We start from the raw sequence: 144,179 nt of genomic DNA on the forward strand, positions 1-144,179 counted from the left end.
GAGCTCTTTTTGTGGGAAAGGATAGATGGTTAAGGGTTCCATGGACTGGTTCACTACCAGCACCCTCTGCACTCAGAAGACTCTGTTCCTTAGAAATGACCATTTGGGAATTCTCCAGATGCATGCTCCATTTTGTCCTTGTTCTTTGCTATTGGGTCCTAGGGAATAAGTTAGGGGAGCTCTACAGAGACAGAACTTCAGAGCTGGGGGTGTCCCTGGAAAGTATGGAGCCCAACCCCCATTGAAGCAGAGCACAGTCCAGCAGCCGAGTTGGTGCTGTCTCAGTTTCCCTTATCAGCTGACTTCCCAGGCTGGGGAAGGGGGGAGCTCCCAGTAAAAGCCCCTGGCTGGCTGAAGCAAAGCAGATTTGCACTTTGGCTCTGTCTCACTCTCACAGTGCAACCTCAAGACGGCAGCTGGTCTCTGGACCTCCATCTCCCCATTATGACAAAGTGGCCTTAGGTCCCAACTATGGATTCTTCCAACTCTGTGTCAATCCGATGCAGAAACCGTAGCGAGGTCTTGGTCAATGCCAATGATATCAGTATCTATGATTTATCAAGCGTCGATGAGCTAAGAATTTGTCCCGCATTGTTGCACTGAGTCTTGATCCCAGAGACTCTCTGAAGTTGATCGTACTGGCAGCTGCCTGTTGTACCCAGTACCTCTACTGTTGGCTGTTCTCAGCTTCTGGATCCATCCAAGCACCTTGGGATTTCAGGTTCAATTGCTTTCTCAATCTAAACCCCGTGCCTGCTTTATTCGAACATTATGAAGTCAACCACTGAGATGCAAACAAAATACTATCAGACATCTGTCTTTTGTTCCCCTGATTCAAACACCCACAATACACACATTCCTTTAGCTCACCTGCTGTGTGATTCTGTGTATGTGATTCCTTCCTTGGTCTCTACAGAGAGGAGGCTGGCCTGGCAGACAGTGTCTCATTAGAGTATTTGCCTGTTGTTACCTTTCCTTGCGTAGCTTGTCAATGAGGAAGTGGTAGGAATAAGACGCAAGGTACCTAAAATTTGGCAAGACTGAGCATATCGGTTATAAGGCTCCTGAGATTCAGCACCTACTCAAGGGGGTGTGCGGTCCCCTCTGTCTGCCGGGGCCAGGTCAGCACCTCCTAACAGCACTATGTACATGCTACTATCGTCCCATTTTTAGAGATGAAGCAACTGAGGCTTAGTAAGTTCATTAACTTGCTGAAAGTCCTTTAAGCCTTGCCATGGCAGATGAATTCCCTAGATATTTCGGAAGCTCTCTCTGGGCAAAGGGCTCTCAGACAGCTCCACGGACCGGTTTGCTTCCTCCCCGACCCCTTCCACCACCCAAGCACTGGATTGGAAGGCAACGTGAGTTCCAAAGGCAAGAGTCTGGATCCCCGCTAATGAGGGGAAAACAATTCCCACAATGAAATATCGTCTACAGAGCCTCGGGCCCCCAAAGGGAGTAGAATGTATATATGTATGCCAAGCAGTGTCAGACCCTCTTTTCCTTTGTCTTTGGTTTGCAGGATGCATTTTGGGGCTCCTCTGCACCTCCCCCATGTAAACTTCGGCCTTGGCTATGCGGCGTCACTTTACGTGGATTAACTCATTGAGTCTACCTGTGCGTATCCCCATTTTACAGGTGAAACAAGTGAGACTTAAGCTGAATGACTTGGCCAGTCACCCAGCTAGATAAGCGGTGAGGGAGGATTTGTCCCCAGCCACTCTTCATTCTGGACAACGAGGCCACACAATCTCCACACAGAAGACTTGAAATGAATGTTCAGTAATATAGCTTAGAATAAACTGCATTTCTAGGCAACATCCCATACCCTAGACCCCGTAAATGGAAGGGAGGCTCTGTGGAGACATGCACTTCTGTCTTCTGTGTACTGGAGGGACTCATCGGGGTGTAGGAGTCGGGATTGGACATGGTCAACGTGAGGAGCCTGGAGCTCACCCCAGTGGAGATACCAGTAGGTGCTGGGTCCACAGCGTGAGGGTCCGAGGTCTGGAGCCAGGCAGCCCGTGGTGGGTACTCAGCCCCCAGTCCTGGTTCAAGCACATTGCACTCCAGGGCAGCTGCCATCAGTTCCACAGGTCAGAGGGGGCTTCGTCTGAGTTTTGCTGCTGAGATCCGAAGGGAATACAGCTAGGTTTTAGAGTCCACACCGGGTCACCCACAGGCCACTCTCTGCACACAGCTCTGGCTTTCTCGGGAAATCAGCTAACAGCTTTTTCTTGGCTTTCCTTGGACTGCTAATGTAATAGTACTTATTTTCAGAATCTTTGTGAGGCCGGGGGAAAGCATCAGCGTTCCATTGTAAATCCATTATGTCTTCTTTGGTTAGAAATTATCCCTGACAAGCAGTCCCACAGCAAAGAAAAGTCAGTATTATTTTGAGAATAAAAAGAGGGATTGGCCACTTCTTTTATTATTTTTTTATTATGACTGTCCTCCTTTTGGTTATGACATTCGATGTATTATTTAGCTTAAGTGCTTGATTAAGGAAGACCTGGTGGGGGGTGGAGTAGGAACTTGAGGGGGCAATTGCTTAGACACTAGGCTTCCTGTTCTTCGCCTTGGTAGCTGGGATGGAAATAAACTGCTACGACCCTTTGGGGATCCAGACTTGTACCCTCGGCTAGGAGATCACGTTCTGACTAAGGGACCTTCTGGACGTTTCTGGGTCAGCAGAACCTTGGTGCCTTTCTTTCATATACCAGAACCCTTGTGTCTTTATTAAATATTAATTTGCTGTCAATAATTAAATGCTGATTATTTGATCTCTAATGGGGTCAGGATTCCCACAGTCCCATATTAGTGTAATAATGCAAAAGTAAAAATTGCCTGTCAGATGGAAAAAAACGTACTTATTATTCTTTCTTTGTTCGGAGTAAAATGGTTTGTCTTAAATTAAAAATTAAAAGCAGAATTTTCTTTAATCTTCGAATTAAATTAGTGCTAATTAGTTCTATTTTCTGTACAACATTCACATGCTAAAATCTCGGCCATTCCTTCAGCGTATTAATGGTGCCCTTTGGCTGTAATCAAGATTGTCTTACATTAAAAATGATACAGTTAACTCAATTATATTAAGATTCATTGTTCTCAAATCACAGGGTTATGACTAGAAGCTGTTGAAACTGTTGGAAGGGCTGAGATTGCCAGGGCACAGGATAAAGTCATCCAACATTTTCATTTCAAGTCCTAAATGCTGGTGTGAACCTCACAAAGCATGTGAGGTCTTCCGGTGTCCCTGGGATGGGTGGTGGGCATGGGGACGGGATGCCGATTTCATGCCCGTCCTGTGGAGACCATGCAAACATTCACTGTTCTCCTTTGAAGAGGAGGAGGAAGGGGGGAAAGTCCACGTGAGCCCTCATTCTGAGATGACAGCATATCTAGAACTGCCCTGTTTCCTCCTCAGCTCTCGCTACCTAGGGAAGTGCTGCCTGGATCCCAAGTCACACAGTGACCACAGCAGCAACACCAGCAAGAATCGTATCGACTGGGGCGCCTGGGGGGCTCAGTTGGTTAAGTGTCCAACTCTTGATTTCAGTTCAGGTCATGACCTCAGGGTCCTGGGATGGAGCAGTGAGTTGGGCTCCGAGCTCAGCGGTGAGTCTGCAGGAGGATTCTCTCCTTCTCCTTCTCCCTCGGTCCCTCCCCATTCCATGCTCTCTTTCTCTCTCTCTCTCTCAATAAAGCTTTAAAAAAAAAAAAGAACTGCATCTATTACTACTATTATTACTACTATTACTACTACTTATCGAGTATTACTATGTATGTCAAGTACTATAAGCCAAGTGCTATGATATCAGTTCATTTAAACAATAACCCTATGGAGTTGGTATTATTAACTTCATTTGATGTCTGGCTGAGGCTCAGAGAGGTTGACTAATTTTCCTGACATCATACAGCTGGTTAAGTGGCAGAATCTGGATTCAAACCCACGTGCATCTGAGTCTTAAGTCCACACTCTTAACTACGCTGTACTCTCACAGAAATTTATTTTTAAGAGGCATTTTTGTTTCTACAACTGGTAAGATGCTGTGCATGCATGCATGTGTGTTTGTTGTGAGAGGGAAGAGAGAAAAGAAGTCTAGAATTTTCTATCAAGGCAGCACAGTTACTCACATGCCCTTGACAGAAGAGTGATCCTCCTTCTTCTGGGGCATCCTGTTTGTGTAGAGTTTGTTGTGCAGGGAGGAAGGGGAATTTCCATCCCAAATACCACTGTGTAACAGATGTGATGTCCATTATATTATCCATATTTCTGAAAGAATCTGAAAGGCAAACTCTTACTATCACAAGGTCAGCCCAGACATCACCACATTATACGGGCTCACACTATAACCTGAACTCAGTTGCTAGGTCTCCCTACACACAGTACCTAATGTTGTGATCTCTGGGTACCATGAACCTCAGTGTTTGGAGTTCTTTATCACATGGTTTAGAATCTACACTGGTCATAATCTTGAAGAGAGGAAAATTCTCTTGGGATTTATTGCAAAGATATTTATTGAAGGATTTATCGCTTGGGAAGCCAAACCAATTGATGGAGCGTCATGTATACCTTAATCTCACTCGATCCCCAGAACAATCCTGTGAGGTAAGTGGTGTCCGCTTCATAGATGAGGAAATGGAATTTGAGAGAAGTAAAAGAAAGTCCCAAGGCCTTAGAGTTGGAATTGCATCTTATTCCACATTCTACCCTCTTCCCACATTAGACGCCTTGATTGAGAAACTGTGTGTTTGGTTTCTAGACTGAGGACAAAAGCACATGAGAAATATAGGTATAGATCAAAGCCTGGTCTGTCGAGCCAGGGGTCCAAGTGCAAGTAGGGCCACTGGGGGAGGGGCAGTGTTTCCTCAAGGACATCCTTCACTAGTTTTAATCACACATCAAAATAAACTGTTTGAGGTACGTAAGTGTTTTGTTATGATTCTACACTTTAATCGACTTTTTGAACAACTAATGCAGATTCTGAGACTAGCATTTGGAGTATATGCCCCCTCTATGTCTGTTCCTCAAACCTTTCAGGCCAGAATTCCAGGTATTGACCCCAAGGTCTTGATCTACTTCTGAGTAAGAGAGCTGGGATATTGGATACAGAGGGGGTGCAGCCTGGCTTCATAGTGGTTTACCAGAAAATGCCTGCGGGTTTGGACTGAGTTTGCAGTTCCTCAAAGACTGCGTTGTTAATGGTCTGCTACTCATGCATCATTAGTCATTCTATGGTATCTGAGACAAGGGACAATTATCTGGTGTCTGAGGGAGGATGTGGGAGAAGGGAAAACAGACAATCACATACAGAGAAATACAGAGCAAATGTAACAGAATCAGTGACAGAAAGAGAGTGTGTGAAAGACAGAGATGGAGATGAGGGAGAGAGAGAGAGAGACAGAGAGAGAACCAGGAGTAAGAGAGACACTGGTGCAGAGGCAGCTACCTTTGGACGGTCTTAGACTGCAGTGGTGAGAGCCAGCAAAATAAATATGCATAAGCTCTGTTCCCCCCAGAATTCATATGTTGAATTCATAGCCCTCAAAGGGGATGGTTTTAGGAGGTGGGGCCTTTGGAAGGTGCTTCAGTCATGAGGGTGGAGCCCTCACGAATCAGATTCGTGCCTTATAAAAAAGACTCCAGGGAGATCCCAAGCCCCTTCCACCACGTGAGGATTTCCCAGCTTCCAGAACTATGAGGAATAAATTTCTGTTGTGTATAAGCCACCCATGCTATAAGGGTTTTTTGTTAGAGCACCCCGAACAGACTAAGACAATTAGTTCCATCATTCCCATGAAAAGACCTTTCTTTTGTATGTGCTCATTGAACTGGATTCCTGAATCATCTTTCTTACACACATCGTTCCCATAGTGCATCGTGCTGACGTTCGGTTTTCATTCTATTAAAGTGGATCTACCACTTAATGAGACGGTCAAAGCAGTCTGAAAAAGGAAGCCTTCTAGATGGTTACTATTTAACTTTCCGGGTCTGTTCGAGTTGCCTTGCTTTTAATTCACAGCAATAGATGTATGTTTAGTGACTCTCATTCCCAACTTTTCCAAAGTGTTTAGCTTCATTTTTTAGGAACAAAATTCTTTCTTATGTTTGCATTTAGCTGATTGTGTGATATCTTATTAAGTACACAATTCAGGACAAGTGGACGTGGATGTGCACGCACACCCCAGGGACGGGGGCAGTGGTGTCTGGCGTGCCAGCAAGCAGACGATGGACTCCAGTTCGGGGTGTGGAGGAGTCAGTGAGTGTGTTTCAGAGGGACTGGAGAGTGTCTTAATCCAGTGAGTCAGTTAAATGGAGGTCGGAAAAAAGCACTTTACACATGGGGCATGGCTGGGACACGCGCTGGTTGGGGGTCCGAGCATCTCTTTTCACTGTGGCAAATCACATTTTTGTCACGGTTCTCACAACAGTGCTTCCAGGTTCTCATCCGGGCACCATTTTCTCCTCTGTTTTGCCACCTGAACTTTCAACAGTGCATGCTTAAAAGCAGAAACCGATTTTTGAGTTAGAGGGAGTTGTGAAATTAGACACCGAATGTCCCATTTTCAAGTCTTGAATTAAATGTTTAAACACTATATTCAGTGGTTAAAAAAATAATAAAATAAAAACTTATGCTTAGAAAGCAGAGGGGGGGTCATCTATAGAAGTTTCAAGAAATTTCTGCTGCATGTAATGAATGGACCTGGGGCCAGGTGGAAGGAAGGCTGAAGTCGGTCCGCGTAGCCTCCTGAGGAAGTGACACAGTGGGCTGGCAAGGCAATACTGGAGAAAGTTCTAGAATGGCAGTGGTTGACTGTGAGAATGACGTTCACGCAGTCAGGAGCACTCAGCTGCCGTCACTTTTGCTGGAGTAGATCACCAGCGTGTGAATAAGCTGCAGAAGGCTCCCATACAGAAAGCTGGCAGATGCCAGGGCGTCTCTGGTTCAAAGCCAAAGGTCAGGGGTGCCTGACACATGGATGAGTCCAAACCGAAGCGTAATATGGACTGGTAACCTTGTAGCATCTTCCAGCAAACGCCAGAATGTGCGGATTCCTCCTCCCACTGGGAGTGCTCTCAGGTCAGACCCTCACTCGGAGGCTCCCACGTCGCTGCGTCTCTGAACAGAATCATACAAAATGACCTCTGCCAGACCTACATCTTATAATCTGAAAAGAAAATTCTAACCACATCAGGTGGACAATGAGACAATCCAAAGGGAATGTCTTCAACCACCCTCTCTTTTGATAAACATCTGGTCTTGAAAGAGCCTTTATCATTCAAGAATAAGAATATGGAAAACAACAATAACAGAAAACATCTATTCAAAGAGATCTGCAACATAAAAAAAAGAAAAACACAGCTCCGGGTGCGCAGAGGAAAAGCAGAAGCAGAAGTAAACGGTTTACTTTTTCTGCTTTGGGTTTTGATAAATTCAGCGTGGGGAGACATAGACGGAGAAACTAACGAAGCTGCCAGAGAGAGGCAAAACTGCAAAAGGGAGCGGGAGAAGACAAAGAAAGAATGCTGACGATGTCATGGCAAAATTGAACTTGTGTTAGAAATCCCGAAGAACAAAATAAGCATTGCAGAAAACTTACCAGCGATGTAAAGGACACATGTGGGAACGTGTCCTAAAATGTGAAGCAGTAGGATAGATGGAAACAACAAGCTGTAAGTTGGTAGATGTGAAAGGCAGAGAACAGAAGTCTAATATACAGATAGTTGGGGATTTCTGAAATAGGAGCCAGAAAAAAATGGGTCTGAAACTATGACACAAGACACAAAATCTAAAAAAAATAATTCCGAATCTTGAAACTGAAAACAACTAAAGAACTATGGGCAAAATGTATTTTAAAAGCGATGAACAGATTTGTCCTGTTGAAAACTTGAATTCTGAAGAAAAAGAAAAACATTCTACATGCATCTATGTAGAAAACAAACAAAATCAAATTCCCCAAAATAGATTAGCCTGACCACATTCTTTTCCAGAGAAGAACTAAGCTTCAGATGGTAAGGGAGCAGTGACTGTTACATTACGAAGGACAATAGATTAAGAGCCAACAATTCTATATCCAACTAAGTTATCATTCTTTATAGGTGCAACAGAAATACATTCTCAGACATTTTTTTTAGGAAGCCCCATGGTTTTCAGCTTTTTTACTCGCCTCCTGTTTAAAAAGAATACTGTCTAAAATGTCTATGCATATTTCAACTTGCTATTGAAATTTTGCCTCACACGTTATAATAGTTGCAAATGATATAAAAAGTAAACATTGATTTTTTTCTTAAAGTCAGCTTTATTGAAGTATAACTTACATTGAGTAAAATTCCCTTTCCTAGATATACGGTCTGATGGGTTTGGAGAAATGTATGTAGTCATGTAATCACCATGTCGAATAAGATATAGAATATTTTAGTCATTCCTGAAAGTTCTGCTTTGCAGTCAACTTCTTTTCCACCCCAGCCTCTGTCAACTACTGATCTGATTTCTTTCTCTATAGTTTTGCCTTTTCCAGAATGACATAGAAATGAAATCACATAGTACATGGTCTATAGCCTCTCATCTCTTCCACTCAGCCTAAGGCGTTTGTGAGCCATCCGTGTTGTTACATGTATCAGGAGTTCTTTTTAGTCCTGAGCGCTATGCCATTGTATGGCTATGACATCATTTGTTTATATGTTGACCAGCTGAAGGCATTTGGGCTGTTTCTGATTTTTGATGATTGTGAATAAAACTTCTATGAATTTGCACACACGGACATACGCTCTCATTTCTCTTGGATAAATACTGAGGAGAGGGATGGTAGGGTCATACGAATATTTTAAACATAAACGCTTTACTTCATTGTTTTAAAATGCATCCAATGGAATATAAGTACATCATTTATAAGAAATACAAATTGGTTACATGATTATATTAAGTGAAAATCTCAAATTGTGGGAAGAAACTCATATATGAAGAAAGTGCGTTATTTTTCAAAATCAAGATAATTCAAGAAAAAATAGGACAAGAAGTACATTCTTATTTATATAAGTTTTACAACACGACAAAACAATAATTGGCAAACATGTTTACAATTATACAAAGGAAAAAAACCTGATGAAGACAAAGAAAGCATGAAACATTTACCAAAATTGATTAAAAATGAATAGTAGTTTACAGCACCATGACTATATTTAAAATAAAAAAAATAGTGGACTTGGATCGGGTTAGGAATTTCATCCTTGATTATGTAACATCTGAAAAAGTGGATAGTATTTTAAGATCTAACCTATCATTCTGATAGTCACAATAAAACTTTTGCTATTTGGTGGAAAATATAGATCACCAGAATTTATTCAAAAAGAAGTGGAAAACCTGAAAAAGAAATAACTGAGGATAAAATTTTCCAATCATTGTCAAAGTTTTAACTTCAATACAAACACTGGACCTTTATGATTTTTCTGATTGTCTTTCTAATTGTCCAATAAATTATTCCAGCAAATTATTCTAGAAGGTAGAAAAAAATGACAAATTTCCCAATGGACTTAATGAAATAATCATAGTTTCAAAGTTCAGCCTCAGATAAAAAGAAAGACAAAACGGTAAGGAAGCAGAATGAATACTGTTGAACTCACTCTGGTCAGGCACTGTTTGAAACCCTTTAAATATAAGATAGGAAGAAAGAAAGAAAGCTAATAGATAGGCAAGCAGGTTGGAAAGAAGGAAAGGGAAGAGGAAGAAAAGAAATATCTGATCAAAATCACTTATAATATAAATGGAAAAATTTCAAAGTAAAATACGTACTAATCAAATCCAGCAACATATTGTAAGGCAGATGTATCACCACTAAGAAAAAAAGCTATTAAAAAAATGCAAAGATGGTTCAATAGCCATTCCTGCCATGTAAACTCCCTATACTGGGAACAGGAGAATTTGTCCTTAAAATGACAAAGACACTCTCAGAAAGTGACATGGAGAACTTTAAAAGAGCAGAAGAATTTATACTCAAAATGAAGACAAGAATCCCCACTATTTTTATTATTTTTAAGGTGCCTTTATTCACCTCTAGCCACTCAATACAAAATTGAAAATAATAAATGCACAGCTAATGATCGAAAAAAGGACATAAATATTGCATTTTTATATTAAATATGTCTATCTCCCTGCTAATCATCTCATAATCTATTTAAGCAAGTTATTATACTCAGTAATGTTAATGGTTTAAAAATATTTAAAACATCAGGGGCGCCTGGGTGGCTCAGTTGTTAAGCGTCTGCCTTCGGGGCATGATCCTGGTGTTCTGGGATCGAGCCCCACGTCAGGCTCCTCTGCTGGGAGCCTGCTTCTTCCTCTCCCACTCCCCCTGCTTGTGTTCCCTCTCTCGCTGGCTGTCTCTCTCTCTGTCAAATAGATAAATAAAATCTTAAAATAAAATAAAATAAAATAAAATAAAAAATAAAAATATTTAAAAATCAGTACTAATCCTACCTATGAACAATAAACAGTAAAAACAGAAAATACTCCATTTTTCAAAGCAACAAAATACCAACAAATGTAAGCAAACAAACCGAAATACATTTTGCAAGAATTCTATAAAGTTTTATTAAGAAAATAATATGGAGTTCTATTTCTAGCAAGGTGATGAACCAACATATTTGAAACCCCTTCTGATACAAATACTTGGAAATGGTGGATTCAGTATAAGGGGGAAATGTAGATTCTTCGCTAAGTTCTCAGGAAAGAAGGGAAATCCCAAGAGACAGAGGAGACAGAGAGAGTGAAAATCAGAGCACCAAATGGATGAACTGACAGCTATTGTTGCTTTACGGTAAGTGAATGAATTCAGGGTTGTGGATTCCACACACCTTGGGTACACACATGCTTGCAGCCTCAGGGGGCGAAGAGTCACACCTAGCCATTGGGGCACCTGGGTGGCGCAGTCGTTAAGTGTCTGCCTTTGGCTCAGAGCATGATCCCAGCATTCTGGGATCAAGCCCCACATCAGGCTCTTCTGGTAGGAGCCTGCTTCTCCCTCTTCCACTCCGCCTGCTTGTGTTCCCTCTCTCGCTGGCTGTCTCTGTCAAATAAATAAAATCTTTAAAAAGAAAAAAAAAAGGTAGAGAGAGTGAGAATCCTGCAGGGACCAGGGACCCTTCAGGATTTCTCCCTCAGTGCAAAAGATGGAGAAGAAAAAACTAGCCTAACAAAGGGCACATCGAGGGGACAAGAATAGCTGTCTTTTCCTGAGTGCTCAGAGGAGAAAAAAAAATGTCCTCTGAGAAATCTAAATACTAACTTTGCTTCTTATGTGGATTTGCATTTGAAATTTACACTACTCATGGAGCCTATAACTATGACATTGAGAAACTGTTCTCCAGCTAAGATATCTTTGTAATGCATTGCAAAAGTAAATTCAAAATCTCCCCCCAACAAAATTCCTACACCTCAGACTACATGGTATTATTACCAAGGCCACTGGAGATGAGCGCACGATTCAAAATACACACACACACACACACACACACACACACACACACACAGATGGTTCCCTGTGAGTTGTAGTCAACAAACAGGAAGATTAGAACCCCAATAAACTCAAATAAAACAATCTGAAAAAGGACTATAAAAAGTATGCTTAAAATGGATAGAGATGTAAGTACTAGACTCAAAAATATAATAAAATATTAAGAAAAAATCTACGAGGCAGGGTTTTTAAAAAATATCCACTGTAATGTAAAAATATTAAAAATATAATCTTTGGCATTGAAAACTGTTGGTAAAAACAGAAGGTTAGACACTAATGAAAAGAGAACGAGTGTGTCGGATGACAGCTCTGGGTAAAATACTCAAAGAGAAAGCGATGGAAAAGACAAATGTTTAAGAGAGATAATTTAAAAACACAGCAGGCAACTAACAGGTGTTCTAGAAAGAGAATAAAGAGAATGTGTGAACAACAAAGGCCAAAGAGATAATAGCAAACATTTTTCAGAACTGAGAGTTGAATGAAACCTTGGATTTAAGAAGTTCTGATCAGAGTGAGCAGAACTAAATGATCCTTTTCATATGGTAATAAGACCATGAACCACCAAAATCAAGAGGGAGATCTTAAAAGTAATCAGAAAGAAAAGACTATGAAAACAAATAAGTGATAACTTGAATGCCAAACCTTTCAATTGCAAAAATAGAGACGGGAAGATAGTGAACTGCTTCCAGAATATTGAGAAAAATTATGCATCAACATAGGATTCTATGCACATCTACACTACTATTCAAAGGTGAGAGCATTGTGAAAATATCTTCACGCAAAATAAAATCAGAGATTTTGATATAGACTCACAGACATTAGATCTAGTGAAAGATCTAAGGAAGAATGAACTTTGGGAAAAAGGCAATTAAATGTAGAAGAAAGGAGTGGGGGTGCAGGAAGCAAGAATTTCTTTTACTTAAAGGAAATTAGAATTTATCAAAGGAGGTGGAAAAGACCCAAATAAATGGAGCATCATATCAAGGTCTTACATGGGAAGCACCACTGTAAAGGTGTTCGTTTCTTGAAATCAATGCTTAATTACATTGTAATTTAAATAGGTTTAGCTTTAAAGATGTGATTTTTTTTCTTTTACATCTCTGTGCATATGATTGTTTTCCTCTAGTATATCCGAGGCATTCACCTAATTTTCAGGAAGGAGATGAAATGGCGTGGTTAGTATTCTCACAACAGTGGGCATTCAAAGGGTTAATAGTTGGCTTTCAGTATGGAACAGCAAAATAGAACAGAAGTACAGAAATTATATAGACAGAAAAAGATTTCTAATTTTCTTGCTCTGCTCCTTTAATATGTGACAAGGTGGGCCTGTTAGACTAGATCGTAGAAGTTTATCTAGGGGAGGTGTCATAGGGAAAAAAAGAGGAAAGATTTCCCTTTCTGTCCTGAAGGCTTTGTGGGGTTCAAACAGAAAGAGGAAAGTGTCTAAATTTCTCATTTCCCTGCTCATCTCCCGCAATGCCCAACCTCAAAGTGGGGAAAGGGGACATAGGAACACCCAAAGGAGCTTCTGAGGACATCAGCACAGGGGGCACTTTTCTCTAGGCCCCCTTAGAGGGTGCACCTTCTAAGAGGCTTTCAGAAAAGCCCTCCATGAGCCCTCACCCTACAAGGTGTGGGACTGATAGTGCAGCAGATCAGCGGGACAGCAGACCGGGCAGTGTGCTCTGCTGGTGGAATGCGGGCGGGAGGCTCCCGAGTTCTCCAGGGCCCCGAGAGCCTCCCAGGATGGCAGAAGACTCCAGCCGCTCCCAAGATGCCTGTGCACACAGGATCGAACAAGCCTAGACCTGCTTCAGCCTTTCCCCCCCTAGAGTTAGCTAGTTTTCCCATTTCATTTGGCATTCATTTATTTGCATGTTCTACTTTTTTTTTCTACTTTAATTTTTTGATTGGGCTTGCTGGAGAACCTTATCTTTTCTCATAGATGACTTTATCATCTGACAGGCCCTCCTTCTTGACCTATTACGTCCACAGATAGCCTCAGGAGATCTCCAAGCCTGAACTTCCTGACAAAACCAACCTCCTTCTTCTGCTGAGGGGAATAGAAAGTGCGATTTCTGGAACTGATATTCCAGACCCCCTCCGTACCCCACGCAGTGCATTTGGCTTGTGAGGGCCAGTCTTCATTCTCTTTCCTGATCCAGGCCCCCCCACCTGGAAACCATTCAGGGACAGAACTGCTCCTTGGCTCTCGTCGCCCTGCTTTTCTCCATTGGCTACTGTCACTTGAAGCCCTCCAGATCGACCGCCCTCATTAGTTAATTTAGTCAACAGATTGCTGCCGGGAGAGTCATAGCCAGGTCTGAGGAGCTTGGAGGGGTGGCAGGAACTCAAAGGCAAGCTCCCCATTCTCCCTTGGAAACAGCCCCTCCTGCTCTAGCATGTGACTCCTTACGTTTGCTAAAAGTTCTTATTACTCAGGGTTAATAGCTTGTGGTGCAGCACTTTCCACTTTCTTCAGAGCGCCACCAAGAGCTGAGTCCAGCCTTTCAAAGTCAAATTAGATTTTCTTCTCTATGACTTACGCTGCTAGCATTTTTAACATTGCCTCAAAGCAGGGCTGAAGGCCTAGGTTCCTTAGCCAGTTGTGAGCTTGAAGTGGACACGGCTTTAGAAGATTTGGATTTAAATCTAAGCCTGCTTTTGTCTAAATATGTAGACTCAAACAAGAGGCTTAACTTCCCTGAAGCTTCATTTGTTTATCTGAAAAGAGAGATGCATGTACTTTTCTCAGTGTTGCTATCGAATTAAAGAGGCAGTGTCTAAGACAGCACAATTCTTAGCACGTGGTGCTTGATAGATGTTTCCTGAGTCTAGTCTAGTTGAAATGCCAGGATTATTTTGGGATCGGTCTCCTTGTGGTTCAGGTCTGTGCGATTCAGTGATCATTCAGTGAACACCTAATACTGAATCCTAGGTATTGCGCACAGCATGGAGGTATGGAAATGAGGAAGACCCACTCCGTGGTCCTGAACTCCTAGTCCGGCGAGAGACGGGCAGGGAGTTTGAAGGCACTGACAGAGGGAGGCCCTCATCAGATACACGGGCTTTGTAAAGTGCCTGATTCGCTAGGCTGAACTACATTTCCCAGAATTCCTTTTCCTTTACGTTTCCCGTTAGGTTGCCCAACCAGAGAACTTCTTGTGGGGAAGCAGCCATTTTGTAGCTCACACCCATTGTCGCTTATTCTGGCTCACCTCCCGCGTGTGAGGTAGCAGCCAGGACGGCACCACGCCACCTTCCTGAGATCGTTCAGCTTCTCAGACTCCGGGGCCAGATGTGTGTGTTTGCTCCGTGACGAAGGGCCTTTGCTTTTGCAGGACACCCACATCAACAAGGTCAGAGAACTTGAGGTCGTAAAAACTGTACTGGTTTTGGGTTGCCCTCATGGGCTCCAGCTTATGTTTGTAGGTTCTGGTTTGTTCTTTCTCTCTCCCGCATCCCTTTGTAACTGGCTGCCCTGTAGCGTTCAAGTTCAGGACAGAAGCTCAAGCTCCGGGGAAGAGGACAGCCCTATAGAGACTGCTTAGTGAGCTCCCACAAGGTTCTGCTTCTCTGATTGAACGTTGACTTACACAGTAGAACAAAATTGGAGACAGGGGCCAAGGGGAAGAGTTGTCAGAGGGTCCAGTTTTCTGCCCACAGGGCCCTAGTAAGGGTCCAGGTTCAGTGGAGATTCTGGAGCAGGAAGACTTTAATCATGATCCCTCCCATAATTTACAACCTTGACTTCTAACATTTTAGTTGTGGAATGCTTTCTTTAAATGAAATCGAATGCAGGTGCTTAATACAAAGGGTGGGTTGTAGGGCGTTTAATTGTGTCTCCCAAAAACATATGTTCAAGTCCCAAACCCCGGCATCTGTGAATGTAACCTTATTTTTTGAGATAAGATCTTTGTACATGTAATCAATTTAAGATAAGGTCATACTGGATTAGGGTGGACCCTAAATTCCATGACTGGTGATTTATAAGAGAAAGGAGAGAGAGACTTGGATATAGAGACGCAGGAAAGAAGGTCAGACAAAGACAGAGGCAGAGGCTGCAGGGATGTGTCTATAAGCCAAAGAATGCCACGGGTTGCTGGCAGCAACCAAAAGCAGAGAGAGAGAGTCATGGAACAGGTTCTCTCCCAGAGCCTCTGGCAGCACCCAACATAACGAACAACCTTGATTTCAGACGCCCAGCCTCCAGAGATGCAAGATAATACATTTCTGTTGTTTTAAGCCGTCTAAATGATGGCAATGTATTACAGCAGTCCTCAGAAACGAATCCACAGGTCAGGGTCGAGCTGGGTTAGGGTAGAGCCCTACCATGTGCTCTCATCTACTCCCCTTAACCCAGGTCGCTTGAGATGCAGATGTGGAATGCTGGGGCTCCTCAGGAAAAGCTTCAAAGTTTTTGTGTTAATGGTTTCTGGTTCAGGAGTCCCCAGGGTCTGCTGTTGGGCTCATTGCAGTGGGGGAACCTCGTAACCCTGACCGCCCAGCCCCTGCAGTACCCCGAGAGGCGAGCCTTTGACTGTTCCTATAAAGTAGGATGGCGGTCTTAGGCAGCCACGTGTCTAGGGCAGGCCTGAGATTCCCAGAGTTAATCAGCCCTCTGCAGACCCCAGCCCGGCTGCTCCCCAAGCCTGGCAAGCACCCCAAAGGCGTGATTATCTGATGGTTCTTGCACAACCAGCACCGGGGCCTTTTGCCTAATTAATCACAGAAATGTTCCTGCCTCTTCAGACAACAAAATAATGAGCAGGCCTGTGAGAGGTTCAAAGACTGCGGGAAAAGCCGCGTTCCCTGAGGAAAGGGCCGGTTGGAACAGGGAGGTCAGAAAAATCCCTGGGATCTATTAGAACTGCTGCTTGCATTTTGTTGCATGCCCCCTTTAATATAAATATAATGACAGTGTAAATGTGTGTATAGAGAAGATTAACACATACACCATTTGGATTTTAGAGCCAGAAAATGTTGAGTGCTGTGAAGAACTGTAGAGATTATCTGGGTTAACTTCCTCTTTCTAGATGAGGACAAGGAGGGCCCTGCAGGTCAAGTGACTTGCCCAGAGCCATGTGGCTAGAGTGTGACAGAGCCAGCCTAGGACCCAAATGTCCTAGCTCTAGTTTGTACAGGCGAGGATGGAGCACCTTGAGCTGGAGGATCAAGGTCAAGGATAGAAGTCAGAGAACTCACGGGAGTTAGAGAGCAGCTGTCAGATCAGAGCACAGAGCACGTCAGAGGGGGGGTGATAAACCGTCCACAAAGTCAGAGGATGGAGGTCAGGTGAGAGATTGTACAACAGTCAGAGGGTGAGGCAGATTCATTGGCATGACAGTTTATGGTCTGAGCAGGAGACCTGGGGTGTTCTACGTTTAGATGAGGCATGAAACCTATTTTCAAGGAGTGCAAGACAATTCAAGAGTTAAGGCGAATACTCTTGAATACCAGAGGGGGCTGTGTCAGTTCTAAAAGAGTAAATGCTGAGGCGCTTCTGAGGGATGAGGCGGCCCTTTCAGTAGCAGTGGCGTTGAAGCAGGAGGTGTTAGGGTATGAGAAGCCTGGGGCATGGGTGTGTCATGAAGAGGAAAAAGCTGGAGCAGGGTATGATGGAGGTCTTCTGGAGAGGTAGGGAGATTGGGAATTCAGATTGATGGGTGAGCAGAAGGCAGGGAAAGGGAGGACCAAGTAAGCAGGGCCAATTGAGAAGGGTCTTACCAGAAACTTGGACTCTATTTAGGAGGGGGTGAGAAGCCACTGACAGAGCGACCATGTTTATCATGTTCAGATTGTATCTCACTCAAGGGTGCCTTGTCTCTGGGGCCGCCAGGGGGCCGCCATTCACATCCACACATAATAGGGGAGAAGCTGAGGGAGGGAGCAGAGACTCACTCTAGGCCTCTCTGCTGAATCCTAGAGCAGCAAGGGAAACCACATCCTCCATAAGCACACTGACCCCAAGGCCAGGAACAATTCACTAGCAGTCACATGTGTCCAAGGCTGGGCCTAGGCTGGTCATTATCTAGAGGTCCCTTGAGGCTGCTTCTCCAGCCTCCCCCCCTTGGAGGCCTGATGCATGCATGTCCCCACTCTGTCACATAAGGCTGTGTAGAGTGTTGGGGTTGCACAAGGGGCTACTAACTTTTTTTTCTTTTCCACTTGAAGGATGCCTTCACCAGTAACAGTGCTTAGCACAGTTCTGCTTTAGGAACAGTATTCCGGCAGCTGTTAGCAGGATGACTTGGAGGTGGGAAGACTCTAGGTTGTGAGCTGAGCAAGGAAATGAGGGTGACAGTTCAGGAGAGCCGTTAGAGGTCAGTGTATGAGCTAGTAAGGAGAAGAGGGGACAGGAATCTTCAAGGAAGGGGCACCTGGTGGCTCAATGGGTTAAGCGTCTGCCTTTGGCTCAGGTCATCATCCCAGAGTCCTAGGATCAAGTCCCATGTCGGGCTCCCTGCTCAACGGAGAGCCTGCTTCTCCCTCTCCCTCTGCAGCTCCCCCTGCTTGTGCTTTCTCTCTCTCAAATAAAATAAAATAAAATAAAATAAAATAAAATAAAATAAGAAATCTTCAAGGCAGAATCGCAGACTTCACACCTGACAAGATCTTCTTGTCTAGACCCCATATATGATTTCAGCTTACAGCTCTCACTTTTTTGCCTCATTTGCATATGGAACCAACAGAACAACTCCAGGGACACACACCTCATCTATGTGAGATTTTGAGTTTGGGGGTAAAAACACTTGTAAGAAAGATTAGTCATAGTGTCTAAACCATATCCTGTTTCAACTGTAAATCATAAAATGCTTAAAGAAGGATGATCTGACCCCTTTAGAAATGTTTGGTACACACAGTACGATGCCAAGGAGATCTCTTTCTCCCCAAGGAGAGAGTTGGAGGCTGTGGGTTGCAAGGTGAGGGCAGAATCTGTATTTGAGGAAATGTTCCCAGCAGGTGGACACTTGGTGAGCCAGGAGTGACCTGACCGGTGGCATATAAGGAGCAGTTGCCAATGAACATAAGTGTTTATAAGGCAAAAAAAACGCCTGCTCATTGAGAAGCCTGCAAAAGCCAGACCGGATAACCCAAAGGTAGAGCCTGTACCAAGGGACGCATCGTGGGGTAGGAGGGAAGGTAAGCAGGTAGCTAGGGAAATGCTCGTTTAAGCGGTGAGGCTGGTGGTCAGTGAGTGCTGGTCCCTCCAAGTTTTGCCACTGGCATGAGAGGCTGGAGGAGTTGCCTTTGTTCCCAGTCAGCCATTAGTTAGTGGTATAAATTCCCAGTCTCTTTGAATCTCAGCTTCTACCATTTAAAAATTAGGGTTCAAGGGGTACCTGGGTGGCACAGTTGGTTGGGTGTCTGACTCTTGGTTTTGGCTCGGGTCCCGATCTTGGGGTTGTGCGATCGAGCCCTGCGTTGGCCTCTGTGCTCAGCACAGAATCTGCCTGGGGACTCTCTCCCTCTCTCTCTGCCCCTACTCCCTCAAATAAATAAATACATCTTTAAATTAGGGTTTGAAATGGCTTCAAGGTGCTTTCAATTCTGAAAGACTCAGCAATTCTTAAATGCCATTAAGACGATGCTCTTTCTTAAAGAAATTCCTTTGTGTCTAAAAAGTCTTTGTAAATAGATTTTTATCACTTTTCATAACTCTAGCTGCTGGGCCTAAGCTCGTGTGACCTAGAAACAGGTTAGTGATGGAATTGGAGGTAGGGCCTTTGGGACATTGTGTTGCCTCATTTAAACTGTGTTGGTATGAATACATTCAGATATTTTCAGCCCTGGATGTACATTAGACTCACTTGGAAAGATTGGAGAAACCAGTAATGCCTGGGTCCCATCCCCAAAGAGTCTGCCTTCATCGGACGGTGTGTGCCAGGTCTTCCCCCTTCCCCTTCGCCCCCTCCCTCTCCTCCCCCTCCTCAAACTCCTTGGGTGATCAGAATGTACAACGAAAGGATAGAGCTCATGTTACAGATCACTGGAGGCCGGTAGTTGCATCCGATAAGCCCACACCACTTTATAAGTGCTGGTGCTGGCCATCTGTAGCCCTGTTTTGAGTCACCTGTGGGGTTTAGTAGGCGAGAGAGCGGTGATTACCTGGCAATGCCTGCCATGCCACTGGACAGGGGAGTGACGGCCCACAGGATGGGTGATCACCGTATCTGAGTGGAAAGGGCCTTGGGAAGAAGTCTTCCATTTATGAATCTGCTAGATGACAGAATGTAGTAAAGTCTGATTGATGATGGTAACATAGCAATGGCGGGGCCTTTCACAAACTGCATGCCGGGGGGAGTGCTCTATGGCCTCAATACCAACCAGACTTGATTTATCTTTTCACTTGATACTTAGCACAGTGATAATTTTAGGAAATGTATTTGTATGATTATCTGACTAGTGTTGCCTACAAGGTCTGTGAGGAGGAGGACACTTTGCTCACCGATGCATGTCCAGTGCTCAGGGGCTCAGTAAACAGATGCCAAATGAACGAATGAATGAAGACATCAGCTAGTAGGCCCTGTCGTAGGTACTGGCGTTTGAAGCTTCCCTGGAGGGCAGCCACGGGTCAGGGACAGGCTTTGTGCCGCCTGATGTCTGAGATACTGACCATGCGGCCAGAGGCCAGAGGGCCTTACCTGTTGTGCCGGTTCTTCCAGGCACAGCTGAGTCCCTGTTGTCGTGGCAGCTCTCCCAAATAAGTCAAAAATGTGACAGAAGACAGGAGGAGGATGCTACTGAGTGCATGTGTGGTTCGCTGTGGTTTCAAGGCACCTTGATATTTGCCAACATCGCCTTTTCTGAAAGCAAACTTGAAGTAGAGCACGCGCTAGGAAATGCCTTGCCTCTGCAGCTATGACCTCATACACTTCATCAGGAACCTTCTTTGCCTGGGAAGAACAATAGGGACCACTGTGTCTCCTCCCCCAGGCCCCGGGATTGCAGCTCTGTGAAGGTGGGCAGGAAGCAAATGTTTCCCAGAGCAGCTATCGGTTACCTGACAGTGTTTAGCAGCTTCTCTCTCATTTCTGCCCGGGAATGTGGGAGGGAGGGGCTTTGGGTTTGCTTGGTCAGAGTACAACATTCAGGCACAGAGAAGGCTTATGAGGTGATAATGGCTTTCTCTTTGTCACAGGGTCAAGAAACCTGGCTCCGGGCCTGAGTCCCCATCAGGGTATCAGTGGGGGTGTTCATAAAGCTGTCCTTCCTGTACCTGGAAGGCATCCCGCACTTGTCTGGGAGGGTCCTGAGCGCCTCATCTCTCCGTAAACTTCTGCAAAGCAACTCCTACTTTACTGAAGATTCCTTAAGCAGGGCACGAGTCCTGGCTTTTCGGAGGCGTTTAAAGGGAGGGAAAGAGGAGAAAAATGTAAGGGGAAGCCATAGCCTCCTGACACTAATGAGACACCTTCCCGACCTCAGCAGCTGTAGATTCAAGTTAGTGTAGCTCTGGGCGTGCCCTGCTCTTGCTCAGGGTTACTGATGCTGCCACTAGCAAACACTTGCGGAGCATGGTTTAAAGGGACATCTAAACGCCCCCTTCCTGAGGGAGCAGGCTAGCCCTGGTGGGAGGCTGGAGCCCCAGAGAGCCCAAGGAGAGATAGTTGAAGTGAGAAGCTGCTGCAGCGCTCTGGGGGAGGAGCCAAGGCCAGGAATCAAATTCAAGGTCAAAGGGACAAATAAATCACAAAGGGGAGAGGGATCCATAACTTACTAATGAGGGGCAGTCACTGAACAAGCAGAGATTTCTGATGAGTACCTTGCACACGGTGGGCGGGGGAGCCTGGTTTGCTATTGGAGGCCAAAGGATGTGTCCATTTGACTAAAACCCACCAGGTAGAAATGGATATACATGATAGGATATGTAGTGGGCCAGGAAATAGGGGTTCAGAGTTCTAGTCCTGTCTGTACCCCACTGTACTCTGGGTCTTTGGTCAAATGACCACCAGCCCTTTCTATACAATGAGGAGGGGAAGATGGATCCAGAGGGCCCTGCCAGCTTAGACATTTTGGATGAGTCCTTTTAGGCTCACTTCCTACATTTAATTTTTTTGAGTTTCCACAATCATGTATCTTCCCGTTAAAATGATGTCTCTGGGCTTTTCTCCTGCAGTAAGCAAAACAAAATAAAACAAAGTGAACACACATGCACCAAATCCTGGCTCTCAAAGACTGTCTCTGTGGCTCTGAGGAGCAGAAGAGCAACATCTCCCAGGATCCAGAGGCGTTTTAGAGTTTGGGGTGTATCTGACGTAGGGGAGAGCTCACTTTTAGAGCTGGGGATGGTGTGACCTCCAGGGATCCTGAGAAGAGGATACAAGATCCTGGAGGAGATAAGAGCGGTTCCTAACTAAGGCAGTTTTTGTGGTAATGGAGAAAAGGGGCCCTTGCAACATTGGAAAATCCAAAATGTAGCCCCTGAACCAGGGTAAAGCTCACCTGGGAGAGGAGCCAAGGCTGAAAATGGAAGCACGTAACCAGGCCAGAAGCTAGGAAAGTGGGGAGCAGGACAAACTAAAAGGGATAAAGGGGGTCTAGGTGCTGGCCAGTATTTCAGAGTTGAGATGAACAGCTCCAGTGCTGGAGCCTAGGGGCTGGTGCAGAGTAGTTCACAGAGCCAGGCAGAGGTGAGAGAAGAGGTTGCCTCCTAGCACATCTGCACATTTCTTAGTGGTTGAGGTAGCAGGAGCCCTGCCACCGCCCACTCTGGATTGCCGGGGTTTAATTACAACGGAATAATCATCTCTCCATTTGCTGTGATGTTCAGTCTTCAGGTTGGGCATGTGCCCTTGGTCTTGCTTGGATCTCTCACCCTGCTGTTGACCAGTCTGTTCCATTACATTTCTATTAGAATCCCTGCCCTCCATGTTGGCCCACTGATGGCCAAGGTCAGGTACTCCCCCTCTCGATCCTAACTGCCCTTCCAACAGAACTCAGAGTGGGCACCTCGAATCCATGATGAGACACTAGTCCACCTAAATAAGGGGGAGGAAGTTGGCATATACTGAGCTAGGTGCTTCAAATACATCTTCGTCAATTTACACTCATTAAGGCACTAAAGAAAGAAAATTATTATTGTATCATTAGTAGTAGACCATATGGTAAGAGATTTACATGCCTTACATTTATTCTCTGCAACATTCCTACGAGGTAGAAACAATATATCAATTTTACAGCTGAAGAAACTGAAGCTTAGAAAGGTGAAGCATAAAACGGTTAAGCGATTTGTTCAAAGTTACACCGGATTAAATGAACACACACGGCCCTTGGGCTCCGCAGTTAATCTGTAGTTCAGAGAGCTCCGGTGTTTCCCTGTGATCACACAGCTAATAAGGATTGAGCTGCAAACCTGGATCCGAATCAGAAGCCCTTGCTCTCTTGCAGGAGTCAAGAGGATGCGTCTCCTCCCGCAGTGGCATCTTCTGGTGGGAGGTGGAGGAGGAAACGTAATTGTCATAGGCGGCCGATCCCTGTCTCAGGCATGGGCTACTTGAGGAGTCTCCCATTTGTGGGCCCACAGAGACCAGAGCAGGACTGAGCAGCACCCTTGTGGCTTCTCCGCACAGTATCAAGCCTGTTCCTGCTGGAGCTGCCCTTCTTCCTGTGCCTGGCCAAGCCTGGTGTCCTGCACTGAGCCCTGTCCTTTGCCTGTGGGGTTTTGACGACCTCTGCTTCTCATGTCACCCTCCTCTGTTGTGACACTTGATGCCGCGTCCCTACCCTCCGTCCTTGTTGGCTTTTTGTAGGGGCTCACTCTTTTGTTTTGGTCTCACTGTGTGTGTCTCCCGCTGTGAGTTCCTTAAAAAAATTAATTGATATTAAAAAATTAAAACTTGGGGAGGAGGGTGGAGATGGATAATTTACCTAGAGCTGCATATTCAAAAATGAGCACATAATTACTGTTTTTAAGTAAGGTGTCAGGAAGCAAGATTGATTTAAACCTGACATCTGTTTACACACAGTGAGCTGTCGTTAGATGCATATGTGGGGTCAGAAGAGCTATGCTCCGTCGCCATGACAGCTTAGTTTGGTTATGGAAATTTGACTCCGTGTGTTTCTGCAAGGGGGCAGCAAGATACCTTCCGAATGGCTGCTCTCTCCCCCTCGCCCCCTCTCTCAAACAAACGCCATTTCCCACACACCTACCATGTGTTCGATACTTTCCTATGCACATGCAATCAAACAGGCAGTTTGAGGGAGTGGGAAAGAATATGGCAGAGAGGTTTAAAGCATGGGCTTTGAAGTCTGCAAGATCTGATTCTGAATCCCATGTCTGCCACATCCTGGCCAGCAAGTCCGGTTAACTCTGTAAGCCTCAATTTCCTTTCTCCACAAAGCAGGGATAATGACAACACTGCCCTCAGAGGGCAACTGTCAGATTGGAATAATATGGAATTCAGGGCACTTACCCTGGGACGAGCCTGGAGTAGATGCTCAGTAAATGGTAACCGTGGATATTAGTAATATCAGATGGGGATCTAGTCAGGGGAAGATCCACTTACTAAACAACCTAGTGGATCCACTTACTAAACAACCGTGGATATTAGTAATATCAGATGGGGATCTAGTCAGGGGAAGATCCACTTACTAAACAACCTAGTGGATCCACTTACTAAACAACCGTGGATATTAGTAATATCAGATGGGGATCTAGTCAGGAGAAGATCCACTTACTAAACAACCGTGGATATTAGTAATATCAGATGGGGATCTAGTCAGGGGAAGATCCACTTACTAAACAATCTAGTGGATCCACTTACTAAACAACCGTGGATATTAGTAATATCAGATGGGGATCTAGTCAGGGGAAGATCCACTTACTAAACAACCTAGTGGATGTCAGGTGCACTTTATACGTTGTAGGAATTGGGGGGAAGGAAGCATTAGCTTTCCAAGAGGCCACAGAAAGATGTCAAGCGGAGACTGGAGCACAGCCCTCAGTAAGTTTCTGTGTAGGAGCAAAACTGAACTCATGGGAAGCAGGGTCCTACCTGTAGGACTGCCTGGGATGTCTTCCCCCACCCCCACCATGGTGTGTTCTCCATGAAAATTCTGACGTGGCGTGAGTGAGCCACTCTAGAAGGAACCTTCCCTCTCAGTCCATCCTTGATAGGCCGGTCCTTAATCTCATAACATAAGCCTCTATGCACCTTATTGGTTTTTCCTGTTTTATAAATGACTTGTTACTACCTTTTTCCTGTGGACGCCTTGTCTTCCTTTTCCTTTCTTAAAGTGTTTGCATTTTTCAATCAAAGTTATGCATATACATACTATAAAAAGCCAAATGTAACTACATGATGTATTATGTAACGGAGCATTTCCCCACATCCTCCAATCCTCTTCTCCCTATTCAGAGGCAACCCTCTCACCTCCTGTAGCTAATCACCTTGGCGTCCACTTCCCTTTCTCTATAAAACCTGTCTGTATTGCCTCCTCTTCTTTCCCGGGCTTTTTCATTACCCCTTGCCTACCCACTGTGCGGTGTGGAAGAGGAGATTTAGTTTTCTTTCTCCTCTAGCCCACCCAGTAGGCACCCTTGTTCTTCCCATCCTTCCAATATAACTTTCATAGCTTTGGTTAGATCATCATTTAGCATTTAAATTATTATAATAACTGTGTGCGGTCCTGAATTGTGGCTAAGTTATGATACCTAGGTATTTGGTCAAACACAAGTCTTAAGTGTCATTGTGAAGGTATTTGTTAGGTGAGATTAACATTTAAGTTACCAGACTTTGAGTAAAACGCATCATCCTCCATAATGCAGGTGGGTCTCACCAATCAGCTGAAGGCTTTAATAGAAAAATGACTGATGTCCCTTCAAAGAAGAGGAAATTCTGCCTCTGACTTCCTTCAAACTCAAGGTGCAAAATCACCTTTTCCCTGGGTCTCCAACCTCCTGGCCTGCTGTGCATATTTTGGACCTGCCTAGCCCCACAATTGTGTGAGCCAATTCCTTAAAATCTGTCTCTCTCTCCCTTTCCCTCTCCCTTTCTCTCCCTCCAGTTCTGTTTTTCTGGAGAACCCCGACTATACAAACAGTATTCATGGCTGAGCCATGAAAATAAACAATGACTTTTTCTGCCCAACTTCTTTTTCCTAAAAGGAACAGTTGTCTTATCTTGTTGTAGCTGTTGCTCGGTTTTCTGTTTACTCCTCGCTAACTCAGTCCCGATCTTGACTGTCCACATCTCCTGAGACAGGCAGCTGCCTGACTGTATCCTCTCGATCCCATCTTCCTGAAGTAGCCTCTAACAGTGGGGCGACTTCACAGACAAACTGCACAGTTGCATAGGAACCTCGGCTTGGTTTAATGCTCTGCTGTTTTCATCTTTAAATTCTTAATTTTTTTTAAAGATTTTATTTACTTATTTGAGAGAGAACAAGCATGAGTGGTGGGGGTGGGGAGGGACAGAGGGAGAAGCAGACTCCCTGCTCAGCAGGGAGCCTGACGCGGGACTCAGTCCCAGGACTCCCAGATCATGACCTGAGCCGAAGGCAATCGCTTAACCAACTGAGCCACCCAGACGCCCTTTAATAATTTTTTTTATTTTAATGTTTTTTTGTTATATTATGTTAGTCACCATACAGTACATCCCTGGTTTTTGATGTAAAGTTCGATGATTCATTAGTTGCATATAACACCCAGTGCACCATGCAATACGTGTCCTCCTTACTACCCATCGCCAGCCTATCCCATTCCCCCACCCGCCTCCCCTCTGAGGCCCTCAGTTTGTTTCTCATAGTCCATAGTCTCTCATGCTTCATTCCCCCTTCTGATTACCTCCCTTTCTTTATCCCTTTCTTCCCCTACCGATCTTCCTAGTTCTTATATTCCATAGATGAGAGAAATCATATGATAATTGTCTTTCTCTGCTTGACTTATTTTACTTAGCATTATCTCCTCCAGTGCTGTCCATGTTGCAGCAAATGTTGAGAACTTGATAAGGAGCCCCACACTTTCACTTTGGACTGTACCCTCCAAATTCTGTAGTTGGTCCTGGCGACCGGAGCTTTCCAGTGAGCTCCAATCTAGACAGGTGCACAGCAGACCTGGTGTTCCCTAGGTGTCTCCCTTCACCCGTCATAGGGGTTACCTTTATCTCTCTTCTGTTCCCCTACCAAAATAAAAGTATCTCGAAAGTAGGTCCATATTTTTCTCTTTTTTATCCCAAAGATCTAGCAGAGTGCCTTAAGCATAGAGAGAATATGTAACATCAAGGTAAAATATTTAAATAGAGGAGTAGGAGGGAGGTAGGAAACCTTCGAGGAAGAAGTAGTGTAAGAGATCCGGGAGGCGGGACTGTGTCATCAGTGGATGGAAGCAGCACCAGTGCGTCAGAGAAGGACGTGTTGGCACCAGTGGGAAAAGATGTTAAAAATGTCATAGGAGCCACATTGTAGAGAGGTCCTAACACCAGACTAGGAATTTTCTGTAGACTTGTAGGCCCCCAAGGACTTATTTCCCCATCTCATGACATCTGATATGTGTAGTTAGAGAAACTCCAGCTGGGTAGAATTTCACACTTTCCTTTTCTTGGCCCTGAAATAGGTGAATGGAGTGGAATGGGTGGAGGGGAGAACCGACAGCTGACAAAAGGAAGCCCATAAGAGAGTGTTTCCTGTGAATTTTAAAACCTAGCCTAGTACAGAAGCAGGAGCAAAACCATTAGAACTCTGGAAGAGAGCCAGGGAGGTCTGGATAATGCTACAGCCAGACAGAACCACCTCACACTGGCAGCCCTGTTATCACTACATTCACACGAATAAAGACCAGCAATCATTAGCACCTCACATGTGCCCCTGATCCTTGCGGCATCCAACACTAAGGCAACTGGGTTTCCCCTCTGGAGATTTTCACACTATGATGCCTGTTTCTGGTAAAGAGGAAGATTAGTGGTCTAATGGGGGACCTCTTGCTGTTTGAACCTCATCCCCAACTTGTGTGATACAGAATCCTTTAGCTTTCTCCAGAAATAAAGGTACCTTTCAGAATCCGTGGCAATATTGTTCTAAGAGGCATATTGGCATTCTAAAAGAAAGACATTTACAAGGTTTTGAAAAGGACTTAACTGATACCTGACAGATTTTCCATACTGAAAGGTGTGTGGAAGTATGTTCATTGTGGCACTGTTCATAATAGCCCAAATCTGTACCCCGAAGTGTACCGACAGTGGGACTGATAAATAAATTGAGTAGTATTCATCCAATGGGGTAGCTACAGCTATAGAAATGAATAAATCACAACATATAATAACATGAATGAATCCCACAAATATAATATTGAGCAAAAGAGACCAGTGTGTAAGAACTATATGGTTTCACTTGTAGAAAGAAAAATGCCTATTCAGATCCTTTGCCCATTTTTTAATTGGGTTATTTGGTTTTCCTTTTTTTTTTGTGGCTATTAAGCTATATGAGTTCTTTGTATATTTTGAATATGAACCCATATCAGGTATGTGCTTTTTGAATATTTTCTTGCCTTCCATAGGGTGCCTTTCCATTTTGTTGATGATTTCTTCTGCTGTGTTTTAATATTTTAGTTTAACTTGCTTATTTTTGCTCTTTTTTTCCCGCTCTACTTTCATTGTCAAATCCAAAAAAGCAGTGCCAACACCAATGTCAAGGGGTTCACCCCCTGTTTTCTTCTAGGAGTTTCAAGTCTTATATACAGGTCTGCATCTATTTTGAGTTGATATTTGTGGATGGTGTAAGATAAGGGTGCAGTAGCATTCTCTTGCATGTGGATATCCAGTTCTCCCAAAACCATTGACTGAAGAGACTGATTTCCCCATTGTATATTCTTGGCTCCTTTGACAAAATTAATTGACCATATATGGGTTTATTTGTGGGCTCTCTGTTCTGTGACATTGATTTATATGTCTGTTTTTGTGCCAGTAACATATTGTTTTGACTACTATAGCTTTGTAATATCATTTGAAATCGATAAGTGTGATGTTTCCAGCTTTGTTTTTTTTACTCATGATTGCTTTGGCTATTCAAGGGCTTTTATGGTTCCACACAAATTATAGGATTGTTTTTCCTAATTCTGTAAAAAAATGCTATGGGAATTTTGAAAGGGGTTGCATTGAACTGTAGATTACTTGGACGTTTTTACAATATTAATTTTTCTAATTCACAGACTGATGTAATATCTTTCCATTTATTTGTGTCTCTTTCAATTTCTTTTATCCGTGTTTTATGGTTTTCAGTGTACAGATCTTTCACCTCCTTGATGAAATTTGTCCCTAAGTATTTTAATTCCTTTTGATGCTAATGGAAATGAGGTTTTCTTATTTCTCTTTCCTCTAGTTCTTTTTCAGTGTTTAGAAGTGAAACTAAGTTTTGTATATTGATCTTGTATCCTGTAGTTTTACTGAATATTTATTAGTTCTATCAGTTTCTTAGTGGAGTCTTTAGGGTTTTCTATCTATAATATCATGCTACCTACAAACAGACAGTTTTGCTTCTTCCCTTCGAATTTGAGTGGCTTTTATTTGTTTTGGTTGTTTGCTTGGTTCCGCCAACCTGGGGAACAATTAGAGATGGGGATGAAGGTCTTCGAACATGAAGTGTTTACTCAAGTAATTTCTTGGTGTGAACATATCAGGGCTTTTCCTAGAGGACAACTTAGATGCTGCAGGTAATGTCACAATTTCAGCTGAGCAGGTCTGAAGTCAGGTGGAATTGGAATAAATCACTGAACTTACCTTACCTTCCATTTTCTTACTTGGAAATGAAGTTAGTATTGTCACCCATTTCACAGGGTCCTTATGAAGACTTGACTATATAACACACAAGGACTTAAGTCAGTGGGTAGCGCATACTAACTGCTCAGCCATCGCCACTGATCCGGTTCCTGCAAGCTAACTTTAGTTGTAACTTTAGCTTTGCTTTCAGAACAAACTTCTGGAGCTCAACTGCCTGAGTTCGAATTCTGGCCTTACTGTGTGACATTAGCCAGGTCACTTCATTTCTCTGTTATTTAGTCTCCTCCTTTGCAAATGGAGGTAAAATAATGCCTAGCTTATGTGTTTTTCTTAAGGCTTACTATCTAAACTTTTAGAACAGTTCCTAGTATATTTAGCAACAAATAAGGGTCAGAGATTATTTCTGTTGTTATGTAACTGCTGAGGTTTTCCAGAGTCTGTCAGGTATGGCCTTAGAAGCAAAGAGTAGAATGACAGAGTGAAGCCAAGTGTTAATTACTGGGCTCTCCAGTCAGCACAAGTGTCAGGTGAGACCCAAACTGAAATGAAGTAGGAGCCAAGGATTTGGAACCAGAAGAGTAGGTGAGTTTCCAGGACTCACAGCTTGACAGGAGAACAGCAAGGGTGTGAGCTCCTGAGCGTACGGGTAGTGCACGTCTGTAAATGTGTGTAGGAGACTCATCGGCTCTTCATCTGTAATAGGTGACACACCATGGTATTCATGTTCCAACCACCGTCAAATTCAGTCTCCCCAGTAACTCTGAAAGTTGTCATGAAGAAGACAAGCTTCAAAGAGGTAAAGTCAGTGGCTTGGGTCAAGTGGTTGCTATGTGGGGGTGACTAAGACTGAGATCCAGACACAGCTCTTAAGCTGATAACTGTCCCTCCTCGACCAGCCTCCCTCCCACATTGCCACGATCTGAGCATTATGGGTGGTATCCCTCCTGTATCAGGAGAGTTGCCAGATCTCATCTTGAAGTGTGGCAGCATGGGATACAGTTATGGTCACAAATGTACAAATGGCTTGGACTCTTAGGACAGGATAAAGTATTTATTAGCAATTATTCACTGTGTTTCATGGAAATGGAAAGGCCCCATCCCTTCAGAAAGATCACTGCTCACTATGTCCACCTCCAACATACGAGATTGCGCCCAGCCACGTACAGACAGCAGCATCGAGAGGGTATTCTAACCTGACTCCATCCCTCAGCTCTCCCCATTCCCCAACACACATGGGTCTCACCCTGGGAATTCACTTCCAAGGTTTTGGTGTATTAGACTCAGCTTCCTTCATCTCTTGCAAGGCTACATTGCAAAACTAACTCTTCTTGTTCACCATAAGCTATAACTCTCCTCTCTCTCAACCCCCGTTTTCCTTCCATGTAAATAACTGTGTGTAGAACCAGAGAAGCTGTGTGATTATTGCTAAAGTTGGTGGACAATCGGGACTTGGCAAATTTCCTTCTTGGTAGACAGTTTCCACCTTAGATGGTGGTTTCCCTGGGTTTCACTGTGGTCTTTAATTATACGAATGTTTATGGAAGAAGAGTAGGTAAAACAAAGCAACTTTGGGCTAGGACCTTTGGTCTGGTTCTTTTGATAGAAGACACTTGATTGGCCAAGAGTTGAAAATCCTCTGGTCCCCAGTGTCCTAAGTGATAGTGACAGCAGCAGACGCGTCACTAAGTTCTCAGAGAGTTTTTCATACGAAACCCCCTTCATTATGCCAGCTGATTCATTCTCATATTCATTCTAATTCTTTCTCTCCCACTGTTCTCTGTCTCTTCTCTATCTGGGGCTCAGTCAACTTCCAGAAAAAGCCACAATGTGATTCATAAGCCTAAATCAATGTTAAGATTCACTGCATAGTGTAAAGTTGCCAATTTAAGTTTTCTAACAGAAAGAAGAGAAATTATTAAAGAATTATCCAGCTTTGTTGAGACCTGGGCAATTAGTTTCTTGAGTGTTGCAGAGCCATTAAAAGCATCCACTGCTTATTTGCAGAATTAAAAAACCTTGGCTATTATTTCTTATTTAACAAACTTTGACCACACTCAAGACTGGAGAGCTCCATACAAAAGATGTACAAGCCTGAAAAAAAATTAAAAAAAAAAAAAGCTGATTAAATTTTAACCAGCTGCTGGGCAGATAGTTTGCCTGAGGCACATTTGTCAGTTTCAAAGGGTCTTTTTATTAATTTTGCATTTTGTATTTTGTTAGTGGAAAGAGCTCCCTCTTTGGGGACTGCCAAAAGCTATAGGCTGCGAATCTTCAAGCAGCCCAAGGACGCTTCTGAGAATGCCAAGTAGATTTGGATTCCTGAGCATTCCCCATTACATGAGCTTTATCGGTCCTAAAAATATATTAACTTTAGGGGTGAGCTATTTGAATTAACTTTATAGGATCCCTACTGGCTCTGTTTTGGTTAATGTAAATCCTGCTATTTGTATGTAAGACTACGTATGACCTTGCTGTGTGAACTTGAGCAATTTGCTTGACCTCTGTGAGACTCAGGTTTCTGGTCTATAAAACAACAGGGGGAGGAGTTTATCCTTATGGTCTCTGCCACTGTGGTTTAGCCAGTTGATGACTGGTTGGGGAGTGCTGATACAACAAAAATCTCACATATTTTTCTTTTTTGTGGTAACGGCATGATTATCAATAACTAGGATTTGTTAACAATTTTGTATACCTGGTGTCACGCTAAGAACTTTACATACATTTTAATATTTATTTTTTTGGAGAAAACTTCTGAGACTGGCACCGTCATCATTCCCATGCCACCGATGAGGCAACCGAGTATACCAGAGATTAAGAAATTTGCCCAAAGTTAAAACACTGTAGGCAGCAGGTGGCTGTGTCAGGATTTGAAAGTAAGCCTGCTTAAGCCTGTGCTGTGAATCAGCCAGTGTCCTTGCTCTGGAAAGGAAGACCAGCTTCTGTTTCTGGGCTAGAGATGTGCCCAGACTTCATACAAATATTTCCAAAATTTACCTCCATCGGGGATTGGATGTGGTGAAAATATTTATGTCCAACTCAAAGCTGTCCTGAAAGATTCAGACAGGCCTCTTTCAGCTTCAGCAACTCCTGGTTGGAGGGGGCCGCCTGAAGCGGAGAGACAATTTGTGAAAAGGAGGCAGAACTCAGGGGTTAAATGGAAAATACAAACCTCTTCTGTGATGCTGGGAATTTCGTAAGTTCCACTCAGGCATCTTCAAACAGCATTAAATACAAAGTAAAAAAGTCTACCCTCAGGCTAGAATTTGTAGACAACTTACCTGCAGGAGAATATGGCTAAATTTCTGCCTGAAGACAAAGAATCAGGGCTTACATTTAAAAAGCAAAAGGAAAAAAGCAATATATATATATATATATATTTTTTTTTTTTCTGAATGTATACTTCTTTTTTGTGTTGCAGCTTTTTATATATATTTTATACATAAATATATAGTTTCACCAGTGAGACTTTTTATGCCAAATCAATACCTGGCTGACTGACTTTTGCATTATTTAGTGTCCTTACCTATGGGGAGGGACAAGGTACCATCAGCCTCAATGTGATCGTATTTCCATGGTCTTTAAGTTCCTGCAGAGGAATCTTTTACTTTGCGGCTGAAAGCAAATTCTCTGGGATATGTTGCCCTATGATGAATGTGGCTCTTCTACCTGCTGCTCGTCTGGCGGGGGTTCTTCAATCATGATGACTTTACCTATTGATTCAAAAGGGGGGAAGCAAACTGCACAAAGCTCTTCCATGATGCTTGAGGTGGAGGAGTGGGACACGTCCCAAAGGGGCTTGTTTGAATCATTTTGAACTCAACTGTCCTGACTTTCTGTAATCATACTTGGCCTGCTATTCAGTGTATCATAGCTTAGTGCGACGGAGTGTTTGCTTGGACTGGTCCAGGAACCCCTAAGAAATTCCACACCAGCCTTTAGTTAATGAAATAAAGCATATGCTTTTCTAATAACATTCAAATGTTATTTTATTTGGTAAATGCTTATAGACTTAAAAAACACTTAAGTAAAGGAAACTTGGGGCACCTGGGTGGCTCAGTTGGTTAAGCATCCACTCTTGATTTCAGCTCAGGTCGTGATCTCAGGGTGGTGAGATCGAGCCCTGTGTCAGGCTCCGCGCTCAGTGTGCTTGTCAGGCTGCTTGTCCCTCTCCCTCTGGTCTTCCCCCTGCTCTCTCTCAAAATAAATAAATAAATAAATAAATAAATAAATAAATAAATAAATAAAATCTTTTAAAAAAGTAAAGGAATCAAAGTATATTAGACACACAGTTACAGAAATGTAAGGAATTTCAAGCTCAGGGAAACAACATAGTTTGCATAAGATTATACAGAATGTTAGCAGCAGAGTCAGGCTTAGGGTCTGGTTTGTCATACTTGGCCCAGTTCTCTTTGCACAGCACGTGCATTTCCCCAAAATTACAATCTTATTATGTAGCAGGAGTCTATTGCATTGGATTCATATGTTTAGAATTTCTGTATCTTCCTGGTGAATTGAACCTTTATTTTAAGTAGTGATCAATAATAATGCTTCCATATCTAATTGCGCTTCTAACGTATTTGTTATCTTTGATAAATAACAAATAACCCCAAGCTTAAAACACACCTATTTATTATCTCAGTTTCTCTGGGCCAGAATCTATGGCTTTGCTGGGTCCATACTTCACAGTCTCTCACCTGGCTGCTATCACGGTGTTTGTCCGGGATCTGCAGGCTTGTCTGAAGAGGAGGTCCTCTTGCGGCTGTCTGCAGCATTCAGTTGGACCGAGGGTCTTGGTTACTCTTTGGTGGTGGCCAGAGATTGCTCTCAGTTCCTTGGCCACGTGGACATCTCCAAGTGGAAGTTTGCTTCCTCACGGTGTGGGATCTAGGGAAGCAATAGAGAGAGTCTACACAGCAAAGCAGAAGTTACAATCTTTTGTAACAGAGTCATGGACATTGCCTCAACTTATTTATACTATTGTTAGAAGCAAATTACTCAGGGAGAGAGGACACAAGGTTGGGAGTACCAGGTGGTGGGGGCCATCTTCAAGGACTCTAACCACATCTAGTTTGTCTGATGCTAATACATCCATCCTTCTTTTCTTTTGGTTAATATGCATTTGATATCTCTTCTAGTCTTTTACTTTAAGCTTTGCAGTTCTCATGTTTTAGGAATATGTCTTGCAAAGAGCGCATAACTAGATTTTGTTTTGTTATCCAAACTGAGAATTTCTATCCTTAACTGATGAGTTTAATCTCTTTATGCTTCTCAGGATTATCAATATATTTGGGCTTGTATTTATTTTTTTATTTTCTTTGACTTGTATTTCTGTATTTCATTTTTCTCCACTTTGCTTTATTTATTTTTTTGATTGAAGAATTTTTTAAAACTTTTTTTTTTTTTTTTAAAGATTTTTTATTTATTTATTTGACAGAGATAGAGACAGCCAGCGAGAGAGGGAACACAAGCAGGGGGAGTGGGAGAGGAAGAAGCAGGCTCATAGTGGAAGAGCCTGATGTGGGGCTCGATCCCATAATGCCGGGATCACGCCCTGAGCCGAAGGCAGACGCTTAACCGCTGTGCCACCCAGGCGCCCCTTAAAACTTTTTTTTTGAGTATAGTTGACACACAATATTACATTAGTTTCAGGTGTACAGCATAGTGATTCAACATTATGCTGTGCTCACCACAAGCATAGCCATCTGTCACCAAACAGCACTATTACAATATCGTTAACTATATTCTCTATTCTGTGCTATTTATTCCTGTAACTTATTCATTCCATAACTGGAAGCCTGTATCTCCCACTCTCCTTCACTCATTCTGCCCATCCTCCCACCCCCTCCCCTCTGGCAACCATCAGTTAATTTCCTGTATTTATAGGTTTGGCTCTACCTTTTGTTTGTTTGCTTATTTATTTATTTTTAGGTTCTATAGGTGAGTGAAATCATGTGGCTTATTTCACTTAGCATAATGCCTTCTAGGTCCATCCATGTTGTCACAAATGGCAATATCAGAATGGCTCATCCTTTTTCATGGCTATGTAATATTCTATCACATATATATTGTATACACTATATATCATATACACATCGTATATATACACACCATCTTACATATAGCATGTATATCACATCTTCTTTATCCATTCATACATGATTGAAAAATTTTTTGTTTTTCTGTTTTGATTTTTTCCTTCTAATAATATAGAAATTATAAATTCTTTTCCTATTTTTGATGATTATCTGAGATATTTACCATTCACACACAGTGAAATCTAGAATTAATATCATCATTCTCTTTCTGAACATTATAAGAGCCCAGTAACACTTAGTTAAAACACTTTCCTACTTATATGGCATTATTATCAAATATTTTAGTTCTCCTTTTTATACAGAAACTAGATATTATTATTACTATTATTATTTTAAACAGAAGAGATTTACTTATATTAACCTAATCAACATTTCTTATCTCACTGTTAACTTCTTGATTTTTAGAACATCCTTCTGGGATCGTTTTCCTCTTTATTCTGAGATAGTTTTCCTTATTTTTATTTAGGTTATATGAATATTTTTTAGAAAAATTTTTCTTTTTCTAAGGATTATAAAATCTTTATGCTTTAATATAATTATTTATTCATGAGAGACAGAGAGGCAGAGGGAGAAGTAGGCTCCCTGTCAAGCAGGGAGCCCAATGGGGAGCTGGATCCCAGGACCCTGGGATCATGACCTGAGCCGAAGGCAGATGCTTAACTGAATGAGCCCCCCCGGGTGCCCTAGAAAAATTTTTAAGCAAATATCGGTGACAAATTTTAATATAAGAACCTTTGTTTTATTTACGTTTTCAAAAGAAAGTATTGCTGCTTCCACAAACCTAACTTATTTTTCTTTGTCTTAGTTGGTAAATGTGCTTCTGGCATGTGTGGATTCATTTCTTTCATTAATTATGCCTAACTCCCACCCAGTTTTAAATTATTTTCCAAAAATAAAATGAAATAAAATAAAATGAAATAATTTCTTTTCCACCATTTTCTCTATTTTTTCTTTCTGGGGATCTAATTGAGCATGTTACAGCTTCCATTCTGTCCACTATATCTTTTAACTTCCTGTATTTTTATTTTTATTTTATTTTATTTTATTTTATTTATTTTTTTAATGATTTTGTATTATATTATGTTAGTCACCATACAGTACATTCCCGGTTTCCGATGTAAGGCTTGATGATTCATTAGTTGCGTATAACACCCAGTGCACCGTGCAATACGTGCCCTCCTTACTACCCATCACCAGTCTATCCCATTCCCCTACGCCCCCTCCCCTCTGAGGCCCTCAGTTTGTTTCTCATAGTCCATAGTCTCTCATGTTTCATTCCCCCTTCTGATTACCACCCCCCTTCTTTATCCCTTTCTTCCCCTACCGATCATCCTAGTTCTTATGTTCCACAGATGAGAGAAATCATATGATAGTTGTCTTTCTCTGCTTGACTTATTTCACTTAGCATTATCTCCTCCTGTGCCGTCCATGTTGCAGCAAATGTTGAGAACTCGTTCTTTCTGATAGCTGAGTAATATTCCATTGTATATATGGACCACAACTTCTTAATCCAGTCATCTGTTGAAGGGCAACTCGGCTCCTTCCACGATTTAGCTATTGTGGACATTGCTGCTATGAACATTGGTGTGCATATGGCCCTTCTCTTTACTACATCTGTATCTTTGGGGTAAACACCCAGTAGTGCAATGGCTGGATCATAGGGTAGCTCAATTTTTAACTTTTTAAGGGACCTCCACACTGTTTTCCAGAGTGGCTGTACCAACTTGCATTCCCACCAACAATGTAGGAGGGATCCCCTTTCTCCACATCCTCTTCAACAATTGTTGTTTCTTGCCTTGTCTATTTTTGCCATTTTAACTGGTGTAAGGTGGTATCTCAGTGTGGTTTTGATTTGAATTTCCTTGATGGCTAATGATTTTGAACATTTTTTCATGTGTCTGTTAGCCATTTGTATGTCTTCATTGGAAAAGTGTCTGTTCATATCTTCTGCCCATTTTTTGATTTGTTTATTTGTTTCTCGTGTATTGAGTTTGAGAAGTTCTTTGTAGATCTTGGATACCAGTCCTTTATCTGTAGTGTCATTTGCAAATATATTCTCCCATTCCGTGGGCTGCCTCTTAGTTTTTCTGACTGTTTCCTTGGCTGTGCAGAAACTTTTAATCTTGATGAAGTCCCATAAATTCATTTTATCTTTTGTTTCTCTTGCCTTTGGGGAAATATCCTGAAAAAGGTTGCTTTGGCCGATGTCGTAGAGGTTGCTGCCTATGTTCTCCTCTAGAATTTTGATGGATTCCTGTCTCACATCGAGGTCTTTCATCCATTTGGAGTTTATTTTTGTGTATGGTGGGAGATAGTGGTCAAGTTTCATTCTTTTGCATGTAGCTGTCCAATTTTCCCAGCACCATTTATTGAAGAGACTGTCTTTTTCCCACCGATGTTTTTTCCTGCTTTATCAAATATTAGTTGCCCAAAGAGCCGAGGGTCCATTTCTGGGTTCTCTATTCTGTTCCATTGGTCTATGTGTCTGTTTTTGTGCCAGTACCATGCTGTCTTTGTGATCACAGCTTTGTAATATAGCTCGAAATCCGGCATTGTGATGCCCCCAGCTTTGTTTTTCCTCTTCAACAGTTCCTTGGAGATTCGGGGCCTTTTCTGTTTCCGTACAAATTTAAGGACTATTTGTTCCAGTTCTTTGAAAAATGTCCTCGGTATTTTGATCGGGATAGCATTGAAAGTGTAGATTGCTCTGGGTAGCATGGACATTTTAACTATGTTAATTCTTCCGATCCATGAGCATGGAATATCTTTCCATCTTTCTGTGTCTTCCTCAATGTCTTTCAGGAGTGATTTATAGTTTCTAGAATATAGGTCCTTTATGTCTCTGCTTAAGTTAATTCCAAGGTAACATATGGTTTTTGCTGCTATTGTAAATGGGATGGATTCCCTAATTTCTCTTTCTTCGGTCTCGTTATTCGTGTATAGAAATGCAACTGATTTCTGAGCATTGATTTTGTATCCCGCCACGTTACAGAATTGCTCTATAACTTCTAATAGTTTGGGAGTGGCTTCTTTTGGGTTTTCCATATAGAGTATCATGTCATCTGCGAAGAGAGACATTTTGACTTCTTCTTTGCCGATTTGAATACCTTTGATCCCTTTTTGTCGTCTGATTGCTGTTGCAAGGACTTCTAGTACTATGTTGAATAATAGTGGCGAGAGTGGGCATCCTTGTCGAGTTCCTGATCTTAAGGGAAAGGCTTCTAGCTTTTCCGCATTGAGAATAATATTTGCAGTAGGCTTTTCATAGATGGCTTTTATGAGATTGAGAAATGTACCCTCTATTCCTACACTCTGAAGGGTTTTAATCAGGAAAGGATGCCGTATTTTGTCAAATGCTTTTTCGGCATCAATTGAGAGGATCATATGGTTCCTGAGTCTTTTCTTGTTGATATGATGTATCACGCTGATTGATTTGTGAATATTGAACCACGCTTGCATCCCAGGTATGAATCCCACTTGATCATGGCAGATAATCCTTTTAATGTACTGTTGGATTCTATTAGCAAGTATCTTGTTGAGGATTTTGGCGTCCATATTCATTAGGGAAATCGGTCTGTAATTCTCCTTTCTGAGGGGGTCTTTGCCTGGTTTGGGGATCAAGGTAATATTGGCATCATAGAATGAGTTTGGAAGCTTTCCTTCTGTTTCTATTTTTTGAAATAGCTTTAGGAGAATAGGTATTATTTCTTCTTTGAATGTTTGGTAGAATTCCCCAGGACAACCGTCCAGGCCTGGAGTTTTGTTATTTGGAAGGTTGTTTATCACTGACTCAGTTTCTTCATAATTAATTGGCCTGTTTAAGAAATCAATTTCTTCCTGTTTCAATCTTGGTAGTTTATAGGTTTCCAGGAAGGATTCCATCTCTTCCAGATTGCTTAGTTTATTGGCATATAGCTGTTGATAAAAATTTCTAATAATCCTTCCAATTTCAATGGTGTTCATCATGACCTCTCCTTTTTCATTCATAATTTTAATAATCTGGGTCCTTTCTCTTTTCTTTTGGATAAGTGGTCTGTCAATTTTATTGATTCTCTCAAAGAACCAGCTTCTAGTCCTGTTGATCTGCTCTATTGTACTTCTGGTTTCTGATTGATTGATTTCTGCTCTAATTTTGGTCAACTGCTTCCTCGTGCGTGGATTAGGCCTGTCCCTCTGTTGCTGTTCCAGCTTCTTGAGGTGAGAATATAAAAACTGCATTTTAGATTTTTCTATTCTTTTGAGTGAGGCTTGGATGGCTATGTATTTCCCCCTTAGGACTGCCTTTGCAGTATCCCATAGGTTTTGGACTGTTGTATTTTCATTCTCATTGGTCTCCATAAATTGTTTAATTTGATTTTTGATTTCCTGGTTTATCGAGTCATTCCTGAGCAGGATGGTTCTTAGTCTCCAAGTGTTTGAGTTTCTTCCAAATTTTTCCTTGTGGTTGAGTTCCAATTTCAGAGCGTTGTGGTCTGAGAATATGCAGGGGATAATTTCAGTCTTTTGGTATCGGTTGAGACCTGTTTTGTGACCCAGAACATGGTCTATTCTTGAGAATGTTCCATGGGCATTAGAATAGAATGAGTATTCTTTGGTTCTGGGGTATAGTGTTCTATATATATATATATATATATATATATATATATATATATATATATATATATATATATATATATATATATATATGAGGTCCAGCTCGTCGAGTATGGCATTCAAAGCTTTTGATTCTTTGCTTAGTTTTTGCCAGGGTGTTCTGTCTGTTTCTGAGAGTGGAGTGTTGAGGTCCCCTACTATTAATGTATTTTTATCTATATGTCTCTTTATTCTGGTTAAGAGTTGGCTTGTGTATCTTGCTGCTCCCCTGTTGGGGGCATATATATTTATAATTGTCATATCCACTTGTTGAATACTTCCTTTAAGAATAATATAGTGTCCTTCTGCATCTCTAACTATAGTCTCTAGTTTAAAATCCAATTTATCTGATATGAGAATTGCTACCCCAGCTTTCTTTTGAGGTCCATTTGCGTGAAAGATGGTACTCCATCCCCTTACTCTCAGTCTGAATGCATCTTTGGGTTCGAAATGAGTCTCTTGTAGACAGCAAATGGATGGGTCATTTCTTTTTATCCAATCTGCAACCCTGTGGTGTTTTATGGGAAGGTTCAAACCATTCACATTAGCACTAAGAACTGAGAGATATGATTTTAATGATGCCACGTTGCCAGTAAAGTCTTTGTTTGTATTGGTTGTGACTTTCTTTTGTGTATCACTCTTGGGGCCTTTTTACCTTTATAGAACCCCCCTTAATATATCCTGTAGGGCTGGTTTCGTGGTTACGAAATTGGTCAATGACTGGCGATTCTGAAATGTCTTTATTTCTCCATCAATTCTGAATGACAGCCTTGCTGGATAAAGGATCCTTGGCTGCATGTTTTTCTCTGAAAGAGCTTTAAATATGCTCCCCCAACCCTTTCTCTCATTCCAGGTCTGTGTAGACAGGTCTGACGTAATTCTGATGCCTTTGCCTTGGTACGTGAGAAATTTCTTTGCCCTGGCCGCTTTCAATACTGTATCCTTGAATCTAATATTTGCGAAATGCACTATGACATGACGTGGCATAGTTTGTCGTGGTTGAGCTTGGGAGGGGTCCTCTCTGCCTCTTGGACACGAATGTTTGTTTCCCTTGCTAGATTAGGGAAGTTTTCAGCTACAATTTGTTCAAATATCTCTTCTAGACCTCTGTTTTTCTCCACCCCCTCGGGGATGCCGATGATTCTAACATTGGATCGTTTCATTGAGTCAGTAATCTCCCGTAACCTACATTCGTGGGCGTGGATTTTTTTAAGAGCAGCTTCTATTTTCGTTTTTTCCTCTATTAACCCATCCTCCAATTCACTAACACGTTGTTCTGCTTCGGTGACCCTGGCCGTCAGAGGTTCTAGTTTTGCCTGCATTTGGCTCATAGAATTTTTAATTTCTGTCAGATTCGCTCTCATTTCTGTCCTTAGGGATTCTATATTCTCAGTAACCTTTTCGTTAATAGTTTTTTCAATTCTACTCATCATTTTGACCATCGTTACTCTGAATTCCATTTCTGATAATTTGGTTACATCCATATCCATTATTTCTGTGGCAGAGGCCACAGACTCACTGTCTTTTCTTTGTTGGGGGGGGCTTCTCCTTCTTGTCATTCTGATGAGGAGAGGTTGCGGGGTTGTCCAGAGCCCAAATTATTGACTGGGTCCCAGGCCGTGCCCCTTGTTTTATAGGGATCTTAGGGATGTGGGCTTCTTCTTTAAAGATTTTATTTATTTATTTATGTGGCAGCCAACCAGCGAGAGAGGGAACAGAAGCAGGGGGGTGGGAGAGGAGGAAGCAGGCTCCCAGCGGAGGAGCCCGATGAGGGACTCCTTTCCCGAACGCCGGGATCACGCCCTAAGCCGAAGACAGGCGCTCAATGACTGCGCCACCCCGGCGCCCGGGTTGTGGGCTTCTTGATTTTTCAGCCTGCCTTCTGGGGGAGGGGCCTTCCGCGCTGATACTCAGGCAGCCCTGTTTGGGTAGAGTCTCCGTGTCCCCTGCGAGGGGGGATGGCGATGGGCACGCTGTGAGCCGGTATTTCCAGGCTTTTGTTCTCTGGCGGCTTTCCCTGGCGGTTTGCTGTGCCTCTTCTGAGAGTCAGAGCAGCAGCGGCCGAATTTCAGCCTCTGTCACAGAACAGAGGGATTGCGGCCCGTTCTCTACTAATGTTCTGGCCACTTTAACTCCGTTTCTGTTGGTGCTGCTCAACCCTGCAGCGTCCCGGGATGTGCGCCCCACACCCGGCGTCCCAGCCCTCAGTTCCAGGGCCAGCGCGTCTCTGTCCTTTGTGTTTCTAATGCCGCCAGCCACCGGCCGCCCCGCGCGCGCTCCCGGATCTCCCGGTCTCAGTCTGGATCCAGTGAGCGCACCGGGATTCCGGTGTTCCGCGAGATGCCTGGTGGCGCGCGCACCCGGCTCACGGTCTCAGTCTGCTGTTTTGCGGGTGCCGACCGGGAGTCCGCCCGCTCCCCCGTGCAGGTGGCTGCTGCTTCCTGGCGCCCAAACGTGGTGGCTCCCTCCCCCTTCCGTTTATCTTCCGATATCTGTGCGCGGTTTCACGGCTCCCCGCTTTGTACCTCAATACTCAGCGCTGGAGATGTTCGTTTGTAGAGATCCAGATTATCTTCCTGCGTCTCAGGCTGATTCCGTGGATGTTCAGGATGGTCTCTGGTAATAGGGGTGGCCATCTGGGCTAAAAAACTCCCTTTATCCAGAAAAGAAACAAACTTCTCATAGCTCTTCCTCAGGAGGTAGTTTGCGATGTGGAGGAAAGCACCCACCAGAGGTAGACTCCTACCTTCCCGAGGGGATGAAGAGAAGGCTAACTTCCTGTATTTTTAATTTTCTTGCTCTTTGTGCTGTCCTCTGGGTAATTATTTCACCTATATCTTCATGAATTCTCCATTAATTCTCACTTCACTAATTCTCTCTTTAGCTTTATTGTATGTGCTGTTTATCATATCCAATACGGTTTTAAAAAATTCATTTTCAACAGTTATATTTTTCACTTCTATTTGATAACTTTTCTATTCTGCCTGGCTATTTTATACTGTTTAGTTGCTTGGGTTTTTTGTTTTGTTTTGTTTTGTTTGTATTAGAAATCTTTCAAATGTAGTTGTCATATATTTTATCTGATGACTATAATAGCTAAAGCTCTGGACTAACTTAGCCAAGGTCGTCCAGAAATCAGAGGTTTTATGTGACTGTTTTTTGGAGTACAGTCCCATGGGGCATGAGTGAGGGTGAGGGGGAGTGAGGCAGGAAGGAGAAACAGCTTAAGTAAGGACGAGTTGCTAGCTAGGTGCCACTAATGCGGCCGATTATTCTATAGGACGGGCGTAGGACTAGCCTCAGGGCGGTAGCCTCTCAGGAAGCCGTATATATTGTTTTCCAGGATTACCTATGCAGAAGGAGTTGTGAGAAATAATTTGTCCACTGGCTCTTTCTCCCATTTGCCAAAGTTTTGCCCGATGGGGCATTGATTTCCCCACATGTGGGGTTTCTCTGTGTGTAGATACTGAGAAGGGTCTTTCACCTTTGCAGCCACAGTGGAGCCGGCCGTGGGTCAGGAGGGGAGAAGCACACAGTATAGGCATGAGGTGGGATGCTTTCAGGGTGCACCTCCATGAGGTTGGTCAGAGCTCACACAGCTGGTTATGAGAGCCGTGACGGGAGTGTAAGAGAGGCAAGGTCAAGTGCATCAGAATTGCTACCTCAGAGAGGTCTGGTATAGGGTCGAAATCTGGCATGCACTGCTTCTGCTGATTCTTACTCATGATGGTTTGTTGCCTTGTATGTGTGATGGTCTCTTATTACAAGCTCTTAGTGGCTTGATTTTAAATTTTGGGAATCCTGTGTAGCCTAAAGCAAGGATGCTTTCAGTCCAGGAAACAAACAAACAAACAAAAAAACCCCCCCAAAACCCATTTATTTGCTTCTTCCAGGAGCCTGAGGGTTGCTATCTACCTGGGACCTCTTTGAACTTCTTCCTAAATTTCCAGGTTAGCATGAATGTCTAAAGGTAAATGACTCCATTATTCAGCTGACCCAAGGCGTGCTGACCAGGAAACAGTGCTAATATTGGTATTTACTTCAGAAAAACCTTGCCTACTGTATTTGCTTACAGGTCACAGTCATGTTTTTGATTTTTTTTTCCTTTTGAGGAGGAGGGTGGGTGCTTGGAGATTTCTCTTACTTTCTGAGAGCCCTGCAATACACTCATAAGTATTTTTTTTTTAAAGATTTTATTTATTTGACACAGATAGAGACAGCCAGCGAGAGAGGGAACACAAGCAGGGGGAGTGGGAGAGGAAGAAGCAGGCTCATAGCAGAGGAGCCTGATGTGGGGCTCGATCCCATAACTCTGGGATCACGCCCTGAGCCGAAGGCAGACGCTTAACCGCTGTGCCACCTAGGCGCCCCCACTCAGAAGTATTTTTTATCTAGCACATAGTTGGTGTGAGGTGGGAGAGCACTCCTGGGCTTCTGACTGTCATACCCTTAGAAGCTACTTCAAAACTGGAAAGGATGAGAATTATAGTGGCCAAAGAGGACCTCCAAGAGATGGTAGACTATAGCTGTCCTCTGGGTAATTATTTCACCTATATCTTCATGAATCCTCCATTAATTCTCACTTCTAGATTTGGACTTAAAGGCTGTGCTTGTGTTCTCATATTTGCTACTAGGAATGTGCTGGACTATTTTCCCTGCTTTCTTGGGGGCGGAGGGAGAGGTGATGTGAGTTCAGCTGGCTTGGGAGACAAAAGGACCAAACCCAATTGTCCTGAAGGATCCTGCAAACCGTGGCCTAGAGCCTGCTGGGACATTAGTCATGCTTGACAACCCTTCTCTGCAGGCTTGGCTCTGGAGCACGTGTGTTTGCAAGACAGCAATGACCGCAGGTGTGAGTGACACGGGCAGACAAGTGTGAGATTTGAAAAACACGGACTCCAGTGGCATGACCAGGTGTGTCAGGAGTTCATCTGGCCACTGAACTCCAGGGGGCTGGCCTCTTCCTGCTGGAAACCAAGTGGAGTGGGCACAGAGGGAGAGTACAGGTCCTGCCATGGTGAAATGAGGAAGCTATCAGACTGAGGAGGAGAAGCAGGACCCCCCTAACACTCCACATACTCAAGGGGATGCTAAAACTAGAGGAAATTAAGGCATGGCAGCTTGGCAGCTTGGCTGAGAACAAAAGTGAAATACAAAGATCTGGACAAGAAATTGATTGTATCTGAATAATCAAAGAACACAAGGAAAACAGGATCAGGCAGAAATGCTGGAGCTGTAAAGAGACCTGAGTATCATCGAGTCCAGTGCTTTCAACCCAGGACCCTACCTTCAGTGGCAGGAGAAGCTTTTGTCCAGCAGGAGGGTGTGCTTTTAAGTAACACTGAATGAGTAACCGGAAAGATGCTTCATGTTCAGATCTATTTCAGTTCTCTTATTTACCAGGAAGAAAGCTCTAGGTTGTTGTTATTGTGTCTTTAACACCTTTCTGACAGGTGCTATTTTCAACTTTTTAACAGAACAACGTTTGGCAGGCAAAAGTACCCAGCCAGAATTTAATGACATTGTTTCATTTTCAGTGAATATATTTATTTAGTTCTTGGATACTTTTAGTGAGGCATCAGTATTAACCTTAAAAATAAACCATCAGTTATTTTACCAGCAGACATGGGTTTATTTGGGAATGGCAGAGAGTTGCAGTGCTGGACATGCGAGCTGTGGCAAAACCGTACGTGGGTTCAACAAACACAGGAGAGGAACATTATTTTATGGAGAAGAAGGAGGGAATTGAGAAGGGCTGTTTTGAATGAAGTTGCATTTGAGAAAAGTAAGAGTTCAGGAGTAGTAAATTTCTTGTAGAAGATTCAATGTTTATCTTTTCCTATTGGGGCTTATAACTGATTGTTCTTTCGCTTTGAAGTTTCTTTCCTTAGGTCTGTAATTGACAATTCTTCCTACAGTTGACATTGGGTGGCCTGGGATTCCCCCTTTTAGCCTCTGGACTCCCACTTTAGTAGGTTTCCCTTTATTAATTTTCACTCCAGTCATTATAAGGTTTGCTTTTACAGTAAGTTTAAGCTTTTTTTTTTTTTAAAGTGCGTCGATTTAAGGAAAGTGATGAAGTAAAAATAATATGGATGATAATTCTACATAGAGCAATTATGGAAGTGGTATAAGGATGACCAATGATTAGGAACATTAATCTGGTACAATTCTCTGATTTTATGGTTCCTGCATGGGAGAGATAAAGAAAGAGGAAATTACCTTTCCCAAAGTCACACATCCCATTAGTATCAGAACAGGAACTACAACCCATGTTTGCCAACACCCAATCCGTAGCCCCGTCTACCAACCCACGCTGTGTCATTCAACTTCAGCAACAGTGAATAAGACAGTGCTTGCCCCTCACGCGGGAGGCAGAGCCGAGAGCTGAAGTGCCCTGAGCTAAGTGCCAATAAAAGAGGCTAGCATGATATTAATTGAGATTTTAAGCAATGGCTTTTTGGTTTTTGCTGCCAGTTCACTTCCTCTCCTGGCCTTCTTCTGCTCTATTCAGTCACACTGGCCCTTCCTTCTGTGTTCATTTCCTTAAGAAAGAAACATGACTGTTCTTATTTTCCAAATGCTGATACTCTTAGAAAAAAATGGATAAGGATAGGCCAAAATGTTAGATGTTCCTGACTCAAAATAGAAAGCATTCTCTTTATTTTAGAAGTGTTGAAAAATGGAGGAAAAAAACTACATGAACACAGACTGATAGGGTCTGGGAAAGGAGTTTCTGGACTCTGACTCCCAGGCAGAAGAAACCCTCAAGACTTCAGATTCCAGGTGGGTTTGGGGATCTGAGAGCAGAGGGTCCCCATTCCTCTGACAGAGCTACTGCGAAGCACCTCACTCCCCAGAGGTGAAGTGGCTGCTTGATTTACCTAGAGAGGTAAGGACAAGGAGGGTATCCAAGAGACTCCAGAGCCCCAGCGTGATGTGGAATTAAAGGGGGGACTTGTGATGAAGGAGATTGTGTAGATGGGGATGGGGGGCAGCTTGGCAGTGACTGGCAGGAAGAGATCACTGAAGATGAGAAGAGACGAGTATTTCAATGGATGGTTGAATTATAAGGGGGAAAAAAGTTACATTGCATGGATGATTTGATGGGTTGAAATTCACATCTAACTTTAAAAGCAGGAAAAGGGGGCGCCTGGGTGGCTCAGTTGGTGAAGTGTCTGCCTTCAGCTCAGGTCATGACCCCACAGTCCTGAGATGGAGTCCTGCATAGGGCTTCCTGCTCAGTAGGGAGTCTGCTTCTCCTTCTCCCTCTGCTGCTCTTTCTCGCTTTGTCAAATAAATAAATAAAATCTTAAAAAAAAAAAAGCAGGAAAAGAGGAGTGTGTGTGCTCAGAGTAGAGAGAAATTAGTTGCTAAATCTGTGATTTGGGTGAACATTAGAGGATAAATAGGATTCCAAAACAAAGGTTGGAGAAAGAATAGACATGTAATCAACCAGAGCCCTTTCTTTCTTTCTTTCTTTCTTTCTTTCTTTCTTTCTTTCTTTCTTTCTTTCTTTCTTTCTTTCTTTCTTTCTTTCTCTCTCTCCCTTCCTTCCTTCCTTCCTTCCTTCCTTCCTTCCTTCCTTCCTTCCTTTCGCAAAACAATAACTTTCCTTAGAGAAGTTCACACAAAATGCCGTGGGAGCTCAAAGCAAGGAGTGATTGATTCCCACTGGAGAGATGAGGGCACTTTCTCAGAAAATGGGACAGGTTGTATTAACTTAGGTGAGTAGAGAAACTTTCTGACTCTTTGTTTAGCCTCTGTGGACACAGATGCGGGGTGTCTGGGAGGTACAAATTAATCTGGTGCCTGATGCTTCCTATCTTTCCCATTCTGTGGTCTCTACAGAGAAAGGATGATTTTTTTGGACGTTGATCTGGGGATAGATTATAAAGTCATGAGGTATGGAGACTTCAGAGTTCAGCAAGCCAGGGCTCAAATCAGTGGGAAGGGTAAACCTGCCTCAGATGATTGTTGGGAGAAAGAATTACATAATAATAGACCTAAAACCTGGGGAATAGTGCCTGGCAGAGAGCCAGGCCCCTGTAGCAATCAGGTTTTCTTCCCTTTGGTCCCTGTGAGGCTTTTTCTCACCTCTGTACCCCTCATGGTGTCAATCCAGGGCCGGGCCCACAGAAGGGGCAGTGAAGAATCTCTTGCTTTGACCTGCTCCAATTTGAAGACTGTGTTGCTCACACACAGGCAAGGAAAATCAGCATCAGGCTGTCCATTGACTGTTAGACCAGAGCAAGTTTTCTATGAAGCAGTGCAGTTTTTCTTTTGGCTGTCAGTCAGCACAAAGGTAATCCCAGGAATCAAGGCACTGAAAAGTGAATTTCTGGCTAGACTGATCACAGCAGCCCTGCCATCATACAGCCACTGCTTTCCATAATCAATGCCAGAGCTTAGCGTATTCACCTTACGTTCCCTAGTGCAATTCCAAACGCCGGACCTGACTGTAACATTTCCCCTAATTGATGCATGTTTGCTCTGGGAATTACATCCTGTTTGATTAATTTGGGGTTTGGTTTCCCCCCTCCCGGTGCTATGATTTTCGTGGACAGGGCTGTTCTTTTGATGCTTTGCATGTGGTGGAAGGAGATGGATCTATGAGGGTGGAGCTGGGTCCTAACGCTAGCCTCCTCACTTCGGGGACACTTTTCTGTAGGAAAAGACTGGGAGGTGACTGACCTGGTGCCTGCTGGTGGGACATTTTCACTTAGTGTTGGGAAGGGAAAGAGAGTTGACGTGGGGCATCAGACAGTGGGTGAGACAATTTATGTCCAGGATTAATAGCCACTATGTGTTCTATTTGTAAAATGAGGAAATGAAGGCTCAGGAAAATAAAAACAAACCCCACAGAGAGTGGAGCTTTTGTTCGAGTCTAGCGTTCTTTTCTCTCCACCAACTTTCAAAAAAAAAAAAAAATTAGATGAGAATAATTTTGTAAACACTTAGAGTTTTCTTTTTTTAAAAGAAAAGCAATTGTTGCCACTCTTAGCTCTTTGATGTATTTTCTTACTGTTTATTTTCATTTGCATATTTTTGGATACAGTTTTGTAATTGTACAGTTTGAAACAATATACTGCAAGTGCTTAAATATTTACTTAGAACTAGATTTGCTGGAGTTCTCAGAATTAAACGTTTTGCCTTGTTTATTGAATGCAAGGCGATTAGTTAGGGAAACTCTGTTCCTGGAAACTCTGCCTCCAGAGTCCTAGCAGAGCCTGGAGAGTATTGCTAAGTACTGACTCCAGGATAGAGAATGATGCCCTGACAGCTGGACAGTCCGGGCATGTGTCTTTCTGTCAGGGATCTCCAAACATGGACTCTTTTTCACACTCCTCTTTCCTGGATTTCTTCAGTAACTTATCTCATGCTGCTCTTCTATTTCATATGTGTGTGTCTCAGCAAGAACGTTCTCACAGCAGGCCCCTCCCTTTCCCTGCAGGGTAGCAGAAACCCTGTGACTCTGGGCAAATGACTTAAACAGGTTTTGCCTCAGTTTCCCCAGGTATAAACAAAGGGGATAATAACACTTATGAGACTGGCACGATGAGTCAGTAAGATAATGCAGGTGGTGTGCCTACAACGATGTCCGCATGTGCTACTGAGAGAACCTTCAGGATTTACTCCTGGTTCCCTGGCAGGGAGTCCCAGGTACAAAGATCCCCAGAGATTCAGGGGATTAGAGATAATGGGTATCTTCTCCCAAACAACAGCTCTCTTCGTGTTGAAGGTGGAGTGACAGAGGGCTAGAGTGGGGCCTGAGAAGGTGGATGGGGGACCAGCCCCTCCAGATCCAGCACCAACAGCATCCAGGGATGGCTCACAGTGCACGACTGGCCAGGACTGGCACTGCCGAGGCCAAGAAGCCAGGGCAAAACTGGCTGATGACCCTGCTCCCGCTGCCGTGCGAGTGCCCTAGGAGCCAGGGCTGGAGATGGGGCCGTGAGTGGGAAGCAGAGAAGGGCTACGGTGTGACAGCACACTCAAAGGGCTGGTCCTGAGAATTGGCAGGGAATGGAACGATGCCTGCACCACTCCAAGGATTGCCTGCACCAGCTCTGGCAGGAGAGGGTGTCTTGGGCATTTACCTGCAGGCCTGAGCCTTGGCTGACTTTGGCATTTGCTGCCAAAGACCGATACTTCAGCAAGGGCACCCCAGCTATCCCCTGTCCCGGTTCTCCTGCCTGCTGTGGTACTCATGGGCTGTCAGGCCTCCTGAGTCAGGGTCAGATTGCTTCTAGGGTAAGAAAGAAACTCATCCCACTTGGTCAAGAGCTTAGAAAAAGGAGAAACAACTGTGCTTGAGATTCTTTGGGACATTCATGTTACTGCTTTGGTCAGGAATAAGTGGTTCTGAGCTTGAAGATAATACTCCCCTATACCCAAACCCGAAGATTAACAGGGGCCCCTGGACACCGAGCATGGACAGCTCTGTAACTCCACCCTAAATACGGACTGGAGCTTAAGGGAGGAGGGAGGGGCAGAGGAGGAAGGACCACACACACCCTACCCACAGGGTGCTCACACTGTGTGAAGCCAGCAGCAGGGTTACCACACATCCAGGTTTGCCTAGAACAGTCCCAATTTATGCCTCTTATTCCTGTATACTATTAATAATGACCAGTTTCACTCAAAGTTTTCTCAACTTGAAAAATAAGTTAATGGTAACCCTGCTAATATTAATAAGAAGGTATTACAAATAAATATTCTGAAGGAGGACTTCCAGCATCCTAATGAGGGATCAGGGTGAGTGGTCAGGCTTTGTGTGGCATTTAACCAAAACAAGGACTCGACCTTGTCTGATATGAGTACCACTGGTGACAGACCCTTATGATGAAGGTCTGCCCCATTAGACCTCTGGCTTCCTGTACCCTGGTGTCTGATGATTCCACTGGCTGGTATCACAGGCTGGCAGGTGTCATGCTCCAGACACCCAGCGCAACGTACCGTCCCTCATGTCTCAAAACAGTTAGCCAGAGCATTGCAGTAGGGGTGGGGGTGGAAAGTGGTGATGAGAGATGGGGGATGGGATGTGTGCACAGCCATCGTTCCTGCTGAGCTGGGCCATCAGATCTGCTCACAGCTCATGTGAATCGGGGCCATTTGTTTGTCTGGACATCGAAGATAGTCATGACTCTCATTTATTAAGATAAGAGGAGAAAGCAAAGTAAGCATTGTTTCACTGAATGCAAATCGAAAGTGCCCAGGGGGAAAGTAAATAAATTCTATGGAACGAGAAAGGTCACGTCATGTTCTCTGAGAAGGAGGGGAAGCAGTAAGTCACATCTCTGTGAGGCCGGTCTGAGGAAGCATAAAGGGATAATGGATAATGGAAGAACTCAACCTGTTGTTGGTTTCCTTAATGCCGTTTTATTCAGTCAGTTGGTCTGTGAATCAGTCCATCAGCGAGTGCATGCTGGGGACCTACCGAGGGCCAGCTCTTGGAATGGGTATAGAAGACACCCAAGCCCCCGTCCCTTTCATCAATGGGCTCAGTCTCCAGCTGGGAAGATGAGTGGACTATGCCAGCCCTGTCTACCCCAGCCGCTGTTAACTGCAGGCTCAGCCATGCTCAGTTTCTGATCCAGTCCCCACCGGGCAGGCAATATGAGCGAAGGCCCAGCCCCTCCAGCACGCAGGGGAAGGAATTAGTTGTGCTACCAACAGCCTGAGATCCAGACCACAATTTTCCCTTTAATTAAACCCTACTCCCAGCCCCTCCTCTGAGCCCAGCTTAGCATCAGCTTCCATTGCAGCCTGACCGTATCTGCAGAGGCAGTGTGACTCACAGGACAATATGTGGGCTCACCTCTGGAACTTCTTCACTATTTTTTAATCCATTCTCTAGCAAGAATGATCTCCCTTCATGTGCATGGGTATTTATTTCACTTGCATCCTCTTCTCCATCCTGAACTTGTACAGATAGATTTTTTTTCTCACTCTCTCTATGAACCAGAGGAGTCAGACATGTTGATTAAAATTTGATATTATCCTTGCTTCTCTGTAGAGTAATATGATTGCCTGCCATACCCAATTTGTTAAGTTCTGTAACTTTTCTTGATTAAGTTTTCAGGTTTATGTCATGATGACATCATGTTCTCAATGATTAAAAAAAATTCATTTTTGTTATTTTAGGGAAGATTTCACTTAACTCTCCAAATATATTGCATTTTTCAGTAAGTTAGGACTTGGGGGGCTGGATAGGCTGCAATATGACGAAAATGATTTTGGCCCCACTAAGATGTTTGCGACACAAATCTTGGATTCCGGTCCTTCATTCGAACTACAGACTAGAAGTGGAGGTTTGAACATTGCCTCTGTAGTAACCATAACTTCTGAATTCCCAATCAGGGCATGGAGTCTGAAGGAAGAGACATTGCTTGTCCTGGTTTTTATAGTTATTTTTATTAAAATAAAAATTATATTTCGTTAAACAGATATTTCTTTATGCAAACTAATTCATTGTTACATGAAATTGAAGCCGTCCTGGAAAATTCTATTTTCAGGGTCACCCCTGGGAGATGCATGTATCACGACTTTCTCTCTGCACACTTCTTTTCCCTCCTGGCCTGTCAGTGATGGAGTTCTTTAGGGCTTTTCCTTTTTTCTTTTCTTTTTTTAAAATTTATTTATTTATTAGAGAGAGAGAGAACACAAGCAGAGGTGGGTGCAGAGGCAGAGAGAGAGAATCCACAAGCAGACTCCCACTGAGAACAGAGCCAATGTGGGGCTTGGCACGGGGCTCAATGTGGGGCTCCATCTCATGACCCTGAGATCATGAGCTAAGCCGAATCCAAGAGTCGGCCGCTCCACCAACTGAACCACTCAGGTGCTTTTTTTTCAAGGTTCTCTTCTATCCTCTATCCTCTTCTATACCTACTCTTGGACTAAGCACTCTTATTTACACATGTGGCTTCAATGATCATCTTTTTACTGATGGGAGAACTATTTATCTTTTTGAAAAAATTATGATTGCCCTGAATCCTAACACCTTCCTTTTGGAGGGAAAATTCCATAGTCTAAGTCTTGATAGGGTGGGACGTTACGCTTCTACAGTAGAAGCTGGATGGAAGCAGGATAGGATTCTCCACTGTGCAACTCCAAGGGGTTCTCATTCCTTTTGTAAAGTCACTGAACAGTTATGCACTGCATAATTCTAGCGAGCCCTAGTTACCCTGTGGCCTATAAGCAGCTGAATTCTGTAAAGCTCCAGGACATTTCATTTGCTAAAGACTGAACATGTCCCTCCAAATTTCATATGTTGAAATTTATTTATTTATTTATTTTTTAAAAGATTTTATTTATTTATTCGACAGAGATAGAGACAGCCAGCGAGAGAGGGAACACAAGCAGGGGGAGTGGGAGAGGAAGAAGAAGGCTCATAGCGGAAGAGCCTGATGTGGGGCTTGATCCCATAACTCTGGGATCACGCCCTGAGCCGAAGGCAGATGCTTAACCGCTGTGCCACCCAGGCGCCCCCATATGTTGAAATTTAATCCCCATTGTTATGATACTTGGATGTTGGGCCTTTGGGGGGTGATTAGGTCATGAAAATGGAGCCCTCATGAATAGGATTAGTGCCTTTATAAAAGGGACCCCAGACAGCTCTCTTCTACCATATGAAAATACAAGAATATAGTCATCTATGAGCCAGGAAGCAGGCCCTCAGTAGACACCAGATCTGCTTGTACCTTGATTTTGGACTTCCCGGACTCCAGAATTGGGAGGAAAAAAAATTCTGCTGTTTATAAGTCAACAAGTCTATATTATTTTTGTTATAGCCACCCAGACAAACTAAAGTACCATCAACATAAAACATGAACGTGTACTCTAGGTTTGAGCAATTCTGTAGTCCGGAGCAGATATTCCACCCAACTGCTTCCTGGCAACTAGGATATGACGTGTGACTTAAACTTGGCTAATTGTGCACTCTCACCTAAGACTTCGGATCTCAACAAAGTGATGCAAAGATGCAAGGCAGTGGAGAAGGCAGTGGTGGTATCACGTGGCCACCACACCCAGGATCTAGTAGCAGCAACAGGGTCTGGTGGCAGTGTTGTCTAGCAGGGGTGGTGACCGGCAGCTCTGCCATTGGCGGTGTCTTGACGAGTCTGATGCTGAAGTAGCGTGGCTGTGGTTTCTGCAGCTGGTCTTCTTTACTTCCTGCCCGTGGAACAAGACCAGTTTTATAGCCTTTCTGTTGATTCTGTGGCCTCCCTGGTTTATCGGTCAGTGAATTGCTTTGTGTCTAAATTAGATAGACTTGGTTTGCAGTTGAGAACCTTGTTATAGAAATTGGTAACAGAAAGAGGCATATGTGGGTGTATTTGTTTTCTGTTGCTGCACAACAAATTCCTACAGACTTAGCAGCTTCAAATAACACATGTTTATTATCTCCCAGTCTCTGTAGGTTAAAAATCTGAGCAAAGCTCATTTGGGTTCTTTGCTTCAGGGTCTCATTAGTATGTAATCCAGGTGTTGGCCAGGGCCGAGGTCTCATCGGAGGCTCAACTGGAGAAGAATCTGCTTCCAGACTCATACTCGGATTGTTGACGGAATTGACTTCGTTGCAGCTGTGAAACTCTTGGAAGATTGCATCTTCAAGAGGGGTGCGGGGGTGGGGGGTGTTGGGAGATGAGGGAAGAAAGATGGGGGAGGGGAGGGGAGGGAGGAAGGGGAAGAGGAAGATAAAGTGAGTTAGTTCCAAGTCGTATGCATATATGCATATATATATATATATATGTATATTATATATAGTTTACTTAACAGTATAATCATGAAGTGACAGTCCATCATCTTTGTTCTATAAGGTAGACTTATTGTGGGAGTGGCATCTCATCATCTTTGCTGTGGTCTGTCTGTTGGTTAGAAGTAAGTCGTAATTCTTGCCCACCGTCAAGATAACATAAAGATGTGAACACTAAGTGGTCATTGGGGCATCACCTTAGGATCTGTAACAGTAGGGAAGATGCTTTTGGCTCTCGGGCTTGTCTAAGATTGAAGACATTGAAAACTCTGTTAGTGTTCAAGTATGGAAAACCTGGAGGCTCACCTCACATGGAGGTGAAGCAGCTCTCACCTGTAGTCATTTGCAGTGATGTGGCCACTGAAGGCAAGGCTTTGACGACCATCCTTGCCACTGTTGCACAGTAGTACCAAGGGCAGTTCATGATTTTGGAATGGAATGATCACTTCTGAAAGCACCGCATTGCTAATGAAAGAGAATGACTTGTTAAATTCTAAATTTTTGGTTCAGATCTTTTTTTTTTTTTAAGCATACTTATACAGTGCTCTCAGATTTACCTGGGAACTTATGACTGTGCTTTAAAAAATTATGTGGAAGAGTCACAGGGCAGAAAACCATATTCAAGATGGCTCTGTGAATTGAATATGGATCAGCTGTTATGTCACAGTGAAGGCACTGATCAGTGAAGATTGATGCTCTGACTGTTAGAAGGGGATATGTGGGAGGATTCAGAAAACTTGGAATTGCCCTTACTATCTATCAGCTACTGTCCTCTCCTGGCTCATCGAGCCCTTTCCCTCTTGTTCTAGGAGGCTCTTTCTGCTCTACTTTTAGATTTTGAAAGAGGAAACTGTCCTTCTGTGCCACCACTCTTTATTATAGGCCATGTAACTAGAGTTAGATCTTAACATAGCTCCAGGGAACAATTACAAATCAAACCTGGGAGGAGATTAACTCCTCCCTGCCCCATCCCCAACACACACACACACACACACACACACTAACGTCCAAGGTATCTTCTCATAAAAAATCCAGAGTCTTATTTTTCTAGCTTCCTCTGACTTATTAAGGTTTTAAAAAATAACTGCTTGATAGTGCTGAGAGTGTGAGTGAACAGGCTTCCCCATATACAGGGAAAGGGTGTTTAAATTTGCATAAACCTTCTGGATAATTTGGTAAAATGCATCAAACAATTTTAAAATGTTTATACTCTTTGAATTAGTAATTCCAGTTCTAAAAATAAATCCTAAGGACATAATAATGCAAATGTGTAGAGATTTAGCTACAATAATGTTCATCATACTATTAAAATAGCAGAAAATTGGATAAACCTAAATTTCCAACAGATAGACATTAGTTGAATAAATTTTGGTATATCTATGCAATTGAAATTCTTTACAGCTATTAAAACATTATAATATGGAAGAATATTTATTGAGACGGAAAGACTATTATATTTTTAAGATAATTCAACAGGTTATAAATAGCATGTACTGTATGATTTCTTATATTTATATGAGTGTGTGTGTGTGTGTGTGTGCACGTGCTCATGAGAGAGAGAGAGAGAAGGGGGGGAGAAAGCACACCAAAATGTTCACTGTAGTTATTTTCAAAAGAGGAATTATGAGGGATTTTTATTTTTTGTTTTTTTTTTCCTGTATGTTTATTTCTAAATATTCCCAAGGAATTTGAACCACTTTTGTGTAAGAAAAAGAAATAATCGTCGTTCTGTCAGATGGAAGATCAACCTGTTCTTCCTCTGATATCGTGTAGGGTGGGAGGAGAGCCTCCCTGACACTCATTTCGTCCAAGATGCTTACTTTACAAATGAGGAGATAGAGGTCCACAGAGGGACTCCCAGAACATACGGAAGAAAAGCATCCCAGAACCTTTAAAATACAAAAGGCCTGACAGAGATCATTTCAGCTTGTGGTTTTCAAAGTATGCTTTTAGAACTTGAGGTGTCAGGGGAGTTGCCTCAGGAACTGTGTGGGTGGGCAGGTGGAAGGGTGGGGGAGGTGGAGCCTGGCCCACTTTGATTCCCTAAGGCGAGTTCCTTCAAAAGCAGTTCCATTTTATATTAGTCAGCATTCTCCAGAGAAACCAAACCAGTAGGCTCTATATACACATAAGAGAGATTTATTATAAGGAATTGGCTTACGCGATTATGGAGGCTGAGGAGTCCAGACCCAGGAGAACTGATGATATGGTCCCAGTCTGAGTCCAAAGCCCCAGAAGCAGGAGAGTTGATGACGTCACCTTTCAGTGCACATCCGAAGGCCTAAGAACCAGCAGAGCCAATGGTGTAAGTTCCAGTCTGAGTCTGAGGCCAAAGGCAGGAGAAGACCAAGGCCCCAAAGCCAGTTGTGCAGAAAGAATTCTTAGCCTTTGGGGCGCCTGGGTGGCTCGGTCGTTAAGCATCTACCTTCAGCTCAGGGTGTGATCCTGGGGTCCTGGGATCGCACCCCCGTTGTTAAGCATCTGCCTTCAGCTCAGGGCATGATCCTGGGGTCCTGGAATCGAGCCCCGCGTTGGGCTCCTCCGCTGGGAGCCTGCTTCATCTTCTCCCACTCCCCTGCTGTGTTCCCTCTTTTGCTGGCTGTCTCTCTGTCAAATAAATAAATAAAACCTTTAAAAAAAAAAAAAGAATTCTTAGCCTTTTATTCTCTTCAGACCTTCCACAGGTTGGATGCCCGCCTACACTGGGGAAGGCCATCTGCTTTACTCAGTCTGCCATTCAAATGTTAATCTCCTCCAAAACCACCATCACAGACACACCCCGAAGTAACTTTTAACCAAATATCTGAGCATCCTGTGGCACAGTCAAGTTAACACATAAAATTAACCATGACGTATATTTAGTGTTTTATTGTTTTAATCGTGGAAGAGCACAGTGTTTTTTTGCTTCCATTAGTTAATATGATCTCCAATTGGTATCAGATAGGATGCTTTAAATTGATAGTGCTAGTAAATCTAAATAAAATGTCTTATAAAATGGGAGTTTATTTGCTTTCATGATTATGAAGCCAAGATGTGGGCAGTCTTCAGGCATTATTCAGTCAGGCCTTCAGTTTGGTTTCTCTGATATACTGTCACCTTTTTTCTTCTTCATTTACTGACTTCTTTCTCAGCCTGGCTTTCCTTATGATCATTTTCTTACTTACGTAGAGGGAAAAACAGTGCATTGCCCCTCTACCCACCCTCCCTTGCCCCCTGTGCCAGCAGCCAAATGGATTCTTGATATCCACTCTGATTAGACCATCCCAGAGCCAATCACTGTAGCCACTGGAGTGTCATTAACCATTTGGTTTAGGCATCATTTTGAAAAAGGGTGTGGGGGGGGTTACCTTGATTGGCTTAGACCAGAAAACTATTGTCTCAGGCCAAATTTATCCTGCTGCCTGTTTTTGTAAATAAAGTTTTATTGGGGCATAGCTAGACCCTTTTGTTTACTTATTGCCTGTAGCCATGTTCGTGAGACAGCAGCAGAGTTAAGTAGTTACAACCATCTGGCTCACAAAGCCTAAAATATTTACTATCTGGCACTTTACAGAAATGTCTGCTGATCCCTGGCTTAGATTAATCAGACCCCACTCCTGGAGCTGGGGTAGAGTCAATCCTATCCAAACCGTAAAGCTGCTGGAGAACAGGGAGAGTGGATAGAGTAGAGAAGATCTCTCCTCTATACTGTACAGCCCATTAGAATCATTCCTTTTCTGATGTTTCTGGTGACTGACAGTCTTCCAAATTGGCCCTGTGCTGCCTTTTCTCACCACCATGGAGCGGACTGTGTTCCAAAGATCTTTCCCTCTGCAATCCTAGTTGGGGTTCAGTTTATCCACGTTCACTCCACCCCAGTCCCATCCCTTCCAAGTTTTGCCCTTTTCTTCTCTGGGCCTTCTGTTATTTCAGGCTGCTCTGTCCCAAGTGCCGGGAAGGGCTTGCCGAAAGAAGGCAAACATGGCTGGAGTCAGTGAGCCTTTCTTCCCCACAGGATGGCTCTGTCCACACAGAGTTACCCCACATGTCTAGTCGAGCTCTGCCAAGTTGGCCACCACTTCGTTGCCAGTGCTCTCACGCATTCACATGCTCTTTTCTCCTCCCCAGACACTGTCCCTGCTCTCTTATGGAGGTGGCAATAATGACTCATGTTTCTTGTATAGTAAACTAAGCATGCATGTATGTATAATATGTCTTATCATCTTCACAAATCTCTAAGTGGTCTCCTTCTCAGACACCCGTATTAAGGGATGAAGAAATTGAAGCTTAGCTAGAGTTACTAGTTTGCCTATAGTCACCATTTGATAAGTGACAGAACAGGGATTTGAAACCAGGTCTGACAGAGTCCATAGTGCTGAGTACTTAACCACTATACCATATTGCTTCTTCTTGTTTCCATTCACCAAAGCAACTACCTACAAGATACTCATCTGGATCCTATGTAGTTCCTTCCCATTTCTTAGTCCCTGAAGGAACCTAGGAAACTAAACAAACACCCTTTTTCTGCTGAGTTCTAACATTGTCTTCTCACCAGGTTTCAAGGGTATTTAGGCGAGTAGGTTAAATCTCCTTGAGCCAGAACCTTGGAGACCTAATAGACAACCAAAGGAGGGAGAAACAGTTGACCAGAGGTAGACTCAGGGTAATTAAACAAGTCCCCAGTGTCTATCTTCATTTATATCCCAGTATTTCTATCTTCTAGCAGGAGAGAAGCCCCAGCCCAGAGGGTCCTGGGTAGGATTCCAGCATTCATAGGCAGATGGCTGTGGCAAGTCAGGTTTTCCAGAGAAACAGAACAGAGGGTATGGATATCATCTATATATCTGTATCTATCTATGTAGAATACATAGGTAGGTATGGGATAATGTAATGATTAAGAGCATGGCTGTCAAGTTTAGAAACATTTTTGAGTCTCATTTCTGTTATTCTCTGGCTGTGTAAACTGGCAAGATACCTCAGTGCCCTAGGGCTTAGTTTCCTTATCTTTAACATGGGGGGTAGCAAGAATATCTACCACATGGGGTTATTGGGAAGGCAGTGAGGTGAACCAGAGTCTTCCCCTTAGTGCAGGGCACATACTAAGTGCTTATTAAATGCTAGCTGCAATTAGAAGCCAAGTGTCCTCATCTGTTACCAGGGGCTCTTTCCAGTCTCTGGGCGCTATCTTCGGTTGAGGTTGTCCACACCTCCCATTCCCTCCTGCCCCCAGCTCATCATGGGGTGCAGCTTTATACCACCCCTCAGTGTCTCCTCGAATTTTCTGGCCTTGCCTTTGAGCTCAGTCTGGGATTCTGATGACACCAATTGCCCAGCATGGCTTCCATTAACTGCCAGCGTTTGCCCTCTCCTCCTTCAGAAAGATCCCGTGCCCTGGGAAATGAATGTCAAAACACCAGACTTGTTGCAAAGGGCTTTTTTCCCCTTCACTTAAGAGCCCTCAGAGGTCAAAAGAAAATAGATTTAAATGTTTCCCAGTCAAGTGCAGGCCTCATAGGGCTCTACAATGGACCCACGGTGGGAGCTTTTTACACCTTCCCTAGCTTCTGCCGGCCAGCTGATCTAATACTGACTTCCCCAGGGTCTGCCTGAAGTCATTGTAGTCAAGAATAGCAAAGTGCATCTTCTATTAGTTGTGATTAGTGGTTAAAACTATTTTTTTTCCTTAGAAGGTGAAGGAAAAAGGAGTTTCTCCTTGGAGAAGAAAATTGAGTGGAACATTTGTATCTTTTTTCCCTGGGTTTGCAAGATGTGACTCATGAAGTCAGCTCTCAATAAAACCCATAACTGAATGGACAAATATCTAAAGGTAAGTTCAAAGGAGGGGTACAGAGAAGTAAAGGATTCGGCCATAAATCATTCATAGGATTTTTCACACAAGCAGCATAGAAACAAGGCTGCCACTTTCTCAGAATCATAAGCCACCAGAGCCACGAGCAAAAGCCTCTCACCCCTGGTGTGACAGATGGGTAGACTGAGGCTCAGAGAGGAAGGGCCCCTCCGGGCTGGGTGGCTTTCTCCATTCCCAGGCTCGGAATCTCAGCACGGCACTAAACCGGCTCCATCACCCCAGAGACGTGAAACTGACACGCGCCACTAACATTTTGTGAAGCTGTTTCCCTCCCTGTGAATATGTTAGAACATTGATCTCCCTGGGTTTTTGGGAGGCTTACTGAAAACAAACGGAAACGTGCCAGCGAGAATCTGACACCAGCTCTTCACAGGGTGATAGCAGATGTGTGTTGAATCTAGATAAAGTGTGCCTTTCTTTTTTGGTGGTGGCAAGGGGGTTTATCTACTATGTTGGATTACTTATGGCACCTCTCTCGTCTGTGAAATGCAGCTTGGTTTTCCTTATTAGATTTGGAGAATTCACAGGTGCTCAGAACATTGATCGGTTGTTTGAGTCTGCTGATTAAGCCCGTTTCTGGCAGTGCTCACAGCTGACCTTAGGTGTGGCAGGCTACTGTGTGGTCACAGGCAGCACAGACTGCCTGAGTCAGAGGAGGTGAAAGCTATCTTTGAATGCGTGGGTTTTCTACAGTCCTGGTTTCCTCACCACAACCCCGGGAGGTGAGTAGGGCAGATATACTTCTCATCCTGGTGATTCAGGGGTGAAACTTGAGATTTAGAAATTTTATTAGCTGTTCTTGGTCATACAGTAGTTAAGTGGGGAGCCAGGGGCTAAAACGTGAGTTCCCGCATCCCTGGTGCGGCCACCACAAATGGATCAGGACACAGAAGCTTGCGTGAGGCCACCTCTGGCTGTAGCTCTCCTCTGAATGCCATTGCCCATGGACAAATCAAGGGAAATATAAACCGTCAAATGTATTTGTCAGGTGTATTTGCATAAGTGGCCAGTGTATTTGTAAACAGGGAGGTTAATTAGGTTAATGGAACCCCACTCAGAGATAGTATCTTATGGTTTCTAAAATGCTTTCATATGCATTATCTCATCTGATCTTAGAAATAGGTCTGAGGGCAAGTTTACTGTCCTCTTTATTCCCATTTACTCTTGGAGGAAATGAGACTCAGAGCGGTGAAATGACTTGTCCAAGAGCACACGGACAAAAACATTGGAATCTCCATCTGAATACTGTTCTATCAATTGTGTCATCTTTCCACTAAACTAAACTGCGTCCAGCAGCGTACATGTATGTTATTTTTAGCAATAACCGCCAAAACAGTGATTTATTTCATTCTTACCATGAGCCACACCCTGTGCTGGGTGGAATGTGATGAAATCATTAATTAAAGAAGCCAGTACACTTGAAATACACATAAAAATGGTGTTGGTTAAATAAATAATGCATAACTATGTTATTATAAAAATGAGATAAATAACTACTAATTCTCCCCTTTCATTTCCCGATCCTGTGTTTCCTTGTTCTTTAGTAGTATCTATTGGCTCCTTAATGGCTTCCTTCTGGTATGTGCTTGAGGCCACTTACCTTAGTGCAAAAAGGGAGCATCCACTCTGAAAACCCATTCAGGTTCTGCTTCCCCCACCTCTGCCTCTAACCCTCCTACTTCCCTGCGATTCCCCTGGTAGCTGGTTAACTGTGCTGTTGCTGTCCAGGCCCTTTGTAGTGATGGCCTGGCTTTGATTTCACTATCTCCTCAAGATGCTGACTCCTGATTGCCCCTCTTGACTCTGTGTACGAGTGATCCAACCTCTCCAGATCTCAGTTTTCCTCATCTCTGTATTGGGGGTAATAACACCTATCTCATAGGATTCTAAGGAGGATTAAATGCGTTGACACATGTAAAATGCTTAAAATAAGTGCCCAGGAAATGGTAGCCATTCATCTTTCTATTATAAACTTCATATAAGTGATCTTTCTCCTTTGTGCCTTCCTGGGCTCTTAGACCCAGGCTGGGTACAGCACTCACCCTGCTTATCTGGGAGGGACTCTGCACAGGATCCGTGAGTGCCATCAGTAGTACTACACTTTCCAGAGTGGGCCTGCGTGTTGTGGAATTGCCCACACACTGGTTAAGTGCCACCTCTTAACCTCTTGTTATCAAAGCCCACTAGAACCAACCATGGCTATTTATGCTTATAGCTCCTAGACCCTCACCTTCCCCTTCCACATTAGAGAGGTTTCCCAGGGGCATATTTGCTCAGGGCTTTCGCTTTTGGATCTCTTGGGTACAGCCAGCCCCTTGTAAACTTAGGGGACATTCCCCACCTCTGTAAGGCTGTGGGGAAGAAAGGGGCAGCGTGGTGGGGAGGGGACAGCTCTGCTTCCTTATATGGATCGCTTTTTGTAGCACACCCGAGTTTATAAGGAAATGCAATTGAAGCTGCCATTATGTTTAAAAAAATCAAGACACTCAGTTATGAAACATAGAACATATAATTAACTTTATTGAGCAGAACAAAGCATTTTATAAAAACTCACTCAGACTGAATTAATATAAGGATACTTAGCATAATGTGTATAGTTTAAATTACCGCCTACTAATCATCAAGCAGTTGAGTGGTAAAGTTGTTAGACTTTCAATTTGCAAACAAGTAGAAGAAGGAAGCGCCTATTTTTACTTTCCGATGATTAGATAGAGCATACATTTGCCCAACTGTGGTGTGGGTTCCCATAAAAAAGATAGGGTTCAGCTCTGAATCTTGACATCTCAGCCTGATGACATTATTTAGCATGTCCTGGTTCACGTCTACTTTGTGCCATTAGTCAGTCTGGCTTCCTGTCCCATGTAGCACTACCTCCAAACTAAAGATCGCTTCAACCCCACTAGGAGCAAACTCCCCATCCGCCTCCCCACCACCCGAGATCAATTCTGATCCCAAATGAGAGATGTTTAAAGACCCCTGATTTAATGACTCTGGCTAAGTGCATGGACTCCGCATCAAGTTACTCTCTCTGCATGCTGCCATATCTCCTTACACTGCAAGCCACCCCCATGGATTTCCAGGGATTTCTGATTCTGTGTGAACCACTGTAAGATTCTTCCTACTTCATCTCCACTCTACCTCCTTCATCTGGAGAAGTTTCCAGATCCCTGCTCTCTTCAGGAAGACACACAAGGAATGAAAGTGTAACATTTTATCCTGTCCTATTGGAAAGACAATGGGAAAGATTGGGAATCAAGTGGGTAGAGTCTCAGCTTTGGCACTGACCAAGTGAACTTGAATCAGGATCTCAGAATAAGTGAGTCAGTTAAGAATCTTGGCTGTAAGGGACAGAAAAGACTGCTCATCCCGGTTTAAGAAACAGAGGAATTTTTTCATCATATACCTGGAAAGTCAGAATATAGATCTTGCTCTGTGTCAGTTGGGTCCGTATGATGTCACTGGGATTTGACTTCTCTGCATCTTCCCTCTTTGCCGTATGCTGTGATGTCTCCATCTCAGGTAGGCTCCTCTCACGGATGGTTTCAGTTGCTCCTGGCGTTGTGTCCTCTCAGCAGAAGTGTCTCTTTGGATCTAATTTGTTTTTGTGTACCCATCTATGAACCACAGCCAGACATTCACAGTGCACTGATGGACTTAGGCCTATCAGGATCACCTCTGCCCCTTAGTGTCCTAATCTATAAAATAGACACTGGAACATAGGTTAAGCTAGAATTCAGGGATCTAGTGATTCTGTCCCTTTAGGGACTATAGGGGGAGAGGGATGTGTTCCTGGCTCTTAGGAAAAGAGTGGCCAAGGCTCCCTTTCCTTCACATTGTTTTAATCATCAGGTCTCATTTCACCTGTTTTGATGTTGAATTTTCTAGTGAATGTATCAGTTAGCTTTTGCTGCATAACAAAATATGCCAAAGTGTAGTGACTGAAAACAGTAACAATTTGTTTAGTTTGTGATTCAAAGGTCAGCGGTTTGAGCTGGGCTGGCACTTTTGCTTTTCTTAGCAGGACTCACTGATGAGACTGAGGGCAACTGGTTGGTCAGTTTATGATAGGGTTGACTGGGATGCCAGGCGTGATTGGACTCCTCTTTACGTGGTCTGTTTTCCTCAAGGTCAGCCTGGGATTAATGATCTTAGCATGGTATTGAGGTTAGTGATCTTAGCATGGTGATCTTAGGGTTCCAAAAAAACCAAAAACCAGGACAAAATGCAATGAGCCAGTGCTTTTCAAGTGTCTGTCTGCGTCATATTTGCCAACACCCTGTTGGTCAAAAAAGTCACAAGATCAAACTGAAATTTAAGGAGTGGAAACACAGACTATTTCTTGGTAAGAAAAGCTGTAAAGTCATGATACAGAAGGCATGTATACTGGGATTGACTGGAGGAAATTTTGGCCATTTTTTGCAATCTGCCAAGATTAACTTGAACATTTGAAGACAGGGTGTCATATTTTTAAAAGTTTGAGAACTCTGACTAGAGAATATCAAAGAGCTTTTCTGAACTGTCTCTAAATTTGATTACTCTCATAATTCTGGACCTTACTAGTCCATTACCCCAACCTCCCTTACTTCCTTTCCCAGAATATCTGTCACAGTGTGGGGACCCAAAAAATCAAGGCCAATTAGTCTAGTCCAGGCCTGTGACCTAGTTCAGTATAAGCCTCCAATTCATGCATACAGCGGGAAACCTGTTAATTTATAGCTTGCCCCACTTTAAAAGTTCCAATCTTAACTTGAGCCAGATTTTATGTTTTTTTTAAACTGAGGTCTTTGATGTATAGGCAAGAACTTCGCATCTTAAATAAATAACAGGTAAAATTCATATTTAGAGACATGAACCAGGAGCAGCACAGTTTGCATTACGAAGACCTACTTTATGCCGGTTTCTACATTAGAAGCCCTTCCAGGGAGCCTGCGGGTTCCTCCTCTGCATGACTTAGACTCTGTCTCCGTGCCTGTTCCTCTGTTCACCTGACAGTCGGTTTAGTCACACTGAACTGTTTGAAGTTCCCTGAATGCCTCGTGCTCTTCCTTGCCTCTGAGATTTCATTTATGCCTTTTCCTCTGTCTTCAATACCTTCCAAATGCTCCCGAGTGTCCTCCTCACCTGGATTTTTCATTCATGTTCTCAAGGCCCTCGTTTGTATGTTTCCTTCTCCAACAAGTCTTACTGACTTAACAATCGACTGAGCCATGGTTGAACGCCCTTTCTCTGTGTAAACTTGACACCCTGTGTTGAAGCCGTCAGAGCAGCTGTAAATTGCTGAAGTGCTGTGCCATCATTGCCTTTCTTCTTGACTCTGTTCCCCTCTAATCTGTGAGCTTTGGGAGACAGGGACTCATTCACAGCCACGGTGATGTATAGTAGGCAGCTGATAGATATTTGTTGATTGAAATAAGTCTCTTTGTTTCAGTCATGAGTTGCCCTAATTTTCAGGGGAGAGAGCCAATATATTAGTTGATGATGATGATAATAACAATAATAATAATAAATAGCAGCCAACATGTATTGAATACTTACTGGACGTTTTACTATATGCTGTACTTGCATTATCTCATTTAATCACTGAAAAACTCTATGAGGTAGGAATTACTATTATCTCTAATTTAGTGGTGAGGGGCACATAGTTTTATCAGTTAGAGTCATCTGACTGCAAGTATCAGTAACCCAAAAGTAAAATGATTTCTGTAATAAGGATGGTTTACTTCCTCATAGAACATCAAGTTTCCACAAATGACGGTCCCACACGAGCGGGAATTAGCAGGTTAACAACTTCGTCTAGGATCCAGGCCCTTTGCAGGTCTTCGTTCTGCCTTCCCATTTCTCAGACCCATCCTCAGTCTGACTCATCTTATCAGAGCCATAGCTCCGGGCCTCACACTCACTCAGAAAACATCCAGTAGATGAAGAGAAGAGGGGTGTCTCTGTCTCCAAGGAAGTCATCTGGGATGGAACTCCTGCAGTAAACCCCACTCGTAGCGCGTTGGCCATACTGCTTCACGTGCTCACCTCTAAGCCAATCAGTGGTTAGCAGAATGAGATTGCATCTCAAGCTACACATGGGAACTAGGGATAGAGCCCCCAAAGAGAAGGGCAGGTACTTGTAAACAAGTGATGTCCTGCCAACAAGAAAAGGCAGGATAGGGAGGATGGAGTTTTGGGTAGACAACTTTCAAGGTGTGCTGAAGTTTGCAAGTGGTGGAGCCAATATTCAAAAAGCAGGCAGTTTGACTCCAAAGTCTGCATTTCTATGTAAATTGCAGACTTAGCGTGTCTATTTCTCTGAAGACCCTGCTAGGTTTTTAACTGGGACTGCACTGAATCTATAGATTAGTTTGAGAAGTACTGACATTTGAGCAATGTTAAATGGCATATTTATTTTTCCACTTATTTAGCTCTTCTTTAGTTTTCTCAGTGATGTTTTGTGGATTTCTGTGTCTAGATTCTGCACGTCTTTTATGAAATTTAACCTTAAATTATGGTTTTTGATAATCATTATAAACAGCATTGTTGCTTTTTATGTCAACTTTTTTTTTTTTTTAAGATTCACTTATTTATTTTATAGAGAGAATGAGGCATGGGCAGAGGGAAAGGGAGAGGGGAAGCAGACTTCCCGATGAGCAGGGAGCCCAAGACAGGGCTGGATCTCAGGACCCTGAGATTCTGACCTGAGCTTGAAACTAAGAGTCGGTTGCTCAACTGACTGAGCCACCCAGGCACCCCTTATTTCAACTTTTAAATTGTTTGTTGCTAGATTATAGAAATGTCACTGATTTTTATATTTGATATCTTGTGACCTTACTAAGGTACTTTAAAAATAATTTTTGAAGATTCCTAGGGATTTTCTACATAATGCTGTCACTTTCAAATACGGACATTTTTCTTTTCCAAATCTACATGATTTGTATTTCTTTTTCTTGCCTTCTTCAGTACAGCATTGAATAGAAGGGACGGAAGCGGATACTCTATCTTAGGAATAGAGTATTTTTCACCATTAAATATCCAAGTAGCCGAAGATCTTCTATAGATGCTGTTGCTCAGTTTGAGGAAGCCTCATTCTGTTTCTGGTTTACTCTGACTTTTTATCGTAACTAAATGTGGAATTTTGTCAGATGCCTTTATGTATCTATTGAGGTCATCTTACAATGTTTCATTTAGATTTGTTGATATTGTAAATTATATTAATTAATTTGTGGATGCTGAACCAACCTTGCATTCTTGAGATAAACCCCACTGAGCAAGGGTATATTGTCCTTTTTCCAGGATTTGATTTGTTAATGCTTTGTTAAGAATTTTTCTTCCTTGCCTATAAGGATTATTTTTCTGCAGTTTCCTTTTCTTGCAGTCTCTGTCATATTTTTGTATTCGAGTAATTCTGACCTCATAAAAGAAGGTGGGAGGTGTTCCTTCCTTTTCCACTTTCTGGAAGAGTTTGTATAAACTTGGAATAATTTCTTCCTTGAAAACTTGCTGGATGCTGGAACTTGCCAGGGAAGCCATCTGAACCCAGAGGTAATTTTTTTTTTTTTTTAATGATGGAAGGGGGTAAAGATTTAACTGCAGGTGAATATAGAACTATTAAGATTATCTGTTTCTTCTTTTTTAAATTTTTTATTATGTTATGTTAGTCACTGTATAGTACATCCTTAGTTTTTGATGTAGTGTTCCATGATTCATTGTTTGCATATAACATCCAGTGCTCCATGCAATATGTGCCCTGCTTAATACCCATCAGCAGCCTATCCCAATCCCCCACGGCCTCCCCACTGAAACCCTCAGTTTGTTTCCCAGAGTCCATACTCTCTTGTGGTTCATTCCCCCTTCTGTTTACCCCCCCCTTCATTCTTCGCTTCCTTCTCCTACCGATCTCCCTGCTATTCCTTATGTTCCATAAATGAGTGAAACCATATGATAATTGTCTTTCTCTGCTTGACTTATTTCACTTCGCATAATCTCCTCCAGTCCCGTCCATTTTGCTGCAAATGTTGGGTAATCATTTTTTCTGATGGCTGAGTAATATTCCATTGTATATATGGACCACATCTTCTTTATCCATTCGTCTGTTGAAGGGCATCTCGGCTCCTTCCAGAGTTTAGCTATTATGGACAATGCTGCTATGAACATTGGGGTGCATATGGCCCTTCTCTTCACTACATCTGTATCTTTGGGGTAAATACCCAGTAGTGCAATTGCTGGATCATAGGGTGGCTCTATTTTTAAATTTTTGAGGGACCTCCACACTGTTTTCCAAAGTGGCTGTACCAACTTGCATTCCCACCAACAGTGTAAGAGGGTTCCCCTTTTTCCACATCCTCTCCAACATTTGTTGTTTCTTGCCTTGTCAGTTTTTGCCATTCTAACTGGCATAAGGTAGTATCTCAGTGTGGTTTTGATTTGAATTTCCCTGGTGGCTAATGATTTTGAACATTTTTTTCATGTGTCTGTTAGCCATTTGTATGTCTTCATTGGAAAAGTGTCTGTTCATATCTTCTGCCCATTTTTTGATTTGATAATTTGTTTCCGTGTATTGAGTTTGAGAAGTTCTTTATAGATCTTGGATACCAGCCTTTTATCTGTAGTTTCATTTGCAAATATATTCTCCCATTCTGTGGGTTGCCTCTTTGTTTTGATGACTGTTTCCTTGGCTGTGCAGAAACTTTTAATCTTGATGAAGTCCCAAAAGTTCATTTTTTCTTTTGTTTCTCTTGCCTTTGGAGATGTGTCATGAAAGAAGTCATTGTGGCCGATGTCGAAGAGGTTAGAGCCTATCTTCTCCTCTATGATTTTGGTGGATTCCTGTCTCACATTGAGGTCTTTCATCCGTTTGGAGTTTATCTTTGTATATGGTGTGAGAGAGTGGTCAAGTTTCATTCTTTTGTATATAGCTGTCCAATTTTCCCAGCACCATTTATTGAAGAGACTGTCTTTTTTCCACTGGATGTTTTTTCCTTCTTTGTCAAAGATTAGTTGATCATAGAGCCGAGGGTTCATTTCTGGGTTCTCTATTCTGTTCCATTGGTTTATGTGTCTGTTTTTGTGCCAGTACCATGCTGTCTTGGTGGTCACAGCTTTGTAGTATAGCTTGAAATCAGGCAGGGTGATGCCCCCAGCTTTGTTTCTCATTTTCAACATTTCCTTGGCAATTCGGGGTCTTTTCTCATTCTTTTCGAATGCACATGGAACTTTCTCCAGAATAGACCATATACTGGGTCACAAAACAGGTCTCGACCGATACCAAGAGACTGGGATTATTCCCTGCATATTCTCAGACCACAATGCTTTGAAACTAGAACTCAATCACAAGGAAAAATTTGGAAGAAACTCAAACACTTGGAAACTAAGAACCATCCTGCTTAAGAATGATTGGGTAAACCAGAGAATTAAAGAAGAACTTGAGCAATTTGTGGAAACCAATGAGAACGAAAACACATCGGTCCAAAACCTATGGGACACTGCAAAGGCGGTCCTAAGGGGAAAATACATAGCCACCCAAGCCTCACTGAAAGGAATAGAAAGATCTAAAATGCAGTCTTTATATTCTCACCTTAAGAAGCTGGAGCTGGGGGGCGCCTGGGTGGCACAGTGGTTAAAGCGTCTGCCTTCGGCTCAGGGCATGATCCTGGCGTTCTGGGATCGAGCCCCACATCGGGCTCCTCCACTATGAGCCTGCTTCTTCCTCTCCCACTCCCCCTGCTTGTGTTCCCTCTCTCGCTGGCTGTCTCTATCTCTGTCAAATAAATAAAAATAAAATCTTTAAAAAAAAAAAAAAAAAAGAAGCTGGAGCTGGAACAGAAGAACAGGCCTAACCCACGCACGAGAAGGCAGTTGATCAAGATTAGAGCAGAGATCAATGAATTAGAAACCAGGAGCACAGTAGAGAAGATCAACAAAACTAGAAGCTGGTTCTTTGAAAGAATAAATAAGATTGATAAGCCACTGGCCAGACTTATTCAAAAGAATAGAGAAAGGACCCAAATTAATAAAACTATTAACGAAAGGGGAGAGATCATGACCAACACCAACGAAATAGAAACAATCATTAGAAACTATCTGTTTCTTCTTGAGTGAGCTTTAGTAATTTATGTCTTCCAAGGAACATGTCCATTTAATTTAAATTACCAAATTTATTGATATAAAGTGTTTAAAAACATATCCTTATGTTTTTAATATCTGTAGTTATGTCCTCTTTTTTTAAAGATTTTATTTAAATCCAAGTTAGTTAACATATAGTGTATTATTAGTTTCAGGGGTAAAATTTAGTGATTCATCACTTGCATATAACACCCAATGCTCATAACAAGAGTGCCCTCCTTAATGCCCATCACCCAGTTACCCCATCCCTGTACCCACCTCCCCTCCAGGAATCCTCAGTTGGTTGCTTATGGTTAAGAGTTTCTTATGGTTTGTCTCCCTCTCTGTTTTTATCTTATTTTATTTTTCCCTCCCTTCCTCTGTGTTCATCTGTTTTGTTTCTTGAACTCCACATGAGTGAAATCATATGGTATTTGTCTTTCTTTGCCTGTGTGTCCACTCTTTCTTAACATTGGTCATTTATGTCTTCTCTTTTTTTTTTTCTTGATTAGTCTGCCAGGAAGTTTATTGATTTAATGATCTTTTCATAGAACCAGCCTTTAGTTTTATTGACTTTATGATAACTTTTCTGCTTTCAATCCTGATGATTTCTACTCTTATCTTTATGATATCCCCCTTTCAGTCTTGCTCTTTTTTTTACTGGCTTCTTGAGATTAAAACTTAAATTATTGATTTGAGAACTTTCTTGATTTCTAATTAAAGTATTTGATGCTATTCGTTTCCCTCTGAGCAAGGGGTTGGCAAATGTTTTCTGTAAAAAGCCAGATAGTAAATACTTTAGACTTTGTAGGCTGTATATGGCCCTTGTTGACTAGTCCTTGTCTCCTTCCTGCCCCTTCCCTCTTTTCTTCTTTTTCCCCCCCCTTTTCTTCTTCTTCCTCCTGTTTTCTCAAACAATTGAAAACGAAAAAAACAAAAAACAAACAAAAAAAACTTGTTGACCTTTGCAGTAAGCACTGCTTTAACTACATAACACAAATGTGCTGTATTTTCATTCAATTTAACATATTTTCTAAATATTCTTCAGACTTCCTTTTTGACCCATCTGTTGTTTAGGAATCAGTTGTCTGATTTCCACGTATTCAGAAGTTATGCAGATTTCTTTCTGTTATTTATATCAAACTTAATTTCATTTTTGTTAGAAAGCATGCTTAGTATGATTTTAATTCTTTGGAATGTGTCAGTGCTTGTTCTAGGCCAGAACAATGCTTGTTCTCACCAGAACATGGTCGTTCCTGGTGAATGTTCATGCGTACTTGAAAGGAATGTGTATCCTGCTGCTGTTCTGTGGAATGTTCCATATATAAATGTCAGTTGAAACAAATTGGTGGATAGTGTTCGGTTTTCCTATCTCCTCATAGGTTTTCTGCCTACCAGTTCTTCCTATTACTGAATGAGGGGTGTTGAAGTCCCAGCTACAACTCTGATCTCCGTCTCTGCAGTTCAGAGCTGAGCTTTGCTTTGGATTTCTCTCTTTGCATTCTGGCATGGGAACACACAGGGAGGAGGATGGTGTACTCATAGAGCTAATCTATCTTCCTCTTCTTTCAGGGGTCACAGCCTCATACTGTCTGTTGTCTAATGTTTGAAAATCACTATTGCATGTATTTTGTCTAGTTTTCTAGTTGTTGATAGTGGGAGCGCAGTTCTCATGGTGGTCAGTCTTTCGCTGGAGGAAGTGCAAGTCTGTCCTATCTGTGGAGGATGACACTGTCTCTGACTTTGAGGTGGCCATATTCTAATGGTAAAGCCAGATGCTGCTAAAAGATAAAGATTGCACAAAGACTGAAAGAGAAGGGCTATTTTTTGTTTATCTCTTGGTGCCAGTGCCAAGGCTGTGGCCTGGTGCTCGCTAGGCACTCAAGTGGATATTTGTTGCTTACAAAAATGCAGTGGAAACACAGAGGAGAATGTTTACTCTGCCCGTGCTTGAGGCAGAAGGTGGAGGTAGAGATGTGGTCAGAGTGTGTGTCTAGGATTCAATATCCAGAGGTCCAGATTGGATCAGTGGATTCAAGTGATGACAGGATTCAGCTAGATACTTTCCCAGGTCGGTGTCTGCAATTCAGAGACATTTAGAAAATGTAATTCAGATGAGGAAACAGGGTTTTTATAAAAGATTTTGGAAAAGATGGACAGGTCTTCATAGCATCCAGAGTCTGTGATGCTAGCAAGGCTTACAGTTGTCTGTCTTGTTCCTTTCTTTAAAGTGGTCTTCCTGATGTAGGTGAGTAAGCACTGGCTGACATGTCCTCTGCCCAGAGATGGGCACGGGCAGTCAGCCAGTGAGCAAACCACGGGGCGGGGGGAGGTTGGGGGTATCCCAACTCTAGAAGATCTCTCTCTGTACTGTGGGGAGTTCTATGACTTCTCCTTCTCAATCCTATCTCTCATTTCTATCTTTCCCAGAGGACATCTTGGCTACTTGCCTGTTGTCCTCACTACCTTGCTGCTCTGTTAATGCTTATAATCTTCGAAGGTGGTATTTGCAGAGTATTTTACCTGTCTAGCCCACTGTGTACTAGCACATTGACACCAATACCTCTGCCACACATGAAACCTTTTGGACATGGCTTCACCTGCTCACTTGAAGCACCTCTGCCTCCTGGTTCTTACCTCATCCTTTTAGAAGGATCTCTTGGCACCTTCCAGTACTGGCTGTTTTCCGGTGTCCCTGAGTGGTTATATGAAAACATCATCCTTCTGTACTGTCATGGCTGATGAGTTCTGGACCTTAGAGGAAGGGGCAAAGGTCCCAGGAAACTCTGGAGCAGAAATCACATAACAGAAGAAACAGGGTCCAAACTAGGAAAGAGAAGCTGCCCCGACAAGCCAGAATGGTAGGCAAAGAAAGGAGGGCCAGGTAGGTGAGTGAATTACGGAGGATAGGACAAACTTAAGGGAAGGATGGAGATGATGAAGGACCACCATCCAAGTTAAAGTCAGCCGAGTGAGGTTTCCATGCTTTTGTTATCCTCCCAGATCATTAAGTAAGCATAACCAACCCAACCGTCTTGCTCTTGTGCCCACTGGCCATCAGATGGCATGGCTCGGGCTCTGCAGCCACCCCTCGCAGTGCAGTCGATGTTCGGTTCCACTTCTGCCCAGTGTTTGTTTCCTGTTTCCAGCTCTGTATTTTTTCTTCCTAGCATTCAGTGATTTGGTATCCCCTTTGCATTTCTTGACAGTATTTTCTGGTTCTCAGCATGTCTCACACCAGGTCAGTGCCCTGTTCTAGCTTCGAGGCTGGATCCAAACCTCTGCACTCCAGTGCACAACTGGCTCTGTGGATGCCCTCTCCAGACCCATCCACGCCTCTTTGAACAAAAGTCCAGACAGCTACAATGATAATTTTTCAGTATGGTTGGTGTTTTTTTTTGTTTGTTTGTTTGCTTGCTTGTTTTTTTGTTTTTTTGCTACTTAGTGATGAGCTTCCAACTTGACAGATAGGACTCCATTAGGGGTCCTGAGTGGGTGCAGCTAGGAAGGGTGAAATGGGTAGGTTACATCCATCTTCCCAAACTTAATTCTCGCAGGAAGGTTGTAGAACCATGGCTAAGCCTGGGTCCCCTAAAATACATCCCGTACAGCCTCTTGGATTTCTGTCTCTGAGGTTAAGGTTAATGAAGTTACTAAGTTTTGAGGACACAGCCTCTTTGTTAATTGTGGTGTCACTATCCGGAGCCTCTAGGGGAGAGTCTAGTTCATCTGATTAGTTGTAAATCTGCTCCTAATGAGGGGCACACAGGATGATTGAAGGTCATGTATGCCTTGGGTAGAAATATGATGTGAAGTTAGTTTACAAATTGGAGCCAGCCCCAAATATTTTTTCCTTTCAACTCTTAAGTACGTAGAGGAGGTAGCTCACTTTAAAATATGTTGACTATATCTTCTAATTAAACACTGAAAACTACTTTTTAATATATATTCAAAATGATAAAATAATTGCTAAATTATGCAGATTTTTATGGTGGGCTTGAAACAAGCCAATTTTTTAAAATTGGCACCTTTTGCTGATTCGAAGATGTTAATCACAGGGACCCTAATAGGCCTATCAGACTTCTCTAATGTATTCAGATAAAATGAGCAAAATCATTAAATGCCCAAATATTGATTTAAAGTGCTCAAGTGGTAATGAAATTTGGCTCTCTACTTGAGACAGGGCACACTGGCTGTATACTTTAATTTCAGGGAAACTGCTGAAGTGTGAGGCGGGAGGAGACAAACGGGAGGGGGGTGGAGAGAGAAGTTAAAGAAACATGAGATACCAGCCAGTGGACGAGAGTGAACTGTTGGTTTGGACAGAGAGAAGGTAATTGTCTAAAGGACCTTGTTAGCCCAATAAAACTGCATAGGTACCCAAGGTGAATGCCAACACAGAAGGCCCACATTGCCTTCAAAAAGGGGTGAGGAGAGGAGAACATGTCAGACATTGGGCTCCAGCGTGAAGTGACACTCAGAAAGAATGTCCATCGCAGGGAAGTTGAGTCCATGCATAGCCATGACCCCAACACCCGTGTATTCCTTTTCTGGTATTGCCGTAACAATGTATGCCAAATATTGTGACTTAAAAAGTGGAAGTCTGTTCTTTCGGTGTTGGAGGATGGAGGTCTAAACGTCAAGATGTTGTCAGGGCCACACTCCCTCCAGAGGCTCTGGGGAGAACCTGTTGCTCTTCCAGCCTTTGGCGGCCACCAGCGTCCTTGGATGTGGCTGCGTCACCTCAGTCTTTGCCTCCACCTTCCCTGTGTGTGTCTGTGTCCTCCCTTTTGTGTGTTTTATAAGGATACTTGTCATTGGCTTTAGGACCCACTCAGATAATCCAGGATGACCTCAATCCTAACTTAATCCTATTGGCAAAGGCTCTTTCCCCAAATGCGGGAACATTCGTGAGTCCTGGGGATTAGGACGCAGGTACATCTTTTTAGGGGCCACCATTCAACCCACTACAATGCTTTATGCCTTCAGCGCACCTTGTGCAAGTCCTTTAGGATCACAGTCTACGACACAAAGATGAACCAAGCGGTATACTTTATGAAAAGTCGGAGGTCAAGGAAGAGCGAAGGTTGCATTCAGAAAGATAGCTGAGGGAGTGTTTCTGGCAGAGAAGACAGGTCATGACTAGGCCTGGTAGGAAGGGTGACAGATGGTAGCCATCTAGGAGAAGGAGGAAGAGAGAAGGGGACAGAGAGCCAGGGGTGGGGGGCTGTGGTAACTGAGGAGCCACGTGAGGCAGGGCCTAGCAGGCCACATGGAATTTGGACATATTCCTGAGGATAAGAGGAAGTCACAGAAAACTTTAATCTGAGAAGAGATATAATACGCATTTCAGATATAAGAAGGAGCCATGGAGGTAAGAAGACCAGTTGGGAACTCTGTGGGCGAGGTAGCCTGGACTAGCATGGTAGCAGGAGAGTATGGAGATGAAGGCAGGCTTTATTGTTATTTAGGACAAGACATCAACAAGAGCAAGTGATTAATTGAATGTGAGGCCTAGGAGAGCAAGCAGGAGGAGTCGGGGACTCCTGCGTTGTCCGCTTTGTAAGTGGTCTGGGTGTCAGCCGTGGAGCTGGAAGGCACCATGCGGGGCTGGGCACTGTGCATTCTTCTTGGCTCCTCTCACCTTGATAGTGCTGTAGCTGCCACGGACCCTGACCTCACGTCCTCTCTCAGATGGTCCAGTTCTTATTTACGAGCTCACTTGACTCTGACCTGGCCTTCTGTCTCTGCTTTAAGTATGTATCCCTTACTTTTGCCTCCCTGGAATGGGGCTTTAATCTAAGCCAGTTCTGGGCTTTGTTATTTCTTTGTCAGCATTAATATCCTTGTGGAATTATGTCCCACTCCTCGGCCATGAGTTTTGACAGCAAATACCTAGAAACAGCAGCTGGAAATTAGAAGAAATTGTAAGATCAGATGATGCCTCGATCATGAGTCAAATTCTCCCCGGCCTCCTATTAAAATGAGCAATAGGATAAACAAAAATAGGGAAAGGCAAGCATTCATATGCTAGAAATTAGGGAAAGGTGACAGACGTACAAAGTGCTAAAGACAAAAAGGGTTTCTGTTGTTTGTTTTTTAACTGATGAATCATTTATTTAGAAAAGATGAAAACATCTCTACACTGTTTCCGTTTATACAGAAAGTGGAGCATTTAAAATGTATTAGTGTTTCTCTTTTCTTACCAGAATTCATTTCAGTCTGGTTTCAGGAACTGCTTCTCATTGTAGGGTTCACGTTTTAGTAGGGCATATGCACCCCTTACAGCAGGAAGAGCAGGAAGAACTTGGACCCTGGATCATGTTTCATTATTATGGTGTCTGTACCAACATGTAGTAAAAACCCTCTTGCTTCTCCCTCCACGTGCCGACCTTTCTGCGAGCCAGATCCTCAGAGATGAACATAGATCATCAACTTCATTATGAACCCCTCCGGTCAGAAATGGGATGCCGTCATGATCTTTTTCATGAACTTGGATTACTCTGAACTGTTGGAATATCTTGTCCTTCAACTTGAATTAAAAAAAAAAAAAAAGAAAAGAAAACCCTGTTCTAAATAACAAAGTAGATATATTTAAGAAAATTGTCTGAGAAAAAAAATAATTGGGGGGAAGGGCATCACAAGCAGATTTTGGTGGCCCAAAATATCTGGGGTAATGCCAGGAGGAGAAAATTGAGAAAACAGAGGAAGAAGAGAGAGGAAAAAAAAATTTACAATGTAAAGAAATTTATCTTGAGATTAAAGGGACCCACTGTGCATGAGGCAAATTTAGTAAAAACAAACATCTGGATTTATTCTGGTGACTTTAAGGAGAAGAAAAAAACAAGTAAACAAAGCACAGGAGGCATATAGACAGAAAAACAGTTATCTGAGGAGGAAGAAAACAAAACCAGCTAGTCTGACACTGCTGATAAAACAAAAACAAAACCCCACTACATTCCAATAGTTAAAAAAAAATTACTTCTACAGCATAATAAGAAAAAAAGAAGGATTATGGCTGGAGAATATATAATACTAGAAGTCTTCCATGTAGGGATGCAAGAAAAAAATTAGTCTTATTTGAAAGAGCTGACCAGGTAAACCACTCTGGAACCCTCTCTGAGGAAAAAAAATGCGTATGGTGGGTGGGTGGGGTGGCATTTATAGTTCGAAGATTTTAAGCCAAGGTATAAATCATGATATAAAGAACTCATGAACTAGAATGTCACAGTATAAAACAGTGAACAAAGAAAATCAATGAAATGTAGATATGTGTTGTATGTAGAATATATACATACATATATTAGAAGGGATCATTTTAAGGTGATACGTACTACCAATAATAATCCAGATCTGAAATCCAAGACCATATCAGCAAAGGGAAATGGGTAGGGAAATTTAAAATGTACTCAGTCCTTAAAATACATATATACACATACATAAAATATATTCAGTTCTTCTTCTCATATAGGCAGGCACCACGAGCATGTGTCCTTTGTCAATGCTGATGAAACATTTTAAAGAAAATGTAACTTGAAGATAATTTCTAGTGGAATAAAAAGTAATATATTCCTTACAAATGAGTTAAAAGAAAAAAAGACATTAGTACAAATAGCAGTCATCAATCATAGCTTCCCTGTACACGTTCACTCAATGAGAGCCAGTCCCCTGCCTGGAGCCCCAGCAGCAGGAATGTGCCACCTGATCCACGCACCACAGTGATGCTGAACATGGGATGGGTGGGGGACAGGTCAGACGCTGGCCCAGAGCACCGGCGTTCTGCTTGGGAATTTGAACAATAAAACATGGAGACCCTGGTCAAGCACTCCCGCTGAAGTGATAGCTCTGTGGGTCAGCTAAGCGTCAAGTGAGCTGGAAGAAGACTGTAGGTAAATGGGAAAGGTGGTTTGCCGAGAGAGGCGGGAGAATGGAGAAGGCACACAGAAGTCGGAGACGAGTGCCTCTGTGGCCACAGACGTCATCTTTCTATAGCCATAAAAGAAAACCGCTTCACCGCTGAGAAAGTATTGAGGCTTCTGTTCTTTCTACATAAGATCCTTTAGATAAAAACATCACCCGTAGTGAAAGAAAAAGGAGGAAACAAAAGCAACAGATATTATAACATTGGTGATGTAGAACTTAATAGTCCTGACATCAGATATAAATGAGTTAAAATTCTAATTGAAAAAAAATATAAGTAACCATGATCAGATTCTCCCCTAACTCCTTTAGGAGGTAAAGAACCATCTAATTATTAACAAAGAAGTGACTTTTGAAATTAAATGGCTCCTATACTCTGGGGTAGCCGGTCCCCACATGTCCCTGTCTCTCTGCCTTCCTGCCCCCTTTTGTTACTGTTAGGGCTGGTGCTCTTATTTTGAAAACAATAAACATTTCCCTGGTACGCTTCCTTCTTCCCGCCCCCAGCCTCAATGAATCTGTGATTTCTAGCGAACAGAATCTTTGGTGTAAGGCAATGGACAATCATTGTGAAGAGCAAGAAGGAAAAACCTGGGTCATTTGTGGGTATATTTTATCCTGGAAACACAGTTGATGACTTTTCTACGTGGGTTTGAAAAGCATCCCCTGAGTCAGCTCACGGGTTGCAAGCGAACTTGGATAAGGACATACTATCTTACAGAGTGCCGCTTTCTTTCTCTCTTTTTTTTAAGAGTGTATTTATTCATGAGGGAGAGAGAGAACAAGCAGGGGGAGGGACGGGGAGAAGCAGACTTCCCACCAAGCAGGGAGCCTCACTTGGGGCTCGATCCCAGGACCCTGATCACAACCTGAGCCCAAGGCAGATGCTTAACTGACCTGGCCGCTAAGGTGCCCCTTACAGAGTGCCTTCTAAGAATACGCTTCTTGGCTGGTCTTTTCGGTAGAGTAACTGTCTCACCTCCACAGTTCAGGGAATCTGATAAAAAGTTGGCAATTATCTAAACTTTGACAGGATTGTTAAGGGATTGTTTCTTATCTGTTTTCTTCAAGCCTCTTAAATTGGTATTCTCTCCATTTCTGTCTCATTTGCTTTTGTACCTGATTTCTCTCTGTCTCTGTGTCTCTTTCTCTCCCTGGCTTTATTTGGATTGACGATCCTTTTTAAGAACACTTAACCCAGAATTTGCTGAAGAATATGAATAAGAAACTATTATGTGCCATGAACCCTTGTTGCGTTATTTTTTCGGCAGAGTCCTAGAGTGTCAAACACCATCCTGTAAATGAGGCAGAAGGACTCCTGTTCCCTATCTTGCCCCCACCTCGGGTTGCCCCCCTATCCCCAGCAAGGCCCCTGGTTGCCAGGACAAGGGGACTGGCCCCTGACATCTGCCAGATGCTAGGTTAAGCAACTTAGATGTCAGTCCTCATAACACTTAATCCCCAAAGTTAGGTTTTATTTTCCCCATTTTACCAAGAAGGGAAATGTGACCTAGACACACAGAGTCAATTGCTCATGGCCGCACTGCTATAAAATCGAAGAGTCGGGATTCAAACCCAGATTTGCCGGATTCAAAAGCCTGTACTCTTCATACTCTACCATAAAACATTCATTTATTTAAGAAGCCATGTGAGAGCATCAAAACAAAGCTTTGTTGGTCCTCCCTGGCAGGAGGTGCTGTCAGAGCAGAGCCTGCATCGTAGAACTCTGTAGAACCACAAATGTATGCATTGGAGTTTAATGTTTCTGGGTTTGTCTTCCTCCCTGGAAGTGGTACCAGAAAGCCCCGACCCATGTCTCATTTTCTCTTATTCCCCTGAACTCTGCGTAGCGAGGCACTGAGTCAACATATACTGGTTAATGCGTGCCATCGGCTCAGTGAGACTCAGGACAGACTGAGTAAGAACGTAGCCCCTGACTCCCAGCTTCTGACCTCTCTCCCCTCTAATCACACGCAAGTCCTGACCTGCCCCTCACCAGGCATTCTTCAAGCAATTAATTATCATGATAGATGCCCCCCTCCCTACCGAGCCTCTTCTGTGCCCATTGGCATATTGTTGAATTATAATGCATAACTAATCAGAGGTGACCTCACACCAGGCTGCTGGGTCTCCTGTGTCAGGACCAACTACAAAACTGGTCATCAGAACGTTTTCTGCTTCCCCCACCTGCTCCCCCTTTCAGTTGTTGTGTGAGTGTGTGTGTGCTAATTTCAAATCCTTTCCCTGCATCAGTGAGCAGATGAGATCCTCAGCCGGCTTTCATCTTTCAGAAAAATGAATAGTGCGGAGAGAACATTATCCAATGAGCTGTTGAAGAAGTCAGTGAATATGTCATTGAGTGTGACTGCTTCCCGAATGAATTTAGATTTATCTCTGTTATCTTCCCACTCCCTCCCCGCCGGCCCCCCTTGCCAGGCTGGCCTTAGGGCAGGCAGGTGCCCACCATGAATCCTGGCCGACAGCTGTCTCTCTTGGCTGACAGGTCCAATAGGAGGCTCTGAGCTTGTTCAGGAATTGGGTCTGTTAAGATTATAAATGAACTCATTGGGCAGCTCTGTTAAATACCTCACACCTCCTGCTTTTGCAGTTTCCTAGAGGATTCTATTTCCATCAGGCAGACGTGGGGACAGGGCCACACTCACTTGGAAATTGTTCTGTCACTTCAAGAACTGCTGAACGGCTGTGACAGCACAGGAATTAGAAAGCATCTGTTTGCTCTTATGTGGCTGTTGTATTAAAATCAGGGAACCCCCGGGGCACCTGGGTGGCTCAGTCGGTTACACATCCGACTCTTGGTTTCGGCTCAGGTCGTGATCTCAGGTCCTCGCTCCGCAGGGAGTCTGCTTGAGATTCTCTCTCTTCCTCTGCCCCTCCTTGTTCATGCGCTCTCCCCCTCTCTCAAATAAATACATCCATCTTTAAAAATAAAATAAGATAAAATCAGGGAACTTCTGTCCTTGTGCCATTTATCCATTCATTCATTCATTTGCCAAAAAATTATAGAACACCTACTCATGTGAGGACTCAGGTCAAGTGTCTACACTGATCAGTGGAACAGGCCCTGCCCCTGGTGGCACATGCTGTAGTTTCAGGAAGCTGTTTCAGTCAATTCCAGCTTCTCAAAGGAATAGAGTATGAACACCAGGAAAAGATGGTTGCTTAGGCAGAATAATCAGCACATGATCTTTGGGGTCAGGCAGGTCGGCATCGACCCTCTTGGATAGAAGAGAGAAATGATTACCTCTGGAACAGGAATAGGATGCCATGAATAAGAGGAGTCAAAAAGAAGGACACTGGAAATTCAAAGTATAGGAAGAATAAAAATTCAACAAAAGTATCGGAAGATAAAAGTGAGAAGACGAAAAGACAAAAAGATGAAAATTAGGAGAGAAAAGATAAGAAAATCAGAGACTGAAAATAGGTGTCTTGCACTTGGCTGATAGGAGGAGTTCCAGACAGAGAAAAGAAAGAGGGGAGGAAATTACCAGAGAAATAGGACAGGCAGAGTTTGTAGAATTGAAGAATGTATTTCCAGGGTTCAGAGATTGCATGAACAAAGGTCCTGCCAGAGGGCACATTATTGTGAAGTCTCAGGACCCAAGGATGGAGAAGATACTAGAAGCTTCAGGGGTCCTGAGAGAAGGGGAAGGAAGTCCTGTCCTGAAGACTGGAGGGAGGCGGGGGCCACAGGCATCTTCCACAGCAGCCTGGGGAGCTGGAAGACTGGCAGGGATACCTTGAAAATTCTGAGGAAAACCTACTTCCAAATCCTGACCAAGCCAAATGATCATTGTATATGAGGAAAGAACAAAGGGGTTTTCAGACAAAGCAGGTTTCAAACATTTTTTTCCTCCCTTATGTCCTTTCTCAGGGTGCAACCAGAGAATGTACTTTGTGGAAGCGAAGGAGCAAAACAGAAGAAAAGGAAAACCTAGGATCCCGGAAATAAGGACTTATAAAGGAAACTGTAGGATGTTGGCCACAGCTTGGAAGGGAAGCTGGAAGGCTCTGGGAAGAATGCTTAGGAGAGAGAACCAGAACAACACTTTCCCTGATGTGTTTACACCGAGAAGAGGATTGGAATTCCATTTGTGGGTGACTGAAGGATATTAAGCACCACAGAAGTATTCATTTAAGAAATTAAACACACACGCACTATGGAGCCCACTTTCCAGGGACTGGCTCATCCCAGCTTACAAAATCATCCCATGAAGGGCATATTGCATGTGATAGAGTTAAGAAGCCCTGTCTCTTCTCTGGCGGACCTGTGGTCCCCATCTGTAGGACCAGAGTCCTCTCCACCCCCATGGCCACCCTGCAACACTCCCACCTTTCAGAGTGTAGACCCAAGGGTGTAGATCCATCAGGGAAATGTGACTGAAAAAAACCAGAGCATGCCTCTGCAAAGTATCCTGGGACAGAAAGTGCTACACAGGAAGCCAGTGGCCTCATTCATTCACTTACCAATTATTGGGCACCTGTTGTGTGCTAGACCTTTTAGACAATCTGGTGACCTCACCTCCATAATGCCCCCAATATCTTGATGGCAAATGGGGTACATAGAACACAGTGTGAGTGGTGGGAAGCCCCTGCTGTTTTTAGCCAAGCTGTGGATGGCCAGTGAGAATACACAAGGGAGAGGGAGAAGGACAGAATGGGGAAGAGACGAAGATGCAGGGAGACAAAGACTGTAACCTTCAGAGAGAGGGATACACAGAGATATCATTTAGAATGAGACAGAAAGAGAAAACAAGGATTTCGTTAGCAATGCATTCAGTAGTATAAGAGATAAAAAGGAATATCCAATTAACACACCATATAATTGCTTGCAGACATTCTTTTTTATTTAAAGATGAAATAGCTAAGAGTTCTAATCAAAACTAGGGTCACAGCCTACATATTAAATGAAAGAAATTGATTGGGTTTTTATTATGCCCTGACTACTGCCAATGCGCCTGGATCACAGATTGCCATAAATTTATACTTATAAACTACTAATTGCCCAAGTCATAATGGTAACAATGGGATAATGAAATCATCCTGATCAAGCTGAAGCCAAATTCTGCTTGACAACATGGGGGGGCGGTTTGTGAGAGGGGACAGGGAAGAAGGAGCTGTGCGTACAAACCCAGGCTGCTTTATGATAATACACACCCGCAGGAGAAGTACAAAGACCTCGGGAGGTCCCAAGTTCTGTGCTCGGGGGGCTTCCTTTCTAACAAGTCACTTAAGAAGGGGGGCGGTTACGTTTGTAACGCCAGCACTTGTATCCTTTATTTGTCTTGAAAAACTAATGACTGACTTAATCACATTTGATTAAAAGGAGATGTGTTGATGTAGTCATGTGTTTCTGATTGCATTAGGCTTGATTGAAAGTGGCAGGGAGAGTATGTAATAGTCTAAGTGCCTCCTATATCTTGTCATTGGGGCTTGGCAGGCATGACGTGGGAGCATCCTGAGGGAATCGTCGTGGTGAACAATGTCATCTTTCACATTGGGGGAGGGGGCCTGGGAAGTGAACTTCAACACAAAATCAGAGCTGATGAAGGACTCAAAATGGATGTGCAGACACTTCCATGTTTAGAGGACTGAAGAAAAAAAATGAAAGGAAGAAAGTGGCTGCCCTCATAAAAACATTCTCTTTCTAGAACACGTGGCTATTGAATGACAAGCTGGGAAGGGTTTTACGTAATTTTTTTTATGTTAAGGTGAACAAGAAAACAAATGCTTCTACTTAGAAAGTAATTGGCAAACCCGATTTTTAAAATGAATTTACCGAAAACCTAACCTGCCTCGTTAGGAGGAAGATTTACATCGATGTGAAAAATAATTGATTCGTAAGTCCTGTTGGGGTTGTCCATAAATGCAGATTGCAGGAGATAATTCGGGGAATCGGGACTACCAGCTGATCCAAACCCAGACGTTGGGCGTGCCAAGCTGGGCTTCTGACAGCCATTCTTCCACTTAAAACTTCCTGGGAGCTGGGATTCCCACGTACTCTCAGCCCTTCTTCAGACCTCACCTTGGTGACTGCTGGGGCTTCTCCTTTTACCGCTGAGTCCTCCTGCCAAATACGTTCTCTACGTGCTGCAAGAGGGTAGAGTAGAAGCTCTCAAGCTCAAGTATGCGACAGAATCACTGGAGGTTGTGCAAGAGATGAGATTTCTGGGTCCCCAGCTCTCAGAGTCTTGGGCTAAGTCTGGGTGAGGCCTGGGAATTTGCATATCTAACAAGTCCCTGATGCTGGTGGTCCGAGCACTAAATTTTGAGCACACTGTCTAGAGGAATCTTTGTAACGTCTGCTGGAAGGTCTTCGGTATGTTCTAGTTATTAATGGAGTAAAAGTCTGCATGTTTTATCTTTTCATCTCTAATCATTTTTGGAAAGAGGCAGAGTTTGAAAATAGACAGACATGCAAGACCTATAACCGAATCCGTGATCCCGCCATGCCAAAGTTCTTCATGTTCTAGCCCCAGATGACTCTTCTGATGAAAAATGTTTAATATATTAAAAAATGAATACATAAAATGTATGAAAAATTTGGAAAGGATAGGAAAATACAAAGAAGATAATATGAGTGTTTCTTGGCCAAGAAAAGGTCTGGAAATGTGGACATGCAACCATTATTAAGGGTCACCACTTGGTGGTGGCGTTCTGGGTGATTTTCACCATTTATTTGGACCTCTCTATATTTCTAGTGTTTTAGGAACAATGCAGCTATTTTCCATGAAAAAAAAAAAAAAAGAAATCATCTACAACCCTACCAACCAGAAAACAACAAAGCTGGGGTGCCTGGGTGGCACAGCGGTTAAGCGTCTGCCTTCGGCTCAGGGCGTGATCCTGGCGTTATGGGATCGAGTCACACATCAGGCTCCTCCGCTATGAGCCTGCTTCTTCCTCTCCCACTCCCCCTGCTTGTGTTCCCTCTCTCGCTGGCTGTCTCTATCTGTGTTAAATAAATAAATAAAATCTTTAAAAAAAAAAAAAAGAATTTGGGTAAAACACTTTGTTGTTTTATTTTTTTTTTAAGATTTTATTTATTTATTCGACAGAGATAGAGACAGCCAGCGAGAGAGGGAACACAAGCAGGGGGAGTGGGAGAGGAAGAAGCAGGCTCATAGCGGAGGAGCCTGATGTGTGACTCGATCCCATAACGCCAGGATCACGCCCTGAGCCGAAGGCAGACGCTTAACCGCTGTGCCACCCAGGCGCCCCTGTAAACCCAAATTCTTATTCCTTCTCTTTATGCATGCAGCCGATTTTTCAAAGTGAGCACTATATAAACCCCAAGTTCAAGTTGACCCTCTGCCCCTGCCCCTCGGCTCTGGCCTGCAGGCCACGAGCTCCAGTTATCAATAAGGAATCAATGCTAACTCTGTCGTCCCTTGGTGAGGCCATGCCAAGCCGCTGGGCTTATTTCCCGAGAAACTCTGGAACGTTTTCGAGGCTGGAAGACTGGATCTCTAGCCCCGATTCACCCGCTGGCATGTTGCAACACCTGAAGGGCCAAGCCTCCTCTCCCGGACGACGCGGGCTTTTGACAAGGCCTGATTGCAGTTCACAATCTAGTTGTGTGACCAGTTAATTTGTCTGAACCTCAGGCTCCTGTCTATAGAACAGTGTTATAAATACTTAATGGTGGGGCTGACTGAGAAATATCATGTGAAAGTGCCTGACCCACAGGAAGTATTTATTAAACATGATTCCCCTGCCCTGCTCTGTTTTGTCGCTCATGTAATAGAGATGTTCCTACCTACCACACCTTCTGACAGGGCTGCAGGGGGTTTAGATGAGACCTATGACATTTTTTTTTTTTAAAGAAAAAATGTCTTTTGGAAATGAGATTATTACACTATTACACCAGGGTTTTCTTTTTTTTTCTTCTTCTTTTTTTTTTACTTTTCCCCTTTTTTAAAAAAAATATTTTATTTATCCATTTGAAAGAGAGAGAGAGCACAAGCAGGGGGAGCAGCAGCAGCAGCAGGAGAAGCAGACTCCCCGCTGAGCTGGGAGCCTGACATGGGGCTCAATCCCAAGACCCTGGGATCATGACCTGAGCCGAAGACGGACGCTTAACCATCTGAGCTACTCAGGTGCTCCTACATCAGGGTTTTTTGATAATGGACAGAGTCTATGGAGGTGAGAATTCCGATTTCCCATTCTAATCCAAACTCTGCTTCTGTGACTCACTCCCTGCTCAGACGAGTCCCTTTCCAAGTTGTTGGGTGACCTTGAACAAGCTGGGTCCTCTCTACCCTCTCCCCACCATCTCTACCATGAGGTGGTTGGATTTGAACTTCTCCCCAAAGTGCCCCCCACCTTTTAAAACCAAAGCTCTGAGTTCTAACGTTCTCGGATTCTATGAGCTTATAAACCTGAGAGATGAATTAATATACAAGGAAGTAGAGGAAAAGATGATGGAAGGAGGAAAGGGCAGGTGGTCAGTAAGAAAAATGAGCGGGAGAGAAAACGAAGGGAAAGGAGAGATGGAAAGAAAAATGGAACAAACAAAAAAAATGGAGCCTGGCGCGTCAGCAAGAGAAAGAGGCACCAGGCAGCCCATCCACAGAGAAGATAGGCATATGTTTTTCTGTAAAGCTATTTTTCACCCTCCCATACAATAAAGGCAGAGCCATAGTTAGAATTTTTAGTAGCTTCAAGCTAATTTAAACTTCATCGTTCTGTTTGACTAGCATTAAAATATCATATAGATTTTTCTGCAGCGGGTTTGTACATCACCACATAATTGGCACTCTCAACACCTGCTATTAGTCTCTCTGCCACAATAGAGGTGGTCAGAAAGTTCAGGGGAAAAAATCCCCTTCTGCATCTACTTGATTTCACAACACAGGATGAATGTGAGACATGGATCTGGGTTTAAATAAATTATTAGCACCATGTAATTTCTTGTCATATCGAGGGTACATTTCATGTGAAAAAAAAAAGTGAGAAAATAATTTGCAAATAGGTTTCAGCATGAAAACATGCAAGAAGAATACCTAAAACAGAACTTTTGGTATGAAAAATGTTTTATAAAATATGTGTTTGCTTCCTCTTGTCTTTCTCTTTCTTTCTTTCTTTCTTTCTTTCTTTCTTTCTTTCTTTCTTTCTTTCTTTCTTTCTTTCTTTCGTTTCTAAGGGAAGAAGTCACTTATGTTGCAGGTGACATCCCTCTCCACTACCTTGTGTCTGGTACTTGCATGCTGTGTTCATTTCAGTTTCATTTTGCTGTTTAAGGAACAGAAATACAAGCAGAAAGGTGTGGGTTCATCTGGGCTGATTGTCCTATCCAAAGCTAACTTCCTTCTAGAGCTTCCCAGACATTTGGTCACTCTGTCTCCAGTTGCAGAATTCTAGGGTCAGGCCACTCATACACTTACCAGGGAAGCATCAGGCTGATGAGTATCAGGGACAGCCCCAGTTTGGGGTCTCGGGTTGAACTTGACCCCTAAGTCTGTCAGTTATCTGCTGTGTGACCGTGGGCAAGTCATTTACCTCCTGCGAGGGTTGGATGCCTCATCTGTGAGGAGGGGATAACCTCCCTTAGCCGTAGCGGAGTTGTGAGATTGCAAAGAAGAAAGGGCTAGGAGAGTCCTAGCACAGTACCTGGAATGCAGTAAGTCCTCAGTAAAGGTACAGTCTCTTCTGCACATGGCATCATCCATTCCCTACCTGACCAATTCCTTATTCCTCCATCAGTCTGAGGATGCACTGAAAGCTGCCCCTCAGGTCACCTCTACCCACTCGTGGTGGTTCTATCTTTGGGGACCACCTAGAGCAAGGCTGTGCTCTTGCTTCTTCCGTATGATGAAAATTGTCAGACAAACATCATGTTCCTTTGACCCTTCTCATCTCACTGAGCATCCCCAGTGGTATTTGAATGAGCACACTGGATAATGCAGATTGTTTTAGATATCACCAGAAACCGGCCAGAAAACCATATTTAAAAGTTCACTGTGCACATATAATGGGAATGGATTGGTGGGGCAGGCTACGAAGATATATGCTATAGACATGTCTGGCTTCAGAGGCCCAGTCAAGGAGGTTGGGTAGAAGCTTCTAGTTGCAAGAAGGATCTGATTCTTTATCCTAGTGCATTTCTCTTGAGTCTGTAACAGCTTCATCCTCCAAGCATTTGCTGCTAATGAATTATGCAACATACCTAAAAACAAACAACTAAGATATACAGTGACTTCTTTAAATGGTTTAATAAATACAGTATTAGCCAAATGTTGATAAATAAAGGACTCATTTTTGGTCTTATCTCAAGAAAGGAGGAATCATCTGGAGGGAGTAGTGGTGATGAAAAGATTGGGATAGAGGACTACCTACCATTCAGAAGCTTCTTAGGGACCATGAGGGTCTTCTAGTTTCCCACCATGGGATTTTGTGAATGTACTTGATGGTTTTACCTCACTCAGATCTTTCCTGTCTTCTCCAGTCCCACTGCATATGGCTGCTTTTTCTCAGAGCCGTATCAGGTCTTTCCTGGATGAGCAGAATGGCCTGTCTCTCTGCGTGCAGGCTCGGCTGCTTCTAATCCACAGAGCTCCACGATCATGTCAAGCCCAAGTGTATCACTCCTATTTAAAATTCCTCGGTGGGTCCGGATGGCTTCACCATCTTGCACACAACACCCTTCAGATCTGATTGCTGCTGATCCTTCTGCCCCCACCCTCCTTCTGTGTGACTCTTTTCTCACTGCACACACCCTGCCTGTTGTCCTTTGCTCACGTCATTTACAGTGGGTGAATTTTCCATTTGGAAAATTTCTTTTTCTCTCCATCTCCTCTGGGAGCTCTCTGTGACTTCTGCAGGTGCAAAAGCTCCCTCCTCTCTGCCCCACAGCCCTTGGTACGAGCACTCAGCACATCCTAGCATGTGGGTGTTTCTTCTCTGTTTGATTTTGAATGTTCAGGGGGTAAAAACTGCATTTCATTCATCTTTATTCCCATCCCTGCTTCTCATCTTGCTAGCGTTATTTTTGACTGCTAGAAAGCAAAGGATTTATTTGGGAAATCAAGATCAAGTGGCAAAATGAGGATTTCATTATAGAACATCCGTCCTGGTAGGCATGGTATTTAATGCTTGAGGTTCACGTTCTCATTGAATTTGCCCCAAGCCCATGAGGTGGTAAGTTAACACGGTCCCAAACAGAGAGGCTGTGTGTGTGTGTGGGGGGGGGGGGTAGTAAGGGATGACTTGCTAACTGTTGCAGAGTGGGTGGGTGGCAAACCTTGTTCGAGAACCCTGGAGTCCTGAATTTCCTGCCTTGGTGTTCTCCTGGATTCTTTTCTTCTCCCTTGCTCCCAGATTCTCTCTTCTTTTTAGAGTCTCTCTTCCTTCTAGACTTTGCATCAGTGATCCTCCTCTTTTTCTCTTTCTCAGTTTTTTCCTTCTCTTCTCTTTCTTTCCTAATCTTTCTCTCTACTGAATGTTTCCTTAGCCTGCATTCCATCTCTCATCCCAGTTTCTATTTTCACTTCCCCTTCCTTTCTCTTCAATTCTCTTTGACTTTTTCCAGCCCAGTGGTATTTTCCTAGGAAGGTAGACAATCTGCTGTCAGTGCTTTCTGCTCTGGGCCCAGTCTCTACGTGCTCCCATTTTGTTGGCTATGGATGAGCCTCTGGTCACTGTGCCCTTCCGCCTGATGCCCATTTCCAGCACACACATGACCCTCCTGAGGTCTGGACAGGTGCACAGCTGTCCAGGCTGCCCACCAAGGAATGACTTTTGAGCAAAGAAAAGAGCTCAGAGACCAACAAGGTTGACTGGACCATCTCTCCAGCTGATACTTCATGTGTACTAATATATATGTTTGAATGTATAATATACTAATATACTTTGTATCCTAGTTATAATCTCACAGCTATAACTTCACTGACTCCTAAAACAGTTCTTTTGAAAAAAGCAGCAAAGGAGTCAAGTCTTTTCAACCTATAACCTGCCTCTTCAGTCTTTGAAGTGCAGTGTCTTCATGAGAGTGACCTGTTACTTGCTTAGGGATACTCCCAACTCCTTGATTTCCCAAATGATGCATACTTCTTTGGTTTAAAGTTTTGGATTCAGTGCCCAATAACTGAAATATCTACTTGACTCATAGCTTAGCTCTCCTTCTTGGGTAAACCCGTGGGTTATGAGGGGCTTTATTCAGACTATCAGAACTCCACCTTGGAGGCTGCCCCACGGCTCACTAGCTACATTCACAGTAATCATGGAAAAGAGGCATCTGCGCTATGGTGGCCCAGTTTCCCCTGGCTTGATGTTTCACCACTGGTGACCCAGTTATATAGGGAGTGCTTTCCATTTAGACTGCCCCTTTCTTGTGTTTCCTTATAATTTTTATCTTTTAATTCTGCGTGGCGTTTATATTGCTATGATGCACGCCCCATCGTTCCCTTTTCTCCTCAGAAAGTAAGCCTGTGGGCTCTGATGGCCTGCAGGCTCTCAGTACTCTCAGTAAAACCGGAAGCCCATTTAGCAGGTAGGGCCTGTCTTCCTTAGAGGGTCTAGGTCTCTGGCAGGCCATATCTGGTATTAACAGTGGCCCGAGGCTAGTCTGGGTTCTAGTCTAAGCTTTGCCTCTAACTCAGTGGAACTTGGGCATATTATTTCACCTCCACAGATTTCAGTATTTTCATCTGTAGCATTAGAATAATTATATCTGTCTTGATTAATTCCCAGGGTAATTGTGAAGATCCAAAGATATGTGAATATATTTCAAAAAATTATAAAGTAACATACAAATGCATGATGTTCATATTATTAAATTTAATGCCCATCAAAGTAATTGGCTAAGAACTAAAACGATACAGAGAAATGAACCATTTTAATTAGTGGTCAGATGTTAACACTACCAGCTAATCCCTAAAGTTCTGACTTTGTGAAAATATTTTGGGTACACTGGCTGATACTGAGCCAGTATTCAGATTTTAGCAGAAACAACTCGGTAGATATTCAAGAAATATGAAATCAGGATGTGCACCCTTTGTGCTGTTTCCTTATCAGCCAGGTAAATATGTAAGCCCACTTACCTACAATCACACATACTCTCTCTCTCTGTCACGCACACACACACACACACGCACACGCACACGCACGCGCGTGCGTGCAGATGACAAAGTATTACCCAATTAAGATATAATAGAAAAACTTTTTTTTCCCCCCTAGTTAGGGTTGGGAAGGAACTTACCAAGTTCCTACCATGTGCCAGTGATGGGTTGACTGCATGAAACATGTTGCATCATTTACTTTCTTCAACTCTACCATTAGGTAGACATTGTTGCCCCCATTTTACAGATGAAGAAATTGAGACTCAGAAACGTGTGACTTGCTTCTAGTTACACTGTCAACAGAACATAGAACTAGGATTCATATCTATGACTATGTTTCTAAAGTCTCTGGACTTTTCACCACCCCATTGTTTCCCAAATGCCCATTTTGTACTGGTTTCTACGTGTCTACCTCAGAAGACCCTTGGGGCAGGGCCAAAAGAAAGGCTCCCGGGATCTACACTTGGAAATTCTGGCTTGCTAGTACTGGGTTGAGTCCTTTAAATCTCTGTGCTTCACAAACATCCCAGGTAATTTGAAGGGCACTCAGGTTTAGCCCCACCTGACACTGCAGAAGATTCTAATGACACTAATATGCCATATAAGAAAGGATCGAAAGTGGTGGTAATTTGTGGCAAGGGTAAAAAATTGGTAAGGACATCTGAGAAATCAGACAGGCAGATATACAGACAGACATATTTTCCTTTCCCTGCTCAAAAATGTAAGCTCCACGTACATTACAATCCAACCGAAGGGGAGGGATTTTTGTGTTTTTTGCTCATGTACGCCAAGCACCAAAAACAGTGTCTAATGTAGGACAGATCACAATAAATATTTGCTAAGTGGATGAATGAAATTCATTAGTTTACTTGGTTAAGTAGATGGATATGCAGACAGACTAGAAAGATAGGTATAAGTCTCTGGTTGTATGCTTGCTTATTTCTGTGTAAGATTTTTGAAATGGGTTAATGCCTAGTGCAGATGTCCCAATTCAACGATGTGCTGGTCCTTTTCACAGCTCTGTAATCCTTCTCCTGAAATTGTTAATGAAAGTTGCAGACACACATACCACAGCTCAGTTCAAAATTGGGCTTTTCAGTCCCTTTGGTTCATTTCCTCCCAAATTCATGAATTCAGGAAGAGCTTGTCAACTCTCGGCATGAGACGACTGTGGCAAAACAAATTTATGAATCCAATCAGAAATGAACAGAAGTGATTCCACTGGTTTGATGAATGTGCCTCAACAAATCCCTGCCTCCCTCTGAAGCTGGGGGCTTGGAGGCAGTTGGAAGAGAGGACATGAGAAATCTATCCGTGATGCCCTATGGATCCCGAGTGAATGGGCCTGGAGGTGGGGAAGGCAGCAGGCTGCATCCATCAGCATCGCCAACATCTGTCCTCCCTTCCAGCCACTCCACCGAGGCCCACTGCCATGGTCTGTCACTAGATCTAGTGCTCAGGTGTTCCACTTGCACAGAGTGTTCATACCACTAGTGTCAGGGTGAGCCCCAGCATTACAGGGAAAAATACAGCTGCGGGGGGGGGGTGGATGGTATAGAGCAAGGCTAGCAAACTCCCCCCATGGCGGCCACCAGGTTACTAAAGGAACCACTATCCCGGAGGACAGAATTCTGTGCTGTCAATGATCTTATTCCCATCCCCAGGCCTCTTAGGATCAGAAGTGTGCTGCAGTGTACCTGAATTCATTTTACCCCAACTCAGGCATGCAGATTTTCCCACGCCTGGCTGGTGCCTTGCAGCCACAGCAGCTTCCGGAAATCATCATCACAGCCTACATATTGGGTCTTCCCATGCACCGGGTTCTGTGCGGAGCATTTTAAGGCAGGATACCTTTGAATCCTCGTGATTAGGGAGGAACTAGAACCACCTGTGTTTCACAAATGGAGAGGCAAATGTTTAACAAATACCTCTCTGGGCTATTCAGCTGGCAAGACGGGGAGCAGAGATTCTGTCTTCCGTAGAACCTGAGCCCCTGCTCACCATGCATTGCCATTCTCTGAACTTGCATAACTGCGGGAACACCCCATCCCCACCCCCAGCCCTTCAGATTTGGCCTTTCACCTCCTCATCCCAATTGCCAGCCCCTATGACCTCAACATGAACACTCAAATGACTCTTCTCAGTTAGTCTTGGAGTCTTTGCTCTGCAGGTCTGCCCAAGCATCGTACTTCGTACTTTGTTTACACCTGTGATTTCCCTTAACAACTGTAGGCTGTCTTAGGCTTCTGGCCATGTGGTTCAATAGTTAGAGTTTGTCATGCAGCTCTTAGTATTTCTGCATAATTGAAAAGCAAAGGGGAGGCAGAGAACCCTTTGATGTTCTGCATCAGGACACAGGGAGAGTTCCAGCATCACTAGAAGTGAGTCTGCAATGGGGTCTCTGAGAAATGTGCAGCTCAAAGGAGAATTCCAAGAAAGTTGCAGAGTTCGAATCTGACCTGACTGCAGGATGGCCTGGGAAAATGAGTTAACTTCTTTGGTACTGGTACTGTGACGCCACATCTGCAAAATGAGGAAAATCGCTCCTCCAAGACAGAACACAGGTTACGGTAAGGATGAAGCGTGTGGGGTGCATGGCTCATTGCCCGGTGCCTGGAGGACTCCCCAGCATTAGTTCCTTTGAACCCATGTTGTGAAAGGGATCGTTTCTAGAGAACTCCTCACTGAGGAGTCATCTCAGTAAACACAAGGTTGGGTCTTCTCTGCTAGACCAACCTGCTGCCCCAGATCTCAACCCTGAAGTGAACCCCTCCTACCCTTCCTCTGAGCCTCAGGTGTGCCAACGGCATGGGGCTTAGTGATCTTTGGCCAAACCTTTGTTCAAGGAACATGGAGCCTTCTTTCTGTGAGCACTCGAAAGTCACATCCCGTGGCCCTCAGAAGGAAGGCACTTCCTAGATGTTCGGTTAGTGCTGTGGCGGCGGCCAGGTTCTGGCCTCAGGGATGTCCGCCAGCTCTTGCCCTGGCTCTCTTTCATGATCTGCACAGACTGCAGTCCCCTGGCTTGTTGGCTCAGAATAGGTGGGAGACTCTGCATAGAGAAACCGTGAGAGCTCTCAGCCGGGTCCAACAAGAGGAAGGACAGTCAGGAGGAGGGTCCTGCTAGGCTCCAGGTTCTGCACTCCCCACACCCTACATTATACCCCAGAGCTCTGACCACAGGGCTGTGTGGTGGGTATCATTTCCCCTGTAAGAGACCTTAAGTGACGAGCTAAAGATCGAATGGGTTTTGAGTGTAGATCTGTCAGAAGGTAAGGCTGTGCTTTCTCTTCTGCCATGCTGCCCCACATGAGGAGGGATGACAGGGAAGCGAAGGGACAGAGAAGAAAGGGACACTAGCTTCTGATTCCAGGGCGGAGAGCATGCAGCAGCATGAGATCTGAGGCTCTGAATGTCAGACTCAGGTCTTAGGTGCCCCTTCGCGATGCCTCTAAGGCTTTGTTTTCTTCTGCCAAGATTTCTGGAAGTCAATTGTCAGGTGAGGCTTGGACACCTGGTCTCCTCTGCCTGGAACCAGGGAAGGTCATCTCATAATTAACTTTGTGACACAATTCATTGGAATGAGAAGGGTATTCTTCAGTTGTTTTGTGGTGCAGAACAAATGCCTCATTCATCAGAAACACATCAGCCTGAGCCCAAGCACTAATAACGTGAGGGAGAATAATGAGCTGGCATCACCTGGGACACAACTGCAGCCACACGCTCATTCTTCAAAGGAGCCCACAGTGCTTGGCTTTGCAAGATACGCAGTCACAGGAGGGATGAGGGGCAAGACTGGGTGAGATCGGTGCGGGAGACCCGGACAGTGGAAGAGAAGCCTCAGCAGCCCTTCTTGCAAGATGTTGGGGAGAAACGTGAAGGCACGGAATTTCAGTGATTGTGATCCTAGGGCTAAGAAGTAGAGTTGAGAACAAGACTGATTGTGGTATGGGGCAACCTTCCAGAAGCAAAAAAGCTACCTCATGGAGCCACAGAGTCATGCGCTCTTGTTTCCCAGCATAGCTTTTCCTGGGCCCATCCAGACAAAAACACAGAGACAGAGATGGGACCTCTAGCTCGTTTTGGTTGCAAATCACACAAGCTGTTACTTCATTTGTTCCTTTGCTCATTCATTTATTCATCCATCCCCTTATCCATTCAATCCATAGTCATTGTGGACGGTCTTGACTCTGAACTGGACAGACATCAGATGAATATGGTCACCTTGGTTATCTCATACTGATCAAACATTTGATTGACTGTTGGGTCACATAGACCTCTCGGGTGTTGACTTACATGACAGTGATGCCATACCAATATCCAAATTAAACCCAGTTTTAGCTACTTTTGATTTATAAAACTAAAAATACATTATTATATAATTGATGCACTTGCAAACTAAAAATTTTAGACGTGCGATTTTGTGGGGGTTGGTGAGAATAAGAGATCCTCGGCGATTAAAAAAAGAAATCAGAATTTTCTGAATCAGACTAATCTTTCATTCTAAACATGGCAATGCCAGAGCCTTCTGAGAAGGAGGTTTTGCCTAAAATCAATACAGCTGTTCTGAGACAAAGGAATTGAAACTCGGAGAGTCCTGACTTCTGGTTCCATGAACTTGCCACCACATCCTATCATAGAACTCCTGGTGCTGGAAACATAGGTGATCTTTCTGGTCACGACAGGAGACAGGCCAGCTTTCCCAAGCAAAGTATGCCCAGCTCCTTATTGGGGTCCCCCTGTACCTGCTGGTCGCATAGGAAGCTGTTCTGAGCTTCTGTATCCCTGGGTCTTGGCAGCCTTCCTCATCCTCATTCCAGGCCTGCCTCAGAATGAAGGCATCTTCCTTCTGCCTCCATATTGGGCACCACATTAGGACCAAGTCTTACTTTACTTTGAGAGACAAGCCTATTGTAGGAAAGGTCCTGGGATGGGACCCAATCCAGGGATAGTCCTTACTTACTCTGAAGTTCTTGACTGATGAGCATTCTTTCCTGATTAGACTCTTTTCTTCCTACTCCTGCAGGGTTACTTAAATAATCGAGTTTGTGTGCGTGCGTGTGTGTGTGTGTGTGTGCGCGCGCGTGCTTTCCAAACCCCCCTCCCATTCTCTTCCTTTAAGCCCTTAGGACTGTCCCATACTTTCTTCCCCATCCCCAATCAAAAGCCTTCAATTTCCAGCCATCCCCATTAATGTACAGACTCCTTAAAAATGGCTTTCTTTTTTTTTCATGGTCTGTTCCCTCCCTATCTCTTTGGTCTCTTCTTTGTCTTATCTCTGCCCATGGTTTCCTTGAAATCTGTGTCCAGTACTTAGAACACACTATCTCTTGCATGTAGGCTTTTTCACATATAAGACAGGTTTATAGATGAGGAAACCAAGACTACCAGAGGTGAGGTAATTTACCTAAGGTCACAGGATTATTAGGAGGAAGCCAGACTATAGTCGGGCAGCCTGGTTTTTCCCTTTGAAGTCTTAAAGGATCATATAAGTGTGCAGGGCAGAGAAATTTAAATAACCAGGCTCTCACCCAATATAATAAAGCTCTCCCCAATTGCTTGTTGGGGCCAACCATTTATTTTTTATTTCTCTTTTCTTTTTTTTAAATAATAATTTTTATTATGTTAGTCACCATACAGTACATCCTTAGTTTTTGATGTAATGTTCCACGAGTCATTATTTGCGTATAACACCCAGTGCTCCATGCAATATGTGCCCTCCTAATACCCATCACTGGCCTGTCCCAATCCCCCACGCCCCCTTCCTTCTGAAGCCCTCAGTTTGTTTCCCAGAGTCCATAGTCTCTCATGGTTCATTCCCCCTTCTGTTTACCCCCCATTCATTCTTCCCTTCCTTCTCCTACCGATCTTCCTGCTATTTCTTATGTTCCATAAATGAGTGAAACCATATGATAATTGTTTTTCTCTGCTTGAGTTATTTCACTTAGCATAATCTCCTCCAGTTCCGTCCATCTTGCTGCAAATGTTGGGTAATCATTTTTTCTGATGGCTGAGAAATATTCCATTGTATATGTGGACCACATCTTCTTCTTCTTTTTTTTTTTTAAGATTTTATTTATTTATTTGACAGAGAGAGACAGCCAGCGAGAGAGGGAACACAAGCAGGGGGAGTGGGAGAGGAAGAAGCAGGCTCCCAGCGGAGGAGCCTGATGCAGGTCTCGATCCCAGAATGCTGGGATCATGCCCTGAGCTGAAGGCAGATGCTTAACGACTGAGCCACCCGGGCGCCCCTGGACCACATCTTCTTAATCCACTTGGCTCCTTCCACAATTTAGCTATTGTGGACAATGCTGCTATGAACATTGGGGGTGCATATGGCCCTTCTCTTCCCTATGTCTGTATCTTTGGGGTAAATACCCAGTAGTGCAATTGCTGGATCATAGGGTAGCTCTATTTTTGACTTTTTAAGGGACCTCCGCACCATTTTCCGAAGTGGCTGTACCAACTTGCATTCCCACCAACAGTGTAAGAGGGTTCCCCTTTCTCCACATCCTCTCCAACATTTGTAACAAGTTTCTTGTCTTGTCAGTTTTTGTCATTCTAACTGGCATAAGGTGGTATCTCAATGTGGTTTTGATTTGAATTTCCCTGATGGCTAATGATTTTGAACGTCTTTTCATGTGTCTGTTGGCCATTTGTTTGTCTTCATTGGAAAAGTGTCTGTTCATATCTTCTGCCCATTTTTTGATTTGATTATTTGTTTCTCGTGTATTGAGTTTGAGAAGTTCCTTGTAGATCTTGGATACCAGTCTTTTATCTGTAGTGTCATTTGCAAATATCTTCTCTCATTCCGTGGGCTGCCTCTTAGTTTTTTTGACTGTTTCCTTGGCTGTGCAGAAGCTTTTTATTCAGTAATGTGGCAGAGGCCCACCATTTTTTATCCGGCCAGTGCGTGAACTGGAATCAACTCCAGCTCTAGAAGCTGCACTGGTGAAGAGGACAGGCTCACTGGTGCCACCTGGTGGTGGGTGTGCCACAGGTTGGGGCAAAGGGTTTCCTTGGGCCTCAACTCAAGGGCAGGAGTACCTGTGTCATCCTCATCGCCCCCCCCCCCCCTTTTACCTTCTGCCTCTTCTCTTCCATCTTCTTCCATCTTTGTTTTCATCTTTCTCCTCTTCTCCATGTTCCTCTCTTTTTTTCTTTGTTGCCCCCCTTTTAAACATTTTCTTTTCCTCTTAGTTCCCTGCAGGACAGCATTTTTTTATTCTGACTTTCATTGGTCCCTAGCCTCTCCCAGGTTATAACAGGAAATCAGCAGCCCCCTTTTTCTTCTGTGCCTCACCTCCCCAACCCCCCACACATTGTCTGGTCTTTTGCTACAGTGCTGTGCCACCTGAGTCCTGAGGATCTGAAGTGAGGACACCTGTGTTTGCACCAGGATTTTCTTAGAGTCCATGAGAACTCGAGCAAGTCCCCTCAGCACTGAGAGCCTTTGCTGTCTCCTCTTCTAGTAGGGATAACTCAAACTGCTTGGCCGCACTGAGGTGAGGATGACAAGATAGATGTCACAGCGCCTGGCTCAGCTACAGTGTGTCTTCAGACCACGGTGCCTGCAACACTTGCTGCTTCTGCAGGTGACCCTCTTACCAGTGCCCTGTTTCCCGGGATAGGCACAGCTGCTCCCCTCGCTTCCGTCATGCCCCACACAGCATTTTGACCCTTGCATTTGTGCCCTAGCTCACCTCCCTCCCGCTCATTTGTCACCATCAGAAGCCAGCTCCTGTGTGAGCTCGACGGGAAGCCCTCCCTGGTGTCTCGTGCACATCCGCGTCTCTACTCTATGCCCGTGGTGAAGGCTTTTCTAGAGTCTGTTGAGTGCAAGCAACAGAACATTTTCCTTTTAAATTCTCTAGCTCTGAGCACACAGCTGACACTCAATCAATACTTGATTTATTGATTTCCCCCAGCTCTCCAGAGCTCTAGCTTAGTTCTAGGACTAGGGGCGTAGAAGCCTGAAGGCTCGAGAGCTGTGTCAACACCCCTCAGTGTTTTTCTGCAGAGAGGTGGCTCTGTGCAAGAAAGCCTTATGGGATCAGACAGAACTGGCTTGAGCCTCAACTCTGCTACTTCCTAGCTATGTGATCCCAGGGTCTCAGGCTTATTACTTAACTTCTTTGCTCCTCAGTGCTTTTCTCTGTAAAGTGGGAATATCAAGAGGTTCTATTTCACAAGGTTGTTGTGAGATTAAAAGAGATAATAGTTATTCAGTTCTAAAAATTAGCAATACATTCTTTTTAGCTCCACTGTCTACTTGTTTCCACATGGTCCATCTGTCATGATTCCCTTGCTCAGAGTACAGACTGTGGTCTGTCAGGTGGATGGGAGAGTTGAGGAGTCTGTAAGTACGGGTGGCTCAAGCGGACAAAGGTGTATTCAAAAGGGCAGCGACCTTTTAATTCAGCCATTTAGAGGCAGCCTTGCTGCTGTCTAGTGCTAGGGACATTTTGACGTGGCCCCCTTCTCCTCATTTTCCTTTATCAAGTTATGGGTAGAACAGATATCATCATTGCACATTGGTTCCTACCCCACCCTGAGCACAGCCTGCATCAAAATGGCATTACCAGCATCTCCACTTTCAGGCTTAAAGGTGTTCTGAGCGCTGAATTCCACCATGGGTGGGGTGGGAATGGGCCCCCCCACCACCACCAAGTCATTCTCTGACATCAGCTGAGTGTCCTATAGTTCAAGTCAGTTTTGACACTATCTGCCCAGAGATAGCATTAGCTTCCACAGGGCAAAGGCTCAGTCCCACAAGACTGCCCCCCAGTTCAGACACCATTCACAAGTCCAGGTTGCCACCTGCATTTCTGACCAACAGGCTATAAATCACAGGTTCCCACAAACCTCTCTTTGGGTTCAATTAATTTGCTAGAATGGCTCACAGAACTCAGGAAATGTGTTTACGCACTAGATGACCAGTTTATCACAAAGGACGTTAAAGGGAAGGGCAAGCTTCTGAACAAATCAGCTTCTGTCCTCTTGGAGTTTGGGGTTTTGGCAGGGTGGCATGAGGAAGTATTCTGGTTCCCCAATGTGGAAACTCTCCAAGCCCTTTTTTGGGGGGTTTTATTACACAGGCATGGTTGAGTAAATCATTGGCATCGGCGATTGTTTCAACCTCCAGCGTTTCTCCCTTCCCTGGAAATCGGATTGGGACTGAAAGTTCTGACCCTCTAATCATGGCTGGTTCTCCTGGCAACCAGCCCCCATCCTTAGGTGTCTTCCAAAAGTCACCTCATTAACATAAACCCACTTATGGTGCAAGGGGGCTTGCTATGAGTAGCAAGACACCCATTTCACCTTTATGGCTCTGATTTTTTTTTTTTTTTTAAGGAACTGAGGACAAGAGACCAAATATTATCACAAAAGCTGCCCCCATTGCTCTTACTACTCAGGAAGTTCTAAGGGCTTTAGGAGCTGTGAGCCTGGAGCTGTGAAGACCAAATATAGGCAAGGGGGGAAAATATATATATATATATAGTCATTTAGATCACTGGGTCATTTAAATGATCAAATATATGTATTTCTTATAAATCATGGCATCATCAGTTGGGTGGATCTCTCGGGAAGACTGCAGAGTAGGAGTAGGAGGCCTGAAAGCTCTCCTTGTCCCGTGGATACATCTAGATAACTCTCATATCAGTATAAATAACCCAGAAAATGACCCAAAGAGTGGCAGAACAAACTCCACAACTCAATGTAGAGAAGAGGCCACATGGAAGAAGGTAGGGACGGTGGAGACATGGCGGGGATCCAAACCTTGGTCTCTGGAAGGAGGGAGGCTTGGAGTGGGGAGAGGAACCGACTGCTACACTGGGGAGCCTACATGGGGAAGGCAAATCCCCATAACTTGTGGCTTTATAAATCACAGTATCACACATGCCAAGAAAGGCCGTGCTGAGACCGAAAGGGGCTGCCGTGAAGGCTGAGTGGGGACCGAGCAGCTCTGGGATGGGGCAGCACAGGATGAGAGCCAAAAAGCCAGCTGGAGTCAACGCAGTGGCTGCCACAGAGGAAGGCAGGTAAGGGACGGCCACCGTCGAGCAGAGCACGCGGAGTGGCTGAGACCCCAGGGGAAGGGAGAGAGGGCCCTCGCTTCAACTTTCTTGGAACCGCAACTTGCAATTCCAGCTAGGTTTTTTAATTATTTTGCTCCATGAGTGGGAAAAGGGAATTCTTCATTGAATGCCTGCTGTGTGCTTGGCACATTTCATATACATGTTCTTTCACGTACTCCTCAATAAAAATGTTGTGAGGTAGCCTCACTTCAGGGGGCTCTGTCCTCACTCCTGCACTCTGCTCTGCACCACCACGCTGGCCTCCATTCTGTGGTCACACACACCAGTCTCAATCTCACTCCCACCTCAGGGCCTTTGCACTTGCTGTTCCTCTGCCTGGAATGTTTTTACCCTAGATGCCTGCATGGCTGGCCCTTTTCATCCTTCAGGTCTGTACTCACATAGGCCATCTTCTGAGAGGGGCGCAAACTGCAGCTCTCTATAACACTCCATGTCCCCTTCTCTGTTTTTCTTCTTTCCTCCTTTGTAGTTACGGCTATGTATATGTGTACACACACACACACACACACACACACACACACACACAGTGTACTATATTATATACATATATACACACAGTGTACTATATTTTATATATGTGTGTGTGTGTGTAAACTCTCTATATAATATATATATTTTTGTTTCTTTATTATTATTTTTTTTTATAATTTGTTGTCCTCCACTAGAGCCTAAGCCCCTTGGAGGCAGATCAGAATTCTGTGCTGGCACTTAGAACAGCACTTAGCATCTAGCAAATGCTCCATAGATGTTACAAGAATGGATGGATGAATGGATAGGTGGGGATTATTTTTGTCGTTTCACCACTGAGGAAATGAAGGCTCAGAGAGGTGAAATCCCATGGCTCGTGGTCATCCAGGCAGTGAGTGAGCCAGGATCCAAGCCCAGCCTGACCAGCCTCAGAGCTGCCGTGGCGCACTCCACGCTGTCTCACCCAGGGCAGTGACATGGAGGTGACCGGGAGGCATGGGGCTGCATCAGATTGCAGTTACACGAGAAGGTGAAGTTGAGAAGTTCCCATGAGACAAGGTTAAAAAACTGGAAACAGTACTTAGAACATATTCTTACAAACTGGGTTAGGAGGAAAAGCTGGGGCTGCTAAAGGCATAGTTTTCAAATCAAAAGCCAGAAGTGACCAGATACAAGGTTAATGGTTACTCGATCCCACTTCATCCTCCCCGTGAGTTAAATATTATCGGTCAGCCTCATTTTGTAGGTGGATGATGACATGCGCATAGCATTTGGAACACTTTTCCATGGCCACACCGTCCGGGTCCTGAGCCCCTCACCCCTAGCCTCTTTGCCTTCCTCCCTCTGCCTTTCCCCTGGTGTCTGAAACCTCTGACCTGGGGGAGTGGTGTTCAGGCCACCCCCGCCCCCCGGTAAAGGCCGACCCTCTTCTCCTCACGAGCCCACCCGTCCATGACAGGACATGGGATGCCAACCTGGCTCAGGGCTCCGAGCATGCTGCCAGCCTCTGCCAGCCTGGGTCCCTGCAGGGCCAATCCGCTTATTTTCTCCAGATGCGGGGAGGTGTGGGGAATTCCCATGGCAGGAAACGGAGGTGTTTTATCCTGTGAAAAATCACAGAAGCCCTACTTTGGATTCCTCCTACTCAGGAGTGTGCAGAAGTGCTGGAATAGTGCCCATGTATCTGGCTTGGGGGAGGGACAGCTGACGACAGGGTAATGCTTGACCTTGACCTTGGGGAGCTGGAGAAGGCATCCCTGGTCCACCGTGAAAAATGACCCCTGCCAGGGCCCTGGTAAGGGAGCACTTATAATCATTTGGCTACGGGGTGTCTGGGTGGCTCAGTTGATTAAGCGTCTGACCCTTGATCTTGGCTCAGGGCTTGATCTCTGGGTCATGGGTTCGGGCCCTGTGTTGGGAGCTTACTTAAAAGAAAGAATCATCATTTGACTTGGGCTGGATGGAAGTCTGTTTGTTCTGACTGAAGAAAGTGTTTACGAAGCTAACAAGAAATATAAACAAGAACTGGAGGGGGACTCTATTGCCTCTAATGTGCTTGATATGCTAATTACAAATTATGCTCATCTTTTTGTGTTAAAGCAGGTCCCCTCAGGAATTTATATGTTAGCTAGTTGCGAGGCATACTTGAAACATATTAGATGGGATTTCTTTAAAAATATGTTAGAATTTAGGGAAGCGTTACCATCTATTTACTCCTTCATCCATTATTCAATCAGTATTTACTGAACTCTTACTCCGTGACAGGGGCTGTGCAGGGTGGGGTAAGAGGGGGCGGGCAGTAGGGGATGAAAGAGAGGAGGAGCCCCCTGCCCTCAGGAACTGCTGTTCTGGCAAGGGAGACTCTGTTCTGTTTGGACCAAGGTGGTGTAGACTGCTATAATTTCAGAAGCAAAGTGGGGACATCTCAGAAACCACACTGAAGGAAGGTCAGTGTCCAGGCCCGGCCAGGCTGCAGGATTTAGTGCGCTGGGCCACGTGCTACCTGGTGTCCAGGTCCTTATCAGCCTTACTTGCCATGGTGGAGAGACCTAGGTTCAAGGCCTAGCCCTGTCACTTGGTAGCTCTGTGACATGGATGAGTCACATCACCTCAGGGAACCTCAGAGGATTTATCTGATTTGAACTTCATGGGACATTATGGATCAGTTGAGATCAGGATATAAAATCTTACCACAACACGGAAAACAGCGTGTGATGGCCAGGATCTCTGAAGAATAAGAAATCCTGCAGTATCCTGAGCTTTGGTGTTATTCCTTTAGCACCTGCGTGCACATGCGTGTGTAGAAAACACCCCCAGCTACTTGTGTGTCAATGCATGCGTGTGTCTTCACTACACATGGATATATATGCCCGTGAACCTGCACGACCAGTGTAAACTTCTTCCCAGGTGTACACACACGTATCCACAGGCACATACACTGCATGGTGACGTTGGGCTTTTGGGCTCCGTAGTCCTCCCCAAAATTCTAAATACGAAGAACACTGGGGCAATAGTCACTTGAAAATCCTTTTTCTTGTTTGTTTTTGGCTTTCCATCTCTCGGTTGTTCATACTGATTTCATCTTACCCCCATTGTTCATTATCTTTCTCCACTGCACACCCCTCCCCCCCAGCCCTGCAGGGAGACATTCCACAGAAGACCCCTCTATCACAAGAAGTCTAGGGTTCTGAATTTATTGGGACTGGGAAATTTTACTCCTGTCTTTCAAGCTTTGACTTGGGGATGCCACCTGGGGGATATCTCTTTCCCTCCTGTGAACTCTAAGATCGAACTCTGTGCTCTGAGGGATTTGTCCCCGGTTCACTCGGTGGCTCCTCTCGACATGTCCCTTCATCCACACCATGCCTCTGGGCTTGTCTGGAATATTTGTACCTGAAGGTGGGAAGCTACCCTCCTCACCTCTGAACCTTGCAGAATGGATATCCCTCAGAAGTCCACCCTAAGTGATACCCAAGCATGGACGGAAATGCATGCATTTGCCTTCAGAGGCATACCCATAGGCTTTCATGTACTGTTTTATATTTATCTGCTCTCTCTTTCTATGTCCTTTTGCCCCATTCCTTCAAGTTCATGTGGTGAAAGGCAGGACTTTGGTGACACACCTGTTCCTACGTAACATAGAATGCAATTCTTACAACAATCCAAAGAGCATCTGAGTGGAGTTCCAGTTCTAAGCTATAGGGTGAAGGTTAGCTGTGGGAATCAGAGGACAAGAAAGATGCCTTGATGTATTCAGTAATTCAGCAAATATGTATTTAGCACCTGCAAGCAGACCACACGCTGGGTATCGAACTTGGGTGAAAAAGAGACACAACTCCAGCTAATACTTATAATCAAATGAGGGATAGGGCTTTAAACACAGCAGCACACTACAAAGTTTTCAAGTGCAACTGCGATCAATGCTAAGAAGGGCAAAAGTGGGGTCTGTGGGAGTGTGAACTGGGGAGTCTTGGCCAAGTGAGAGTCGTCATGGGGAGGGAGGGATGTTACTTGAGGCAGTGACATTTTATACCAAGACTTGAAGGATAAACAGAAGTTGGCCAGTGGAGGAAGAGAGGAGAACATTCCAGAAAGAGAAAATAGCCCCTGCAAAGACCCTAATTCACTAGGAGTCTGGCTCATCCATGGAGGAGACAGAATCGAAGTGGTTTGGACATGGTGAGCAGGGCAGAGTAGTGCGAGGCAGAACGGGACAGCAGTGGCCCCTGACTCGAAAAGCCTTCACAGGGCACTCTGACACCCTCCTGGTTTATCCTGCCTCTTCCTGGTGCTGCAGCCATGTCCAGTGGTGAAATGAGACCCAGACACCCACAGAGCAAATGACCACTGCTTGGATGCGAAGGTCCGTCGGGATAAAAAAGATAAATATTTTCACATTGGCTGTTGGGCTTGTGTAAAATTATTTCCCCTCTGAATGGCTGTTTTCAAATGACTACTTCAAATCTTTCCCTGTGTCAAAGAGCCACATGAGTATATCACCTACCAGCCTCCCTGCCTAGCTGTTGAAATGACCTTCTTTCTTTTAAATTTGATTTTTTTTCATCATGGTAAATGTACTTTTTCAGCCCCATCTCGCATTTCCCCCATCACCTCCACCTCTCCTCTGGTAACCATCAGTTTGTTCTCTGTAGTTAAGAGTCTGTATTTTGGTTTCATTCTTTCTTTTTTTCCTTTGTTTATTTATTTTGTTTCTTAACTTCCACATATGAGTAAGATTGTATATTTGTCTTTGACTGATTTATTTTGCTTAGCGTTATACTCTCTAGCTCTATTCACATTGTTGCAAATGGGAAGATTTCATTCCTGTTTATGGCTGAATAATATTCTGGTATATATATATATATATATATATATATATATATATATATATACACACACACACACACACACACACACACACATACACCAGTGTGTGTGTGTGTGTGTGTATATATATATATATATATATATATATATATATATATATATACCACCTCTCCTTTATCCATTCATCTATCGATGGACACTTGGGCTGTTTCCATAATTTGGCTATTGTAAATAATGCTGTAATAAACATGGGGGTACATGTATCTCTTTGAATTAGTGTTTTTGTATTTTTTGGTAAATACCCAGTAGTGAGATTACGGGATTGTAGGGTAGCTCTATTCTTAATTGTTTGAGAACCTCCATACTGGTTCCCACAGTGGCTGCACCAGTTTGCATTCCCACCAGCAGTGCACTAGCATTCCTTTTTCCCCACATCCTTGCCAACACTTGTTATTTCTTGTGTTTTTGACTTCAGCCACTCTGACAGGTGTGAGGTGATAGCTCATTGTGGTTTCGATTTGCATTTTCCTGATGATGAGTGATGTTGAGCATCTTTTCATGCATCTGTTGGCCATCGGGATGTCCTCTTTGAAGAAATGTCTGTTAATGTCTTCTGCCCACTTTTAATTAGATTATTTTGGGGGGGGGCATTGAGTTGTATCAGTTCTTTATATATTTTGGATACTGACCCTTTATTGGATATGACATTTGCAAATACCTTCTTCCATTCAATAGGATGCCTTTCAGTTTTTTTGATTGTTTCCTTTGCTGTGCAGAAACTTTTTTATTTTGATGTCCCACTAGTTTATTTTTGCTTTTATTTCCCTTGTGTTAGGAGACATATCTAGAAAAATGTTACTATGGCTAATGTCAGAGATTACTACCTGTGCTCTCTTCAAGGATTGTTATGGTTTCAGGTCTCACATTTAGGTCTCTAATCCATTTTGAGTTTGTTTCCATCTGTGGTGTGAGACAATGGTTCAGTTTCATTCTTTTGCATGTTGTTGTCCAGTTTTCCCAACACAAATGATTTGTTGGAGAGACTGCCTTTTTCCCATTGGATATTCATTTCTTCTTTGTTGAAGATTAATTCATCATATAATTGTGGGTGTATTTCTGGGTTTCTGTCCTATTCTGTTGATCTATGTGTCTGTTTATATGCCAGTACCATACTATTTTGATTACTACTGCTTGTAATATAACTTGAATTCTGGAATTGTGATACCGCCAGTTTTCTTTTTCAAGATTTGCTTTGGCCGTTCAAGGTCTTTTGTGGTTCCAAATAAACTTTAGAATTGTTTGTTCTAGTTCTGTGAAAATGGCTGTTGGTATTTTGATAGGGATTGCATTAAATCTATAGATTGATTGGGCAATATGGACATTTTAACTGTATTTGTTCTTCCAATCAATGAGCTTGGAATATCTTTCCATTTCTTTGCATCATCTTCAATTTCTTTCATCAGTGTTTTATAGTTTACGAAGTACAGGCCTTTCACGTCTTTGGTTAAGTTTATTCCTAGATATTTTATTATTTTTGAGGTAATTATAAATGGGATTATTTTCTCAATTTCACTGTCTGCTGCTTCATTATTACTGTATTGGAATGCAGCAGATTTCTGTATATTGACTTTACGGAATTCATTTATCAGTTCCAGTAGTTTTTTCATGGGGTCTTTGGGGTTTTCTATATATAGTATCCTGTCGTCTGCAAGTAGTGAGAGCTGTACTTCTTCCTCACAGTCTGGATGCCTTTTATTTCTTTATGTTGTCTAATAGCTGTGGGTGGGGCTTCCAGTAATATGTTGAATAAAAATGGTGAGAGTGGACATCTTCTGACCTTAGGGGGAAAGCTCTGTTTTTCACATTGAGTAGGATGTTAACTGTGGGTTCTTCATAGAAGGCCTTGATTATGTTGAGGTATGTTCCCTTTAGAACTACTTTGTAGAGGGTTTTTAGTGAGAATGGATATTGTACTTTGTCAAATGCTTTTTCTGTGTCTATTAAAATGATTATATGGTTTTTATTCTTTCTCTTATTGATGTGACATGTCACGTTAATTTTTTCGTGAATATTGAACCACCCTTGCTGTATCCCGGCAATAAATCCCACTTGATTGTAGCGTATGATTTTTTTAATGTATTGTTGGATTAGGTTTGCTAATATTTAGTTGAGAATTTTTGCATCTGTATTCATGAAAGATAGTTCTGTAGTTCTCTGTTTGAGGTGACCTTCTTAAATGGCTTATCTTGATCTCAGACAGTCCACCACAGGACAGAGGCACCAAGAAGCCGAACCTTTTATTTCACAGGTTAGTGTGTACGTTTAACCCCAGTTATATCAGTACAGCTGTGAGGCATTTTAAATAGCTTTATCTGTGGTCAAGTTGATCTAATTGGCATAGAAATCTTTAGCCTGATTTATTTAACAACATTTAACAAACTAAAAACATTTGTTAATGAAGGTTTTAGCTACTTGTACGTGTGAAAAATAATCCTCCAAATTTACATTATTTGTATGATAACAATGACGGAAGACAAGCCTGAAAAGTAGAAACACATGTTCAGGGATTAGCTGCTTTACAGAAATCCATGGGTTCTTTGAATGTGACAGAGTTAGGCCCGCTGACCTTCCTCATGCGAACTCTGCAGGGACTGACAGTCATGAGAGGCAATGGAACATCTAGCCACCCAGAACCTGGTCATCTCCTTAGGCTCCAAACTCCCAGGCAGCTCTTTTCCTCCCAGTAAGGCAAAAGGAGGTCTTTGATACAAGTCAGTGATTATAGAAGATAACCTCAGATAGAGCAAAGCCCGATCTATATTTACTCTTCAGCCATCATGCCAAATCTCAGCGCCCATTCGAAGGTCCTCATTTTTAACGTTAAGAACTGATAACCTTTATACAAGAGACCTCAACTTCTTGGACTGGCTAGGAGAGAGTAGTTGAAATTTATGAAAAGTCCAAATTACAGATCTGTTCTTTTAAGCAAATGCCATTTGCTTACTCAGATTGCAGACCAGAATGGGAATGACACCTGAAAAACTAATTCTGTCACCTCTGCTTCTTTTTCCCCTGGGCCCCCCCAGCCTCATTTGAAGGAAGTTTCGTAAAAAGCAAGCATTTACAAAGATGTGGTCAGGGCTTAGGGAAACCAACAAGAGCTAGTACAATAATCCCAGCCCTGGCGATGATGGGGAGCTCTTATCACACGGGGCTGAAAGGGCAAGGAAGGGGAGTAACCAGATAGGAGTTTGACCTCTGATCTTGATCTCATTGTCCTTCCAGCCTCTGATCTCCCAGTGCCTTCTGTTGACCAAACCCAACCAGAAGCCGGCAGGCAAGGGAAGAACACATTGAAGTTCAGTAGCCTTTCAGAGCACTCAGTTGGGTCAAGAAGAGAAGAAAATGAATCTCAGGATGTGGGGGTAGAGCATGGGTGAATGGAACATTCAGCACAAACCGCTTGCCTCCCTCACCAGACTATGAAAGCCTTTTCAATGGGAGATGTGTTTTTCATTTTGTAGCCCAAGCTCCAAACTCCAGCCCCTACAAATAGAAAGGACTTAATAAATTCGGAGTAAATGAATGGATGTAGGGACGGTGAATGGATGGATGATTAAGTGACTAAATGAATAACCTAATGATTGAATGAATGATGGTGGGATAACAAAGATTTCCCTACTGGAGTTCTTTAGATGATCTGCTCTGGTAACTACGTAGGAACAATTTGTAATTAACACATCAAATTCTTCTAAAGGCCTTGAAAGACTTTGTCTCTTCTGCAGCGTAAGTAGTCTGCACAGAAGCTGGTGTACAGGATGAAATTGCTTCCTTCATAGCAGAGATAAAGCACCTCCCACCTCCTGTTCCAAAGACCTCAAATTCTGAATTAGGAGAGACATGAATTAATGAGTTCTCCGTGTAACAAGAAAAACCTCTTTTAATAACTGGGAGTTAAACAGAGTTTGGATCCCTGCTGATCTTATTGGCAAAATTAAATAAAAGTGACATTCTGCTGGCCCAAGCAAATTAGCAGCCAGCCTGTGTAAAGGCTCAGTTAACCCGAGACATTGTGTGATGTATTACCCATTGTTTGACGTACTTTCATAAGAGCAAGACGAAGTGTCCCATCCTTTAGACTCTGGTAATGTGCTTCATTGTTAAATTCAATAGGAAAAGCGATTCATACTGTGGTATGATTGAAAAGAAAATTGAATCCTTTTGATGTTATAAATGTGTCTATTACTGCGTGTGCACACAAATTTTCCATGGAAATTATGGTGAAAGTAGTGATTCTCCTCGAAAAATGCATTAGTGTTGACACGTTCAATTTTATCTGCATCAGAATATAAATACCCTTTAACCATGGTCAAATTGTGCGGAATGTATATACCGCATCTGCATAAGTCACTTGTCTATCCATCTATCGAAGAAAAAAAAGCATGGAGCTCCAAAAGCTATCGTGGGCCTCCATTTGCAGTTTTAAAAATATATATGATTGAAAGCACTGGTACAGGATTTGTGTGAGGGCCTTTCTAATTTAAAAGAACAGTTTCATAAAGCAAAGGTCTGTAATTTCACATCTTCATCACACAAAGCAAGTTTGAAAGCTTCGAGAGACCTGGCAAGTTGTGTCACACTAGCTTTGGCCACCAGGCCATTATTGGTCATGCACTGAGTGGTCACGGAGTCTTCTTACAAGGAAGTGGGTGATGTCAGGGACATACTACTCAGCTTGGCTCCATGGTTGCAAACCCCTGCGCTTACAAGCCAGGTGAGGACTGTAAAACGCCTGTGACCTCTTGCTTCCATTCCCCGAAGACCTGCCCCTTTTCTGCTCTGCTACTCCATCCTGCTCCTTCTTGCTCTAGATGTGACACTCAAAGGGCCACTTCTCTCTGGGTTTCAGCTTCCTCTTCTGCAAATCAAAGTGGATAGTCTCCATGTCCTTCACAGTTAAATGTTTGTTATTATTGGAACACATTACATTCTTCCCTATGTCAGTCGGGACCTTTGGATCACAAACAGTAGAAAATTCAACACAAAATGGCTTGGGAAAAAATGAGAATTCAATTCTTTTCCAACATCCCTCTCCCTGCCCCCCAGAAAATCCAGGGGCAAACCCAACAATGGACACTCTCATCAGTTCTGGGTTGCTCTCTGACTCTTGGCTTCTCCATTGGTGTTGAGTCCATTTGCAAACTCCCTCGGTTGGCCCTTCTCAGACAGCTGCCCTCTTTGTCCGCATCCTTACTACTTCAGACTCAGCAGCACTAAAACCACGAATGTGTCTTCAAGCAATGTTCCTGGCTCTCCCTGCCCCACGACAGGTCGGTGCCCACCCCTGAACCAGTCCCTGCAGGCAGAGGCATGCGACACTCTGATTCACTAGGCTGAGGTCACATTGAAGGTGAAGTCGACTCAACCCATGGAGGATGGAATGGGAATGAGGAAGGGGTAATCATGTCAAGAAAAATTATGTTCCTGTTATTAAAAGAAGGGCAAATATGCAGTGGAAGGGGGTGGGGAGAGACATGTTATAACGTGTTTATGCAAGCAGCTCCTGCTGCCTGAAAGACTCTTTTCCTTGTCACCGTGGTGAATCCTTACTTATCCTTCAAGATCAAGTTAAAAAAAACCTTCACCAAGCCCCCTGAAATCCCTATCTGACTTCTTTACTCTCTGAGTAATATTCATCCCATCTCTCCAACAAATACTCACTCAACACCTATGAAAGTACAAAGCACTGTAACACTTCCACTAAGGAGTTGGAATACCAGGCCCTTTGTGCTTATGGCATGGCATGCTGGGAGGGAAACATGAGCTCAAGTTAGGGAAGAGGGCAGTGGAAGGGTTGGCAGGGGAATAAAGAAATTAGCAGAAAAAGGTGGCAGAATGACTGGCTTTTCTAGGAAGCTACTGGCAGCCCAAGACCACTCAACACATATTTATTGAGTATGTACTATGTGCCAGAGACTGTGTAGGTGCCTGATAGATTAGTGAGATAAACACGCAGAGGTACCTGTCTTTGTGGAGGGAATCTGGAGGAGAGAGATGCAGGCCAAAGAAATAGCCAGTGCAAAGGCCCTGGGGCAGGAGTGTGTTTGACTTATTAACAGATCAGCAAAATGATTAGTGTGGCTGAGAGGGAGGTGGCCCAGAAGGAGGTGACATCAGAAAGCTACCAGGGCCAGATCATGGAGGCCCTGGCAGGCCATCGTAAGGACTCTAGCCTTTACTCTTCAGCTCACCACCCAAGTCCTGAAGCAATCCTGATCTGGACAAAAATGCCTATTCAGCCTGTGGAGAAAATGGGGCTAGGATTAGACTTGATCCTGGGTTCTCACCAAATTTACCACCCAGGGTGGGAACTGCCTCAGTTTCCCTATTAATGATTCTTATTGATCAGCTAGCTTTGCTAAAACCCTGACATCTTTGACAGAGCCTGTGGCTTCTAGGTGGTGATGGGGGAGATGTGGGGTACAGGTGGTGGTAGGGGATGTGGAGGAAGGGTGGTAGAGGGGTGCGTAGAGTTTAATTTTCTAGAGCAGGGGCTGTAAGTCAGAGTGCCACGTTTGGACCATGGCTCTGCCACTTGCTGTCTGTGTAGCACTGGGTACTTATTTTTTTTTCTAAGCCTCATTTTCTCATCTGTGAAATGGGAGCGAGAGTATCTGTTTCTTAATGCACCCTGTGAGAGTTCATGTAAACTGCATGACATAGAATAATCCCTCACTATATAATCACTATTACTACCCTGTATATTTTTTGCAAATCCTCTTTACCTGGGTTAGAAAGAGAGTTCTTTGTCCTTCCAGGCTTTGGCTGGGACCTGTTGTTTCAGAACCATGAAGTTCCTGCATACTTGTACTTCCAGTGTCATTGATCACCTGGGTTTGGCTGTCTTTTATTACCCTTGTTCCATTCCTCCCCCAGAGCTGACTTGGACTGTATTGGCTTTAAAGCCTGTCAGAGATATGCCTAATGTCACCATATATATATTTGGACATGGAATGTTTGGCTGCTGGCCACTCCTCTTCACTGAGGAACAATTTTAGAGCTGTCTTATTTATGCCCATATTGGTTCCATCCTATCTCATCCCCATTCCCTTCTGCAAGCTTGGCTGGACCCAGCAGGACTTGCAGCCAAGCCTCAGCAGAATCATGCCACCTGCCTGCCATGTTCTTCCCCATCCAGAAAGCAGTTTCTTCAGGGGCTACATAAGTTGGAAAACTCTTCCTTGGATTCCCTCTTACAGATGTGGCCTCCCATTCACCTCCAGGACAAAATGGACCAGTACCATGGCCCTGTCCCAGGGAAAATCTCCCTTAGGGGCATTTCTCTGCCTCTTTTCAGTCTCTCTCCCCATGTGGAAGTCCCCTCCCCTCTCCCCCACGTGTCATGTGAGCATTGCCTTGTAAATTGTTCAGAATCCAAGTCTGGGTGGGATATTTACCCAGAGCGAATTATGGCTGGATACATTCCTATGTCAACATGTGCCACGCTCATTTCTTATAAAGTAGTTCATTATTCTGTGGGGCATAAATAGTATTACCAGATTGATATGATTAAATCTAGTGAGTCATTAATTAGCATCTAATTAAAAGAGATGAGTTACATACCCATGTACAGTAGCTAATGTTATGTTTTCCTTGCAAAAGAAATGATTAAGTGTACAGCAATTGTGTTTTCAAAGAAACTACACCAAAACATATGTGCAGTTCTCTAGGGATGTAGGGACAATGTCTGGCATTAGAAAATTAAGTTTGCTACTCCCTATCCCTCGCCAACATAGGCGAGGATCTTTCTGGTCACAGGATGCTGGTTTGTGCTTCGCATGATATCCAGAATATCAACAGGGAAGCCATCAAGGCAGCTTCTTGGGGTCGGAGCCCAGGCTCCAATGCTGCGTCTCCTGTTCAGCCTTCTACTTATCAACGCACATTGCCTGCCAAGTGTTCTCACATGCTTTAACTCATGTGATTCTCACCGTACCCACACTCCCATTTAATAAACCGGAAAACTCAACCTCAGACAGGACTCACTCTGGCTGATTTGGTAAGACCAGAGAATTTCTGGAGAAGCAACAGGACACATTCCATCACCCCAGCCAGACATCCAGGGCCCTCTGAAGGTGAATTTTGATGTTTTCATGTAGACTTCCATCTCCCTAGTCCTTACTTCATCTTCTCTCTCTAGCTGAATTGCCCTGCATCATGTGTCCCCAAATGTCCTAATTCTGCTCACCGCCAACTGAGAAGGATCTCAGCCTGTCCTCCATGGGTCCAGCATGTGCTGAACTTCTCGAAGTAGACCGATTCTAATTTCATTCATACAGCCTTGACTAAGTCATACTCTCATTGCTCTTCCTCTCAGAGTCTTAGATTTGTACAACAGAACTTAGCCTAGAAGAAGATCCAGCTCTCAGTGATGCCGACATTCCCACTGTGACATCGCACATCTGTAGTGAGCCTCGTTTTATAGCTTGTTGAAAGTTTATTGTTTCCATTTTTATCATTCACTGCCTCATTATAAAAGTAATCCATAAAAATGATCTGGAAAGAATTAGAAAACATAGTAGTGGTTACTCCTATTAGAAGGGACTAGTATGGGAACAGAGATAGAGCAGTCAGAATGTCAGGGGAGACTTGTATTTTATCAGCACTTATAACTTCTACATCACTATTATATTTGCATATAGCTTGTGTAATCAAAACAATAAATAAAAGCAACACATTCCCATTGGAGGAATCCTGTATACTTATAGGAAGGAGAAGTCATCAATAGAACAAAATAACTCTATTGCCCATAGATAACTTACCTATATATTTATGTTTGGTATTTTTATTCTACTTTGTTTTTTATTAAACTATATTTTGGTGTCATGATAATGTAGAAGACTTGGGAGTCCCTTCTTTTTTTAAATAACATGTACATCTCCCATATTAATAAAAAGTTTTTGTTAATACTAATTTTAATTATGGTACAATATGCTAGTGAGGCATTGAAAGCATCACCCATATAACCATTCCCTGTGATTTGACATGTATAGTTCCAATATTTTGCAGTATAAATACTGCTGTAGAAAACATCTGTTTTTATTTGGAAAGTTAAAATTATTTATATTTCTTGTCATAACTGGTATGCTCATTTGTTCTTACGCTGTTATGTTTATTACATTTGATCCTTCCTTGCTGTTTTCTTTGGACTATCCTTTCTCTCTCTCTCTCTCTTTTTTTTTTTTTTTTTGGCCATACTCTCATGATTTTTTTCCCTATGCTATTTTTAAAGGTGTACGCTATTTTTAACTCTACTAAATGTTTCCTTTTGAACTTAATACTTAATGGTAACCTATTCAAAGTTTTCTTCTAAAGTTTCTAATCTTATTTATTCAGTACAATGATGACTAGCAAACCCTACTGTTAAACCTATTTACTGAGTTCTTAATTTTAATCATTGCATTATTATTATTACATTGTTCCTGATTCCTTTAGTTTAAGTTTTATCTTTTTGCATAGGTTCCATTTCTCTGGAATCCTTTTTAGGTGGATTGTTGTAGATTTTACTAGATAGTCTTTATTTGATTAAAAGAATTGTACCATTTTTTTCTTTATAAGTTTTGAAAATATGATATTAGGTACATTAGAGATTTAGGATTTTTAAAATTAATTAATTTGATAGAGGGAGAGAGAGCACAAGCAGGGGGAGCAGCAGAGGGAGAAGCAGGCTCCCCACTGACTAGGGAACCTGATGCGACTGGATCCCAGGACCCCGGGATCATGACCCGAGCCAAAGGCAGACGCTTAACCCACTGAGCCACCCAGGTGGCCCAAGATTTGAGATTTTTTTTAAAAAGATTTATTTATTTATATGCATGTGCATGTGGTTGGGGGGTGGGCAAAGGGAGAGAAATAGACTCCCCACTGAGCATGGAGCCTGACATGGGGCTCAATCTCAGGACCCTGAGATGATGACCCAAGCCAAAATCAAGAGTTGGATGCTTAACTGACTGAGCCACCCTTGGGCCCCAAGATAAATCTTCATGGGAGAATTTGTCATTTGTTATTATGAATTATATATGTGTATTCCAAGTATATTTGCCTTAAAAATTTCTTTGTCTGATACTACCATGGCTGCAACAGCTTTTTTCCCCTCTTTTTTGAAGTATAAATGATATAGGGTGAAATGCGCTTCAGTGAGTTTTAACAAACTCATATACGTATGTAGACCATATCCTTATCAATATATAAAATATTTCCATCACTCCAGAGAGTTTACCAATGCTACTTCCAAGTCAATTTTTCTAAATCTTTTACTGTAATAAAAAGAGATGAGTTACATACTCGTGTACCTTCTGCTTGTTTAACAGTGTGTATAGTATACACTACATAGTCTTTTGTGTCCGGCATATTTCACTTAGGGTGAGGTCTGTGGATTCATCCATGTGGTTGCAGATACTGGATTTGTTTCTTTTTGTTTCTGAGTAGTATTCCATTATGTAAATATCACAATTTATTTCTGCACTCACCAGTTGATAGACATTTGTGCTGTTTCCAGTTTAAGAATATCATGACTAAAGCTTCTAGGAACATTCTTATACAAGCATTTGTATGAACCTAAACTTCCATTTCTTTTGAGCAAATGCCTAGAAAAGGAATTTCTAAGTCATAGGGCATGCGTATTTTTAACTTTATGAGAAATTTCCAAACTATTTTTCTGTACCATTTTACACTCCTATGAGAAATACACGAGAGTTCTGGTTGTTTAACATTCTCAAATTGAAGAAGTTCCCTTCTATTTCCAGTTCGCTAAAAGATTTTATCAAAGGGACACCTGGGTGGCTCATTCAGTTAAGCATCTGCCTTCAGCTCAGGTCAAGATCCTGGGGTCCTGGGATCGAGTCCCTCATTGGGCTCCTTGCTCAGCGGGAAGCCTGCTTCTCCCTCTGTCTGCCACTCCCCCTGCTTGTGTACACTCTCTTGCTGTCTCTGACAAATAAATAAAATCTTTAAAAAAAAGATTTTATCATAAGTATGTATTATTTCAAATGCTTTTTCTGTAGCTACTGGAGTTACTATATTACTTTTTTTCTTTAATTTGTGCAGGAATCTCCTTTAGTCTGTCAATGAATATTTTAATGTTAACCAACCTTATATTCCTAGAACAAATCTCACATGGTCATGATATATTACCAATTTTATATATTATTGGATTTGATTTGCTAATATTTTACTAAGAAATTTTGTGTCTTTGTTCAAATTAAACTAGTTTAGTTTGAGGGAGTCCCACTTGTTCATTTTTGCTTTTGTTGCATTTGTTTTTGGTATCAGATTGAAGAATCATCACCAAGACCAGTATCAAGGAGCTTACTGCCTGTGTTTTCTTCTAGGAGTTTTATGGTTTCAGGTCTTATGTACAAATCTTTAATCCATTTTGAGTTAATTTTTGTGTGTGGTGTAAGACCATGGTCCATTTCATTCTTTTGCACAAGGCTGTCCAGTTTTCCCAGCACCACTGAGGAGACTGTTCTTTCTCCATCGTGTATTCTTGGCTCCATTGTCATAAATTAATTAACCATGTATGCATGGATTTATTTCTGGGCTTTCTATTCTGTTTCATTGATCTATGTTTATTTTTAATGCCAATATCATATGGTTTTAATTGCTGTAACTTTGTAATACAGTTTGAAATCAGGGAGCATGATGCCTCCACCTTTGAATGAAGCTGATTTGACCTACCATGTCAACAAAACAAAACAAAAAAACACTTTATGAATATATGGTTTTATTTATCTTAGGTAAATATTATACTGTGTATAAGTGTATGTATAACTTCATAAGAAAATGAAAAATTTTTCTGAAGTTATTGTACTACTCTGCAGTCCTGCCAGCCAGCCCTGTATGGAAGTTTTAGCTGTTCAGCATCTTTGCCAACACTTGATACTCACAGGTTTTTAAGTTTTAGCCATTATTGTGAGTGTCTGCATTTAATTTGGATTTTCCTGATGACTGATGCTGCTGATCATATTGTGTTTATTGGCCATTTACATATCTTATGCTCATTTGTCAGTGGGTTATTTATATTATTGTGATTGACTTGTAAGATTTCTTTATATATCCTGGGTACCAGTCTTTCATCAGATATATGTTTTATGAATATTTTCTCCCAGTCTGTGATGTGTTTTCTCATTTTCTTAATGGTTCTATTAAAGAGTAGAAGTTTCTAATTTTAGTAGGATCTGGTTTATCCATTCTTTGTGTCCTAAGTTGTCTTTGTCTGCCATAAAACCACAAAGATTATAATTTTATTCTAAAAGTTTTATGGTTTTAGCTTTATGGTTAGGTCTGTGATCCATTTGAATTAATTTTTGTGTGCAGCATCAATGAGTTGAGGTTGTTGTTGGTTTTTGGGTTTTGTTTTTTGTTTTTGTTTTTTCCCACATGGTTACCCAGCTGTTCCATTTCCACTTGTTGAAAAGACTATTCTTTTTCCATTTAATTACCCTGGTGTTTTTGTAAAAATTCAACAACTATATGTCTGGGGGGCTCTAATCTGTTTCATTCATTTATTTATCTCTCTTTATGAAAATACTGTTAGGTCTTAATTATTGAGCATTTCTAGTAGGTCTTGAAATTAGATGGTAAAATTTTTCAACTTTATTCTTTGTTGTCTGATTTATTTTGGTTATTGTTTTGGTTTCATTGGTTTTTCTCTATTTTTTGTTCATTTTCTATTATATTAATTTTCATTCTTATTATTAGCATAGCCTTCCTTTACTTACTTTGAGCTTAATTTGTTCTTTCGGCCTTTTTGAGGTGAAAGCGAAATCATTGATTTCAATTTTTTTTTTCTTTTCTAAAATAAACAAAACTGGAATTTTCTTCCTAAGCACTGCTTAAATTACTTGAATACACAAATTTTGTTGTTTTATTTTCATTATTATTCAGTTCAAAATACTTTATTTTCCTTGTGATTTCTTCTTTGACTTTTGTGTTATTTAGATATGTGTTGCTTGATTTCCAAATATTTGAAGATTTTAAAAATATCTTCTCTTTATGGTTCAGTTTTGTTGAAATCCAATAACATATTGTACAGAATTTCAATCCTTTGAAATTTTCATAGACTTTATTCATGGTCCAGAATTTGATATATCTTGGTGATTGTTCCAGATGCACTTGGAAAAAAAATGTCTTCTGTAACTGATGATTATAGTGGCATATAAATGTTAGTTCAGCTTTTTTGATTGAAATTGCTTTTCAAATCTTTTATATTCTTACTATTTTTGTCTACTTATTCAATTAGTGATTTTTGGAGGAATGTTAAAATTTCTAGCTGTCATTGTAGATTTTTCTATTTTTCCTTTTAATTCTCACAGATTGTGTTTTGTGCATTTTGAAATTCTGTTATTACATGCATAGTCATTTAGGATTGTTATGCTTTCTTGATGAATTGGCACTTTTATCATTATGAAATGTCCTTCCTATCTCTGGTAATAAATAACCCTTTGTTTTAATGTCAGCTTTGTCTGATATTAATATAGCCACTTCAGCTTCTTATGATTAGTGTTTGAATGGCATATCATTTTCCGTCTTTTATATTTAAACTTCCTGTTTTTATATTAAAATGTGTATATTGTTGGATTTTTTTTCACATTCAGTCTGCCAATCTCTGCCTTTTAATTAGGTTGTTAATGCCACTTATATTTAATATAATCATTAATATTGCATTTAAATCTATCTTACAATTTTTTTCTCTTTATCACATCTGTTTTTTTGACCACTTTTTCCCATTTTTGCCATGTTTTCTGGATTAATTGAGGATTGTTTTTAAATTCCACTTTATTGGGCACCTGGGTGGCTTAGTAGGTTAAGCAGCTGCCTTTGGTTTAGGTCATAATCTCAGGGTCCTGGGATTGAGCTCTGCATCATCATTGGGCTCCCTGCTCAGCAGGAATCTGCTTCTCTCTCTCCCTCTGACACTCCCCCTGCTGTGCTTTCTGTCTCTGTGTTAAATAAATAAAAAATTCTTTTTAAAAACATTCCATTTTCTCTTTTGTTTTTGTGGCTATAACTCTTTGTTTTATCGTAAGTTTTTTAGTGGTTGCATTAGGGATTACAATGTGTTTTCTTAATTAATTATAATTTGCCATAAGTTAATATGTTACTTCTCATATAATGTGCTAAACTTTCAAGAATACCCTTCATTTTATCCCCATCTTTTGTGTTGTTGTTGTCATACATTTTATTTCTACATATGTTATTATCCCACAATATATAATTATTTTTGCTTTAAACAGTCAATTATATCTTAAAGGAATTAAATGAAAAAAAAAAAAGGTCTTATATTTACCTACCTATTTACCATTTCCAGTATTCAATCTTTCATATAGATTTGATTTTCCATCTGGTGTTATTTTCCTCCATTCTCAGGAACTTTAATATCCTTGATAGTGCAGGTCTGTTAGTGATGAATTCTCTCAGAATTTGTTTATTGGAGAATGTTTCCATTATGTACTTATTTTTGAAAGATATTTTGTCTGGATATAGAATTGTACATTGACAGCTTTTTCTTTTAGTACTTTAAAGGTGTTTCTCTGTCTTCTACCTTGCATTCTTTCTGGTGAGAAGTCAGTGTGCATGTTTATTCTGAGTGCCTCAGTGTGTGTGTGTGTGTGTGTGTGTGTGTGTGTGTGTGAAATGTTTTCTAGTTGTGGGTCATAAAGCCTCTTGGATCTGTGAGTTGATAGCTTTCTTCAGCTTTGGAAAATTTTCATCTGGCATCACTTCAAATATTGCTTCTTCCAAATTGTCTCTTTCCTCTCCTTTTGAAGCTAAAAATTCTTTCACACTGCATCTTTTCAAATTGCCCATACATCTCCTACACTGTGTTATTAGTTTCCGTTTCCATCTTCTTTTTCTATCTCTGCTTCATTCCACATATTCTACAGCTCTATCTTCTATTTCATGACTTTTTTTTGTTTTTAGTTAGTAGTTAATACATTGCAGATCCCTCTATCGAGTTCTTAATTTCAGTTCCTACATTTTTCAGCTCTAGAATTTCAATTTAATGATTTTAAATAAATTCCAGATCACTTTCCCTACCTTTTAATCTATATTCTTGAAAATATAAATGATTTTTTAAAAGTCCATATTTGCTAACTCCATATAACTAGATCCTTGATAAATATCTCTATTGTCTATTTTTCTTGATTTTTAGCCATTTAGTCCTGTTTTCTGAAATGCAGTTTAATCTCTAATTGACATTAGACATGTTTTGAAAATAAAAATGGTTTAAAATAAAATAAAAAAGCTTTTGACTCATTATCTCCCTTCATTGATTTTTTTTTTTTTTTGGAAAGCTACAAACAAATTACTTTTATCTGACCACAGACTGAAATTATTTGAAGGTAGGTTTCAGGAATTGCAAGGGCTAGATTATTTCCTGGCTGTCTTAAGTGTAGGTCTTCAGGGATCTCTCAACTGAAATCCTAGGGTATCACTGCTAGGTCTGAACTCCAGATTTTGTATTTCCAGGGGCATGAAACTGTTGAAACTCTGCTTATCATTTTAGTCTTTAACAGTCACTTTCCCTTGTTTCCCTGTTTTTGGCCTCTTTCTGGGAGAATGTGCAGCTTAAGATCCAGTAAATGCTTTGAGGGGGAATTCGGGCTCAATCCTCTGGCGTCCTTTCTACTTCTGGTATCTTGAGCCCTCAATCCTAGCTGTCTTGATAGTCTGACTCTAATTTTTGTTTTCCAGCACAATGATACTGCCATAAACTTTAGGCTGTCACTTTCTGCTCATTGTCTCTGCCCCGCACTCTCAGCTAGAAAATGCCCCAAGAGGAAAAAAGCAATGATGAATATGGGGCCTCAGTGTGTTTCTCTACTCTCTGAAATCTTACACTCTCAGGTCCTGCCTGCTTTGGTGGTTCTCTTATGTCTTCAATTGGCTGGATTTATTTTTGGCACTTACCCAGTTTTAATAGTTAGTTTTTGTGACAGAATTGGTCTGACACAACGTATTCTGTCATAGCCAGAAGCAGAAGTCACCACTTCCATTTTTTGTCAAAAAATATGCTTGGCTTTTACGATGAATGTGTCTATAATTTATTTACCTCCTTCAGTGAAGATGGACAATACATCTTTTGTCATCCTTAGTTTACCTGCCACCACCAGTTTTAATTGATGTGAAGATGATAATTTAACCCAGTTAATTGTTGTTAATTTTATGAACTAAGGATCTTCTCTTTTCAGAATTATTTATGACACTTTCATTCTGTTTTGTAACCATATTTACCACAGTTATTTAGAATAAATTATGTGCTTAAATGCTTTCAGTTGCTCATTACCAGTTCTTCCACACCATGACTTTACTATTTATGAGTTTTAAATTTTGATTCTCTTTTTCTTCAGCTGGCTGAAGTAGATCTTGGAGTAATTTTTCAGGAAGAATGTATGAGTCAACTACTTTGTCAATCCTTGCATAACTGAGATTATTGGTCTGTTGACTTCATATATGAACCAGTTTTCAAGTATTCAATCATTTACCTAAAAAAAAAAAAAGAAAACACTTAACCTGAGCAAAGTACTGTGCTAGATGCTGGGAATACAGCAGTATGCAAAATGTACACGGTTGACACTTTTATAGATTTTACACTCTAGTGGGGAAAACAGACATGAACAGCTGATTCCACAATTAATTGCTGTTGACCATGGTGACAAAGGAGAGTAGGAGATTTCTAGCAGGAGAGGAGCAAGGGGATGCAGGAGAGGTTTCTCTGAAAGGGTAACAATTAAATGAAAAGCCAACAAATGAATGAGTGGCCTAGGCTGATACTGGGAAGGGGCGATAAGCTCTAGACAGAGGGAACAGTATGTGCAAGAACTTGAGACTGGATGGAATGTGAAAGAAAGGCAGTGTAGTGGGCGTGAGGGGTAGGAGGGTGATGCTGTGGCATGTGCCACATGGCTGGTGCAATGGGCAAAGGAAGATGACACAGAGCTTTAAAGGCCTCATTCAAGGTTGGAGTTTTTCAGGCAAAATCACCAAGGGAGTTTGAGCAGAGCTTTGGCTTGATCACTCCTGATATAAAAATTTTTTTAAAAATTACACTGATTGTGTCATGTAGAATGACTCAGAAAGGAGCAAGACGATAAAGATGGACCAACCAGGAGGCTGTTTGCTTTTGCCAAGGTTCCACAATATATAATATTTTTGCTTTAAACAGTCAATTATATATTGGTGGTTGCTCGGATTGGACTGATGGCAGTGGAACCGTAAGAGGTGTGTATATCTAAGACAGTGTTGGAGATATCTTTAACTCTTCTACTCCTCACCCCCCTCAACCCTAGCCCCTATTGCCATCAGTGTCAGATCCATTAGCAAAGTCTGTCTGCTATACCTTTGAGATGTATCTGATACAGTCACTTCTTACCACTCCCTCTGCTTTCCCTGGAGTCCAAGTCCCTGTCATCTCCTATCTGGATGATTGTAGTAGCCCCCTAGCTACACTTTCTGTGTTTACCTTTGCTCTCCTTCTCAGTCTGATCCCATTAAAGCATAAATCACATTAGGCCATTTGTCTCAAAACTCTCCCAACAATTTCCCTTTCACTCAGACTGAGTGAAAGCCGAAGTTCTAACAGTGGCCTACAAAACAAAACATGATCTGGCCTTATGTTTCTGATATCTCTTGTCGCTCTCTGCTTTGCTTATTTTAATTCAGCTACACCGGCCTCCTTGTCATTCCTGCACCTTGCCCAGGGCCTTTGCACTTTCTGTTCTCTTTTGTGAGGAACACTTCCCCTAAATCTTTGCATGGCTTGCTCCCTTATATTATTCCGAGCTCTGCTCACATGTCTCAATTTAAGAGACATCTTCCCTGACCATCCTGTGCTCTGTTGCATTGCCCTGTGCATTTGTAAGACCTACTACTATCTGAAATAACATCTGTTTGTTTAATTGCTTATTTGGCATATTATAGTTCTTCCTTCTGGTAAGATGTAACTTCCAGTGGCTTCAGGAACTTAGTCTTTTGCATCACTGCTAGATGCTTAGCTAATAGAATGGTGTTTGGCACAAAGGAAGTGCTCAATGAATATTGGTGGGTGGAGTTTGCTTTTCTTCAGCTCGTCGGTCTCAATATCCTTTGGAGTCCTAGATTTTTTCCCCTTCTCAGAGAAGCTTTTGAGATATTTGGAAGCAGCAATCACTTCTCCCTGGAATTTTCTCTTCTTAAAATTGATTTCTTTAGTTGCTTCCACTTACCATACGCCAGTGTCTCTTGCCTCTGGCTTAGCTGTTTGGTTAATCACAGGATCATTTCAGCAACACTTTGGGTCACACCTCATGTCTTCTCTCTGGGAACCTGTTCCTACCATAGACCCACAAAGACACTCTGCCTTGCCTAATGCTGCCCATGGCCAGGAGACTCAGGAAATATTTGCCGAATGAAAGGTTGAATAGAAATTGCTACAACCAGAGACTTTCCGGGTGCTCGGGTCTTGGAGGATGAAGGGACCAAGCGTGGCTTCTCTGGCTGGATTTATTGCTTTCCCTTTCAGAGCCTCCTGTCACCCACACTCCCAGGGCCTTTGTAAATCATTTGGTGTTATTCCTTCACTTACACATTTTTTATGACTGTCCTTTTAGGACCACATAAATCAGATGTCAAATCAGGTTATTAGCAGGGGCTATTTTTTTTCTCTCCTGTCAACAACCTGGTATTTTAATTCACTTTGGACTTTTCTATTTCTATTTGTAACCCCTCTCCAAGATGTTGGTCGTTGGCAGAAAGGTTTGTTCTGAAGGAAAATTGGGAGCGGTCAGGCCAGATACCAGACAACAGATGTAGAGTCTTGTCAGGATAAGAATAGTAGAGAAAGGAACCTTCCACCTTTGTCACTGAAAGATCACCTTAATCTCTGGGTGAATCAGGAGGCTTTTTAAATTACTAATGAAAAATGAAGGATTTCCCCCATGGCCATAGAATTGGGGAAACATCACCTTTTGGGTAAATTACATCATTCAAGACATATGAGTGAACTGGTGAGGAGATGTGAAGAGGGAGGACGTTGGTTTCTGGGCTCTCTAATCTGTTACATGGGTCAACTAGTTTTCCACAACTTTGTTATTAATTTTAATATCTGGTAAACTGAGATCCCTTTTGTTACAAATTCCTTTTTGTTAAAGTGGTCTTGGGGTGGGCACCTGGGTGGCTCAGTCGGTTAAGCGTCTGACTTGATTTCAGCTCGGGTCATGATCTCAGGGTCTTGGGATCAAGCCCCATCTCAAGCTCTATGCTGAGTGTGGAACCTGCTTAAGGTTCCTCTCTTTCTGCCCCCCCCCCACGCATGCACACATTCTCTCTCTCAAAAAAAAAATGGTTTTGGTAATTTTCTCAAAATCAACTTTTAAAAATTTATATGATACAACGCACGGGTTTGAGGTATACCACTCGATGAGCTATGATATACACATATATGTGTAACTACCACCGCTACAATCATAAACTCATTCTACATTGACGTAAATAACACATTTTTATGAAAAATAATTCTATTTTCTAAAACAACATGAAAACCAGAATTGTAAATTTACATGTTTTTGTAAATTTCTTCCATGTCTAGCTTAATAGAGATGGCTGGGTTCTCGTATCGGTTTCTGCGTTCTGTCTGTTACAATATCACACATCATGCCTCTGCAAGACTACACTGTACGCTTCTTTTTTTTCCCTTATTTTATTTATTTATTTATTTATTTATTTTTTATTTTTAAAAATTTTTTATTATGTTAGTCACCATACAGTACATCCTTAGTTTTTGATGTAGTGTTCCATGATTCATTGTTTTCGTATAACACCCAGTGCTCCTTGCAATATGTGCCCTCCTTAATACCCATCACTGGGCTAGCCCATCCCCCCAACCCCCTCCCCTCTGAGGCCCTCAGTTTGTTTCCCAGAGTCCACCGTACACTTCTGAGACCATGCGGATGAAAATGCAAATAATATCATAGTATTATTATGAACATCGCTTTTACCTCTGGGACTCCTTGAAAGAGACTCGGGGACCCAACAGGAGTCTCTGGACAACACTTTGAGAAGTACTTTTGAGGGCAATCATGTCAGCCATGAAAAAAGACAGTTTTACTTCTCCCAACGCAATTTTTGTATCATTGATTTTTTCTTGTCCTTTGCCTTTAATAAGACCTCCACTCCAGGGGCGCCTGGGTGGCACAGCGGTTAAGTGTCTGCCTTCGGCTCAGGGCATGATCCCGGCGTTATAGGATCGAGCCCCACATCAGGCTCCTCCGCTATGAGCCTGCTTCTTCCTCTCCCACTCCCCCTGCTTGTGTTCCCTCTCTCGCTGGCTGTCTCTATCTCTGTAGAATAAATAAATAAAATCTAAAAAAAAAAAAAAAAAAAAAAGACCTCCACTCCAATGTGTAACAGAAATAATGAGAAAAGCCAGCATTGCCTTCTTCCCAAACTTGGGGAAAAGTTTTTACTATGTTCCCATTTACTGTGAGGGTAAGAGATTTGTGATGTTCCTTAGAAGATTGAGGAAGCTTCCTGTGCTGTAGTTTTCTGAGGGTTTTCGGGGTTTTTTGTTTGTTTTATTTTGATTTTGTTATGAGTCAACATCACATTTCTGGGATAAACCCCCTTTTGTAAATATTTTTGTATGTTGCTGGACTAAGTTTGCTAATATTTTGTAGTGTATTTTTGCATCAATATTTGTAAGATTTATTGGCCTCTAATCTTCTTTCCTTGCAATATCTTGGTCAGGCTTGTTACCAGCGTTTACGTCAACCTCATAAATTGACTCGATAAACACTCCTTTCTCTTTTATTTTCTGATCGAGTTCAGTTGGATCGCTCTTATTTCTCATTTAAGTGTTTTGATAGAATTCACCTGCGAAACCACCTGGGTCTGCCTCTGAAAGCTTTTGATCATAAAGTTAAGTTTTTTTTTTTTTAAGATTTTATTTATTTATTCGACAGAGATAGAGACAGCCAGCGAGAGAGGGAACACAAGCAGGGGGAGTGGGAGAGGAAGAAGCAGGCTCATAGCGGAGGAGCCTGATGTGGGGCTCGATCCTATAACGCCGGGATCATGCCCTGAGCCGAAGGCAGACGCTTAACCGCTGTACCACCCAGGCGCCCCTAAAGTTAAGTTTTTTAATAAATATAGGCTGCTCAGTTTTTTTAAAAAATTTTTATTTCTTGAGGCAATTTTGGCAAATTGGGCTTTTCAAAAAATGAGTCCTTTTCTTCTGTGTCGTCGAATGTGTTCACATGAGATTGCTTATAGTATTCTCTTACTATCCTTTTAATTTCTAACATATCTGTAAGAATATCCACTCGAGTCACTGATGTTCTTAATTTGTGGTTTCTCCATTTTTTCTTATTCAGTGTTGAAGGAATTGGTTAATATTAATATTTTCTAAGAAATACATTTGGACTTTGGTAATGGTCTCATTTTTTTCCCTATCTCATTGATTCCTGTTCTTATCTGTGGTTTTTAATCATCAGATCTAATTTGCTTATTTTCTTTGTTGTTGTTCCTTGGTTCTTAATTTTAAAACTTGGTGAACTGATTTTGTATCTTTTCTAATATAAGCATTTTTTAATGTAAAATAGCTTTTATTCCCTTTTAATTTCTTCTTGACCAATGGATCATTTAGAAATGTAGTATTTAAATTTCAAATATTCGTGTTTTTTTTTTAAACGTACCTTATTGCTGTGGTTTTCTAATTGAAAATACTTGCGGTCAGAGAATGTACTCTATGATTTCAACCTTTTAATGAAAGCATCTGAGCTATCTTGATGAACCTTTTACAGGCACTTGAAAATGATATGTATTCTGCAGAGATAACTGCTTAATTTTAAACTGTAAGTGTATATGGTAACACTTTACAGGTAACTACTAAACTTCAAAATGGAATGTATAGTTTATACCCCAAAGGAAGTAAAGAAAATGGTAATTTCAATAGAAAGCAAGAATGGAAAAACTGAAACAAACCAAAAAAATCTATTGATAAATAAAAACGATACCATAATAGAATGAACCAAATTAAAATATATCAATAATTATAATGAAGGTACACAAATTTTATTCTATGAAAGATGGTAGATATCAAAGAACACAACAAAATTCAGATATATGCTATTTATAAGAAATAATAGATAAAATGAAAAACATAGAAGCTGAAAATAAAGGGAAAAGGAAATATATTTGGCAAATATCAACAAATGAAACCTTTACAGTTGTGTTACTAATAGACAAAATGGCCTTAATGCAAAAACTGGCATCAGAGAGAAAGAGGGTAAGTGTGTAACGATAAAAGAAAAACAATTCTGGTAAAACGTAAATATTTTAAATTCAGTCTTAAGAATTGTAGCCTCCAAATAAATCAATGATCCACAAATGTAGTTAGAAATTTTAATTCATCTCTTTTGGGAATTGATAGATCAAGCAGCCAAACATTCTAAGGATTTGAACAACACAATGAATAGACTATATTTAATTCTTATGCAGAACCCTGAACTGAACTATGAGAGCAGTGGTTTGCAAACTTGGGTGGCATCGAAGTCCCCTGGAGAGCTTGTGAAAACGGAGTGCTGGGCCCCACCCCTCGAGCTTCTGGTTCAAGAGGTCCAGAGTGGGGCCTGAGAGTTTGCATTTTTAACAAGCTCCAGGTAATGCTGCTGGTCTAGGGACCACATTTTGGGAACCACTGCAGTAAGGAATGCATTCCTTTCAGGCACACTTGAAATATTTACAAAGGTTGAACATGTGTTGGTCATAAAACAAATCTCAAAGCAAATTCTGAGACGTCAGTGTCCTACATATCGTGTACTCTGGGCTCAATGTAATTCTGTTACAAATTAATTTACAAAAGATAACCTGAACCACCTACGAGAACAGCATTAAATAAACACATACATTAAAAAAAAAACCCATAGGTCATAAAATAAATCATAATAAGAATTAGAAAATATTTAGAACTGAATGTTGCAAACTAAGTTATCTGCCAAAAGTAAATTATAAATTGGGGCACCTGGGTGGCTCAGTTGGTTGAGCGTCCAACTCCTGATTTTGGCTCAGGTCATGATCTCAGGGTTGTGGGATAGAGCCCTGCGTCAGGCTCCTCTCTGGGCATGGAGCCTGCGTAGGATTCTCTCTGTCTCCCTCTTCCCCCGCTTCAAAAAAATAATAATAAATTATAAATTATAGGATAAACAAAACCAAAAAAAAATACTAAATTGAAAACTTTTCTAACAGGGAAAAAAATAAGGAAGAGAAGGCATAAATGAAAGATGCCATTAATGAGAAAGCACACCTAACAGGAAGTACCATAGGGATGTCAGAAATCAGGAGAAACACAATGACTGCTGCATGGCAAAACATTTGAACACAAGGTCGGTGCTGCCCAACCCTGCTACATTAGACTTCTTGGGGTCTTTTCAAAGATAGTGATTCCTGGACCCCTCCAGATGAAATAAATGAGAATCTCTGAGGGCCGGACAAGCCATCAGCTCCAGCAGGGACTTCTAACGGGCAGCCAGGGTCCAGAGCCATGGCCCCAAGCAGTTCAGGCTCATTAGAGGAGCTCCTTCGTGCTGAGGTGTTAGCCTCTGACATACAGTCCTGGAAGGGTCCCCCTTTTCTCCCTCCACCAAGATATGAGGAGCGGACCTCACATAACCTTAAAATCTGTCATATGTCCCCTCCCGCTATCACCACTATGGTTACATCTAATGTCCCCATGATGGTTCAACAACATAGGCTTCTCTCTTCTGTGACTAAGATCACACCGGCAGAAGTGGGCACCATTTTCCAGCCCGTGGTCCTGGCACTCTTCCACTGAGTCAACAGTGCGTTTTCTGTTCTCTCCTGTGTGATCGTGATTTATTTTTGGTATCAGAATGGGGAAGATGAGTAGTGCTTTCTTCAAAATTCATTTAATGATGATTGCCATATATGGAGCACTGTATTTTGATATAGAAGAAGATAAGTGTAAGACAAATCCCAAAGACCTTACAGTCTAATCCCAAAGAATTTACGGTATGAAGCATTCACATGCACATGAATGCACACGTGCACACCCATGCATGCACACACACATTGGGTTGTGTAAAACAGCCTTTGATTAAATATGAGTTTGAGTGGTGGTATTAGTCAAGGGGAAAGTATAGAAAGCAGAGACCATTCTGGCTATTTAAGAAAAGAAGGATTTAATGAAGGGAATTGGGTGTCTGCAAAATTACTGGAAGGTCTAAAGGAGCAGGCTCCAGCCTAGGACCCCAGAGATGATTCTAGAGTGACAGTGCCAAATGGATCCATGGAAAGAACTGCTAACTCTGCTGCATTGTCTGGCAAGAGGGGAAATAAGAAGATTACTGGGCCAAGTGCTGGCCCCAAGATCACACACAGCGGCGATTTGTGTCATGACCCTTGGCCAGAAGTGTGGGCTCCAAAGCCATGCTGAGGGTTCAGGTCCACTCCAGAAAAAAAAAAGGACACTTCCCTGCCATACTTTTTCCCCAAGTTAACTCACTTCCAAATTTCTAGTCTTGCAAGAGTTAATTTTATTGTTGGAACCTAAATTACAAGTGAAATGTTCACTGCCAGGCAGTCTGGGGCACACAGTTGTTGGTTTTCCAGGCCTCCACAGGATAGGAAGGTGCCCTGGGAGGAGGAGGTTGGGCCAGTGTCCCTGAGGGGAGATGGGGAGTCAGCGACTGAAGAGAACATGTGAACCAAACCCTTGCAGCCTGCCCCTTGTGCACCCCTCGGGAGAGAACAGGCATCTAACTGGCCACGAGGACCTTTTGATTTCTACTGCCTGAGAATCAAGCTTGCTTGCTTCCTTCCTTCCTTCCTTCCTTCCTTCCTTCCTTCCTTCCTTCCTTCCTGTAAACAAAGTTTTTATTTATTTATTTGAGAGAGAGAGTGCACGAGTGGGGTTGGGGTGGAAGGGGCAGAGGGAGGGTGACAGAGTATCTTAAGCAGGCTCCATGTCCAGCATGGAGTCTAATGTGAGGCTTGATCTTATGACCCTGAGGTCATGACCTGAGCTGAAATCAAGAGCCACCCAGGCTCCCCACCTGATAATATTTCATATGTGTCTCCTCTTTTAATATTCTGCCAGTGCCTTAGATCAAACCTTCTTCTGATTTTGACCTGGGCCACTGAGAGCCTTCCAACAAAACTTTCTGTTTATGGTTTTATTAGTATAAACCATCTTGCACACTATTGCTATAGGAATTTTTTAAAAACATAGTTCCTTTGTCAGTAGGTTTTTTTAAAATAATTTTTTATTATATTATGTTAGTCACCATACAGTACATCCCTAGTTTTTGATGTAAAGTTCGATGATTCATTAGTTGTGTATAACACCCAGTGCACCATGCGATACGTGCCCTCCTTACTACCCATCACCAGCCTATCCCATTCCCCCACCCCCCTCCCCTCTGAAGCCCTCAGTTTGTTTCCCAGAGTCCATAGTGTCAGTATGCTTATCTAATTATCGTACTTTCATGATGCCATCAGCACTGTCCTCATTGTCCCTAATGCTATCTCCTTGCATCTCTTGGCATGTAGTAGGTACTCAAAATTATTGTTGAATGAATGAACAGGAACAGCATTTGCCAAATGTGGTATGTGTATGCAGTGTGATTTAAGGTGGTACATAAGTGGATTATTTTTATTTTAATAAATTTATCATCATAGTATATATATTAAAAATATAACTAGGACATCATAGTATTATAGATATTATCTAGGATGAGGCTAACGTAAACAGGTTTTTTTTTTTGTTTGTTAAAAAAGCAAAAGGACTTTAGAAGAAACATGGGATGCAAATATCATAAAAATTTGGGGTGAGAGAATGTGAATAACTGGTGTGGGAAACAACCGCAGGAGTCATTCTTCGGCTGAAAGATGTATGAGGCACCTGTCACCCTGAGGGTGAGAGCCAAGTTCCTGAATGAAAATCTGTCTCATGTGATCCCTAACTATCAGTTCAACCTCAGTTTTTGCCACTCATGTTCCATTCTCCAAACTGTTATACAGCCATGTGAAACTCCTTACAGCTCCCCCAAGGTCATTTCCATATACCCTCTTGTCTCTGCATATGTGGTTGTCTGCCTGAAATGTTTTTCCGTGCTTTAGTGAATAGGGAAACTTCTATTCATCCTGCAAAACCCAACTCAGATGTCAGCATTGCAACAGCAGTGAGGTAAAAATAGAGATGCCATAGATGGACACAAGGTGGTCTCCCAGAGAGGGAGGTTCCTCGTGATCCAGTGAGAGGTCTTCCCACGTAGAGATGCCAAAATTTAATTGTTGTACCTCTCTCAGAGTTGATTGTGTTTGGAAGGAATGCCTCACAGGAGCTCGATATTGTGGTTCATCAATATAAGTTATCGCTAAGGCTCTTTCTTTCTCAGTGCCTCTGGCTCTGCCCTTATACGGGTGAAACAGCAGTCTCTCCTCAGAGGCCCTACACTGCGTATCACAGCATGGGCTCACGTACGCCCCGGCCACCTCTGCAAACGCTTGGAGCTTGTGCATGTATCAGCGCTTAGAATTGGCATTTCACAGCCAGGGGGCGCCTTAACAGTCCGGTTTTGGCTCAGGTCATGATCTCAGTCAGGATGGTGAGAGGGAGCCCCATGGTGCAGGGCTCCGTGCTCAGTGAGGAGTCTACTTAAGTTTCTCTCTCCTTCTCCCCCTGCCCTCCCTCCCGCCCCACTCTCTCTCTCTCTTAAATAAGTAAATAAATCTTAAAAAAAAAAAAAAGAAAGGATTCGCTTTTCACAGCCAGAATAATACTGTTTTTCTTTTGCTAATTTTTTCATAGTACACGGGATGCTTAATTGTAGAAAAATTAGAAGTATAAAAAATGGCAAGAAACAGAAAAAGAAATCACTCATAATCCCAAGAAATCACTCAAGAAACAGAAAAAAAGAAATCACTCATAATCCCAAACTACCTAAAGGCAAAAAATACTAATGTTTTGGCACATTTCCCTTTGTCTCTTTTCCATGACTCTGACCCCCAGTTTTATATATTGTACTTACATTCTTCTTTATTCATTACCATTACTCTTCTGTGTTATTAAAAATTCTTTTAAAACATTAATTGCATTAATTAACCATACCTTAACCACCAGCTATTTCAGTGACTTCCAGGATTTTTATTACAGGTAATACTGCAGTAAACATTTTTGTGCATGAATCCATGTCTGCATTTTAGATTCTTTCCCTAGAACTGATACCTAGATGTGAAATCACTGGTTCATAAATTATGAATATTTTAAGGCCAAACTAGGAATACTCTGGTCTCTTGACTTCTATTTCAGGGATTTTTCCACCTCAACACACTATTATGCTTTTTTGTAAAAATCCACATGAAAAAAAAAGAGGGGGAGGGTCTTTTTCCCAGACTGGCACAATACCTTCAGAAGCACATAGTTAAAGCCACTGACACTGTAGGTAAGTCTCTTCAGAATCCCCCTAGTGTGCCTTTTGAGACCCTCTTGTCCTGATCTGGAAAACCCAAGGGTCCAAACTATTATTTGGCACCTGGACTGTACCTGCCTTTTGGGTTAATACCTTCATGGGATTCTGCCATTTTTCTGCTTATTTTTTCAGGTAAAATCCTGAAGGAAACCTTGCAGTCTGGGCAAGGATTGAGATTTTTTAACTGCTGTGAAAATATTCTGGAGCCTTTATTTCCTGGTTTCCACTGACCCCATTGGAAAGACCTCGTTCCAATCGGATACAATCACCATAAGAACTTGTTCTTTCATTTCTGGAACATACGGTGGCACAGTCACGTATCTGGTTCTGTACTAACTTTATGTACTCCTCTGTCTAGACACGTGCTTGATGAGTGGGCTGCATCTTTGTGAAAAAAATCCTGTGCACCTTCCTTTGGGGGGCTGTAGCCCTCACTTGCCTCTCAGGTGGGCACATCAAGATCAGGGCAACATGCACAAGTAGGTGGGACCCCTGGTATCATCCTTTTAGCCAGGGACCTTTCCTGGCTTAACCTTCTATTTAAGAACCTCCTTTTGACAGTCTTAATGACACGGGTGACTGGCAGTATGCTCTTGAGATGACGTCTCTGGGCAGCAAAGGACAACCAGATACAGAGGAAGGACATAAAATGGCAAAGGTGAGAGAGAGAAGGTCCTTTCTTCTGTTTCTTTTTTTTTTAAAAAAGATTTTATTTATTTATTCGACAGAGATAGAGACAGCCAGCGAGAGAGGGAACACAAGCAGGGGGAGTGGGAGAGGAAGAAGCAGGCTCATAGCGGAGGAGCCTGATGTGGGGCTCGATCCCATAACGCCGGGATCACGCCCTGAGCCGAAGGCAGACGCTTAACCACTGTGCCACCCAGGCACCCCGCTTTCTTCTGTTTCTGCATCAGGATTCTGCTGGGGTTAGGCAGGCACGTATAGCCATGCTTAGTCCTTACCTTGGGGGCCTTCGACTGACAGCATCTACATCTCCTGGCCACAGGGTTTTTCTCAGTGATGCAAGCCCCGCATGTGCTTGTGCACCCTGGACCAGAGGGCTGGAAAATTAATGCCCCTCTCCCAGTAGCCCTTAACCAATGAGTGACAAGACGAGACCTGGGGTCAAAGCTACCATGACTACTGGCTGGCTCCTCAGGCCAGGGTTCAGTGGCTTAAGCAACAGAAATTTATTTTCTCATAGTTCTAGAGGCTGGAAGTCCAAGGTCATGCTGCTGGCAGGGTTGGTTTCTGCTGACACCTCTCTCCTTGGTTTGTAGATGGCCGCCTTCTCGCAGTGCCCTCACATGGTCTTTCCTCTGTGTGTGAGCATCCCTGGTGCCTCTTCGCATGTCCTAATCTCCTCCTTTTATAAGGACACCAGTTGGATTGAATTACAGAGGTATTTTGAGGTGCTGGGGGTTAGGGCTTAAAGTTAGGAATTTGGAGGAACACAGCTCAATCCATAATAGCCACACTAATAAGATGCCTGTTCCTGAATCCTTTTCCCAAAACATGACAGCAGATGAAATAGTTGCTCTGAATCAGTGACTATGGAAGAGCGTTTGGGTTAGAGGAGAGTGGGCAGGGGTCCACGCACCTTGCTGGGATAGGCAGGGCTCAGGAAGGAAGCCCGTGTTGGCAGTGACCCATACCCTCTGTTATCCTAAAGCAAGCTGGGATGAGTGGAGAATTTACCATCTTTGTACACTGAAACTGTGTTAAATAATGTGCATGTTGGTTATAAATCTTCCTGATATAATTCTACTGCAGTAGCTCTTCCAAGATACGTGTGGAGGAAAGATCACCACCTACTTTAGTGTAATATATATTTCCGGTAAAAAATAGATCTTCAGCAAAGCAGGAAAATTCAGAACTTCTTCCGCTAAGCTCTTTGGAGACCAGCTGTGGATGACACAGACAGAACAGGTAGTCAGTGTCTCTGTACTTGAATAATATTTTTAAAATTGGGTTGGACTCAATAAATAAATCAAGTTGGGTCTCTCCTGGAAGATCCAAGACTTGCTGTTTTCCCAATTAGTTAAGAATCCAGTGGAATCCCGGGCAAGTCCACACAAATGGCAAAAATACACAAAGGAAGCAAGAAGGGGCCAGAATCCTGGGGCCAGAGGAGCACAGTCTGGCAGCCGCTGACGAGTAGAGTTGGTGGCTGACCCTGTCCTTGTGTAATGGAGTTCTGAGCCCCCTGAGGTCGGCCTGAGGTGCCATCCTTGCAATCAATGAGCTCATTACCCTGGGAAATCGTTTCTCCTCCCTTCGGCTCCTTTGCAGATTTCATTTGCATTTCCCCAGACCTGTTTTCATTTCCATCAGCCCGGGCTGGCAGCCGGTGGGGGCTAGGGCTGGAGCTGCCTCATAGTCAAGTTACCCCCTCGATATTGCTTCTGGTTGGGCCTGTTTGGGCTTGCTTTGGCAGCACAATCCCGAGTGTCATTCAGGCAATTAAATAAGGTATTTTATTTTATTCAAGGGGGCTGTATCATGCCTATTTCAGGAGCTATTTGACGGGAACTGGGGCAAAAAAATGTCCCTCGAAAATGGCATCCCGTCTGTAGCCCGATGCGAGAGGATCACAGAATTAGCTTTTCTTTAACACTATTATATTCTTTCAATAGGGTGTAAAGTTTTAGGAGATGAACTTTCATGCTCCATGTCACGGGAGCAGATTGGTTTTGCATGTGTGACAGAGCAGGCCTGAGACTCCAGCCTTGGGGGGATGGTGCAGAAACAGAGAATTCTTAAGTGAGTCAAATGGCTTTCCAAGAGCTGCGTCTGCTTAGAAACTTTCCCCAGCTTTCTCGTGTCTGTTCTCTCTCACGTGTTCACTTTCTTTTAACTCTAATTTGCCGAGTAACTTTGGGTGACTGTTTCCAGTTCTTGTCTAGAAGTCCACTTCCTTACTAAAATGTAGATGAAACCATGAGTTTATGCATGTTGAATGCCAACTCCAAATGTGGGCCATTCCAAGTCATTTTCTTGTCTTGCTTTCAGTTTCCTTGGAAATGAATCTTGTCTTGGTGTAGACTCATCCACCTGGGAGACTGAGGTCCCAGACCTCCCTGTGCTTGAATTCACAGAGAGTGATCTGTGAGTTCACGGCCTCAGCAACTGTGAGGTCATGGCTGGAACACAGGAGTCATTTATATTGTGTCCTTGACTCCTCTCTGCCCTTCGTCTTTCCTAGGACACTAAATTTATGTGTAGACTAAAAATTAAATGGTTTTGATAAGATTTCCATGCTTGGAACATGGAAAAAGCCAGAGTATAATATCTAGAATGGTATTTGTTAACTAACCCTTCTAAAAAATGGAACGGCATGTAATAATTTATTTACAACTATAAAATTTTCCTGCAAAAACAAAAAATCAACCAAACAAAAGATTCCCAGGGTATATAGGGTTCACAACACTAGGTCATCAAATTAGCTATCAGAATAACAACATTCCAACTGGTTTTAAAAACAAATTCTGATACTGTTTGAAATCACTTGGTTATCATACACAAAAAGCATAAAGAGTTTGTTTTCCTTCCATTTCAAAGAATTACGTAGCATATCCTAATATTGCTAGCGTTTGGTTTCCAAAAGGCCTTTATGTTCTAATAAATGTGTAGTTGTATGTTTGTATGGAGCAAACCTCTCGAACAAATAATTCATGGTGAGATGCAGTGTAGATAGATAGGAGTGTAACTCTACTATTCTGCAGGCACTCGCTACAGAGAAGCACGTAGTTGGAGAGCTTCCTGGCACCCAGAATCCAGTAGGACTGTTGGAAAGTGAAAAGGCCTCAAAGGGGTTCTAAGATGACCCTTTTGGACACAGGAAAAGGCCAGAAAAACATAAACTAAGATGGCTATTGAGAAAGAAAAGGAAAATAAATTTCCCATTTCCTTCTGCTTTTCTCTTGATTTTCCTTCATGTGCAGGGAGTATAACTGAATTCAGTGTGTTATGTATAGAATAGCTCCACAGCCTCAATGCCTCTGGTGAGTTAGACACACTCCAAGCTCCCTGTGTTCTACACATCTGAGAGTCCTTCCCCTGTTGCCCCAGATATGCCATCAAATTCGACGTAACTCATCCCATTTGGGAATTGCTGACCCATCAAAAGAGACAACGTTGAGGCCTTACTTAAGGCAAAGCATTGCAAGGGGTGGAAAAAGATGTCAAGAGGATGACACCATGTTCAAGATCACAGTCAATTTAAGGAGATAAGGCATAGTCATCTGGAAAATTAATATGAAAAAAATAATCAGAGGAAGTTTGAAAGACTAGGACAAAGAATGCCAGAATGGGGTAGATAGAGCACTCAGCCTTTCCCACCAGTCAGAGTAATGGAATCATCAAGATGGCACACATTCTTCAGGAGATCTGTCTTCAAGTCCAAATTTGGCCCCATCCCATCACTTATTGGCTGCTAGCTAGTTGCCTGTTCCAGGGCTCTTTATTAATATTTATGAGCCTGCTTCTTTAGATACCAAATGAATTTATATTACACATAGGATTATTACCCTATGGATATTATCATAAGATTATTGAGGATAGCTAAAATAACATATGTGAGGTCCCTAGTGTAAAGTACGTAACATAATACATATTCCAAAAATGTTATTAGCTTTCTTCCATCTACCCATATGTTGTCTTCAAAGCTTTAGGACCACAGGGATTTTATGCAGAATGAAAACCCTGAGAAATAACAGAGCAGAGTCCAGCTACCAGAAATCCTGTAACTCCTTATAGTCCTGAGATGGAAAATCCTGATTTTAAAAACGCACCCCCCACCCAGCTCTCAGTAGAACCAAACTTCTACCCATCCCCACTTCACACTCACTATTTGTACACCTTCAGCCGAGTTCAGGCCAAGAAGAAGTACATGTGACCTTAAAACTGAGCCAGGAATCTAAGTGCCATCTAGTCCTCATGGACTGTGGGTTGGGGCGCAGTTCTGGGCAATGTGCTGCCCCCAGGAAGAGGATGGGATCTTCTCTACTGTGGGAGAAGCGGGCTCACTTCAACCCTTCCCTGGTCCAGATCTCAGCCACCAGCATGAGACTGAACCTCCTGGGCTGTTTCAACTTGACCTCCACATGTTAGTACTGCCTGCAGACCCATGGCCTTCCTCAGTAGCCCAGCTCTTGCCTGCATTCCCCCAGCAGTCTTCCTCACTCTTGACTCCCTGTCTGACCATATCCCTCTCTGATAGTTTTCTGAGCTCCAACTAAGCCCCAGCTAAAGACCATGTTCCCTCCCCATGGTTGGGTGGGCCATGTGACAGCACTGGGGTTGATGGGGTGGAATGGGTCACCCACCCTCTGGGGGATGTCTCTGTTTCCTTAGGTCTATATGTGAAAATGGGTGGCCGTCATAGGTTGAGGGAAAAGCACTGAACGTGGTGATAATTACCAGGGTGAAAGGATAGAGGAAACCAGCATGGAGCTAACGAATCCAGGAAGACACTCCTCCATGTAGAACCGTCCGAAGATTTCCCATGGCACTTAGCAGGAAATTTGAGCTCCATCCCATGGCCTGCAAGGCCCTGCATGATCTGTCCCTGCTGCCGCCTCCAAACCCATCTGCCACTTGCTCTCTTCTCTCACTTGGCTTTGGTCATGCCACCCTTCTTCCTGTCTCCTAGCCACCTCTTTTTCCCTTACAGCTCAGAGCTTTCCCTTTTTGCCTGTTTTTTCTGAAATGCACTTTCCCTACCCTCTCTCAGTGGCAGGCTTTCCTGTTACTGAAGTGTCCATTCAGATGTCATGCCTCTTCAAAAAGAATTTTCCTGACCACTCTGTTAAATGCTCTGCACCTGCCTAGTCTCTTCCTAAACCATTACCCTGATTTATTCTCATCATAGCACTTACCCTTCGGAAATGATCTTATTTACAGCTGTGTTCTTATTGCATATGTCGCCTCTGCTAGAAGGGCTTCACAATGAAGGCTGAGACTTGTTCAGTCTTGTGGTCTCAGTTCCTAGAACAGTGACAGGCACATAGAAGAGTCTCCAAAACCAGAATCTGGATGGACAATTCACACTGTTCTCTAGAAGCACATCTGGCTACATTAGAAGCTGGCTGACACTGAAAGGACAAATCAAACCACCAGAAGAGCTGCAAAGATATCAAGTAGGGGATTAGACAGGCAAAGATTATCTGAAGATAATAAGATTATAGCCACCTGGACTAGGATTGGGGTCTTGAATGGACCAGAAAGGACAATAGGACCCCACTCTGAGTTAGGGGTTATGGTGGTCTCAGCCAACAGGAAAGCTTGAATCAAGCAAGGGAATCAAGTGGAACTAAGAGAAAGAAACAAGGTTGAATCCTGGAACAAACGAGCCTACTTAGGAGGAAAAGGACGGTTTATCCTAGGCAAGACAAGGAACCAGCAGCAGTCAACCCTGAACGTACAGGTGTCCAAATCTGACGGCAAGTGGCAGGGATCTGGTGAAGGTGAGCGATGCAGAGCCTCATCAGTCTTGACCCAGAGAACGATGACTTCTCGACCATGCCCAAAGGGGTCCAGGGTTTGAGGCTGGGGAGTGAGGACTCGGGGAGCCTCATGCCAGTAAGGAGCTGGAGAGAGAGCCACATGGAGGTGGGAGCTGACAGCTTCCAGCAGCCAGCTGCTGCAAGAGTTAATCAGCTCTCGGTTCCCCGAGGCAGCTGAAGATGAATAGCTGTGTGCCGTGATTCCTCTTCCTTTTAAACTGTCCTGTGTCTCCACGTTACAGGCAACACTTTCTGGAGTCAGTAAATCATGCCCAGCATTCATCTCACGCATACAGACAAACATGAACTCAACATCTCTCCATGGTAGAAAGGTCCCGCTGATGATCTGCGGCCGGTGGGTATCCTGCGTGTCGCTCCTCTTCTCTAAGGGACTAGAATGTTAAGAAGGCGCTGCTTCCTGACGGGGCTTCGGTGCAAGCAATGCTTAGGGGCAACTGTGCAAAACACAAACTGACCGTTCTGAAATGGGATGAATTATGCCAGGTCTGCGTAGTTTTAACCAGCTCTGGTAGGAGACCCTGTAGAGTATCTGTAGTGCATCTTTATTCACACTTTCCAAGAGCAGAATTAGTTGAGATGAACAGAGTGTGCATTCAAGACCCTATAGTTCCCTCCATAGAGCACTTAAACATACACAATATTTATTTGCTTTTAATTTACCTGCATGGACAGGTTTCTTAGACGGTATATCATCTAGCTATATAGTAACTTTAGGGTCTGATACAGCCCATAGTCCTGCCTGGAGGCATGGAAACAGTGTCAGACATTGCAGGGATTCTGGCCGCAACCGGTGGCCCCCTGCCTCCAGCCCCTCTGCCTCTCACGTGGCGGGGCCAGGAATTCTGGGAGGCCCTTAAGCAACACTCACAAGGGAGCTGGCTCTCACTGGGTGTGGCCCAGGCTTTGCATGCCCCTCCCAGCGCCCACAGGGCTCTTCTGTGCCCTGCAGAGCCCACCATCACCCAGGGCAGTCTAGGTGCTCTGAAGGGTGAGATGCCAGAGCTGCTCAGTGTGTTGTTTTGTCATGGAGAATGTTCTTCCCCTCTTCTCTCTTGGACTCCGTGCAGGGTCTCCATAGACTTCGCGATTATGATAATTGCAATAATGACGGCCAAGAATTATCAAACACTGGTTACTATGTGCCAGCTGCTATTCTAAATGCTTTGCATGTTAATTCATTTGATCTCCATAACAACCCTATAAGCTAGATGCCATTTTACCGATGGGAAGACTGAGGAACAGGGAAGGTAACTCGCCTAAGACTGCTTGTGACATGGTATTTTACAGAATTTTAGTGAAATAGCTGGTTTTCTTAACGCACACATAGAGGAAGAGAAAGATATCCTCAGAATATCACACGCATTTGCACACATGATACATAAAGAAATGGTATCATACTATACAAAATGCTTTTAATGCAGTTTTCTCACTTCCTATTTTTTGGCGAGATAATACATAATGAATATAAATCTCCCGCTATCTTTTTAAACTGCTGCATGGTATTCCATTGTGTGAATATACCATCATGTATTTAACGAATACTTTACTTTGCACATGAATAGGTTTTCTAATTTTTCTGTTCTGTTGTTGCTTAAATGAATCTCTTTGGACCTGTATCTTTAGACACTTGTCCTGTTATTTCCCTAAGATTACTTCTAGAAATTGCCTTCCCTCATTGAAGGGGATGCATATTTTCAATTTTGATAATATATTGCCCAACTGCTCTCGAGAAAGTTTGTTGTATCAATTTGAATTTACACCAGAGCATATGATAATGCTGTTTACTCCTGCCCTAGCCAGCATTGGATACTGTCAATATTTTTCATCACTTTTACCCTATTAGGCAAGAAATGACATCTCACTGATATTTTAATTTGTGCTTCTTTGATAGCTGGTGAGGTTCGGCACTTTTTTCATCCTAAAAACATATGTATCCATGCTACAATTTCCTGACCTGTCCTTAGGCCATTTTCTACTGATTTGAACGAGTCCTGGAAAGATGAAGGAACCTAAATCTTTGTTTGTAATACCTCTTGCAAATAATTTTCATTGTTTGTCTTTTAATGTTGTTTTATGGTGTTTAGGTGGGTGAGTGGATCAGGGCTTAAATGCTCTTCACAAGTTACAAGATTTTTTGTGGTCAAATGCATTATTAGGTTCTTTCAGTCAATAATTCCACACATTTTAAGTCCTACAGCACCACAAGATTGCATAAATACTTATTTGTATATTTGGTATTTTAATGGTTTCTTTCTTCCAGTCAAAACTTTGAAACATCCAGGATTTATTTTGGTATAAATTAAGCTGTAAGGCTCAAACCTGTTTTTTCAAAGCTTTTCTACTTGCCCCCAATCATATTTTATTGAATAATCCATTTAATAAATAGTTGATTCTTTCCCTAATATTTTAAACTGACATCATTAATATATACCAAATTATTATACATACTTAACTCAGCTTCTGGATTTTCTTTTTAGTTTTATGGGTCTGTCTGACTACTTTGGTACCATACCACAGTGATAATTTAATTTCCAGTAGGGCGAGTCAATCTCATTACTCATTTTTCTTGGTCTTTTCATGACTATTCTAACACAATTATTCTTCTAAATGAACTTTAGAATCATTTGGTCAAGTTCCAAACAAAAATCTCATCAAATTTTAATTGGGATTGCATTAAATTTATAAATTAATTTGAGGAGAAATGACATCTTTAAAATATTGAAGCTTCTAATGAGAAGCAGGGAATGCCTCTTGATTTATTAACATCTTTTATGTCCCTAAGTTAAGTTTGTAATATTTCTCAGAGAAATCTGTCGTATTTCTTATTAAGATTAGTCCTTGTTGTTTTACAATTTTGTTGCCTTTGTTAATCTGATTTGAAAATGTATTTCCAAATAGCTATTTCTACTATAGAGAGAAGCTAATGATTCTTAAGTTACTTTGGTAACTGCAAACTATGGAGTGCTTTTATCAATTCTGTTTTTCAAGTGATTCCCATTTTTTTTCCTAGGTAGACAGCCTTAATCTTTAGTAACATTAATTTTGTTTCCTCCATAATATTTATGGGACTTGTTTTGGTTGAATCATTGTTTTGACACATATCCTAATATGGGGACCCTTTTGGAACAGGGGAATTTTTGGAAAAAATATCATTCTCATAAAATATAAAATCATCATTCTCTTTTTTAAAGTAAGTATTGTCTTTAACAGACTCAGCTGATCATTAAACGTTCCCTAACTTCCATTCTAATGCTGGGGTATTTACTTCACAATGTATTTCATTAAATTATTTTCAAATTTTAACAATGGGAGAGAGAAAGAGCAATAAATTGAGATTGAAGTGGCTGAAGTTGTGGACTCTCAAGCCAGACAGTCTAGGTTCAAATACTGCCTCTGTTACTTATTAGTCATCATTATTTTGGGCTAATTATTTCAGTACCTGGGTGTGGTTTCCAAATCAGTAAAATGGGGGAAATAACAGTACTCACCTAATTCAGTTGTTGTAAGGGATCTCTCTCTCTCTCACACACACACACAGTATAACAATGCCCATTAAATAGTAAGCTCTCGATAAATATTTACTATGTT

The sequence above is a fragment of the Ursus americanus genome, chromosome 24 (assembly GCF_024610735.1).
Source record: "Ursus americanus isolate L20-20 chromosome 24, mUrsAme1.1.p, whole genome shotgun sequence".
Lineage (NCBI taxonomy): Eukaryota > Metazoa > Chordata > Mammalia > Carnivora > Ursidae > Ursus > Ursus americanus.